This window comes from Terrapene carolina, unplaced genomic scaffold, assembly GCF_002925995.2.
Source record: "Terrapene carolina triunguis isolate 2854851 unplaced genomic scaffold, T_m_triunguis-2.0 Scaffold211, whole genome shotgun sequence".
Classification (NCBI taxonomy): domain Eukaryota; kingdom Metazoa; phylum Chordata; order Testudines; family Emydidae; genus Terrapene; species Terrapene triunguis.
The window spans coordinates 19,521,925-19,666,103 of NW_020664562.1; the positions used below are offsets into that span (position 1 = coordinate 19,521,925).

At 40.2% G+C, this 144,179-nt stretch overlaps 1 protein-coding gene across 1 annotated transcript; it reads right to left on the bottom strand.

The window, feature by feature from the left end:
* Positions 1-9,803: 9,803 nt before the first annotated feature.
* On the bottom strand, positions 9,804-67,197 carry LOC112116809 (sorting nexin-7-like). Its single transcript, XM_026655983.2, has 9 exons — positions 66,979-67,197; positions 50,163-50,345; positions 45,839-45,949; positions 45,273-45,437; positions 43,229-43,433; positions 40,266-40,465; positions 36,263-36,349; positions 17,567-17,719; positions 9,804-10,176 (listed from the first exon to the last, which is right to left on the bottom strand). Exons 1-9 carry the CDS (start codon positions 67,162-67,164, stop codon positions 10,096-10,098), a joined length of 1,371 nt encoding a protein of 456 aa, XP_026511768.1. The 5' UTR covers positions 67,165-67,197; the 3' UTR covers positions 9,804-10,095.
* Positions 67,198-144,179: the final 76,982 nt, after the last annotated feature.

Genomic DNA, 144,179 nt, shown 5'->3' on the forward strand with positions numbered 1-144,179 from the left:
CCCCAATCACATAAACCTGCCTTTGCCTGGTGACAGTGCGATCTACTAATCTATCCCCTGTAGTCGCAACTCCTGTCTGTTTCTATTTTCTCTTATAGTCCCCCCAGTGCCATCCTGTATCCTCCTGGGGCTCAGTATTGATGCTGTCTCCATCAACTCCTCCCCTCTCTCTATTGGACTAGCTGCTCTTCTCTTCTTCCTCTCCCTCCCACCATCAGTTACCACCTGCTGCCTCCCCTCCTCGTTATCCAAACACCCAAACCTGTTCCTGAGTTCTATTTCCCCCTCACTTTGGACTCTGTCATAGGTTTCACCCCCACTCTGGACTTTAGAGTACAGATGTGGGGACCTGCATGTGAACCCCTAAACTGAATTACCAGCTTAGATCTGGTCTGGCTGCCACCACCCAAATAGTTTGAGTCATTTGGGAAACTCTGTCTTCCCCCCAAAACCTTTCCCTCCCTGGGTAGTCTTGAGAGACTCCTCCACCAATTCCCTGGTGAACACCGATCCAAACCCCTTGGATCTTAAAACAAGGAAGAATTACTCATTCCCCCCCCCCTTCCTCCACCAATCCCTGGTGAGTCCAGATCCAATCCCCTTGGATCTAAAAACAAGGAAAAATCAATCAGGTTCTTAAAAAAAGGCTTTAATTAAAGAAAAGAAAGGTAAAAGAAAACCCTCTGGGAGATAGCATACAAGATGATCTCACAGACAACAGATTCAAAACACAGAGGATGTTCCCCTGGGCAAAAACTTAGTTACACAAAAAATACCCAATTTGATTATTCCCTAATGCCCAAGACAAGTTACAAAAAGAAAATAAACAAACCTATTTATTCCTTTTCTAATACTCACTACTCTGATAAGAGGCTGATTCCTTGATCTTTTCCACTCCAGCTGAAACTGACCCAGACAAAGGGAACTTCCCTCCTTCCTTTTGAAACATTTTGTCCCCCCATTGGTTTCTCTGGTCAGGTGTCAGCTAGGCTAGGTGAACTTCTTAACCCTTTACAGGTAAAAGAGGCATTAACCCTTAACTATCTGTTTATGACAGACTCTTTATAAGTTCTCATAAAGGCATCCCTGGAAAAAAGGGGATCACAACTGACAGCTATCTGACTGGTTATTGTGGGGCTGGGAAATCAGTATACCAGCCCACATGTCCATTACAGATTTTATCCTGTTCTCATTGAAGTCAATGGCAAAACACTCAGACTACAATGGTGCAGGAGCAAGTCTTTGGGAATAAAAACAAGAGCTTTCTTGGTGCCTAGAAAAATAGCAAATATACTAACAAATATTGTTGGAGGAGAAGAATAGGAAGAGAAAGTGAGACAAGGAGAAGAGAAAAAAGGTGAAATAGAAAGATGAAAGGAAGAGGAAAAAAGTAAAAATAACCTTTACAAGACAGATCTCACCAACACAAAATATGACTGCAGAAATGAGGCCTACGCATCTTCCTAACAGATAATGAGTCTGCCCCAGAATGCCTAGAGCAGTAGAAAAGATGTATAGGAATTTACATAAAAACCTTTGCAATATTGTACAATTTAACATTAGTGAGTCACACTGTAGTCTACTAAAAGGTACTGTATTATGATATTAAACATATCTATTTGCAACATATGGGTTTGAAAAAAGTCCCTGTGCACTGGAAGTAGTAAAGTGGTTGCCTAGTAAAATCCCGGACTGAGATGCCAGTTAAAGCCTTTTGATCCTCTATGACAATCATGAAGAACACATACCTACCAAGCAACGTAGAGGTCTCATTCTCCACAGAAACAGGGGACAAAGGTGGATACTGTGAATTTAAAACATCAGGAAAGGGTAGCAGACAACATCAGCAGCAAAGAAAACTCTACAATGAAATAGTAAAGAGAATAGGAACCAAAAAATACCTCAAGCTTCAATGTTAATCTAATAAACATGAGCCTTTCTGTATCTGTCCCATTATATTTCTTTTCTTTTTTTTTTAATTCTTCCACTCCATGAGATGGTAACAAAACATCTGCAGCTCAAGGCAATACACTAACATTCTGGGAGTCACGAATGCACATTGAAGAACTTACTTTAATAGGACAAGCTGCCACAATTAATTTGGCTTATAAAGTTGAGTTTTCTCCCAGTGAGCTGTCACTGAACCTAACCCATAGTCTGTTAAGAGCTATTCCCAATTAACTATTTCCTTTCAGCCCCAGTTTGCTATAACTTTACACGTTAAGCCCTTTTTAATCTTCCTTTCCCCTCAAAATAAAATAAAATAAAGGAAAAAAACAGATTTCCTTATGCTCTCAAATAGAATATCTATTTCAAATACACTGATGATGTTTTTCCTTTTATGCAAATGAGAATTCTATCAGCCATGCAAAAGGTTTGACATTCATCAGAGATTTTTAAGACCAGGTTAGACAAACACCTATCAGGAATGGTCTAGATAATACTTAGTCCTGCCATGAGTGCAGGAGACTGGACTAGATGACCTCTCGAGGTCCCTTCCAGGCCTATTATTCTATGACCAATGGACAAAACTCGGAGAGGGATAGGTGGCGAAACACAGCAAGTTTATATAAAACTTTTCATCTTCAAAGATTAACTAATTAGCCCTCAGCTCACCCCTGAGATTTGTATTGTTCCATTTTGCAACTAGAGAAACTGAACTGGAAGATGTAGGCCCAAATTAATCAAAAGTAGTTTCCAATTTTAGGTACCCAACTTTAGACACTTAGTAGGGGCCTGATTTTCAGAGGCAGAGCACCCTTCTAAACAAGCTGGTTCCAATTTACTTTTACTTTGCATTCCTATAATTGCCTGCCCTTGTCATTTTTATAGGGGCTGCCAGAGAAAGAGACCGTGATAAAGAGATATGGTCCTGGTTTACATCAGATAAAGCATTCAGTTATTTTTGATGTTGATTTAAGATTTGTTCTTTGTTTCTCTAACAGAATAATGTATATCAAGGCTGCTTTCAGAGATGCTGAGACCCAACCTACAGAGTTTGGGTGCATAATTTTTCTTACTAAGAAAGAAAGCACTACACAGAGTGGATTTTCTGTTTAGGTCCTGATTTATAAATTTCTTCCTTCACTTTTCTTATCACTTTGAAAAATAGACTTACTGAAGCTTGCAGACTTATAATTTCTACTGTAATGGCTCCTTTAGTTAATTGAGTTGGAAGAACAGCGTATTACTGGGGGGAAAAAATCAAGAAATAAAAGGAGCTGAAAAAAATTGTATCGGTGAATGTTAAGAGTGTAATTTGCTTTCAAAATGGAAAATCCTGGGAGTGTCTCTAACAAATGTCCCTTGTCCTTTTTAAGGGTCATATCCAAAGCTGTGCAGGGTGCATGCAACTTCTGTGGGCTTTTGTTCAAGATCAGATGCTCAGCACTTGTCAGGATATGGCTGGATTTCAACTTTCTGACCCAGCCTCCAAATAATGTTAAAAATTAATTGAATAAAAAATGTTCTGTGCAAGAGTCACATGCTCTGCGGTAGCTCTGTGCATATGGAGCTCCTGCTCAGGTATAGATGGTTATTCTCACTATTAAAAAATCTCAATTTACGATTTAAATAAACATGCTTCCAGAGACTGAAAAATAATTGAGAAGTAATCAACTCATTTCTTTATAATTACAAAAGTAATATGCACATTGCTTTACTGATATTAAAATTGACCTTAGGACTGAAACATACATTACACTGAAACATATTGAAACTGCCATGTTTTCTAACTTTTAATTCAACAAGCTTACTTATATTCCCTACAAAACAATTATATCTGCCTAAAAATGGTTTGCTGGTTGAACAGCGAATATTATATCATATTGCATAATCAGAATTACAAGACTGTTTTAGTTGAATGCAAACAATGGATTCAAGGTTCTGAGCCTGGAATTTGACACTTGGTAGTTTACTTGACACTCTTGGTTAAATATTAATGCAAACATAGTAAAGCTTAATTCCTAAACAATCTACTAGAAGTGATAGAATTATTAAAGAAAATGACTGCGGTCAAAGATTTAATACCTGAGTTTAACACACTGTGGACGAACTCAAAACTTTTAAAATAGAATCATATTTTTTGGCCTGCGCACAAAATATAAATATTTTTAACAGAAAAAAGGTTTTTGGAGAAAGTTATTTCCATTCGTTTTTAAATAAAGGTGGTTTTTCAATTGTGCATTTCCTTAGCTGTACATATTCTATCACCCTGCATTTGAAACAGAATACAGTTGCAGCTTTCCAGTCCTTTAAGATTTTGGTACTTCCTGACTAGTGAATTGAAGGAAAAATAAAATAAGAACAGCGATAATGGGACAGGTCCATCTAGCCCAGTATCCTGTCCTCTGACCAGATGCTTCAGAGAGAATAAATAGAACAGGACAATTTTGCATGATCCATCCTGTTGTCCAGTCTCAGCATCTGACAATTGGAGATTAGGGACACCTGAAGCATGGGGTTCCGTCCCTGACCATCTTGGCTAATAGCTATCGATGGAACTATCCTCCATGAACTTCTCTAATTCTTTTCTGAACCCAGGTATACATTTGGCCTTCACAACATCCCCTGGCAATGAGGTCCACAGGTTGACTGGGTGTTGTATGAAGAAATACTTCCCGAAATTGACTCACTGAAAGTTTGTGGCCATCTCTCTTTCAGGTTCAGGTGATGTGTGGTACATCTATAACTTCTGGTGATGTAAAAGCACTGCTGCCATACCTTTGTTCCCTCCAGCAGACAGCAAGGTTCAGCCAAGGGAGTGTGATGCTCTGTTTGGAAAAGCATTCTAGCAGGCTGCCCTAACCCTAACCCATTCTTAGGTTGTCTGGAAATGGCATTGCTGTGAGGAAAGCAACACCTGTGCTGAGAGGAGCCAATCCTAAAAATGTAGCTGGCACATTTTGGATGGATGACCTGGATTTTACATAGTATACTCTCTTTCATGTGCCAACATAGAGAAAAGAAAATCACAAAAGCCAAAATGATCCAGGCAAAAGTGAATAGGAACAATTAGTCTTGATCCATACCAAAACCATCAATTTAGGTAGATGACAGAAGACACTATGATGACAAATTATGAAACTGGAAGTTTTTAACATAGTTGTCAGAAATATCACTGGCACTATAGTCAGATGTCAGGGGAAGCTCAAGATTGTGGAAGTGAGGTAGGGGATAGCTGAGATTTGGTACCAGGAAGATTGTGCTACAAACACATTAGCTGGTTATTTATGTTAAAAATCAGCAATAAAATAGTTAATATTGATATAAAATTCTCATTTACGTTTCAGAGTTGAACTCTCAGAGATGAGAGCTTTATACCACTCAGAGCTATCATTTAAGGTCCTCCTCAGACTCAGTTATACAACATTGCATCTGTCTGTTCTCTGTTCATGCACTGTAGTTGTAGCTGTGTCGGTCTGAGGATATTAGAGAGACAAGGAAGGTGAGGTAATATCTTTTATTGGACCAACTTCTGTTGGTGAGAGACAGACAAAGACTTACCAACGGAAGTTGGTCCAATAAAGGCTATCACCTCACCCACCTTGTCTCTCTAGGATCTTGTCATGGGATAAGAGGGAAGATCCTTTCATGGATTGAGAACTGGTTAAGACAGGGAACAAAGGGTAGGAATAAATGGGAAATGTTCAGAATGGAGAGGGGTAACTAGTGGTGTTCCCCAAAGGTCAGTCCTAGGACCAATCATATTCAACTTATTCATAAATGATCTGGAGAAAGGGGTAAACAGTGAGGTGGCAAAGTTTGCAGATGATACTAAACTGCTCAAGATAGTTAAGACCAAATCAGACTGTGAAGAACTTCAAAAAGATCTCACAAAACCAAGTGATTGGGCAACAAAATGGCAAATGAAATTTACTGTGCATAAATGTAAAGTAATGCACATTGGGAAAAATAACCCCAACTATACATACAATATGATGGGGGCTAATTTAGCTTCAACTAATCAGGAAAAAGATCTTGGAGTCATGATGGATAGTTCTCTGAAGACATCCACGCAGTGTGCAGCGGCAGTCAAAAAAGCAAACAGGATGTTAGGAATCATTAAAAAAGGGATAGAGAATAAGACGGAGAATATATTATTGCCCTTATATAAATCCATGGTACGCCCACATCTTGAATACTGCGTACAGATGTGGTCTCCTCATCTCAAAAAAGATATACTGGCATTAGAAAAAGTTCAGAAAAGGGCAACTAAAGTGATTAGGGGTTTGGAATGGGTCCCATATGAGGAGAGATTAAAGAGGCTAGGACTTTTCAGCTTGGAAAAGAGGAGACTAAGGGGGGATATGATAGAGGTATATAAAATCATGAGTGATGTGGAGAAAGTGAATAAGGAAAAGTTATTTACTTGTTCCCATAATATAAGAACTAGGGGCCACCAAATGAAATTAATGGGCAGCAGGTTTAAAACAAATAAAAGGAAGTTCACACAGTGCACAGTCAGCTTGTGGAACTCCTTGCCTGAGGAGGTTGTGAAGGCTAGGACTATAAGAGGGCTTAAAAGAGAACTGGATAAATTCATGGAGGTTAAGTCCATTAATGGCTATTAGCCAGGATGGGTAAGGAATGGTGTCCCTAGCCTCTGTTTGTCAGAGGGTGGTTATGGATGGCAGGAGATCACTTGATCATTGCCTGTTAGGTTCACTCCCTCTGGGGCACCTGGCATTGGTTACTGTCGGCAGACAGGATACTGGGCTGGATGGACCTTTGGTCTGACCCAGTACAGCCATTCTTATGTTCTTATGACTGTTCAGATTTTCAGGGTTATTTTCATTACCATAAGGCTATAAACAAAATTTTTTTTAAAGTGACTACTTAGATTCTGCAGTACAATTCTGTGGCAAGGCGTGCAGAATCCCCCAAAATAGAGGGTGCAGGCTATAAGCATCTAAAAGTTTGGGGGTTTGCTCAAGCACACCCTGTGTACCTTAGAAAGATGACCCCACGCTAAATTGTTGGACTCTGTGCAAAACCAGCAGACAGCAAGGAAAATCTGAAAATGTAAGAGAATAAGCCAGGGTGTTAATAGAGTAGTTGAAACATATTGTAAGTTATAGACTAAGGAAAACAAAGACAACACAAAAGAAAGCTAAGTGTCTAGAAATAGGGCCAAACACCCAATAAGTTGTCTAAAAATCACTTGAGAAGAATTTCAAATTGTATTCAAAATAGTGTTACATCCTACAAAAATTGTAATGATATTTTAATAATGAATAGATCTTGTCTCTACTTTACAATAATGCTATTAACAAATCATAAAAACCAAATCTGCTATAAATTATTCAACTGTTAAAAACACCCCATAGAATAAGCAATATATTGGTATGAAAGAGCACCATGTAACTGATGACTTTCCCATCACAATTCACAGCTTTGTTAAATATCAATAATAAAGTGAAAAGTAAATTATGAAAATATACCAAAGCCAAAATTTGTTAACATACTAAGTGTCTCTGATGTCTTTCTTGATGTACAGCTGTCAATGTCCTCTCTGTATTATGGAGGTCAGAGACAATAATAGCCACAGATCTTCAAGTTTCCGATGTAGTGGAGGAAGGGATAGCTCAGTGGTTTGAGCATTGGCCTGCTAAACCCAGGGTTGTGAGTTCAATCCTTCAGGGGGCCAGTTAGGGATCTAGGACAAAAATCTGTCTGGGGATTGGCCCTGCTTGGAGCAGGGGGTTGGACTAGGTGACCTCCTGAGGTCCCTTCCAACCCTGAAATTTTATGATTCATCTAGGTTTGTGGCTGTGTGATGCCCAATAAAGAAACGTCCTGAATGTTATTCTAACAGAACTTGCAGAATTAATTGCTGAAAACACATAAAAGGTTCTGTGCCTTCATCCATTTCTGTTAATCAGAGATCACACATCTTACCTCTCTTTTGAGCTTAAATTACTGACATTCTATTTAATTTTTTGCTTTGAATCTTTCATCAGTGTTATACACAGCCAAACTGTGTTAAAGATCTCTTTCATGAGCTGTGCTCTGACTGGCATATTGAGCACTGATGCAGTTTAGCTTTCAGGAATCCCACTATTGTGTGTGTCTGAGGTCAGACAAAGCTCATGCCTTTCCCAAAAGATGCCTAAAAATGACACCATTGTTGGTCTTCATAATATTTTATAAAGCACTTCAATCAACAGCTTAAGCTTTTGACTAGCAATAATTAATCTAATGTGTGCTGCTCCACGAGGCATACCTTGAGCCAACCCAGAAACTGAAGCTGATGCAGAATGCAGCTGACCTTTTAGTAGTGCTTCATATGGACAGCACATAATACTAGTGCTCCTTAGATTTCTGGAAACTCACTGCTTGTCTGCAAGTTTTCAGCTGAACTCAAAGGACTTAAGAACAGGCATCCTGACAGTGGTAATCAGAGAGGTTTTTGCCCTAGAAATCCCTTAGTTTGGGGCTGGGAAGAGGAGTGGAGGGAGGAAAGAGGAAAGGAAGACAGTCTGCTGGCAGCTTATTCTCCATTAAGACCCCTCATTTATACTACTCACTGTCTACCTCTTGATCACCAGAGCCTGGCATTTGTTAATCTTCCATAAAGCTAATGTTTCTCCTCAGGTATTCTTGGAGGGAGTGGGTTAAGAACTACAGGATGGGCAAATATGAGATTATAAATATACATCATGATGGGCCCTGATTTTGCAAACCCATGTGTGAGAAGTCTCACCAAGTTCATTGTGTCTGCAGGATTTGGTAACAAGGTGAGCAAGTGCTATACTATTGTATGGCTAGTTCATTACATATACAGTGAGTTTTTCATTTTGTATTATATTTTTTAATATTGTAAAAGCACCTAGGGCCACAGAGAAGTGCTTAATAGACACGTAAATACTGAGAATGACAGATACATAGTAAGTAAAGTTGTTATGCAGGTTTATAAACTCATCAAGTTCACTACTTGGTAAGTTTCAAATGGATCTGAATTCTTTAAATGTTGTATTAATTTAATAGAGCATCTGTTTAACTTTTCACATTCCATGTTGATGTGAATTGCTCCTCTGTCCCACATAAAGCATTGTGGAATGCAATTGCGTTGTGTCAAGTACTATTTCATTGCCCTAAGATCTTATTTTTGGTGGACATCAGACAATATGTCTCAAATTAATTTGGAGTGTCAAATATCTTTTGACAAGCCATTCACACCTCTCTAGTTACTGCAAGGTCTACACAGATTTTAGTGTCAAGACAGCTCCGAAATACACTTGAAGTTCACATCTAGCTGGTATGGATTAAATTCTATATACACCAAAATCCCCAACATATGCCTAAACCGCTCTTAATAACTAAATTCACTACTTTCACCTCTAGAAAGTCAGTCACCACTTTTCTGAGGCTACCAGAAATCACGCCCTCCCCATCTATTTATCTATCTATATATAATATATAAAAATAAAAGTATTTCTAAATCAAGTAGTTTTTGATGTACTGTCAACTTGGCTCAAAACTTCCATAAAAATTCTACATAAGATCATAATGGAAAATTTCAGGGAGACTGATCTACATTCGTAGAGAATCAGGGATGGTCAAAACCAGACTTGTGATAAAAGTTAGCTACCACTTCACCATGGACTGACACCAGCATAATCAGTTAAAAAAAAAAAATGATCAACTACCTGAAAATTGTTATGTAGTTTTACGAAATGTGGGAAATTTATCTTACAAATAAAATTCAACAAAGCAAGCTAAAATGGAAAATTTAATTCTTAATGACTAGGAAAGAGGATTAAAACCAATTTTGTATTAAACTTTTTATTAAAATTGAGCTTTTTTTACATATTTAAAATATTTTTATCCAAATTACACAATATTTAAGAAAACAATTATAAGCAAGCACTTGCATAAAATGTGTAAAATCATTACTGAGCAATATATAGCAATATATACCATGATCCAAAAATGTAGGTCAGGACACTAGAATACCTGAGTTTTCAATAGGCTAGTTTTCCAGATGTCACTGATTCTTACAGTTTTATTTCATAATGTATCTGATCTCATATAAAGAGCACTTCTTTGGTTGGCAGAAACTGCACTGAAGAGGAAGATCAATTGGAAATATGTTCAAGGCTTATCTTCAGAATCTTCTCCCAAGTGAAGATCCACTGTTTGAGATGTCAGGAAGGACTCCCAGGTAGCAAGGCACTTAAAGAAAACAGATACTTATGAATAAGGAATATGGATTTTTGGTAAAACTGGTAGCTAAGGAGAAAACAGGAAAAGACCTATATCTATCTACATCTATATCTACCACAAACTGCTTCTGTGAGGAGTTACAGTGAGTAATAAATATGGTTTCCTAGACAGATCAATGATATACTGTTAGCCAACATGCTGAGCTACAAATAAATATCACTCTTGGATAATGACAAGCGCACACTGCAAGCATCACAAGTGTACATATTAGCATAAGGGATGACACGGTAAGAAGTCTTCCATTAATTATGCTCTTCTTTAATCTCTCCCTTCACATACAGGCAAAGATATCTTCCAAATAGACTGCATCAAATTAAAAGGACTGCAACATCAACTGTCGGTTATAGTTCCTTAGCAATCTCTAAGGATTCATACTTGGAGATCTAATATCCTTTCTCAGTTAAATTAAATCAAATCCATTTGTTTCTAAACACTCAAAGTCACAGATTTTTCTGTGTACTAAGGAATAGAATCAAAGGGAGGAGGGAAAAAATGTAGCTTTTCTAGGACAAACATATACCTCTCCTGATGGCAAAACATATTTTTAATTTTGCGAACAGTTTTTCATTTTAGGAACCAATATTATATATATTAGCATCAAACTACTTTGATAAATCCTTTTTGGCTCAAGTTGATTTGTATGAATGTTTGTAGCTCAGAACACAAAGTTGCTTGGCAAACCATTTTAAATTACAGGTGAATGTTAAGATGTCAGTTCACAGAGAAAACCTATGATTAATGATTGTTGTGTGCACCGTCAGTCACCACCCAAAGCTTTCAAACTTTCCAAGTTTCTGTCACCTAGAGTGAGCCATTACAAAGGTGAAAACATTCAGTGCTGCCACTATGTTGTGGTAGCTTTATCACTTTTGATGCTACAGGAAAACATGAAATTGTGCATGATTTCATGAAATTTAGTTTTCTTACCCAAATATCTGTTAATACAGAAGAGTAACACACCTTAATTACTACTTCCTGTACACAATCTTTTCAAGAAGAATCTGCAAAACTGATATTAAATAAGTCTTCTGAACATCTATAGGGAAAAGCATTTATCATATTAAATACCGAACAGCATGCTCCATCTATTCAAGCTTAATATTAATTCCAATTGCTCTGAAAATGGCATTGTTCCTTGTGTGAAAAACTAAGCTATTTAAGCTACAGTAGTTTACTATACCTGAATAAAATAAAATACACAGCATTCATCATTGCTTAGCAGAAGTGAAAAGGTCGATAGGTGAAGTTACAGCTTTTGTCTTATCTGACATATTTATAGGAAAAACCTTCAAAATTTAGCCAAGAAATCTCTATTTATTAATAGTGATAGATGTGTCATTGTCACAAAAGCCCTGGATTCCATGATTTTCAGGGTTGTTTTTTTTCTTCTAAAGTGACCAAGTCTTGGTATTCCTGGATACCTGCAAGCAAGTAGGTGGGATGGTGAAAAGGTCACAAGGAATCTCGACAGAAAATCCCAAAGGCCGGGACACAGGGAAGCACAGGAGGACAAAGCAGGGGGATGGATGAATGACAACACAAAGGACCAGGATCATGGATTCATGAAAAATGAAGGAAACCTGGTCCCAAAAGAATGACATTGTAAGATATAAAGGGTTAGTATCGAAATGCCCAAGAGAGCAACAAAAGAAAATATTTAGAAGCCTTATTCTGTATGGATCCTTGGTTACTACAGAACATGTCAGTGACTCTATGGTTTGTATTTATTCACAAGGTGGCTTAGATCATCCCTTGTGCTAGAGACCCCCTGTGTACAGAGTCCCTCTGACCCTTTTTTGATCATTCCCTGCTGACAAAGTCCCTTACTGATTCCCACTTTCTCTGCGGCAAGCAGTAACCCTGTATTTCCATTCTGGAGATAGGCACCTCAATTTCAAAGGAGGGAGGGGAATGAAACCGTTAGATAGGATTCATGTGAAGAGCTGCATTTCTGTGTTGAATGACTAGATTGGGGAAAGGTTACTTTGAGATGGCGAAAGAGTGCTGAATACGAGGAGAGAAGCAGCAGAAACAGTGCTAAAGGGGAGCAGTTGGTGCCAGTTGATTTATGAGTGGAAATTAAGTTTGGTTTTGACATTCTGTGTAAAGTCCCTAATAAATGGAGTTGTTATAGATTCTCTCTCTCTCTCATGTACAATATCACAGCAGCTGAGAATATCTGAGATACTTGAGTTGGAGGCTTCCTGTTGGTGTAAAATGACCAGGGGGTGGCTACTTGCCAGGTGCTTTCCAATGATGATCCTAGATTCTGGGATTTGTTTCCCCACCGTGGTTCACCAGTGCCAAGACTGGCTTATCTTCATGGAATGTTGCAAGGCACATCTATTTTCATGGAATGTTGCAAGGCACATCTATTTTCCTAAACTTTTTCTGGGGATTGAGAGGGGTGCTCAGTCAGGATGTGTGCTGAATGCTATTTACTGAAGTCTTTTTTGATACTAGATCACTGCTTTTTGAATTGTTTTAGATTTTGTCCATGTGACTAAAGACTTCACAGTACATACATTTGAGTAACTTCAATAAAAAATAGCAGCGTTGGTTGGAAGATAAAAGTGACATCATATTACCACTGCAAACTGAGACAAAACAGATTTTTAAACTAATTCACACTACATTTGCTCATTTTTTTACAGAACCAGTCCACTGAAGTCTTTTCAAGCAAAAATGTAAAGATCTTTTAGTTATGTATGTTGTTCAATTTTTAATTTATTCTCATTTATGTAACAAAAATTCATTTACCAAAATATAGGAATTACTGTGGCTCATTTTGTTGTCAGACATCACTGTGGTGCTACAGTTGACAAGATTTATAATTAACCAACACAAAACTAGGTCTCTATGCCGTAGGCTCATGCTTTTTATACTGTGAAACATGAACTACATAAAATCACATTACTTTAAAAATATGTACTTTAACCATTCTTCTAGATTTATTTTATTTAGTTCTTCTGGTAGAGAGAAAAAGGAGATTCTAAATAAAGGATCATCAACAGGTTTCAACCAGGAAGACAGAAAAAAAATGTTAATAGGAAATTTAATTTGTACTTATAAGGCTTGTCATTTCGAATGCAATTAGTCATAAAACTACTGTAGATCACAGCAAAAAGCTAAATATGCAAAAATGAAGCAACAAGATCCTAAGTAACGCTACTTTATTTAAAGCTAAAATTAATGTGTATTTCATTAGAGCACTGCTGAGTTATATATTTATATTGAATTATTTTTAGCAACAACACTGAAAAGGTCTCCATACTGCACAGTTGCATGTCTAATTCACAATAAAATATAAAAATAGAATGCACAATAAAATAATGGCAGGAGCAGCATGAAGTATTTAAAGATACATAATTGTTTTCATTCCCATTCCCCCTATTTTCAGTGGCTAATGACATTCTTAAAAAAATCATTTTTGGGGGGTGATGTTTTCTAGGCTGAGTTTCTATTTCTTTTTATAGAGGATTGAGCATGTACAGTTCAGCGTTTCCTGAGCACAAAAAAGAGTGAGGGAGACAGAGGGGTAGGAAAAAGCCATTTCCTATTATAAACAAAAGAGCTTTGCTTTTAATTCCTACAGCTGAAATGACTGGAGATTGGATGGTGAAATCTGGCATCCAAATTGCCCTCTTACAGGAGAGTATCCTGTCTTCTGGAGGAAAACAGATTTTGATTTAACTAAGTTTGGAAAGTAAAAAAAAAAAAATCACACACAAAGCATTTGTTAAGCTTATAAAGTGGAGCGCCTAAGGTAGGAGGTGAAGCATGTGCATGTGCAGCTAACATAGCTATGCAAGGATATGACCAGCCAAATGTGTCAATATGAAGACATTCAGGGTGCACTACAAATCATTTTGCAAAGGTTTTTCCTAGGAAGAGAAGGTTGAATAAAGTTTTGGAGTTGGAGAGAAGTTACTTTGTTAGGTATGTGACTTTTTTGGCCCATTTTTGTATGTGTTTGACTGTACAGCACATTGGGTTGTGGATAGAAACTTTTTTATAAATTTGAATCAATAAATAAGAGATTAGCACTGAAAATTACTTAAATTCTCCAAGAACAGCAAGCAGTGTTAGTACTGGTAAGGATCTCACTATCCTATCAAAGATAAACTAGCTCTGCTTCTGACTAATCTGCAAAGCCTGAACAGGATTACAGTAGTTTGACACATGAAAAAAGTAAAATTAGAAGCTCTCTTTTAAAAGAAAGGCTCATTCGTTCAGAAGGAAAAATATTTCTCTCAGTGCCAAAATTAATTAAATATCACTTGTCATTGTACATTATGAAAAGAATTCTACCTCCACTCAATTGAGTGTCCAACACACACTGGAAAACACAAGCTCTGGGACGTACAGTCATTTGGTTCCACAAAGCCTAAATTTTTCTGGCCTTCAGATTTTGTTGCAAAGCCAGCCATTTTACTCAGGCTTTTCCAGAAGAAATGAGTTACCAAGGCTCTTTTTCTTTTGATGGCAGAAGAGAGTGGCAGTTTTGTTAATGTGTTTTTAATTTTGTTGGTACTAGAAGAGATTGTGAGAAAAAGCATGTGAGGAAAACAAATAGGAGTAATCGCAGTAGTTCTTTGAAGCCAGAATTCAGTACTTCCAGTTATCTGCTTTGCTTTCACTAAATTGTATCATGTGATCTTTGAATTTTAGATGTATTAATAACATAACATAAAATGTTGTGTAGTGACTTTTTTTGTATCTTGTTTTATTTTACTAAATATATTTTTTTCCAGTATGGCTGTGAAGAACTTTTGTACAGAATGAGAAAATATTTAACTGACTCTTCAATCAGCCATAATCAGTTCTAAGCTATAGGTGACTTGCCCAGCTGTAAACTCCACCTTTTGGACACAAAAACAACTTTATGTTTCCAATATTTTGCAACTGGTCTGCAATCTAATACATGATACCTAGTTGGCTCCTGTGCTCAAGTCAATGGAGATACATATGGGTGCGAGAAATCTGCCTGCATCACTCCAAATGCAGGATCAGGGCTCTGTCCACTGATCCCACCTATATAATTCCTTAAAAGAAAAACAGTGATTTGTTACAATTCAGGAATAAAACTACTGTAATAAAAGATTTTTTAAATATCTGTTATAGTTTCAATATCTCCATCAAATGGAGAAAAATCTCTCTACATTAGACCAGCCATTTTAGTGATGAAAATTTTTAAGTAGTTTACATTTTGTAATTACATATAATGATCTGAGTATTTCATTGCACCACACTTTTTCTTTAGCCAGGACAAACCAACACTCCACAACTAGTAACATCAAAAAAGTGCCAAATGTCAAAAGATTAAGCTCAGGCACTTCTGCTTTGCAACTATCAACATGCTTAAAGATTAAAAGAAAAGCAAGTTTTGCACTCTTCACTTCAATCATATACTAGACGCCTGTAAGGGTAATTTTATTGTTAAGTTCTTTGTCGGTTTCTGGCATTAGAAATACCCGGTTCTGACTTTCCTGTTTTTGATGAAAGAACTAGGTTCAATGTTTTGAGGACCTGGATGCTGATTGGATTTGGACTTGCTATAAATGTTGTATATAATCCCCACCCGCACCCCCATCCGTCTCTCTAAATAAATTCTTTCAGGCATTATAATGAGGCAGAAAAGGGTACACAAACCATTTCAAAAAAAAATTTGCAGGTCACCAACAGTGGTGCATTCCTAGGACATCTTCACAGGAGAGGAAAAGTGGCTTACAGATTCCTGTATGCCCAAGATATCCACATGCTCCTCATTGCACCCAAACTTCTCAAACAAATCAAAAAATTTCTGTATAAAAAAAGCGTTGTAAGAAATTACCTAAAAACGCCCTAATTGTTCAGCTGTATCAGTTTGATAGTACTTGATACAGACAGTTTTGTAAAGGCCTCTGATATTTAAATATTTAAATTAAAGTCCTAACTAAACTAAGACCATTTCTTTTCATGAAAGAGAATCCAGGAACTGTATCTGTGTCTCAATTTATCTATAAGTTAACAACATATTCCTTCATGGTTAACATTTGTACATATTCTTGATGTAGTCAGAAGTCACTAGGTGACTGAAAAAGAAGAGGATACCAAAAAACTTTAATGTCTGATTTCAGCAAATACTTTGATCTTAATATATAACAGCAGATCGTCAATGTCCATGCCTCCCACGGACAATATTTTAATTACGTGGACCTGATTATCATGAGTTCTGTCTTTTCAATTACATTCCATTGCAATGATTTGTAAAATCAGGACAGAGTCATCCATTCAGAGTAAGCCACAAAAAGCTCAGAAAAAGGAGATTGCAAAGTATCAAAATTGTATTAATAAAGGAAACAAATTCTTTCTTTCCCAATTAACAAATAGTTTATTGGGCTGCAGTACATTTTTCAAAGTAAAGAGAAGCTTTTAAACAAAAAACAAACCAAAAAAAGATGAAAAAAGCACACTTAAATATCTAGCCTACCAGGATTCTTACAAAATGTGCACTGAGAACAATACCATTTTTGATCATGAAGAAGCTTCACAAAACACTCCGCAAACCTTGTCAAATGTTTTCTAGTTCTCCTTATAAATAATTATATACACTCTCTTTAATCAGAAAGTGTATATACTTGTCAAAGGGGGTCATAACAAAGACGATTAGAAACCATATTTGCTGATAAAAGTCTTGGGATGACACTGTTTGCTTTCTTTCTAGATTAAGGGAGACTTCAGTTATGTAAAGTACCAATGTAGTACACCATTATATAAAGGACACAGCTTTAGTAGACTTAATTTTTTTTTAAAGTATATAATGTATTCTCCCAGTAATTTCCCCAAAATTTTATCATCGCTATTTTGTGTTGATTTTGTTGCTTGTTTGCAATTTGAAGGATATAAGAGATCTTTCCTAGTTCATAAAGTACTGGGAATACAGTTAATTTGTAAATATGAAAGAAAAAAAATTAGTTTTCTTTTATACAAAATCATTTACATGAGTGAGAGTTTTCAGGGAAGCATCCTCATGCAGCCCCAGTAAAAGGTTTTCCCAACTGAAACACTATAGCTCACACTGAACAGAAAAAAAAATATATGTTCAAATTTTTGTCCTTAGTAAAACAAGACTGCCCTCTGTTGATGATGAACTTAGGATCAGCATGCTTGGGCTCAAGTAAAATACATACCGTGTATACTGGCCAATTAAACACCAATTTGACAAAAATATTGAATTTGAACTTAACATGTTCAAATGAGGATACAGACAACTATTTTTAAAAACACTGCACTGACTTCCAAGAGGAATTGAAATAAATAAAAAGTTATAAAAATAAAACAAAAATGTGTGTTTTACCTGTTCATAATAGTGGATATTATTTTCGGCCACATTAAGAAATGCTGTTTTCATATCATGTTGCATGTTTTGTTTCCATCTATCCCAGTCAGCTTTCAGAGCATTATTGGCACATTCCACTTTATCTTCAAGATTTCCAATCTCTTCTGTAAGCTAAATAAAAATATTAAATAGTTAAAGTTATTTAGAGACAGTCATTATTTAAAATGTGCTTGAAACCTGGTGGTCATAGTATAGTAAGCTGAACAGAATACAAGACCATAGCATAATATTAAACTCAGGGTGAAGAAAGTCGTGTGCTTCGTTGTTAATCTTGGATTTTATACAAACCAAGTACCTCAATACAATTTCTAAACTACTACTATGACACAAAAATCAAGACAAGAATTAAACTGTTACCAAAAATAATCTTGTCAATTGCAAAGTTAGTCTTTGGTACCACATTATTTGCACTTAACAGAAATGGATTTCCTCCCTGCCAAAAAATACAAAACCACACCCACCACTACACCTCTGCGGGGTGCAGAATGCAATTATCCAAACTGGAATTTGGCGAGGCCATCTGAGAAAATTGTGCTGGGGTCTTTAATGTTATCGCACAGCTGTGATCTCTATTTTCTCTGGAAGGCAATTCAGAGGGAAGGCAATGTAACTTTTATGCAGGAACTTTCCACTTTCATGTATTGCACCTTACAATCTGACTGAGGAACTAATAAGTGCGGGAGAAAAAAAAATTAAAACAAAGGTCTTTGCTGCAGGCTAACTTTTCATTTCTGCAGAAGCCTTCTCAGGGAGCCTGGATCTGCAGCCTTCAGGCTGGTGAGCAGATCATTTCTTCTAATTACTATAGATGCCAAAACTGAGTGTTGAGCCTGGTGAAATATGAGACATTTAATGGGATAAGGTCCTCTACCTAATGAGCCATCTAGCCCTTCCAATAACTGCTCTTACCTTTGTACCTATTGCAATTTCTGAATCAAGCATGATGAATCTGGCTGGCAGCAAATATGGTAACAGATAAATCTTCTACAGTCATGGAGCAAATTACTATTCTGGGATTGCACAATGACCATTGGTAATATACACTCTTTTCTGAAGTAAGGATTTTTTGTTGGTGGTGGTTTGTTTTGTTTAAGAGATTAGGTGCAAGTTCTTATCTTGATAGAATTTTTTTCTGCTGATTCTTCAATGAGTGAAGTGCCAAGAATGAGAAAACTGAACACAGTAACAGGAACTTACTGAAGAAAAACAAATATACAAGTTATCCCAGTAGACCCCAATGAGCCAATGTTCTATATTTAGCAGGAGCACAGATGAAGATCAGCTCTATAGTGGCTTAGCTGCAATTCTGCAAGATTGAAACTCAGCTGTGCTCTAAGGACCTGGGAAAGTCAGGCAGAAATATTGCCAATAATGCAGCTGGTAGTTTCAGCCAGTACTGGGGGAAACTCCACCTCCTTCTGTTCCCTTCATGAGGCAGACCCCATTTATCAGACATCCTGTGTCTCAAACATTCTGCCCTGTTCTCAGGTCAAGAGCTCCATTAGTGTAAAATTGAATAATTCCCCTGAAGCTAAGAAGCTCAAAGGGCAAAAGCTCTTGTTAATCTGAACCTCCAAAAGTTTGCAATAACCATTGAGGCCTTTAGATAATTAGGGTTCAACTGTAATTTAACATGCACAGCATGTGTATGAATCAAAATTCAGACCACACCACAGAGTATGGAGAGCTTGAGGTGTGCACCCACTACTCTAAACAAGCCATGAAGGACACTGTTCTGATATAAGTGGTGCCTGCGGCACAGCATACTTCTTTAGAACCTCAGTAAGTGACCCTGTTTGAAACCCTCACAGACCAAGAGACTGCATCTGCCATTCTAAGACTCTGTGCTATGTCTGTGGGTGCAAGTAGCACATGAAAATCCCTTGCTGTAAGAAAAATACTGCCTCTGTAACCAAGCGGAGACAACCTGAATTAGTCAAGCAGCCCACTACCTGGAACATTTCCATTATACAAGACTATGTGGAAATTTCTCTTTGCTTCCCATATATTTTCAGCATGCACTTCATCAGTTCTTTATGATACAAATGGTTGGGCACATTATGAGGCTGCTACCATCAATGCTCTTATGATTTCGCCTCTTGCTTCAACCATCTCAAATAATCAGTAAAAACAAGATGATCTGTGAGGCAATGCCATAAAGAGGACATCTAGAGCTATTGTATCAATAGTCATGGACATGATTCTACAGACCAATCAATCCATCATTTTGCTGGGAATACAGCACACTCCCTATCATCATCTGGAATCTATCAAGTTCTGTCTCGGAGACCAGACCATCAAAACAGGTCCTTCTTCCTGATGGATAGGAGCCCCCCAGGGCCAAACTGTAGAACATAAAGGTTGGTATGTGTATACAAGTATAATCCTCACCTTTCTGACCTCCAATCTCAACTCAAAAGTAGATCCACAGTGGGGCAAGCTATAGGAGTAGAACCATATCGCCACTCATAGCAGCCATAAACTCCTGGAAGGAACATCTTCTGAAAGGATATTGACATCACTAAGCCTTACCAGCCATTTCCCCTTCCACAGCACCTTTAATCACTTCCTTTCCCCATTCCAATATTTATACTTGAGATAAATGTACTTAATTAGATCCAGTCTCCTATGCTGGAGATTGGATCCTCCTCCCCAGGCTCCTCTTGGTTCATGACTCACTAAATACCCAGCCAACACCAATACATAAATAATAGTTCTAAAGGACTGAACATCCACCCTGTTCAAATAATGAACAGCAGTAATTCTATACACCATCAGCAGCATGACATAAAACACAAGACCACAGTCAGTTAATAGCCTTGCTTCCAAAACTTCAATATGTGGTGAAGCTCAAGGAACCAAAATTACTCTCTTGGCCACACCCTGTATGATCTAATTGTGTTTTTCAAAAACACTAAAGCAGACTTCCTTAGAAATTAAAATGTAGGTAGAATGCCAAACCCCCTACACCCCCTTTTTTTTTCCTCTTCAAAATACCACATATTTTTAATTGGTGGTTGCATTACGGGAAGACAGTTGAATGAACTGGGCACCATACATGAAAAATGAATTTTCTATCTCATAAATAGGCTGGGCAGAACTCAGTTAATTTTTTATTTGTTTGTTTGTAATTTCAAGAGAATATCTATTTTTATTTTTAAGCATTTTTTATTTGTATCTATTTTAATTTTCTCAGTTATATGAAATTATGGGTTTTAAGCTTTTTTTTTATTTTTATCAGTCTGAATTTTCACAGTTGAAAGAGATGTCAGATAGTAACTGTTCAATGACAGCAGAAGCTGTATGTAGTGATCTTAAAACGTAAAGCCACAAAGCAGGGAATGTAGAGCTGCGGCTTCATCTCCAGTTCTAGGCATCACAGAACAGACTGGTCCAAAGCTGGAGTTTTATTGGTGGAAGATAGAGGCTGTTTATCACACATTGTTCTGAGACATCCTGGTTTCACTGAGGCTGCACCGGGATTGGTGGCACAAATCAGCAAATCTTTAGTCTTTACAATCAGGATTGGTAATAGGAGTGTGCTGGGGGATGTTACTGTAGGGTACAAAATAGGGTGCTGAGAGGCCACCCCACTACTGAGTGGCTCTGGCCCAGGGATGGCAGATGGCCCCCTGCACTCCCAAGCCAGTGAATGAGTGTGGCTGCGACTGCAGGGCAGCATGAGGATCCTTGTGTGGCCAAGGGGCCTGAGGTACCACATCCCTGTGGGAGGCTGCAGTAGTCCTGGCTGGGCAGAGCAGAGACCCCCAGCCACAGGGAGGCCAATCCACTGCTGAATGGTTCCAGCCCAGGGATGGTGGATGGCCCCTGCAACTCCCAGCTGGTGAGTGAGTGAATGGGGCCGTGACAGTAGCGTTGCAAGGGGCTTCCTGCCCAGCCGAGGCCCCAGGATACCACATCCCTGCAGGCACTAGGTGTGTGCGTGGGGGGGGAACTGCACTCGCCAACTCTATTAATGAGCATTTTTTTCCATCAATTTGTGTGTGTCAGTTGAAAACATAGTTTACTGACAACTAACAATTTAAATAAAATCCTTCCAAAACTACTAGTTTTAGGTGCAGCAGCTTAGGCTGTCCTGGCTATCTGTGGCTGATGACATACCTTTACTTGTGTGGCACTTTCTAGGAATGCATGTTGAATATTCTTGCAGTAATGCATATGCAGTCTTCACTTCAAATAAAAGGCGTGTTCTTAAATCAAGTTTGCTAACTTGCATTAACTTCACAGCAGTGAAGACACAGAAATTCAACTTTTAACTCAGGTTAGTAGCTCAAGTTCAACCCCAGGCCACTACTAGGCTTTAACTTGAGCTGCTAACCCAAGTTAAAAGCAAAGTTGCCATATCTTCACTGGTATTTTAACCCGAGCCAGCTAAACACTGGCTAAGAACACATTCTTTTTTTGCAGTGAGGACCTACCCTTAGGGCTATATTCTGCCTCCAGATATGCAGCATACACATCTTCCAGTGAAGTCCATGGGAGAGTCGGAGCTGCAAGTGTGTCAAGGCCAGAATTTAGACCTTAAGGCAGTATGTTCCATTTGATCATTTTGACTACGAAGCTTAGAATCTATTTGAAACATACCAGAAAATAAACCAAGAACCACCACTCACTTTAGCAGACAAATTCTGAAGCCAAACAAGCCAGCCATGACAGTAGAAACCAGGGAATAAAGGCCTGGTCTCTAAACAGTAACATGCACATAGTATGGTACCGATCTACAAGATACTTTCTTCCTGTTATAATTTATCCTCACAATAAAACTTGGCTATGCACATATTTTGTTTTGCCAGCCTTACTGAAGCAAGTAGTTTGATAGCTTAAGTCTCTCACAGAGTGATCCCAGCAGAAAACCATAGAGTTAAACAGACATTGCATTATTCACCAAGAACTCATATTCCAGACTATGGCCAGGGGAGAAAGTTAGTTCACTGTACAAAGCAATGGTTACTCCCAACAACAAAGCCTTTATTTGAACTACAAGTTTCCACAGCAAAACCACTCAACACACTGAAGAATACATAATACACACTCAGCTAACCCAATTATAAACACACAATATAGCTTTCTTCTGACCCAGCATTTCTCAAAAAAAAAATCATTTATTTCATTCAAGAGTTGCATGAATTTCTATTTAGCTTTAAGGGTAGCATGTGAATTAGAGAAAATGGTTTATGTTGCATACTAATATTAAACCCTTCCAGCCTAGTATTAAAGTAAAATATACAGCCCAAATACAATAAAGGGAATGTCAGGGAGTTATAAAGCCTGTGGTACTAGTTCAAATCCAGACCTGAACAGTAGAAACACAAAGCTATCATTTAATGGTTATCTGATGGTCTAGGCTAAGTAAATTTCTGGTGTCAGTTCAGGCCAAACTAACACCTCACCAAGTAACAAGGTATACTAATTAGCACATTTGTTAGCAATTCCAGGAAAGAGGCCAGGAATTACATCGGTACGAAGACTGAGGTCATCTCTCCAGAACAAGGCTGTGTTACATTAGAGGGCATGATAGGGACAACTGCCAACATCTGTAAATTCTACAAATAAAACTAGGATTCTGGAGGACACCAAGTTCCCAACCGACAGCGGGGTTACATGCTCTCTCTTGTGAATTAGAGGTTTTTTAAAATAATGCAAGTCTTAAGATTTTAGGCCCTGGAAGCTAAACATATTTTTCAGACTGTTCCTAAAGCTCTGTTCTCCTACCAGAACAGAACACCCACTGAATCCTGTATTTTGTTGCAATGCAATGTTGCATCAATGTGTTTTTTCATCATGCAATGAAAAAATTCAAAACACCAGCATAGGTACATGTAGTGCAACTGAGCACAGGATGGGACACAGCCATATTATGCTATTCCTGTAGGGTTCCTCGTTCCCTCTGCTCAATCTTGTCCCAACAGGTTTAACATTTTTCTATCCCTACTTCCTCATCCGGTCAAGCGTGGTGGCACGCGCCTGTAATCCAAGCTATTGGGGAGGCTCAGGCTGGTGGATCACTTAGGGGTTCTGAGCTGCAGTACCCTATGCTGATCGGGTGTCCGGTGCCACTGACATTCTGGCCAGCGGATGGCTGAAGGACTGGCTAGAACAACACAAATGATGTGTTGTGATCGGCGCTCTCTCTGTGAGGGCTGATGGACCAGGTGATCAAGGTGACTTCCTCATCTAATGCCTAAATTCCACCTCTTACTGAAAGATGGAACTAAAACTGTTGTGGCTGGTAACTGCCTATTTGCCAGTGGAACACAGAAGCCAACTACATAACTAAATGAAATACTTCAGAACAAATCAGAGTTTTACCAGAAAGCCATACATTAAGGAATGAAAGATTAAAATGGTTAGAGTTCAGTTTGAATTAGTCAAGCCCTTTAAATTACACGAAAGCATTTGTATAGCTGAATCAAATACACAGTAATAAACTGAAGCAAATACAGACATTATACAACAAAGTAAAAAACTGAAGTGAGAGAATGATGGAACACTTAAAACAATTCACTTACCACAATTAAATTTAATTATAAAAAAGACTAATGTACTTCCTAAAAATGATTTTCTGCAAAGTTGAATTAAAAATGTAAAAATTACTGGTATATCTATAAAAAAATGAAAAGAGAAGAACAGGCATTTCAAGAGTTCTCTAAACATACATATAAGACCCCAAGCCTACCAATATTTATGCACTGAAGTAGTAAACCTAACAGGGGTACTCATGTACTCAAGGACCTGATCCTGAAAACACTTACACACATGCTTAACTTTACTCACAGGAGCGATCAATGAGACTCAGAATGAGATTGCTTAAACACATCCATAAAAATCAGGACTTTAAATAACAGACATAATGTATAGCTATGACACTCACTTTTTCCCCTCAGTGACTACTGCAAGAGATTTCTGGGGGAGAGGTGGAGGGTGAGAGGAGAGTATTATTTGTCATATTGCAAGATTAGAAAGAGGTGTGAGAGTATAAGATGAAATTCATAATTTATCAAATTAAAAACAAAATCTAATGCAAATACAAAGACAGCACAATAGATTTACAAAAACTAAACAAACCCAAATTATCAGTGCTAAAACTAGCATTCCTACAGCAAGGTTCACAGGCACACTACACATATGAAACAATTTTCTCCCCCTTTTCGTATGCACATGATTTATTATATTATTGTTTGTATATTTAACTATATGGCCACAAAATAAGACAGACATATCGTGCATTTTAGGGAACACTGTATGAACCTTAGCTTTCACATGTCATGGGTGAAATCCTGGACCCATGACTTAATTTGAACTGTACGTCCTTAAATGTTGCATTCATAGTTTTGCTGTCAATTTCCTTATTTTTTTTTTAAAAAAAAGGAAACCTCCCACAATATTGCCTGTGGCTAACATTAGCATTTAAATTGTCCCAATTAATTACCTCAGTGGAGCTGAATAGGGTAGAGGTATGTTCATGCCTTTGCCACTGCTATTTGGCTGAAGACAATATTTTGTAAAGCTATGTTTGGAAAACAGCAGCATAGGATCACGTTGTGATACCTGAATCTCTGTAGCAGAATGGCAGAAAATTAATACTTTTAAAATGAAAGCTTAGAATCTGCAAAATATTGTAAAATACAGCAAAAGTTAGAAGAGGCCCAATACTGAAGGAGCTCTGATTTCCCCCTTATTTCCCACCTCAAAACCAAGCATGCAGAGTTAACTACTAAATAACTTAAACTTGGGATAGGTGATGAATTGCTATGTTCTCTACAACCTACAAATCATTAATCACGAACTGACATATAAGGAAGTATACCAGAGCAATACCTTTTTTCTACCTTATGAAACTGATTTCAACATATTGTACCATGTTTGGCAATGTGTGGCACTAAAATCTAGTTTGTGAAGGAGGAATAATCCACTTGACAAAAGCATTGCAAGAGATGGGACTATCCCTCAAAAATAAATAAATAATACAATGTTTCTGGTTTAAAAGATATTTTGAAGATCCTGAAGCAGTTGCTAAAGCAAAAGGGATGAGGACAAGATGAAGCTGGTCTAAACCAGTTACTGACTATCATGAAGATACCACAGAACCAATCAACCAATAAACAAATAAAAGGAGGGAGCTGGAGTGCAAACATCTGAATCTCACACATTACAGAGGAAAAGAAATTGGCAACAAAATCCAAATGGCTACTGTTGAAAGATATAAAAAGTTGAGCCTAGAAATCCTGTAGGGCCCAGCTACCTTTAGTATATTACCGTAAATGGGAAACAAAACATTCTATGGTAACTCTGAATTCTAAGTTAAGGAACACAGAAAGTGAACAGAAGTAGCCGCCAGAATATTTCTGCTTTAAAAGCATTGTCTTTTAAATGAGTTACCTTAAGGATTACATGCATTCTTAGCTTTAAAATGTATTCATTTATGGAAGTTTAATATGTTTAGCAACAGATAAAGAGATCTTTATTCTGTGTATTGAACAAAATATAGATGCTTGAAAATTAGGCCTTAGGAATCTAGAACATTTACTGGCTAATTAAAAAAATGCAATAAATACAATACTTTACCTGTAGTACTTTTAATAAACATATTTACATAACACACTAAAATCAGATAGTATAAGACTCCATAACATAAGTGATAAAATTAAGAAGTTATGATTATTTCAGTGGAACTGGTCAAAAACATCTGATGCACTTCCTCAGCTGGCTTCGCAACATCACTGAGAGGTCTGTCATTGACTTGATGCTTTCTAGCCTCTTTAGATTTCAGGCCATGTCTTTTTGGCATCAGCCCATCAGTGGGATATAAACCACAGAATACTGGCAGCAAGAGCTAATTCATTTGTTCCAACAAGATTTATAACTGCAATTTCAGCATTTTAGATTTGTTTTCCAGATTTTTTTAAACAGTTATCTCACAATAAACCTTGTGTTAAATCCCACACTTAAGCTGAATTCAGTTCTCTCTTGTATGAAAACACAGCCAGGGCAGCAATATTCTACACTATTGGCTTTCTTCAGCTATATGTCGAATCACATATTGTTATGCAGAGAGACAGGGTAAATACAATGACCTTGTGTTCTTGATTTACTCAAACAGAAAACCTTAATGTCATGAAGTTCACTTTGTGACTCAAACCTATTTGAATGAAATCAGAAAGCCTCAGCAGTAACAGCTGTATTGACCTCAAAATATTTTGTACCCTTTATAATCTCCCATTTCTTAAACCATTCAGTGACAAAGAACAATTTAACAACTCATCTAAAGATTTTGCACCAGCCTTTTATCAGCACTAATGGCAGTTTGTGATTCGACATCTATGGCAGAAATGCTTTTCAAATTGGATTAGAGTTCATGCCACTCATTGTCAGCAGAATTTTTGACCACTAGATTGCACTGACAAGTTCAATCTGACATCTGAGTGGAGATCATCAAAAGCTATACAAGATCTGCTTAAAAATAAATTTTAAAAACCATACAAAATAGAGCCAAGCTCAGTGGTGGATATTAATTATAATGAAAGCACCAGAGTAAGTTGCCTTCTCAATCATAAGCTTCTGCTTTCAGGCACTTCTTTTAAAAAAAAAAAAAAAAAAAAAATCCTTTTATGCTGAAGTCACTGTTGTTAAAAGCTTCAGCATATTTTTAAACATAGTAAAAGTCTTAACCATTTAAAATTTATCTGAATATGAAAAATGTTTCATAGATATTACAAAAAGAAAACCGTTCAAAAAAGTGCTATGTTTCAAGTATGCTAAATCAGTTTAATTTTAAAACTTCAAACTTGTCATTGACTTAGTTTTCATTGAGAACACACTTCCTAAGACAGGCTGAATGGTTTGTTTTGTTTATAAGTAAGGCTGCCCCACTCCCTGAGAGTGTGGACTGCAGCAGGCCAGTGCGCCTGCACAGACGGGCAGCCAATCAGAGAAGGGCTTAGTGGGAGCCAATCGGGGCCCAGATTGGAGACAGCCAATCAGGGCCCAGCTCAGCCCTATAAAAAGGCTGCTCAGGAAGGGCGCAGTCAGTCTGTCCCAGGCCTTTGACAGGGGAAGGTCTGACTCCAGAGCAGGGAGACACTCACCGTGGACAGCGCAGTGCTGGCCAGGCTCGGGGAGCAGAAAGGAGCTCTAGCCTGAGGCCTGCCAGGCTGCAGGCCCTGAAGGGAAGGGCCTAGTGGGTGCAAGGGGCCGTAGGGGGAAGCGGCCCAGGAAAGCAGACAGATGAAGGGAGAGAAGGAGGACAGCGAGGCTGCCGCCAGAGGGTCTCTTGGCCGGGACCCAGAGTAGAGGGCGGGCCTGGGTCCCCCCCCTTGCAGTACACCCAGCCATCGGCCATAGGGAGCGGCCATCATAGACTACGCCAGATCCCTGACAAGAGGGATTAGACTTTGGGGTGCGTGGTTGGACATGGTGGCTGGGGTGTAGAGAGACTGTTGATCAACCTTTCCCCCCCCCCCCCCCGGAAGGGGGTGAGGATGGACTAAGGGCACTGCCGGAGGGCAGTGGCTCGAAGAAGATGCCGCAAGTTGGGAGCAACGTGGGCTCAGATGCCAACCAAGGGCGAGACAACGGGCAGGACGCCACCGAGAGAGGGCGCTCCACTGGACTGAGCTAATTCCCGTAAGTCACCAGCAGGAGGCGCCAGGTGGGGAGTCCCAACCCCGTTACAGGCTAAGATTTAGTCATGGGTATCTTTAGTAAAAGTCATGGACAGGTCACGGGCAATAAACAAAAATTCACAGCCCGTGACCTGTCCATGACTTTTACTATATAAATACGCCTAACTAAAACTTAGCAGCTCCTAGGGCCTGGGGTGCTGTTGCTCTGGGGGGCCCTAGGACACCACTGCGGGGGGCTGACTGCCTCCAGCCACCCCTGCTCCGAGGCCCTGGGGACCGCTGCTCAGGTGCTTCTCCCATGCCAGCCGCCTGAGCAGCGGCTGGTGCGGCTGCTCCTGGGTCCGCTGCTCGGGTACTCCCTGGGGCTGCCCCTGGGCCCGTTGCTCAGGCCCTCCCTGGGACCAGCTGCCCGAGCAGCGGTCAGGGTGGCTGTTGTGGGGCGCCCGAACAGCTGGCCCCGGGATCAGCTGCACCGGCCCTTGCAGCTGTGAAAGTCATGGAGGCCACGGAAAATCACGGAATCCGTGACTTCCACGACCTCTGTGACAGAATCGCAGTTTTATTTATAAGGGTCCAGCCCAAACCCAAATACCTACACCACAATTTTACAGCTCAAGCCCTGTGAGCCCGAGTCAGCTGAAACAGGCCAGAGTGGGTGTTTTATTGCAATGTAGACATACCCATACTGTACCATTGTAGTCAGTGGGAATATTACTGTTGACTTTACTGAGAACAAAATCAAGCCCTGTGTGTGTAATTTTTCTGTGAAAGGAAATTCAGTGGAAAAAAATTTATATAAATCTTGAAATGTGGTAAGTGCTCAACAGATAAATAATATTGGATCCCTGTCCCAAGAAGATTCACTTTAAATAGAAAAAGGATGGGAGAAAAGCGATGCTACTAAAAGCAAAACTGGCTGAGTAGTGAAGGTTAGGGTGTGTGATCTTGTTCATTTTACTACTATGCTTATTTATTACAGAATGGTTGGGCACAAAACATATATACACCTTATCAGGAAGTACAAAGTTTTGGTTCTCAAAGTACTCATTACTTGGTGAAGTTGCATGTATATTACAGTAGAACCTCGGAGTTACGAATGGCTCAGGAATGGTGGTTGTTTGTAACTCTGAACAAAACTTTATGGTTGCTGTTTCAAAAGTTTACAGCTGAACATTGACTTAATACAGCTTTGAAACTTTACTATGCAGAAAAAAAATGCAGCTTTCTTTAGTAGTTTACATTTAACACAGAACTGTACTTGCGGGTTTTTTGTTTGTTTTTTTTTGTCTCTGCTGCTGCCTGATTGTCTACTTCCGGTTCCAAATGAGGTGTGTGGTTGACTGGTCAGTTCATAACTCTGAGGGTTCTACTGTATATGTCCTAAATTAAATAGCATATGCCATAATGTAAGTTATTCCACATGATCTTAGCTAAGGAAAAGGACCTAGTTATGATTGTTTCAAGAATCAGAATATTGAATATTTTTATTTGTACACAAATTCAACAATGTTCTATTAATACCTCTGCTAATGGCATGTTACTGCTATTATTTTAGTTTGACTGTAGGGTCAACAAAACAGTGCACCAATTTTTGTAGCCAAGACTACCTTGACAACAAGAAAAAGGCGTTTAAGCTCTAATTAAGGAAATTTCTTGAAAACACAATTGCCACTCAATTAGATAACATGGAATTTCAAGATCAGATTAGATCTGACAAACATCTGTGCTAAAGCTATAATAAAACTGCAAAGCAGAAATAAGATCTCAGCAACATGATCTTCTGAAATGTGTGAGAAATAAGAAAATTCAAAGAAAGAATCAGAGGCCTGAATGTTGATTAATCACACTGCTCTTGAGGTATTTATCTGAATTAAAATTAGGAAACAAATAGAGGAAAAGAACAGGCTGTACACAGGATTATCTTGAAAGATTTATTTTAAACAGAATAGAAATGATCACCACTATGATGCAACATATTAACTACAAAAAATTACCCCAGTATAATCAATATTGTGACAAGGAAAATCTTTCCTTTTTATTTATAAATAGCTCTAATGCTCACAAATTCAACAAAATTGAGTTTCTTGGGCTACAAGTACCATTTTAGTATGTTAGAACACTGCATCAGGCTTTAAGAAAAATACAATCTTGAAAGAAAACATTGCATGTGTGGTTAGCCAAAGCAGCATGAATTTATGTATGGATATACCGGGAGTTGTTCTTAAACACAGGAAAATACAACAAGCATTTGAGCATAACGCTGAGTAGTATGACATTTGTGAAACTAAGTGAGAAACCAGTTTCTAACCAGCTTTAATTACTCATTACTGTAAAAGTGGCATTTAAACATTATTTACATTTTAAATATTCTATTTTAGGATTTTACACAGCTGTCCATCAAATTTTAAATATCAGCTGTTTCTCCTGACTGCTAGAGCAAGTTAGTGATTGGCTTGTGATCCTTTGAATGGGCATACACATTGCCAACATTACAAATGGCATCCATTTGGCTGAAAATTGGGCATTTGTTCAGAAATACAATTTTAATTAAACTTTTTTTAAAAATTACATCTGGGAATTTATTTGCATGACAGCTAATTATATAAGCTCCTACAACAGGGTTGGGGGGGAAGGTGCAGTTTTACTTTTTTTTTCAACTTTTGAATATGGTTCTTTGCTCACTCTTCCCTTTTGCATACTGTTTTTCCTCTGTACTTCCTACTGGCAGTTCCACTATAGCACAGAGCAATTTAGTAAGGAATTGAAATTTCATACAGCTTATAAAGAGGCAGACAATATTTCTGTGCAAGAAGGATATAAGTATTTAGGCCCCAATTCAGGACTTTGACTGTCTCACTGATTTCAAGATGTGTATTGACTTCAAAGGCACAATTCATATATATGAATAGCTTTAAATACATAAGTACCAGAACTGGTTGGAAACAGCCAAAGATTTAATTGACAATGCATCAAAATCTAAACATTTTGCAGTGTTAGTTCAATTTTGACTAAGATCCAACGTATCTCAAGCAGGTTTCTGTTAGATCACCTGCCCAGCTCCTCAGCAGCCTGGGCTTTCAGGCTCCCACCACCTCAGACTAATAGGTAACCAAGAACCTGGAAGCCCTGGCTCCCAAGTTCCCATTTCCTCGGCAGCCCAGGCTCACAGGGCTTCCAAGATCCATAGCTCTGAAGCCACCTGTTAGGTGGACTGGTTAGTCTGGGCACCCAGGGCTTCCCACCATTCACTTTCACAAAGAATTTCTAAAGGGGGGAGGGGGGGAAGCTGCAAATCAGAATGAAACCAAATTTCAAAAATAGTGAAGTCTTCCACAAAATGAACTTAGCTTTTGCCATACAGCTCTAATAAACACCTTCCTAAACTTAGGCCTGAAGACCTGATCCAAAGTTCACTAAACCAGCAAGTCTTTCCATTTACTTTAATGATCTTGGACCAGGCTCTTAATCAGCAGCGCCTCTAGTTTCAACGTAGTTTTCATCCAGGTTTGTTCATTCAAATATAGTAAAGCTCATGTAACAGTCTAGCAATTGTAGACTTTGCTGTGTCCAAGTAATTGCAGTAAGCTGAAGATGATGCAACTACTCCAGTCACTGAGCATGCTAGGACCTTTTTGGTTTACATTCCTCTATAATTAGTTTATATGCCATTTAAAAATATAGAGGAATGTAAACCAAAAAGGTCCTAGCATGCTCAGTGACTGGAGTAGTTGCATCATCTTCAGCTTACTGCAATTACTTGGACACAGCAAAGTAAACTAAGGAGAGAAGACAAGAGAAAGGAAGTACAGAGCGGATCAAAGACAGATGAATAGACACAGTGGCAGCAAAATGAGGACAGTAAAAGATACAAGTAAAATAAATTCGTACTTCTTGAAAACCCAATGTATGTGTTGTCTCAAAAGCCTCTAAAGAGACTAGAGTTCAGTTACAAACTACATAATAAAACACACATGTACATCATTCCAGAATATGATCCTGTAGGTATCAAATGACACCAGATAGTAATATTTCAATATGTTTAGTTCACTGTCAAGAAATCAAATGGGGAATAAAAAAATACACATTACAAATGTCAGAATAGTTTGAACATGAGACTTCTCCCAGCTCGTCTTTACATTAAACAGATTATGAGACTTCTAACAGAAACCATTTGTGTCAAATCTTTGCTGTGTAGACACAAATGTTGTAGCTTAAGTATTTTTATATACTGTTTATACTGTATGGTATTTCATGCAAAGAAACTACATGAAAACATTATTTAGATTGCAAACTCAAGCACTCAAAGGTTAGGAAATGCCAGAATTATAGTTTCCACCGCAACCTTAATTTTGCCCCCTTGCATGTCCATCCTGTGCACTGATTGAGGCATGGGTCCTGTCAGAAAAATCATGTAAGCCAACACTATCATAATGCATCCATACATTGGGGCAGAATTAAAGTTGCACTGGCAACTATAAATCTGGCATCTCCTAACTTTCAAGTGCTTTCACATGTCCCCAGGGGCCCATGTCCCCTCTGGGGGCACCACAAGGGGTAGGGGCTGGCCCCCCAACAAAGCTTCTGGATCCAGAAGCCCAACTCCCCTGCATTGTATCACATGGGGCTGCAGATCCTCCAGCTCTCACATAAGGGGTGGGTGAGAGAGACAGTACCGGGACTAGGCTCTTTTTCTTTTCCAGCAACCATCCCCACATCCAACACCCAGTCCCCCAATTTGGAATAACAGCCTTGTCCTGCTGCCAGCTACTGCACTTAGCCATGTAGCTCAACTAGTAGCAGTCTGATATGGGTCCTAGGTAAGGAACCTAGTTCAGCTCTCTTCCTCCACCCGCTTCAGGTGCTCTGACAGCTCCCAAGTCAAGTCTTCCTAGTGCCATGTCTGCTGATGCTCCACTTAGGTGCACTTGCAGAACAAGCTCCCCTTGGAGAAGGGGAGCTTAAAAAGATGGAGGGAGAAGTTTGCCCAGGAGCAGGAGAGGCTGCTAGGGACTGCTAATGCAATCCAGTAGCAAGGGGAGCCCTGCCTGGGATTGTGGCTAGTTTCCCCTTTTCCTTCTGACATGTTTGGGGGGCAAATAGACATTGGAAGCCTCATATAGGCAAGAGGCCACCTGTGGCAGGACCTGGGGAGCACCACCAGGGACTACACTAGGGGGAATTGACCTCAAAAGCGACCCAGTGAGTTAGCTGAACAGCTGGGAACAGTGAGATTGCTCAGGAGTGGGGGGCTCCTGTTGGGGACCCAGGCAGGGATGGCTAGCAGGGTAATTGCCCAGGCCCCACACCACAGGAGGCCCTTTGAAGCTATGTTGCTTGAGCTTTGGCTTCAGCCTTGGGCAGCGGGGCTCAGGCTTCAGCTTCAGTCCCGGGCTCCAGCGAGTCACAGTCTCACTGTGCCTTAGTTCCCCATATGTCAAACTGGAAAGGGCACCATATAAGTACTTCAGACAGGCTTCTGTTTATCATCATTCTTCCTTTTAGTAAGACATAATAAGCTCCAGTATGTCCCCCTTCTGTACTAACTTGTTCTTGCTAGTCACCCTTCATTGCAAAGAACAAACTATGCTACCCTTTTATTACATTCCTTCAGCCTTTTCTACCTACTATTTGCTCATATAAATTAGTAATACTCATATCCTTTACACAATAGTAATTTCTATCAGGATCACTGATTGATCATTTGGACATTAAAAATAGTTTGGCTTGCCTGCTAATTTCCTGGCAATTCTAAAATCCTGGATTATGTAGAGGAAGGCGGAGCAGAACCAGGGCCGGCTCCAGGCACCAGGCACCCAAGCTGGTGCTTGGGGCGGCACCTGGAGGGGGGCGGCGCGGCGCTCCGGCCGCCGGGGAGAGCGGGGCCACAGCCGGGCTTGCCGCACTCCCCCCGATGCTCTGGCCGCCCCTCCTCCCCGCCCTCGCCCCGGCCGGGGCTCGCCGCCCTGCCCCCGGCGCTCTGGCCGCCGGGGAGGGGGGAGAGCCGAGCCCAGCCCAGCCCCCGCCGGGGCTCGCGGCCCTGCCCCCAGCGCTCTGGCCGCCGGGGTCGGGGGGAGAGCCGAGCCCCCGCCGGGGCTCGCCGCCCTCCCCTCCGGCCGCCCTCCCCCCGGCGGGAGAGCGGAGCCCCCGCCAGGGCTCCGGCTGCCCCCCTCCCCCCCGGCTCCGGCCTAGGGCGGCAAAAAAGCCAGAGCCGGCCCTGAGCAGAACCGTCAGTCAATAAGCAATTTAACACTTACTCCCCCATCTTCTTGACTGCACGTAGCTTAAGGAAGGTTTCCATAGCTGCAAAGAGTCTACTAGAAAAGCAACTACCAAAATAAACAGAGCCATCTAGAAAACCCATGGAGACAGATTGCTAGACATGTCCTCAGTGAAGAAATAAGCTAAATTTGGGTCAGCCATCTTGTCTGCCCTGCAGCGCAGCTGCTCACATATTCTGAGGCAGTGCATTAAAAGGAGCATGATCTCAAAGTACGCCAGAAATTAAATCAAAAATATAAAACCTGAGGTTCATTGCTGGAACTAAAATTAAGTTATTGATATTAAAGAACAAGCCTGAGATGTGGCAAACAGTAGCAGGAGCTTGGACACTTTGTTCTTCCCCTTGTTTGACAGCTCTCTACTACCCATTGTCACTACCCGGCAGGAGGAGCAACCCAATCATTCAGTCTTGATATTCAGAGAAGAAATGCCTGCTTTGCTCATGTCATCTGACTGACTGTTCTGAAACCAAGTATTAGGATTTTATGCTTTTTTATGTAGAATACGAGAGTGGCTTGAAAATAAGATTTCTGCACTAACTTTTCCTTTTTGCTCTACAATTAAATAGCTATCTGGGTTGGCAAATGATTCTTGAATTGAAAGTAATTAAGTTTTCAATCACAATCCTCTCTCAAAGCATAAAACTAGGTCAGTTGATTTTTACATAACAGCATTGTTCTTGTTTGCAATATGCGAAATGGCACTGCATCTGTTTAGTATATGACAACAGCCTGACCTTAAACAGGCCTCTGGTTTGCACCTACAATTTTGCACAAGCTGTTATTTACACGTATTTGACTGTGTCTCCAAATCAGGTACTTAAGATTTCCAAGTAACATCAATTGCACCCTCAAATTTATTACCAACTGCAAACATAAGAGAGCTGATCAAGCTTTCAAAATCGTATCCAGTGTCAAAAGAGGAGATATTACAGTCATTTTGTCAAACTATTTAAGACATTTTCCCATTAAAGCCATGGGCTTTTCAAAAGCACTTGTTATTAACCTAACTGCTCCCATTGAAATAATTTGGTAAGAGTCCTGTTGACTTCAGTGGGAGCAGAGTTAGGCCAGTACTGAGTGCTTTTGAAATGCCCACAAATATGGTCTAAAACAAAATGAAAACCTATCAAGGAAATAAGACCAAAAGTGATAAACACGAACTATTGCAACACTGATGCTACTGCAGACAAAGGTAGCTAAAAGTTGCTGGGTGACACTTGGCCAGGCTCATAAGGTAAACAGATGGACACTAAAATGTGGAAGTCTAAAGGAATAAATGGCAGTCTTACAATGATAAAGTAGTTAACTTACAGCTTTATTGCCAAAATGTCAAATTCTGGCTCCCTGTTAGGGAGAAGCAACAAGCATGGAGATGCCTCACCAGTTCTGGTGACAAGAACTCAATTAGCTCTACCAGAAGGGCAGAATCCCTCCAAAACAAAAACAAACAATGCACATTTTTGTTAAGAAAAAAAAAGCATAAACAAGGAACAGGTTTGACCATCCTATCTACCTCTTCTAGGGCATTTCAGCAGCTATTAATACACCACTGTATCAATTCTTATTTCCTGTGCAGTGCATGAACAAACTTTTTTAGAATAGGTCAGGAAGTGTGCAGCCCCAAAACATGGCTTTTCAGGGCTTATTTTTGTCAGGAGAACTCTTAATTTTTAGTCAGAATAGGGTCCTTAGTCATACAACTTAACATTCAGAAAGATGTACAAACTTACCAGATCCTTTTCTGCCTTTTTATTGGATAAAGCATCAACTTTGGAATCAAGCTCTGCCTGAATTTGGTCTCTTCTTTTCAGAACACCCTTTAAAACATTATTACAATTAAATACAATCTATTTCATCTTAATCTGTTTACAAAGACATCTTGCAATCAAGAGTACTTACCACTTTAGAGAATTTATAGATTATCCCTTCAATAGAATTCTCAGATTTAAAGATTTTACTTAGATAACTTCAAAGCATCTATTGTAGATTTGTTATTACCTCCATTTTTTTTAACTGAAAAATTGTTAGGAATCCTACCAAACCCAACGCTACGAGAATCTATGTAGCTACAAATTATAAAGAATTATGTAGTGAGTCAGTCTATGAAATAGTCATTATTTTAATCCTTTACAAGAAACATGATTTAGAGAAGTCCCAATACTGGAAGTATTTTATTTGAATAAAAGCAATAGCACAAGAGATAGGACTCAACTAAAATGATATACCAGATACTATAGGAAATATCAATGTAAGTCCGCTATGTTATGTATGTATGTACCACAGTTTGGTGGCAAAGGAAGAAGAAAATTATCAAAATTCTTTATCTGAAAATAATCAACTAAATCTATCAATGTTAGCAAGCCCACTTTTATTTAAAGTTAAGGCTAATTCAATAGATTTGATTCTTAGTGGAATGGCAAAAACTAATATAAAAAGGGAGGGAATGTTGTCAGACTACAGGACCAGTAATTATGACAGGTTACATTCCAAACTGCTCTGGATTTGCAGTGTGACATCAAAGAAGTCAGTGAAAAGGTCTGTGCCTCAGTTTCCCCATCTGTAAAACTGAAATTAAACTTCCCTCACAGTACTATTATGAAGCTTATGTCTTTTTAAGAGGACTCAGAAGAAAGATAGTATGTATGTATAAATTCAAAAACACTCTGATAATCCTGTATGTTATCTTGTCCCAACAATTTCTACTCTTTAATTTAGATATGCTTAGAGATTTACTGTGTTCATATGTAGTACAGTATATGTTAAACAGTGTAGGGCATAACCAGTCCTAGTTAGAAGTTTATTTCACATTATGCTAGTTGCCAAAACGTTAACGTTAAAGAGGAAATACACTGCCACCCTGACTAGTACACATTAATAAATCATCTTCAATAAGATACCTTTTTAAAGACTATCTTTTCAAATAGACATTACCCAGAATCTTTAGTAAGTTTTTGGTCAATTATAAGTAATACAACTATAGTTCATACTTATAACAAAACTTACCATTCAATACCTTAAAGTATCTCCTGTCCGATTACAAACGTAAAATATATGGTTATAAGAGTAAAATCGAAACAAGTAGAAATGGGTTAATATTCTTTTGTGTATTTTTTTTCCTTTTACTTCCTCTTTTACCCTATATAAAACTACAGAAGAAACTATTAGAATTTCTCTGTTTGTCAGCCATTATAACAAATATCTATTCTAATTCCAAGGTAAAACTAATAATTTCAGTACTAATATGTTCCAGCTATTGGTAAATGCTTTTTTTTGTAAATGAGGAACCCAGGGAATGTTCATTAGTTCTCTAATTATTTTCACATTTTTATTAATTTAGTAAGTTAAACAAATAAATATATTATGCTTCCACAGTTCCTCTCCTGCTCTAATCAGTAGCACATTCACAAATCCTCCAAACAACAGTACTCTGACCTAAAACAAATGTCTTGCCTGTTACCTGTTTTCTGAGGCATAGTGGTAGTATAGGCCTACTTTCCCCAGGTTTGTCCTGTCTCCCCATCAGTCAAGTAGGAGGGATCCAATCCAGATGCAAAGATTTTTGGCTCTGGAACCTCCTCCTTAGGATCCAAATGCATCCGCTTTCTCATTCAGCACTTCCAAAGCCAAAAAATATGAGGATTATCCTGCCTTAGTGACAAAACCTTTGCTTAGGCATACACTCTTATGGGGACAATTTGGGAGGTGCTAGCACTGCCATACCTCAGAAAACAGGTTTTTCCAAAGTGTGGCTACGATCAGGGCATTCTTAGTCTGCCTAGGAGTACCCTAACCAGGGTGCAGGGCAGAAGTGAGCATTAGAACAAAATATCCAGGGTGAAAGAAAGGAGAGACTGGCATGGAATAGAGGAGGAAGGAGCCAATGGATGAACTGCTCAAGCCTGCCTAATGTTGCATTGTAAGGGTTGCACCAAGAACTCAGTATCCCAAAAGATATGAGAGCTAATGTAGACACACCCAAGCAACATTCATTTCAGAGATGCAAATGAAAGGCCACATAGTCACTCTGCAGTTTGTCCATAGAATCTCTCTTGTCAGCACACACACAGCAACTGTTCTGATGAGATGGGCAGAGAAAACTGGCAAAGGGACAGGCCAAACTGCAAAGAAGAAGTAACAAATATCAGGACTGAGGAGAAAGTCTGGGGCAGGTATGGGGAACTGTCTTTTCATACTGAAAAATAAGACTAAGGAATCGGGGGTGTTACCTGCTATGGCTGCAATCTTTCCAACCTTCAGGCAGAGTAAGAGCTGCCTCCCAGGACAAGCAAAGGATGGAAATGAAATCTAAAGGCTTGAAGGAGCACAGGATAGTAGCACTGTCCCAAGTTGAAGGTTACAATTCATTATGATGTGGATACCCAGTGCAGAGGCTGCCACACTGACGTAATTAACTTCAGCAGGCCATAGTCTCTCTCTGCCGTCTTCAATGCTATCAGGAAAGAGGTGGGCAATGCAAAGAAATCAGCCCTGGCCAAGATGACTGTGTACTCTCCCTAATATTAAGGCTTTGGGATCTCTATACAGGCTGTAATGCTTGTCTTAGCTGGTGGTTTGCAATGGATGTAGAGTGAGAGATTGTTGGTCCAACTGTCCAATTAACCATCTTCTGGAACACCCCATTGTGGATTGGTCATTCTCCTGGGATGATCTGCTTACAGATATGTGCACTCTGGGATGTAAAACACTCTCAGGAGAGGATTCTCCCATAAGGGAGCTGCATTTACAGCACCCTGGCTATTCTCAAATGCTGCTATCACAATGTTGTTTATTCCAATGAGGACAAAAATGTCTAGTCAGGACTTCTGCGGGGACAGTACTGCCAGGCAGACAGACCTTAATACTAGGATGTAGATGTAAAGGCTCTGATCTTTGCTCAACCAATGTCCCTTAATTGACCCACACTGTATTGTGTTCTTATTCACTAAGACAAAGTAAAGATTTTCCTAGTTGTCTCCCACCAATGGGAGACTCTGTCAGAGAAACTGTTAGAAGGGCCTTGAATGGAACAGAATGCACGGTACCAGGCCCTGGCATGACATCTGCATGTCCATATGGCAGATGCGTATCTATTAAAGAAGTTCATTGCCCTTTTCCAGAATAGCAGTCAGGATTTTAAGGTTTAGAAACATCTCCAAGGAGGGAAAAACCTTGCCTTACTTTGTGTATCAGTCTCCATTCCTAGATGAGTCAATATTTTGACAGAGAGAAGATAGTTCTTCTGTATTCATCATGAGTTGTAGTTCTTTGAACCCTTCTACGTAAGGACAACTATTCTCTCCACTAGCATGTAAGCCTTTCCTAAGGTGCAACAATTTCCAGGGAAAGGACACACAACCCCTCAACCCTTAATGTTGCTGTTATGGGGAGCTAGCTGTAGGAGGAAACTGGAGAGGACTCCCCCACAGTGAAAGAAATCTTCTCTTCGAGTCTGGACGCATCTTGTCTGATTAATAGGGGAGCAGGGAAGAAGAAGAAGAAAAAGATTCTGTGCAAGAGGGCAGCCATCCTACAGAAAATTATTCTTGCTTTTATTTTTTTTAAATAAGCTTTTTTCACTCTAACTCATTTGTTATGTTCTCAATTAGCAGCAGAAAGACAAATTGTAGCCCTCAAAGAGTTAATGCAGTGACTGCAAAATCAATTACATACAAAGCAGATTCTCTCTTCAAAGGTCACTCAATACACTGGTATAAGCAACCCTTATGGTCTTACCGTTAATATTTCACTGTAGAGAACATATTCATGTAGAACAGGCAGCAAATTTTCTGATAGTCCTGCCATTCGATTCTCAGTAGCTTTGCAGCACTTGTCAATGCAGCTGGCAACACCTTTCAGCGAATCTACTAGATCTTCTTCTGATGCACACCAAAGAGTATGGATTGGACCATATTCCTTCATTTCACAATAGTACCCTTAATAAGAAGATTACTCCATATTAGTACTCAAGTCAATGATAGATGCAAAGCACAGAAACTGAGGCTAGTTTCAAAATCTGGCCAAATGATCCTCAAAAAGAAGGAGATATTACAACAACAAAGCTTTCTTCTTCTTTTGTTGTTATTTTTGGTCAACAGAAACATCTCATACTTTTACTCATTAAGCTATTGCCAACATATTGCTAAAAAAATCAATCAGTGAAAAATTACCTTTTTGAAAGAGCTGTACATGCACAATAGATTCAGTGGGTGCGCTTAAGTTCATTCCAGTTCTGGAGTACCGCTTTATTACTACCACTCTAGAAGTATTTCTCTTTTTAAGTATAAGAAATATCTTCAGAAAACAATCATTAGCTCTATAGCGCAATAAAACTTTGTAAGTGTGGCCACAGTATTCGCTCAGAAAAAGTAGGGCCAGATACTGCCACTTTTATAGAACTTTACTCTGGAGTAGTCTCATTCATTTCAATACACTACTAAAGATGAGCAAAGCAGAACATGGCCCTATACTGTGTGTTCACATTACCAATGTTCATGTGTTATGGGCCAAGGTAAATTGAAGTGGCTATGACTTTGGATCAAGTCCACACTGCTCTAATGTCACTTTCTAATTTGATTCTGACTGCTGAGGTTTTCACAGTCCCTCCACTTTTTTTGCCCTCTACAACTTGGTCACAGCTGACTTTATACCAAAGAAACATCCAACAAAGAGACACGTGAAGCAGTGTGTGTAGAGAGGGATGCTTGTTTTGAGTTTAGTTGGTCAAAAAAGCCCTGGAAACTTAATGGAAAATCCCAGATTGGGCTACAACTAGTAGGAAGCATCACTCACTGCTTGCCAAATGGTTCACTGCTGAGACAAAATCAGCTTTGCACATGACACGTGTTCTGCAGATTACTGTTGGGAAAGGCTAGACGTAAGCAATATCTGGGAGCACTTGAGAGTGAATAAAACTCCATGAGGCTTTATCACCAGTATTTTGGTGCTGGTGCTTTAAATGTATACCCACGAACTTCTCCTCACTATATGTCAACTACACCTAGTGGAATGAACTGCTAAGACAAAACAAAAAATCCCTTTGATCAATATGTATTTCCTTTGTGCAAGGAACACGCAATCTAGTCAGGACATGCAGAGATCTGAAATGACAGAATAAGCTAAAGGAAACAAAGCCTTAGTTATTATGGAACACAGTGAAGCATTTCAAAGTATTTTTACATGCAAGAGAAAACCCTAAAGTATTGACCAGTGGGATTTTTAAAACATAATTCAGCGTGAGATCAGATTCAAGCTCAGAAAGTATATAATTTAAAGATTCAAGTAAGCATGCAAGCTGCTGTTCCATTCAGAACAAACTTTTTTTCTTGAAAATCAAGGAAAATTTTAACAAGAGCATGAAGTTCAAACAAACCCATCTGACAGATGTTATGACCAACAAGAAAGGTAATATTTTATAAAATTCTCTTTCATGTGACACCAAATAAAGATGCAGAATCAACCAAAAGAATGGATGTGACAGTGTTACATGTTCAGATTTAACAAGGCTTAGGCCAAATACAATTCCGTGGGGGGGGGGGGGGGGGGGAAGGAAAAGTAAGTTTCCCACATCATATTCCACTGTGTTCAGTTTTTGATATTTTTATTTGCCTAATTACTTATGGAATTTTTTATGATATGTCAGGTTACATGACTGATAAGGTAAAGAAATTTCTAACCCAATCATATTACTAACAACATCTGTGGCAACAAGCAATTCCTAATGAGTTACAAATATCTTTCAATGGATCATTATTTCATAAATCACAAAAATCTGCAGTAACAAATATTCCTTATCAATCACAGAACATATTTAGATTGTAAGCACCCTTCATCAATTACACCATATTGTTATTATAACACATATCTATAGTAACAGACATCCTTTGATAGTAATCAGGGATCCCTTCCTGAACATCTCAACATTTCTTAATTGATTCTATACACTCCAGTATTCGGATATACACACAGACTAAGGTTCAAAATAAGTACAAAGAACTTCTCAGTTTGACAGGTACAGAACACTATATTTGTAGAAACAAAAAACTTCATATACGAAAGGGATTCTGGTTAACATATAAGAATTTGTAGGGGTTTGAATATCTACAAACAACTGGGATTCAGAATGTGATTGTCATTATGCCAGTAGGAAATAAGTGTTTATATTTCACTTTAAGAAGTAGTCATCTGTACACAACAAAAAGCGTTCATACGGTTCTTCCAATTAGTATGGTAAAAAGCCAGCCAAACTTCTAGGTTTTCTTAGTTTTCAGTTTCTTGTCAGCATAGTTAAACTACCCTCCCTATTAATACATTATTTATGCTGATTCTGTCCAAGGAAGTTCCAGGTGTGACTCAGTAACAAGCAAGAGAAAGGTGAGGTTATCGACAAGTTATTTTCCTTCTCCTCTCTTGAGAGATGAGCATGCTACCTCTGCAGGCATCCTAACAACTTCAAACCAATGAGGAAGGCTGCCAGATGTGGATCCCCACACAGTTGCACACTGATCTGCCAATAGGCCGAGGATTAGCCATTGAATGAAAAAAGTAAAACAGTTTCTTGTTCTCCATTTCTCTTCCTAGAAAGCAGCATTTTGTGTGGAACAGTGAAAGCGAACTAACTTTTCACAGTAATTCACTTGTTCAATATATTACTTTCTGAAGTCAATAAAAACAAGCGTGTGTTCATTATTTCTACTTACCCCTTTCTTCCTTGTAAATTCTTTGGGATATTTTGTCTAGCAAGTTTATTTTCTGATTAAATGTTTCCATATAGTCATTTATATCTGTAAACATATCAGGACGATTTTTAACTCCTCCTCCTCTTACTGAGGATGCTACAGCTCTTACAGTTTGTCCCATCCTGCTAAACAAGCCAGGACCTTGCTTCTTGTGAGTTGAAAGTTCCTACAAGAAGAACATACCCTTGTGAATATTTTAATGTTGTCTACCCATGGTTTACAATTAAAGCGAAACAAATTAAAACAATAAAACTACACAGGAACGTATAAAACAAACCAGGGCCGCCCGGGGGGGGGGAGGGGGAAGTAGGGCAATTCGCCCCAGGCCCCGGGCCTGCAGGAGCCCCCACGAGAATATAGTATTCTATAGTATTGCAACTTTTTTTTATGGAAGGGGCCCCCGAAATTGCTTTGCCCCAGGCCCCCTGAATCCTCTGGGCGGCCCTGAAACAAACTACTTTAGGTTTTCATTTGATGTCTAGATCTTATTGTAAAGTTATTAAATATGTAGCAATTAGACTTTCTTCCCCCCCCACCCCTTTACTAATTTCCCTTTTTATATTGTGATTGAAGGCTGTATGGTCAAGGATAACCATTCTGTGTCAAAGGTTAGCCATGCTCTACTGAAGCAGGGAGCATGCAGGGGGATTAGGAAGGGAAGGATTAAGACAATACAAACCTCTTCCCCTTTCAGACTTAAAGCAGAGTCAGCCAGTATGCAGACTTTTGGGCAAGTCAACAGAGGGAAGAATGTGCAGAGAAAAGTCATCTATTGGGGAAAATTATGTTCTTACAGTGGAAAGCAGCCCCTCTTTCTTTCCTTTTTACTTTCCCTCCACTTCTATAAACTGCTAATGGAACATTTGGTTAAGTTCAGAGCTATGCTCTTTGGAGGACAAAATTCTTGCTTTCTTTTCCAGTGGATACATTCTGCACAGCTTACAGTGGGAAATTAAATGGTGGTCTATTGGCTGCATTGTCAATGAACAGATTATTACTACTGTTTTTAAAGAATATGGGTGTAGCAGGGTGGTAACCCCGCTCCGGTCCAGAGGGGGCTGTAGCTGGAGAAAGCAGCTTTTAGGCTGAGCTGATTGGGGGAAGTGGCTGCAGCTGGGGCCACGCCCCAAACAGACTCAGCTGGCCCTATAAAGGCCACAGCGGCCAGAAGCTCAGCAGTCTCTCTCTGAGTGCAGAGGGAGAAGGGCCTGGCTGCAGGGGCTAGAGACAGCATACCTGAGTGGAGCAGGGCTAGGGAAGCTCCAGCCTGGATAGCCCCAGGCTGCAGCCTAGCGGAAGGCCAAGGGGTACTGGGGTTGCAGAGGGCAGCCCAGGGCTAGGCTAAGGCAGCAGGTCCAAACCCTCCTTGCCAGTGATGAGTGGCCTATACTGCAGTCTGCCCCAGGGAGCGGGGGCTAGTTGGTGACTGGCAGTGGCCTAGTGCTGAGGCAAGGTGGGGATAGTGGGTGGGGGTTCCCCTGGGAGGGGAGACCTAGCGTGCAGGTACTGCCAGGGGGCAGCACCCAGAGCAAGGGGCACCGGGGTCCTGGGAGGGACACGGAAGCCGAGAAGGAGAGGACAGGTGGATCACCGGCCTGCAGAGGGCGCTCCACAGGCTGGAGAGCTAATTCCCTGGACAACCAGCAGGAGGCGCCGCAGGGGTGAGTCCAACCTTCTTACAATGGGCAAAAAGGGAGAGAAATATCAAAACAAAAAATAGTTTAAAATCACATGCATTAGAATTAGAAGAATGAGAATAAGAGTTTTGGAAGGGAGACCAACCTTCATGCTTCAGAGCATAAGACAAACTCTGATGGGTATCAGAATTTTTTCTTATTGCCAAGTTAATCAATAGCTGCCTACTGGATTCTTGCAGGATTCCTTGCACCTTCCTATGACACTTCTATCACTAGCCATGGTTGGTAAGAAGATATTGAACTATGCAGGCCCCTAGTAAGGCAGTTTATAATTTCTTATAACTATAAATCAGACTTTTTTTTTTTACCCAGGTTTGTGCTGTAAGAAATATTTTGAAGTCTTCATTAAAAGTCAAAGTTGGATGCTCAGCAATTCGGTTCAAAAATTTATGCAACGCTTTCCTTCGAGTCTCAATGAATTCATCACTGAATCGTTCCACCATTCCTTTCATTATAAATTTTTCAGGCAATGGCTGAGGGGAAAATAAATAAATAAAACATTGTATAACTTTGCATATTACATATATTACAATAGTTCTACTACCCATGAGACGGTAGACATTCTTGTACAATTCACTACACACACAAAAACAAACTAAAATTAACACAGTAAACACTGTTTCAATCCTAGCAATAGATAATGCATCAGAATAGATATAAAATCAAGAGAAAGGAAAGGGAGAGTAGGTTAAGGAAAAGAGAAATGCCCTTATTTTTCTCTGAATTTTGCACATACACATAAAAGATTAATCAAACTACATTAGCTTCTTAATGGTTGTTAGACCCCAGAATCGTGAAAGAGATTTCTCCAAAGCTCATTACAGATAAATTTAAAACAAAAGAACAAATCTAACACAAAATCTAGCGAACCTACAGGAATAATCAGTGTTGGATGTGCTTCTTCAAGTCTGCTCTTCAACCAAAGGAAATCTTGATATCGTCTTCGAACTTCATATTCACTGGAGTCAAACTCACCACGAGATGTCTGAAAGTCATAACCACAAAATTAAGATGGAAAATCTAAAAGTATGTCTGCACTGCAGCTGGGAGATGTGATTCCCAGCTCGGGTAGACAGATATACAGTAGCTCTGCTTGAGCTAGCAAACCAAAAACAGCGACGTAGCTGGGATAGCACAGGAGCTGGGGCTAGCTTGAGTACCAACCCACCCAGGCTCCCTGGATACATACTTTGGGAGCTAGCCTGAGCCACCGCTTGTGCTACCCTAGCTACCTAGCTATTTTTAGCACATTTGCTCGAGCAGCACTAGCGCATGACTGGCTACCTGAGCTGGGAATCACACCTCCCAGCTGGAGTGTAGACATATACCCTAAGAGGAGTACACCTCTACCCCGATATAACGTGACCCGGTAAAGCAGCGCTCCGGCGGATCAGCACGTCAGCTCCCAGCTGCGGCGCTCCGCTTCCCGCCGCCGGTGAATGCAGGGAGGTTGGGGAAAGGACGCCCCCCGTACTCACTGGCGGCGGGAAGCAGAGCGCTGCGGCTGGGAGCTGGCGGAGTGGAGCGGGCTCGGGCTGGGCTGCTCCGCTTCTGCCGGGGAGTGCGGGACCTTTCCCCAACCCCTCCCCCAACGACACGGCTGGGGCCGGGGCAAGGAAAGCGGAGTGGGCTGCGGCCGTGGCGCTCCGCTTCCCGCCGCAGGTAAGTACGGGGGTCACCCTTTCCCCAACCTCCCTGTACTCACCGGCAGCGGCGGAAGCGGAGCAGCTCAGCCCCAGCCCGCTCCACTCTGCCAGCTCCCAGCCACGGCACTCCACTTCCCGCCACAGGTAAGTACGGCGGCGTCCTTTCCCCAACCTCCCCGCACTCACCGGCGGCGGGAAGCAGAGCGCCACAGCTGGGAGCTGGCAGAGTGGAGCGGGGTGGGGCTGGGCTGCTCCGCTTCCCACCGCTGCCAGTAAGTGCCTGTCAGGGGGTGGGGGGTGTGTGGATAGGGGTCGGAGCAGTCAGGGGACAGAGAGCAGAGGGGTTGGGTACGGGGTGGGGTCCTGGGGGTGATTAGGGACGGGGGTCTCTGGAGTGGGCGGTCAGGGGACAAGGAGCAGGGGGGCCAAAGCAAGTTCGATATAAAGAGGTCTCACCTATAGCGCGGTAAGATTTTTTTGGTTCCAGAGGACCGCGTTATATTGGGGTAGAGGTGTACTAAAAATATTTAATAGTGTAGATTGACCATTTTGGAATAAAAATGAGATCCCTGAGGGAAAAAAGTTAATGTCATTCAGCACTTACCAATTACAATTTTTTTTAGTAAAGTAATCTAACCTAGTAAGAGATGAAACAATGTGAACTTTTACTGTGAGAAAAAAGCAAGTGTCAAACTGTGCATAAGAAGTGTCTTATAAGAATCGACCTAGTACAATTTTTTCCAAGGGTTCTAATCATTATTTTGATGTGAGATTTTCCTTCCAGTTAAGATGGATGTGTTCTGAATTTGGGTTGGTCTCTTTAAAGTGATGACAAATCCGAGTTTAAGGAACGCCCATGTTGTAGCACTTGAATAAACTGAAAATAACTGAAACATGTCCCGGATATCGGCTGCTATCAGCCACCTAGCCACATGTTTCAGCCATAAAAACCCTACCATTTCATATAGACTACAGCCCACAGTCCGTACACAGCCCACCAGAGCATTTCATAAGGCCCATAGCCTGCTTCACCACAATATACTAGCGGCCGATTCATTAGTGTTTTAGCATCATGTTTACACCATTTTAGTTTACACAGGTGTGTAAATAGACAATACTGTACATAGAAACAACCTATCTGAATACATACAAAACAAGCTGAACTTAAAATATAAATCAATACAGGTGACTTTAAATCTTATTAAAATATGTAGAATCTGTTTGGTCCACACAAGGTTGTTCTTAGATTTATGTGTCTCTCCTGTGTAATAAGTTTGGGCACCACTGAAACTACAGATACATCAGGATTTAATGGTTTGCACTACCAGTCACCAACTTTAGTTTTGTACCCACCAGTAGAACCTTAAACTTTAGCAAAACTGCATGCCTATTACAGTGCTGCCAACTCTAATGATTTTATCAAGTCTCGTGATATTGCTGTGGTTTTTGTTTGCTTGGGTTTTTAATGGGAGGAGACTAAAACAAGCCCCAGCTCCTGGAGCCAAGTAATTACAAGCGTATATCAGTTTTCATTTAAAAAAAAAGTTCCTAGCCATTGTGGTTGAAAAGAAAAGCTTTAGAACATGCTTCAAGTGAATTTTAAAGGCTCAGAAACTAGAATGCAAATAAAAAGAACCTCCCCACCCAATTTTATTTAATCTTGTAATTTTTGAGCAAACCTCTGATTAACTGAGACCTGACTCATGATTTTGGAATGCTTAGGGTTGACAAGAGAGCTGTTATATCATCATGAATTTATTCTTCAAATTAATCATGGATAGAAGAGAAGGCAGAAAATGTCCCTCCCCACCATTCTTCCCTCTTCCTACAAAAACCCTATCCCTCCTGCATAAACAAAGGGAACATTCTTCATTTGAAAATTTGTTGTAAGAGAACCTTCAGCAAAAAAGAAGTCAGAGTAAAATAAATGAATATAGTAGGTCTCAAAATGTAGGCTGTGAAGTTAGGGTTGCCAGGAACGCCCGGTCGGAAAGGGATCTCGGCAGCTCCAGTCAGCACCACTGACCGGGCTGTTTGAAGTCCGATCGGCGGCGCAGCACGACTTAGACAGGCTCCCTGCCTGCCCTGGCTCTGTGCAACTCCCGGAAGTGGCCAGCATTTCCCTCCAGCTCCCAGGCAGAGGTGTGGCCACAGGGGCTCTGCACTCTGCCCACACCCCGACTGCCGGCTCTGCAGCTTCCACTGGCCAGGAACTGCGGCCAGTGGGTGCTGGGAGTGGTGCCTGCAGACAGGGGAAGCACGCAGAGCCGCCTCGCCGCACCTCTGCCTAGGAGTCAAAGAGAAATTATGGCCGCTTTCGGGAGCCACCTGAGGTAAGTGCCGCCCGGAGTCCGCACCCTGAACCCTCTCCCACACCCCAACCTCCCGCCCCAGCCCTGAGCCCCCTCCTGCATCCAAACTCCCTCCCAGAGCCCACACCCCTCCTGCAATCCAAACCCTTCATCCCCAGCTGGAGCCCTCACCCCACCGCACCCCAACCCCGTGCCCCAGCCCAGAGGCCCCCCTGCACCCTGAACTCTCATTTCTGGCCCCATGCCAGAGCCCACACCTCCCACCCAGAGCCAGTACCCCCTCCCCTAGCCCAGAGCCCCATCCAACACTCCGAAACCCTCATTACTGGTCCCACCCCAGAGCCTGTACCCCCAGCCAGAGCCCTCCTGCACCCCAACCCTCTGCGCAGCCTGGTGAAAATGAACGAGGGTGGGGAACAGCGAGTGACGGAGGGAGAGGGGATTGAGTGAGCATGGAAAGGGCCTCTGAGAAGGGGCGGGGCCTCTGAGAAGGGGCGGGGCAATGGCGTTCGGCTTTCTGCAAATCAGAAAGTCGGCAACCCTATGTGCAGTACTTGCTGATAATCCCCAGAGAACTGGCTGGTCTCATAATACTGGCTTTCCTCCTCTCCAGCTGAGAAACTGAATTCAAAGACAGCTGAAAACACATTAAATACTTTCCTAATATTACATTTTCATTTAAAAAATTGCTGTAGTTGTAACCAAAATGTTATTAAATGTGAATCGGAGGAAAACTTTTCTTTGTGCTAGCAAACAATCCAATTATAGGAAAGCAGAATTGAAAGGGGGTGTGGTGAGCAAGTTATCACATATTAACAGCCAAGCATAACGACCACTTCTCTATGGCCTACCCATGCTCCACAAATACTTATGCCAATATAGTACTTTCCAACTGCATCAGCCTTCCTCTTGTTTCATGTTCTTGTCAAGGGACACAATAGCAAATGCCAATTTCACACAAAAGGCTGCTTTTGCAATCATTAAAATAACTTCAGCTAGTCCTTTAATGATCTCTACAGCACTCAGTCATGCAAATATTCACATGAGTAACCTTACTCACCTTAAAAGTGTTTTTTAGAATCTAGCTACTAGTTGGAAATAATTTGACTAAACTGTTAACTCACTGCAAAATCAGAATATAATTTTGAAATGTTAGAAAGATTATTTGAAATCCTTTAAAACACTAACACCTGTAAAGTTTTACTTTACACTTAAACTATCATGGCTATTAAACACTTACCTTTGTAACAACTCTATAGGTAATGAAAGTCTCAATGGCAGTAATGTGACTTTCAGGATCATCAACAGTAATGAAGAGATCCCTTAATTCTGGCTCATCTTCAAACTTGTACTGGTTTATCATAGAAGAGGGGGATGTTGGTATCAAAGGACTGAATGAATTTGCCTCAGTCAGTGATGTATCCTATAGATAAATAAGACATTTGAAAAAATTCTTATTAACATATAAGGGTGGAGAATTCAGACATCAAAACAATTCAGACATCTGAAGCAGTGGTGGGCAACTGGCAGCCCGCACAAGGCCTGTCAGGGTAATCCGCTGGCGGGCCGCGAGACAGTTTGTTTACATTGCCCGTTCGCAGAAACCGCCACTCGCAGCTCCCAGTGGCCGTGGTTCGCCATTCCCGGCCAATGTGGTTGCCCACCACTGCTCTGAAGTGAACGGTTAAGATGGTAAAAGAGATAGCAGATAAAACTGCGAAAATATACCACAAACAGCCTTGTCATCCTCTTATCCTTTTCAGTGCTCAATTCAATAACTGGTTAAAAAAACGAAGAACAAAACTGATGAGAGAAAAGCAGAACACTACATTTGATGACAACATTATGGATAGCTGAAAACAGAAGTCACCTACAAATGCCCAAACTAATTAAACCAAGCACCCACTGTACTGTACAACAGTGGTTCTCAAAGTTGGGCCGCCGCTTGTTCGGGGAAAGCCCCTGGCGGGCCGGGCCGGTTTGTTTACCTGCTGCGTCCGCAGGTTCGGCCGATTGCGGCTCCCACTGGCCGCAGTTCCCCGCTCCAGGCCAATAGGGGCTGTGGGAAGCGGCACGGGCCAAGGGACGTACTGGCTGCTGCTTCCCGCAGCCCCCATTGGCCTGGAGCGGGGAACCACGGCCAGGGGGAGCCGCGATCGGCCGAACCTGCGGACGCAGCAGGTAAACAAACCGGCCCGGCCCGCCAGGGGCTTTCCCTGAACAAGCGGCTTACCAGCTTTGAGAACTACTGCTGTACAGGACACTTACCAACCTTATTAAAGTTGCTAGAGGCCAGTTACCCAGGACTTGAAATCTAAATTCTCTCTTGCAACCTTACCAAGATAGCTACCCTGTTTTCCTTTCAGATGTTTTATGAAATGATTATATCCCCTTGTAATTTATTTAAAGATGTTTATTATTAAAGACCTTCAGTACAGTTTTTAACTGAAGAATCCTTGACGATGAAGGATCAGCAGTATAAAAACTAAGTGTGTTTTTGTTTTTTTTTAAATCCAGTAGTACTAAGATTTATGAATTACAATTATATATACCACCGGGACAGAAAAACAGATCTCTCTGGTATGACGATAGTAGCTATTAAAAACAAGCATGTAGCTATGCTATGGTATATAACAGTTTAGGACAAAGATGGAAGGACACTATGCCCTAAAAAAATTTCTCTCCAACTTTAGTTAGAAAGTTTTATTATTCAGAAAGATTTAAGGCAGAAAGTCAGGACCTCTTTTTCTTACCCTTGCCAAAGGGAAAAAAAAAGTGCCATGGGTGTTTACGAGGTCACAGGCTGTCAGCTAGGACCTTAGTTTTAAGCCTCATCTGAAAGACAGCACCTCCAGTCACAAAATGACCTCCAATACAATACTGGGGCATCAGTTTAATAACGATTCAGAGAAAGGAGCACACCTACTAAATATCCCTTCCATCGAAGTACGAGCCACACATGAGACCACGCTTATGTTAAGAGATCAGACAAAACTGATACAACAAACCTCACCCTCATTCAATGCTCAAGCAAACCATTAAGGTTTATGAGGCTCTTATAGCAAAAGGAAAGCATCTAGTCCATATTTTTGAAGTTAGATGTACACTGAGCAGCTTTCTTCAGTAAGTGAGAAGGGTATAAAAATCACAGTTACCACTTCCATTGTCTGGCTATGCTGGAAGACGAACAGGAGACAATTAGGCCACAACTTTATTCTTAAATGTCAGGAAATAACCAGCAGATAGCAGCATACAGTGCAGGTAATTCTAGAACAGTGGTTCCCAAACTGGGGTTCGTGAACCCCTGGGGGTTTGTGAAATGTTACAGGGGGTTCTTGGGGAAAAATTCCCTAATGGCAGACAGAGCTGTCCCTAGGAACCCCAGTCACCATGGGGCCAGCAGCCCGGAGCCCCTGGACTTCCAAGAGCTAAGCAGATCAAAGCAAGTGTATCTATCACACTGAGATTTAAACTTCAAGACTCCTTATAAGAAATGGAAAGGGAGGTGGATATTTTTTGCTGTTTTTAAAATTAAATAGGCAGCTAGTATTGTTTTTAAAATTATGAAGAACAAGTTTAAGCTTTGCTGTAACGTGCGTTGTTTGCCTGGATTGCTCAAGACCTAAATGCTTGTGTAGGAGGAACACTTTAAGTTGGCTTCTTAAATACCTTCATGCTTGTTTCACATCTGATACTCCTTGATGAAACATAGGAGCCTTGTCTTATAACAGGCTTATTCAAAGTGATACAAGCTACGAAAGTGAGATCTTGGAAGAGTGTTCCCGTTTTCATAATGTAATAAAAATACTGTAATGATAAATAATAATTAATAATAAACAGTGTGTAATAAGCATGTCATAAAAACAAATTTTATATTTCCAAGATCACTGATTTTAAAATTTATACTCAGGTAAAGGAGAAAATCCCTGGAAATATTTTTAGGAGGGGGTTCGCGAGACTTGACATTTTAGTGAAAGGGGTTCACAGGTTGTTAAAGTTTGGGAACCACTGTTCTAGAATCATTTATATATACTAGGGGAGGAGGCGGGGGTGGTGCCAGGCCTCCTCCTTTATTCATCCTAGTCCCCAGCCTACCCGCTTACTGGGACCTCGCCACTCCCACCCCTCAAATGACAGTTAAGGGGGGCTAAAAAGAGGGGGATTAGTTCCCCGCTGTACCATAGGAGCCCTGAAAACCCCCACCCCCCATTTCCATTCCTTTAAAGAATACGTCCCTTAAATTCTTTCCCAGTTCATTCTATCTGATCACTTTATCCCTTCCCTATGGAAAACCTGCACTGGACATCCACCACAAGGAAGCGCCAGCAATTAGCTTGGCAGCCTCCCCCCATGTATCAATAATACCCTCTTTGATATCAGCCCAAAATGCATCAGCTCCCAAGTCTGACAGGTGGACCCCATCCTCTTGCTGCAGCAAGTCATTCTGGCCATCCAGACCTTAAAGGGGCCACACACCTTTTCCTAAAAGCCAGACAACGGCCCCCACCACTTAATGTGCAGTGAAGTCATTTGTTCCATCACCATCAGGGGGAAGAACAAATTTCACACAATGGCTAAGTCACAGTTGATAGATTTAACAAGCTGCAGCATTTTAAAGTTGCCAGGCTTTGATTTTACAGGCATAATATCACAACCAGATAAATAAAAATCAAATAAGTTGGCCAATCACAGTCCTACAAGGGTCTCACTACAAAGCTAGATTCTTCCTCCCCCAGCTTTAGGCAGCTGGCAGCTTTATTCACATTCTCTTGGGACAATCCAGCACAAATCATAAACTTGTTCTTGATAGATATCAGCTCAATCCAACTCAGCGGATCAGTATTTTCCCCTTCTTAGGAACCTCTCATTCTTCAGGACAGAAACCATATTTGATGGATTGGTATCAAACTGGGACTTTCAAATTCTCATTTTGAGTATATAACCGTAGCTGCCTAGAGCCATCAAGGACAGACCAATGGCAGCTTATTGTAACACTGGACACCTCCCTGAAAAGCTAACAGAAGAGTCATCAACTGTGATAGTCTTCCAAGTAAAGGGTCCAGCCCCACAACGGTTCTGCTATAGAGACGAGCCAGGTTTTCCCAGTTTGAACTCCAGAGTGGCTGGAACTTACTAACCACCCAATGAGAGTTCTGCTGTTGATCAGTTCATCACCTGACAGAGAGGGCAGAAACCTTCTTTAAGATCAGGATCTGCTCTCAGCTCCCTCTCTCCTCAAGCCAACCATCCCCAGGCAGCAAAAGGCCTGCAGAAGGCAGAGATACCTACCTCATGACACAATGAGTGGCCTAGGCCTCACCAGAAGGGGTGAACACAGAGGTGGGGGAAGATAACATATACATTTTTGTTTTTTCCTAAAAATCTGTAACTCTTGTATGCTTTAGGAGTAAATGTTACTGTGGTTAAGAAACTCCTGTTGCAAAGCCCATGTTTCTTGCTTTAACTGCCACATGGTTCCTGAAGGGTTAAACTGTAAGCCAGAGCACCCACAGCTAGGTGCGCATGCATAAGTGACTGGGCAGGGATGGGAAGTCCCGGCACTGGATTCGGGGCCCAGGGCAGTTGGACTATGGAGTCCCACATCCCAAGGAAAGATGACAGACAGTGACAGTACAACCAGCCTTAGAAACAGTGCCTGGAGTCTGCCCAGACCCAGCTGGCTTGGAAGCACATGGGATCCAAAGGTTGGGTCCAATTACAACAGACTGGTGATAGTCCACTAGAGGGACTCAGCCAAGTCTGCAACACTCTCTATTAGCAAAACAGGGCTCTAAACCTGATTGTTAGAGCCCCGCAAATCTGTGGATATCCGCTTTATATCCACAGATATCCACATCCACGGATGCGGATATCGCAGACCATGTTTGCGAATTGGATGCAGATACAAATTTTGTATCCGCACAGAGCTCTACTGATTGGGCCATCCGACATCACCACAACATAAATAAATAACATGTCCCTTTACTTATAATTAGATGTTTAAAATGACAGAAAAAGCAAACTACTGCTCAAGAGTGCACAACCACTTCTTTACATAGTAAATGTTTTACAGCCTTTTTCCTGTAGGCATGACCAATTCCAAAACAGTACACCTCTACCCCATTATAACGCCACCCGACAGAACACTAATTCGGATACAATGCGGTAAAGCAGCGCTCCAGGGGGCGGATCAAATCAAGTTCGATATAACACGGTTTCACCTATAACGCGGTAAGATTTTTTGGCTCCCGAGGACAGCGTTATATCGAGGTAGAGGTGTATATGAAATCCCAGTTGTTTGTTCAGCCAACAGTGCTATAGAATGACCAGCCCCATAGTGACTATTCCCTTTCAAACATGCTGCTTAACTATAGCAAGTCAGGAGAACAGCCTTCCTCAGAGTCCATCAATTAAAAAAAAAAAGGGGGGGGGGGGTTGTTGAGAAGAAATTGCTGAAGTAGCAAGCATAAAAATATTGTTGGCCAGCCACTATACTAGCATCCCCTGTATTATTCCAAGAATTACTCACTTCTATAGCTAATGTGCCAAGATTCCTCCCTCCTTTTAGAAGCAGTTTTTTTAATAAGTAAATAATAGTGAGACGGAAGATTACAGAAGAATAAAGTTACCTTAAGACCTTCAGTAGCTATTAATTACTGAGTATGAGTTTAAGTGTGTGTCCAGTAGAGTGATTTTACTGACTTCACCTAGTCTCTCTCCAGACATTTCTACTCCATTGAAGAGCATACTGCCTTCAAAAGCATTCATTTACTCTGGCACCTAATCAGCATTGGTTGGAAGTGTGGGGGAAGAAGAAAGAGTTGTGCTTTTATAGTTGCATAACTCCATTTGGCTAAGTATGGTAACTTACATGCAGAATGAAAGCCATTTCAAAATATGCTAGATCAGGACACTAACACAAAACGGCCTCTACCCAGATATAATGCGACCCAATATAACACGAATTCGGATATAACGCGGTAAAGCAGTGCTTCGGGGGAGCGGGGCTGCGCACTCCAGTGGATCAAAGCAAGTTCGATATAACGCGGTTTCACCTATAATGCGTTAAGATTTTTTGGCTCCCGAGGACAGCGTTATATCAAGGTAGAGGTGTACAAGCCTTCTGGGGAGGGGAGAAGAGCACATCACCACAGAAAGGATTTGAGCAACCATGTAGTTGAGAGGGATGTTCAGTTTGTGGTCCTAAAATTAGACCAGCCAGCTGTGTTTTGGTTGGCAAGTTACATTGTCATCACTCAGCCTACTTATAAAAGAACACAGGCAGACTACTCAAGCATGCAACAATTCTGCTGTAGGAATCTAGAAGGAATATTACACATGTGAAAACTCTGACTCACAGGAAAATAAGAAGGGTGAAGGGAAGACAAAGTTATCCACGAATATGAAACAAACAGTATCTTAGATTTATTATTGTAGGGTAGTTTTAATGTTAAAGGCATTGTCAATTTTGGTAGGCAAACATATCCTCCTTCAAAATTTGTAGTTTTCTTATTTCGTCCTCCTAATGGTTTTTGTTTCAGTTGACTCTCTAAAGTCTCTTTAAAGTCACGTTCTGCCATCACCCAAATATTACAACATGTCGGACACACAGCAGATGTGCTTCCAACAGGAGCTGCAATCAGAGCCAAGCATCCTGAGCTTGCAGTCTGCCTCATGCTACATGCTTGCAGATGTGGAGGAAAAAGAAGCTGCTATTAGAGGCCTCTGCAGATTAAGTGCTTGGGACTAGAGCAGCAAGAAAGAAACCATTGTCAGTGGCCTGGCCAACTGTTATACTAAAAGGGAGTGCTAGTGACGGGCTACTCAAATACCTGGCTTTGTCCATAGCAGATGTTTTGGAGATTTGGAAGTTTTCAGTAGCCAGGTATAGGATTTATATAGAGCATATGGGAAACAAGTTCAGGAAGATATTGTCAATAAGGAGAAAAATGTAGGTAAAGTAGTACTAGGGAGGTTGGGGGCAGGATTCACAAGGAAAAGTAAACATTGGCCTGGGCCTTTATGGTTTTAAGGGTGTGACGTTATCTGATTAAAATAGGACCATATAGATCATTATTGCAACCACTGTTCGATATTTGCAACAAATCTTGTACAAAATGTGGCATGTAAGATATTTGTGGAAAGGTTATGATTTGCTGAATATAATTATCTTATTTGCATACATGTATCATTTTTGTATTTGAAGTTATGAGAATTGGCTATATACCTGTATTTCAAATGTTTGCTCCTGGGGTAACGCCCACAAGGCAGTTAGCCAGCACATTTTGGAGGGACTATTCAAATTGAGTAACCCATCAAAAGGACACGTAACTCACAATGGACCATGGGAGACGCCCATCTACACTGAGTGGACGTTGCATCTGAAATATAGGTAATGGCTTCCTGCAATGATTAAGCGAAATCAGGCATGCACAGGTGACTTGCCCATGTGACTCCAAACTCCATCTTGTCATCTGTAATTTTCCACTAGTTGTGCTGAGGGCTTTATTTGAAACAATGGGTTTCGTTCCACATGACAGAAGATATAAAAAGCCCTGGAAACCCCTCCATTTTGCCTCTTTTCTGCTCCAACCTCTGGACTATGAACTTATACTAATGGGAGCATTCTAACCAAGGAATTGAGGCCCTTCCAATGATTTGGAAGCAGCCATAGACTTGACTTAAGCCAACAGTTTATTCCATCATTGCTACAAGCCTGAACCAAGAACTGCAATTATTGTATGTATTTGATTCCTTTAAACAATTTTAACTCTCACCTTTCTTTCTTTTTATAAATAAACCTTTAGATTTTAGGATTGGCATCAGCATGATTTTGGGGTAAGATCTAAGTTATATATTGATCCGGATGTATGCCTGGTCATTTGGGATCAGAAGAAACTTTTATTTGAAGAGATTGGTTTTAAAGAACCACTCATCTCTAAGTCTAGTGTTTTTGGTGGTAATACACGGACTGGAATGAAAGGAAACTGCCTTTATGACTTCTTGTTAGCCAGTGTGGTGAAACAGAAGTTTACTTTTGTTGATGATTTGGTATATCCTATGGGGGATTAGCCACCAGTCTTGGGGTGTATCTGCCCTACTTCTCAGCAGTTTGTCCTGAATTTGGCATCCTCAGTTGTGACCCACTGAGGCATGGTTACAATGGGCAATTACTGAAGCCATAATTTTTGGTAAGAAGCAACGAACACTAGTTTTGTTCACGACGTATGGGTAAGGGGCTGGTGCTTCTGGCCTTTAGGGGTGAAGAAAGAAGCAGTTGCTGAGCCTGAAATGGAGGGGAAAATCAGTTCCTGTGCACTAAGTATATAAAAATAGAACGTGAGAGAAAAGAGCATTTTAATACCCACATCGATGAAGATATAGCTACAAATGAAATACTGTTCTTTGTAGAGGAGTAAGTGAGTGCATACAGGTTTTTCAAGCTGCATGTGAATTAGTGATCATATCACATTTTGCATTTGATCCACCCCAAGTAATCAAAGACAAACTGGAGAAGCAACTTGCATAAACAGAAAATGAATTTACTTTGTATGTCAGTTTGAAGCTTAGTCAACTTCAGAAACTGAGCTGAATGTTACCAATTTGTGACTTTGCAATACTTTCTCTTTTTAATGTTTTCTTCTTTGTTGCTGTACAAACAGAAGAATACTGATTAAAAGGCCCAGATCTGACAAATATATGTACCAGTGAAGACCCATATGTCCGAATAAATAGGGTTTGCACCAGTGGATCCATTTGTACAAGTGGGGCCTAAATGGCATAAATGCTATGTAAAATACTGGTCACATCATGACTTGTTAGTTTCACTGATTATTCAGGTTAACTGATGATGTGAGGCGTGATATTCTTCTTATTTGTAAAGTTAACCTATATCTAACTTAAAGATGCATTTTCTCTCCAAAAGCCCTGTCATTTCTTTGCCACTTTTTCTCAAGGCTTATCTCACTATTTAGATTGTTAAAGTAGCACAATTGGTATTTTTTCAAGAATATAAATGTTTGTAGGTTATAGACATGGTGGTTTCTATGTGGCATTCCATCAAGATTTTATTTGTTCACAGCTTCCTGCAGGAGGGGACACTTAGAAGAATACTGTTTCAAGTCGATCCCTTTAAAAAGCCACCAAATTAACAAGCAATTTATGTTAAAAAAGAATTGAATGTCAGTAAGGAGAAGTTTTATGCATTCATAAAACTGATTAACATCACAGCCAAATATATGCCTATTGACAAATTCAATGTCTATGCGAGTTAACTGCTCAGAGATGTCTTGCTTTATTATTTCCTTAGATTACAGACTGAGTGTGTAACATTTGAAAAACTATATTTTTTGTAAATAATATTTTACCAGGACATCCAATTCTAAAAACTCATTGATGCTTCTTATTACAGCCAATTTAACTTGATAGTTGTCACAGATAAAAGTTTTGCGAAAATTTTCAGAGGTAGATGTTTTTTTGAATTCCAAGTAAGAATCCTTAATTTCTTTGCATTTCCAACATATACCTTTCACAAAATCACCTCAAATAGACAAGGTTACTCAGTTCCACATTGTGTATTTACATGAAGAGTATCAAACTCCTACAGAAAAATCTTGAACATATACGTAGGGGTAGACCTTCAACAGGTTTAAATTGTCACGAAAGCTCGATTGACTTCAGCAGATTTCTGGCAGCTTACGCCAGTTGAGGATCTGCCAAGAACTCAGGTGGAAAATTAACCTGTTGGGTTCAGTTTACAGATGACTGTTCCAACAACTGGTGAGGTGTAGTGCAAGTTTCAATACATAACAGTATTCCTGTCTTAATGTAAATTTCAGACTATTTGATAAAATAGATCACTCCCCAGAACAGACAGTCAGACCGAATAGATTTTCCAAGCTCTCACAGATACTGTGGCTGACTGAGAGAGGATTTCTCCAAAGGGGTAGACCCGGCTAGGCATAGTGAAGTTTTGAGAGGAGAACATGGTCAAGAATTTGAGTTGGTCAATAACCAAAGTCCTGGCAGCTCTGGTCAAAACTATGTCATCCCATTATAACATGGGACACAACTGATAGTATGGGGTATCATGTGTATCACGAAATTCAAGAAAGCAGAGGATGAAGGGAAACTGAAGACAACACTTTGATTTGACTTTACCTTACAAGATGGAACAAGGTTCAGCATTCTTTTAACCATTGTAACAGAGGTTAACATAAAAAGGAACAGGTCCTGCACCTTGAATATTACACAATGCCCAATCAGGCTGACAACACTGGGTGCTGGCCTTTGATATTTTCCCTCCAGATATTGGTCAAGGTTTCTATATTAAAGGGACTGATGCTCTCCAGCATGAAGAAGGCCACAGGCTCAGCTATGAGCAATTAAATACTTTCTGTTGGGAATTATGAGCACCTGGGTGGTAGTTACTGGGCTAATGATGTAATTGAAAGGATGTAAGTGGAAGCAAGGGGAAGCTCAGAAGGAAAGCTCAGAGGGTGAGCCCGGGCTGAGGAGTGAGGACTGTGGGGAAGCCCCATCTTGCTCTAAGCCTGCATTATACTGTGATATTTTGCAAGGAAAGAATAAATACACAAGTGGTGAAAAGGTAACAACCTGGTGGGTGTGAGACCACATGAACTGGTCAAGCAGTCAAACACTGGGTAGTGACAGAGACTCCCTGTGACATGGACAGTGTCAGGCTAAACATCCATGTGGTTTTTTACAAAATAAATGCTGTGTGTTTATATTCTGAGTAATACCTTTAGATTAAAGTTGACAATTAAGAATCTTATTTTTCACCATTTAGCTATTTGGCCTATTTTCATTGCCTAAACTGAATTAAATGAAAAATGAAGTCAATTTCACTTTTAGATACTCATGTACAACATGGTTTAAGCTACAAATTCCACAGAAGACTATATGTAAAGCAAAAAAATCACAGCTACTTTGCATCTAGTTATTTTTATTGGGAACATTTTATAGATTTTGGAACAGTAAGTTTTCCATAAGTTAAATCTGAAACCAAAATTTGCCTCATACCTACCCCTTTAACAGTAGGTATATAACAACTACAAGGGACCAGCCAGTTAACAACGTAGGTAGTCAGAGACTGGAAACAAGAAAGCAAGTTGATTTGGGAATCAAGTAAAAGGGCCTGATCCTGCAAAGAACTGTGTGTGCACAACACCCACTGGCTACAGAAGAAGTTGAGAGTATTAAAAACCTTGCAGGAGACTTTCACTACCATAGAAAATCGGATCCCAAATCTGCATCTTAAGTAAACTGTCTTCCTCGCCTATAAACAAAAGCAGTAAGTGCAAATGTTCAAGACAGAAAAGGGATGCTATGCGTCCAAACACAGTGTGAAATGTTTGTTTTGTTTATAGAAATAATTTACCACTTTGCATACCTTTTAACACCTGTTACATTTTTTCTTTGATATAATTAGGGAATACATTTCTGCCACTTGGATTCTTAATAATTATAAAGTTTTTATAGCTATCCTTAAATATTGATTGCAATCCATGTTTTATAACAAGTTTTTGATATAAGGTACCTTATCCCTTTGATAAGCAAGCAGCAGCATAACTGAGCTAATTACAATGGACCAGCAGGTATAGGGTATATCTACCCAGGGATAAAAGCCCTATGGCATGGCTGTGGCTGGACAGGGCCAGCTGACTTGGGCTCGCAGGGCTCAGGCTGCAGAGCTAAAAATTGCAACATTCGGGATTGGGCTGGAGCCCGAGCTCTGGGACTCCTCACCCTCACAGGGTCTTAGAACTCGGACATCTACACAGCAATTTTTCAGCTCCAGAGCCCAAACGCCACCAGCCTGAGTCAGCTGACCTGGGCCAGCCATGGGTTTTTTTATCCCTGGGTAGACATACTCAGAGGCAAATGAGTATTACTTCCTGAATAAATTTCCTAGCTTAGACCAGTAAAGCCAAAAGCCAAGATCACACAAATAAAAGTCAAATAACTCTTTAAGGCCTGGTCTACACTAACACCCCAATTCGATCTAAGGTACGCAACTTCAGCTACGTGAATAACGTAGCTGAAGTCCACATACCTTAGTTCGAATTTACCGCGGTTCAGACGCGGTCCACACGCGGCAGGCAGGCTCCCCCGTCGACTCCGCGGTACTCCTCTCGCTGAGGTGGAGTACCGCAGTCGACGGCGAGCACTTCCTGGTTCGAATTATCCCGTCCAGACCAGACGCGATAAATCGAACCCGGAAGTTCGATTGCCAGCCGTCGAACTACCGCGGTAGTGTAGACATACCCTTAGTCATGTTTTGACACTCTTTTCACTAAATTGTTCAAATGGATTCTCCATGTCTTGATGTCCTCAAATCAGGATTGGACATCTTTCTAGAAGATATGCTGTAGTATAACAACTGTTGGGCTCACTACAGAGGTACACAGTATTGTGTGGCATACAGGAGATGAGACTAGATGATTTAATGGTCCCTTCTGGCCTTACTTTATTAATATCAAGATTTTTCCTTCAGTACTATCAAACACAACTGTTTCATAGTAAATGTGAAGTCTCTACAGTTACCCTTCTAATATATCAATTTCTTCCCAGTCCTCTGTGCCCAGTGCCTAACTGTGTTTACAGAAACACTGGAAATGTGTGCTCAAGAAAATAAACGTTGAATTACAGTCCAAGTGCTATAGAAGTACATGCGACATCAATGCCAAATGAGTTTGCACTTAAATTAGAGGGACAAGGTGGGTTAGGTAATCTCTTTTATTGGACCAACTTCTGAAAGAGACAAGCTTTCGAGCCACACCGAGCTCTTCTTCAGGATGAAATATTTGCTGCTCCTACCACTGTACTATTAGATATTCTATTGTTTCATTTCAGAGAGTTAGCAATCTATTGGGTTTACTTAAGAAGCCTCAAAGGGTAGGTGGTTATCACCCCATATGCTATTTTTGGAGCCTGTTTGCCTTATCAAGACTGGCTCAGTGCATGCTCTATTCTTTACCAAGTTTGAGGGTTTGCTTGAAAAGAGAAGGTAATAATGACAGATCTTGCTTTTATCAAATCAGACATAAAACAAATTATTACCATAACTGAGTCATATTTAATGCACCAACTTACAGATCTTCATATAGCAGTTGCAATCTTGGAAGAATTAAAGAATACCAGGTTAAAGAAAAATCACTTAATGAGATGGAGGGGTAGCCTATTTGTACTTCCCAACACGTGTCTGCGCACACACTGATTATTTCCTCTAGATTTATGTATTATTCTACACTTTAGAACAAGCACGGGATAGCTTTGAAAAACTACAATAAAATTTATCAGTCAAGGCAAAAATGAATTAATCCATTCTTTATCGTGATATTCAGAATGGATTGAGGTGATTTAAATCACCAAGTGGAAAGCTTTTCCTTTTGTATTTCAGTTATTTTCTAAAGAAAGGTGCATTCTCATTGATTGATATAACCATTCTAATATGTTGATTTACAACAAGAGAGAGAGCCTTTAAACTAGATTTGGTAAATCTTTTTGCTACCTAGGAGGGTACACTATAATTGTATACATTTATTTAAGGAATTATATGGCCTAATATCTTCAGATTCTTATTAATTGTACATTTTAGTATGTTAGGAAACAGTGAATGATATATTGCTTATTTACTAGATAATTTACTTTTTGCTCATATTTGGATCAAACTGCATAAAGATGGTAACTGGAATTTAAGGAAACACACAAAACAGCATATAAAATTTATTTGTATTAAACAAAACAACCTTACACATTTTATTAAAAGAAGTTTATGTATCAAAACATGTTTCACTTACAATTAAATGATTTATTAAACAGAGGGATTAACTGTAGTCAGTGAAGTACACTGATTATTTCAGGTCAGTCTGGGAAAGTTTTCAAAAATGTCTAAGTAAAAGTGACAAGAGCTTAAGTTCCTGGTCTTGCCTAAATCTTGAAAATGACACAACCTCCTAAATTACTCAGACTGACTTATTGTGCCATATTTATAAAGCTTGACCTCAAAAGTTAGAATCAGGGGTAAACATCTAAGTTTTTGACAGAGGCTCATGGATTCAGCATATATAGTTTTTATGTAGGCCTTAATATATTTTGTATTAAATTCAGATTTTATTTTAAACAGGTTTATTTTAAAAAAAGAAAATTGTAATTTAATCCAAAAAGTCTAATTTAATTTAAAAAAAAGAATCATCGCTTCTTATTTTAGTCATCTGTTTTAAAAAGAAAAAAAGTTATGTACCCAATGTAAGGCATCAAAGAATTTTGCAAGGCCCTACCTAGTCTTACAACTGGCGCCATGTGAGTGAGCACCAAGCAGATACAAAGGTCAACTAACTGATCGCCATATTTGGCGTCAGGAAGGAATTTCCCCTCAGATATTAGCAGAGACGGGGGGGAGAGGGTGGCACTTGCCTTCCTCTTCAGCATGGGGCATGGGTCACTTGCAAGTTTAAACTACTGTAAATGGTGGATTCTCTGTAACTTGAAGTTTTTAAATTATGATTTGAGGACTTCAATAACTTACCCAGAGGCTATGGGTCTATTATAGGAGTGGGTGAGACTAGATGATCATGAAAGTCCCCTCTGGTCTTAGTCTATGAGTGTAACTCATAGGAATCCAAATTCAAAATCAGGGCCCAAAAGCCAAGGAATTAGGCCCTGAGTCTACAAACACTTAAATGTGCACTTGCCAACATCAAGAGTTCAAATATTATGAGTCAGACCTCAAAAAATTAACAGAATGGGTTAAAAGTTTTTGTTTGTTTTTAACTGAGTTCATTTTATTTTCTGGCTTCTAAGCTTCCACCACAGAATCATAGAAGATTAGGGTTGGAAGAGACTTCAAGAGGTCATCTATCCACATCAATCCAGTGGTTTTCAAACTTTTTTTCTGGCAACCCAGTTGAAGAAAATTGTTGATGCCCATGATCCAACAGAGCTGGGGACGAGGGGTTTAGGGTGAGGGAGGGGGCTCTGGACTGGGACAAGGGGTTTGGGTGCAGGGTTGGGGCACGGGCTTACCTTGGGCGGCTCCCGGTCAGTGGCACAGCGGGGGTGCTAAGGCAGGCTTCATGCCTGTCCTGGCACCACGGACCATGCTGCGCCCCAAAAGTGGCCAGCAGCAGGTTCAGCTCCGAGGCTTCTGGGGTGCAACAGTCAGCAGCAGGTCTGGTTTCTGGCCACTTCCGGGGCATAGCGCGGTGTCAGAACAGCTAGCACCGTCGATGGGACTTTTAACGGTCCAGTCGGCAGCGCTGACCAAAGCCGCCGCGACCCAGTACTGTTGTTTGAAAAACCTGCTGTTTGAAAACCACTGATCTAGTCCAACCCCCTGCTCAAAGCAGGGCCAATCCCAATTAAATCATCCCAGCCAGGACTTTGTCAAGTCATGTTTCCACATTTTTTTCCTGCAACCATGAGGGCTAGAAACTTGTTTTAAATAAACAGTGAGATTCTGGACTTCAGGAGCTGTGGTGTTAAGAAAACAAACAAACAATCACAAGATTCATGATAGTTCAGAGACTACTTCCATGAATGTAGTTAATCATATGTGTGAATGTTTGCACAATCTGGGTCTATACCAAGTTTCAGACACTAATCATTTTGTCTCCTCCTCTATCAAAGTACACGTAAATTTAAATGATACCTATTCTCAATTTGATTTACATACACAACAATGGTACACACACAAACTGTTTTGAATAAACTCAAGTTTGAAACTTGTGTACTGGTGAGTATATTTCAATATACACTGTATATAAACCATGCCTGTAGATTAAATATTTAGATATTATATTTGTTATGTATTTTATTGGTACACATGACTGTAAATTTCAAGGGCTGCACTTAATTAAAGATAATGACTAGGGCTTTGATAATGCAATAAGAGCTATACAGACAGGCCTCTGCCCCCACTTTAGGACTGTGTAGGGAAACTCGCACTGACTCGTGCACATCACACTGCAAGATTGGGGTTCTAGGTCAGTTGCCTGTACAATAATAGAATTGTGCTTGCACCCACAAATTTACCAAACAATTTTACCTAGGTGCTTAATAAGGACAAATGCCAATAATTGTTTACTGAGGAAAAACTGCTGAGAGAGTCAGAACCCACATGTCCAATATCCAAAATTACCATAATAGTTCCCCTATTACAAAAATTGTAACAGCTGGGGATACTTTGATCCTAAAGCTGTCCAACCTCTATTACTGGCACAAACTGAATAGAAACTTAAAAGTTAGCAACTTTTCTTTAAAAACGCATCCTAAAACTATTACAGTACTTAATGGATTGTGAATCCCCACTGGGAAAAAACCAAACACCTCTATGCATGCCAGAGAACCATTAAATGCAAATTCCTGGGGAGGGGGCACCTAACTCCTTGTTTTTAAATGGTTGTTTGAAACATGAGTGGAAAACAACAGCTGCCTACAAGAATTAGAACACTACGTGCACTTCAACTGCTTGTCTTTCCTTTTTCTACTCAGTTACAATCCCTATTTTCTGCTCTTTAAAACAAAGCAGATGGTGACGTCTCAGGCTAATGTGTGTGCAACGCTTTGAAGAGGAAGAGTGCTATTTCTCTGCCAAGCTTCATTGCCATTGCCTAGAGCAACGAACAACCTGCAGGACCGTGCCCAGGTAGCAGAGGTCACTGTACCTGGATTGTTGCTCCGACTGCACGTCCACAGGAACCTGCAGACAAGTGCAAGATTGGGGTTCCCGGGCCACTGACTCCCCGCCCCGCACCAGGGTGATGGGGGGGTCACGGGAGGGGAGGGGAGGGCCGACCCCGCTGCGGGGTGTCTGCACTGGGCAGGCTGCCCCATCCCGAAGTGCAGGGGGCGATGAGACCAGCCGGGGGCAGCTCCCGGCCAGCGGCAGCTCCAGGGCACCGGGCGGGGGAGCCCCGCTTGCCCGTCACATCGCCGCCGCTCTGGAGACAAGCCCTGGCGGCACCCCAGACGGGGCAGCGCCCGGGGCAAAGTGCAGCGGGGCTGCCCGGCGGGGAGAGGGGCCCCGGCCGTACCTTGCTGAACACCTCCAGGTCTTCCTCGTCGTCGTCAAAGGCCAGCTCCTCCGGGGAGGCGGGGGGCGGCGGGGCCCGCGCTGCGCCGGGGGGGCCCGGCCGGGGCTCAGCAGCAGCGGCTCCTCCCCCGCCGCCAGGCGGGGAGCCGGAGAGCGGCGGCCCCGGTACCCTGCTCTCAGCCTCCATCCCTCTGTGGCAGCCCGGCCGGCGGCCCCTGCGATTGGCTGCCGGAGCCTGCCCGCCCCGCCCCGCCCCGCCCCGCCAGCCGCACGCCCAGTGCGCAGGACCGGAAGCGGCTGGAGGCCGGGAGCGGAGCCGGGGACGGGAGGAAGAGACGTTCCACCGGCGGGGGGGAGAAGACCCGCCCCAGGGACTGGCGAACCTGCCGCGTGCGCGCTTTGCGCTCTGGCGGCTCCCCACGCTGCAGCTGCCTGTGGGAGGCGGAGCGAAGTAGCTTCCCCGCCCGGGCTGGGCTGCAATCCGGGAGCCCGCAGGCGGCAGGGCTCCCCGAGGGGTGGGTGAGGAGCAGACCGCCGCCCTAGCAGCGGGCTAGGCCGCTCCCAGCCTCTGGCGTCTGGGCACACCAGGAGTCATGAGCCTGAAGCATCTCTGCAAGCGCTGGCACCAAGCCAACCGGAGGGCAGGGGAAAAGTGTAGCCCAAAAGCTGCTATAAAGCGTCACTGAAGAAGAGCGCAGTGTAAACTTGAAAGCTCGTCTCACCGTCAGAAGTTGGTCCAATGAATAAAAGATGTTACCTTCCCCCACCTTGTTTCGCTAGTAAAGCCTTGCAGACAAGCATGTAGAACTGCCTCCCCTTCACTAGCGCCACCCATTTCTCACGTGCTTTTATGTGCAAACAGGCTGACAACACCACGTTCGTTCTGTAGTTTATTGATAAATAGAGCTAATGTTGCATGTTTGGTCCAAGCAGTTAGCTAATATTTGGGGTCTTGTTAGGGCTGTTTCCATTAGGAGGAAAAATTGATGCTGCAAGTCGGGGGAACGGGGGAGGTTGGTTTGATTTTGTTTATTTACAAAAAATGTGAACACACGTTTCCCAAATCACCAGTAGAAACAAACAAAAGCAGGCAACTTCTTTGCTCAGCAAACCCCAAGTGTGCTTCTCAGGGAGCTCTGTGTCTAGGAAGCCCTAGTTCTTTTTCATCTCAGCATCACACTCGCATCTGCTTCTCTGGCTTTCTGCCACTACTAACTCAAACAGGTTGGAAAACCATTGCCAATATTCTTGTCCCTGTGTTTGCCATTTTAAAAAATACCCATATCCCACATGGTTTAGCTATAACCTGCCATGTGCCTTGGGCAATCCCTCTGTTGTTTGAAGCTGTATGTGAAGGGACTTAATTGCTCTTCCCAATGAGCCTGAAAGAGAGTACTTGGCACAATCACTGACTTTAGGTCAGGAGTTCTTTGGATGAAAGAGTCACTTGATAGCAGCCAGCCATCACCACCTTTCAACATAACAATGTATTACATTATTATATACATGTATTATATTATTATGTATGGTGGGGTGAGGGATAGCTCAGTGGTTTGAGCACTGGCCTGCTAAACTTACAGTTGTGAGTTTAATCCTTGAGGGGGCCATTTAGAGATCAAGGCAAAAACCTGTCAGGGACAGTACTTAGTCCTGCTGTAAAGGAAGGGGACTGGACTCAATGATGACCTTTCAAGGTCCCTTCTAGTTCTATGAGATAGATATAACTCCATATTTACACCCAAAGAAGGATTTTAACAGGAAGGTTACAAAGTCCAGCCCTCAAAAATTAGAAAATGCCAGTATTAAGGTTACTTATGCAACTTTAATTCAGGGACCTTTTGTGCATGCATTATGATATAGTCTTTAATTACATACAGCTTTTCCACAGGTCCCTTGTGTCTTTCAATGCACAGGTTGGCTGGTGCTTTGGGAATGAATCAGGGTTGTACTGAGAAGGAGACCGTTGCCTATAGAACCCCTGCCTCGTGTTGCACTTGTTAGAAGGTCTGAAATAAATAAGACAGAGGACCACAGGAAAAGAAAGGATGGTCTCAAAGTTAAGGAAGTTGAATGCTGCACTGTAGAATTGGATTATCTCTCTCTTTGCCACAGGGTTCCTATATGATGCTATAAGGAAAGGCACTTAAACCAAATTTCACTGCTGGCCACAAGCCACTAATTGCATGTGACTCATTTTCTGGATGCCCAGACACTTGGGCCAGGTTTGAGACACTTGGGCCAGATTTGTAGAAGTCCTGAGCACTAACAACTGCAACTGAAAAGTGGAATGGATTGGAGCTGTGTTTTGAACACATGAAGTGCTATAAAAAGGTGAAGTACTCTAAAAAATTAGGCCCTAGATATCTCAAGTTGTGCACCCCAAATTAGTAGACAATTTTAACCGTTTTTGCCTTAACACTCTTGTGCCTCAGCTATAAAATGGGAATAATAATACCACCTGATCTGATGGGTGTTGTGAAGATAATTTATTCATATATGATGCACTCAGATATTATGGGGAGAGTACCATAGGAAAGACCATGAGGAAATTAATAATTCCATATTCAGTACTGTGTATTAAATATTATCTTGATCCACACAGTGAATGAAAAGAATAAAAATAAACATTGAATAATACTCATTCACTCAGTGAGGTAGGGGTCTGTGGAAAAATAGTATGACATCATGTAATTGGAGACTATCATAATGCAGACTCACCCTTAATTCTGGCATTTCCTGATTTTTGATTGCTTGACATTGCAGTCTTAACCATGTTGTTTTAATGTAGTTTTTAATGTAATTTCCTATTTAAAATAAATGAATGGACAAAAAACCCACATAAATTCTACCACGTGGAAACATATTGACCCTCAACTTGGGTCATGAACAAAATTCAAACTTTTATACCCACAGCATAGACCCCTTGAGCTAGACAGAGAAAGAACTGGTAGTAGTAGTAGGTGGTTGTCCTCTGTGGAACAACCACTAGAAGGGGATGAGACACATTTTTTTCAGGGGGTTTCACAACTGTTTGCTGACAGCAGAGAAATGTAGAGTGTCAGGACTTGTGGGTTCATTTCCAGGTTCTGAAGGGGAGTATAGTTGCCCCAGGTCTGCTCCCCTTCCAGTCTGCTCCCCATCTTGTGGCTTTTGCCCCTCTGCTCCTACCCAGACCCCAAGAGCTCCTTCCCTTATATTATTATCCAACATCCCCCAACCCAGCTACTGATTAAAGCTAGCTAATGTGAGCAAGATGTTGGAACATTCCATCTTATTCTTCTCAACCTTATTCTTCCTGCATCAGTGATAAGACAAGTTATAGCTAGTCTATCATCTGTTCATTTCTCTTTAATATGAGTGGTAGGTGAGTTTTCTTTCTTCTTCAGTTTTCTTTTCATTGGTGTAGAATACATTATACTGTGCCACATCCTGTATGTCTTCTGTACAGAGAAAGTACCTACATGCAGTGTAGTGCTATAATTTCTAATTTGTTTATATTCAGAGATTATGCTGTAAAACAATATCAAAAAAACAATAAAAATAAAGAATTCCAGGCACAACACATCAGCAGTTGAGAAGCCTAATAAACTAGGGGACAGTCAATCAGTGAGAGTATAAAACTGATATAAAGTAGTCTCAAATACTAAAGCTATCATGTGTATCATTCCAATTTTTCAAAGTTTTACCGGTCTCCTTGGTTCTTTATTTCTGTTTGACAGAAATTTCACAAGATATTTTAATTGGATTTTTTTGTATTATAGCTTTTTTATTATCTCATTAATCAAGTTTAGCAAGACATTATATTTTAAAATTCCTGACTGGTAGTGTTTATCTTTCTAGATTTTATCTATATTTGAAGTACATTCTGTGAGGAAAAGGTATTCATTTTACTTCACTTGAGGAAATTGCACTCTCCCTGTACTTAAAACAGTTGTTTGAATTTTAATCATCATTTTAATCACTGATAAAAATCCAGAAGCCATGCTACCATTGCTGGCTCCAGGCCTGCTGTGATTCCTCAAAAAGGGGGTCACAGAATAAGGAGTAAAAGTGAATTTAGAGCAGTATCAACTTCACAGATCTTGCTGATGTTACCACTGGCATTTCCTCTGGATTCAGATGGGAGCCGGTTACATAGAGCAGCAGTTCCCTGGTTCTGTCACAACCCATGCAGGCCCAGCCAGGGTTTGTGGGAAGAGCTTCTACAGACTCCAGAGGAGGGAGGAGTATGCTGCAAGTTTGCTATCCTTCTAACTTCGTAGGCTGACTGATTGTGTTATTCAGATATACTGTAGATAGCATAAACAGAGAACTGCATTCAGCAGAAAGGATTTATGAGTTTAAAACACATAGCTGTGGATCTTTACTCTTCATCAGTCCAAACTATTCAGTGCATTTGCAAAGACTCATTTTCAATAGGCTCCTTGTGTTCCTCAAGTACCTGGGACCTTCATGTTTAATTTAAGACCACAAATTCCCGCTGTGAACATCGTGGAATCAGCTTTTGGAAACATTTTCAGCAAGATGGTATCATAGCTGCCAGGAAGAATTCAGAATGCCAGAATTACTTCTTGTGACCCTACGCCCCATATTCTTCATAGAGATATGCTTATGATATGAATATGGCATAACTAAGATATGTTTTATGCAAGATGGGTCATGTGAGGTATCATTGGAAAGATTATGATTTACTGAATGTGATTACCCAATTTGTATGCATGTATCATTTCTGTATCTGAAGTCAGAAATATTGACTATGTAACAATTACAACTGTGTTTTCACCTGGGGAATGCCCACCAGACAGTATGCAAACAGCCTGGATGGGCCATTAGGAAGGACAATAGGACTTTGATGATACTAATCTCCCTCCTTCCTGAGACGTTTCCTGGGCTGCTGCTTTGACACTGCAAGATCATGTTATCACATCAAATGGTACTGGATACCATCTTGAAATGCTGGTATTTTTCCATTGGAAGAGGGTGGGGGTCAAACTAGGAAACAAAGGATTCCCGCCATATGTAAATCCTGTATAAGGCTGGGGAATGAGTTAATCTTGGTTCTTCTCCACGGCCTCCCCTCCCAAGAAGGAAGCCTGCTGAAAACACCTGAAGAAACAAAGGAACTAAGCTGGGGTGGGGCAGGGCTGAGCCCAGGCTGGGAATGATTTCTGGCCCGCGAAGAATGTACCTGGAGTTTTAAGGTGCAAGCAAGAACTATCTGTCCACAAAGAAATTCTGCAACCTGCTTAAAACAACATTTAGGGTGACATTATTATTTGTAGCCAGTTTTCTGTCGTTTATTAAGCTTAGTTTGCATGTTTTGTTTTATTTGCTCAGTGATCTGCTTTGCTCTGTTTGCTATCCCTTATAATTACTTAAAATTTACCTTTTGTAGTTAATAAACTTTCTTTTGTTTATTCTAAAACCGAGTTTGTGGAAATCTTAACTGGGAGTGGGGAAGCTGTTCATATTCACATTGAGGAAGGGAGCAAATTTCATGAGCTTACGCTATGTAGATCTTTATATAGTGCAAGACAATATAATTTTGGGTTTACACTCCAGACAGTGTGTGCACCAGAGTGCTGGGCAATTCCCCAAGCCGAGTCTTCACACACTGAGCTGATTGCAGACTGTGTGTGATTCTACAGCTGGGTGTGTCCCTACCTGTGTGTGTGTGTGTGCACAGCAGGACAGGGTCAGGGAGCCCAGGCTAGTGGAACAGGCAGGCTCAGGGGGACCCCAATACATTAGGTGGCACCCCAGAACGAGGGTCCAACCCATCACACTTGTATTTTAAATTAAAGTTCTGAATAATTTGTGTTAAATATGTACTTTGTTCAATGCAAATTTTGTATCCAGCATTTTGCAAGTTAAATGTGTTTTCCCTTATATCACCAAAGTGGTTTTAGATGTGCTGCTGAAAGGGCCAACCTTATATAAATAGTAAACCATAAATAATAACATCATTGATTCTATATTCAATTGTCTAAATCTATATCTGTATAGTTTCTGTATAGTTTTTCTTTGTCAACCTGGAGTCTTGTTTTTCTCCTATTAAGTATGCATCCTACCTTAGGTGATTAATAAATGCCTCAGACATTCCCCCTCAATTGCTTGAAAATTAAAAAATGTTCTCCCTTTGTGGGGGGAGGGAATCACAGCCCCCTTCCTAGGCCTAGAGATAGTAAAAAAGAGATAGAGTCTTAGGAAGCAATAAGAGGTGGCTATGTAGAGGGGAATCGCCAAAGAATATTAATAGAAGACCTAAAAGATGTTCATCCAACAAAAGGACAATAAATCAGACTTATTTTCCTGTCATGAATAGTATTATTTCTGTGTATTTAGAAATATATATTTATGCTTTGAGAAAAGATACTCGACACTATTTTTAAAATCAATGTTAATATTTTGTAATATATATAGGTTTCTTAATTGCTGTAATGGCACTGTGAAATGTCCAATATCTTCAGGTCCTCCTATCCCTGAACACAGTAGAATGCATATGTGATTACTGAACCAGCAGTGCCTACCCCTTTTATTTGTTCACCAGCAAAACTATTTTGTATAGCAATATTGTCAATATCACTCCTACTTGCATTTTTCCTCCCAGCTGAAATGGAGTTCATGCCAGCTAGTAATCCCTTCCAGAGTTTTTGAACAAATTAAATTTACAAACATCCAAGCAGAACCAAACTATTCCTTCTTTCTCATGTGCAGGCTGCATGTGATCCCTTTAGGCCACAATACCACTTTGAATACTTAATGTTGACTTGTCAGGTTTCACTGACTGTTCAGGTATACGGGCAGGGTTAAATCTTGTTTTATTTTATCTGCTTTCTAACCAGGAATAGGGGGCTATAGAGGGATCAAATTGTTTCACTCTCTTCCACTGCTGAAGTGCAAATAATAAGCATATTAGTAAATCTGTTGACATTCAGCACCTTTCAGATGAGAAAATGTCCCTAGATTTGAAATACATTCAGAAGTGGAATTCTTGTCAGGGATCTATATAGTTCAAACAGAAGTCATTATGTTTTCACCAACAGCTATTGCAGGGGATTAAGACCTGACCTTTATATCGTGACATTTATTATGGCCAATTCCATCTGAGGTTTCAAAACAAAGTTATTTGGGCTCAGTCCTCAAACTAAAACTGGAATGGGATAGTTGAAGCTCTCTAGCAAGTTGTCAGTATGCTCAGATTTTGAACTACCAATTATGTTTGAGTAGAAGGATAACCATTCAACTCTTTATTATTATTAAAATTGGTTTAAGGTCGGAAGGTTCTTTAACTGGGTCACTATAAAACAGCTAACCTGTCAGGCAATGGGTAACTTCAAGGTTTGTTTGTTTTTCATATTATTTTTCATTTTTCAATTTATACAAGAAAAAACATTAACAGACAGACTGCATTTTTCTTACTGCCTGAGGGAAATTATAATGCATTGTAGCATAATCATGTTATCTGTTTTATAGCTGCAGATCATTTTTATGACATTGTAGATGTTTAAAGCCTTTGTTGAATCAATATCTTGAAGCTTGCCATCCTTTTAAGTTATGTGACGCTGCCAAATTTTAGACATGAAAGTATTCCAGGTAAAACGTTATTGGGTTCTATAATTTTAACAAGATCTAAAAACAGTTTCCAAGCTCACTGGAACTGAAAACATTGATTTTTGTAATGGTTTACACTTTTGTCAAATGGAGTTCATCCATTTAAATCCAACATCTGCTCTGCTGCTGAAGGAACAGTTTCTTGTTTCCACATAATTGCAATTCTCCTCATTTTTTGATGAATACTATGTTTCGTAATCTATACATTTAATCATGAAATATAATGTTGTCCTCCAGTCCAGAAGGTACAAAGATATCAGATAACAATATTAATTCTTATATGGTTTTTACAATTTTCTTGATTCAGATTACAATATATATACAGACACACATGAAAGAGTTCCTTCTTGCTTTTTTACATGCTAGAGACATCACTGTTTATGTTATAAACTGTTGTAGTGGGATGTAGATATGTCCCATGATAGCATCCTACAATCTAATATTTGAGTAATTTCAAACACCTGATTCATGAGCTTAAGCATTATGTTCTTACAGTACAACTGTAGTAGGTGTCAGGGCATTTTTAGTCTGCACACAATGTAGCTCACCCATTTAAGTAAAATAAAAGAGCTTTGAATACTGTAGCTCAATTTAACACATCTAACTAGGCTCTAGTTAGTCCAGTTTGCTACAGCATGAAAAAGAAGACCCAAAAAGATATTATTATTATTTATTTAGACCTGTTTATTGGTATTAATCCCCAAGCAGGTGAGTGTATTGCATCCGTAATGAAAGTATGAAACAACAAAATACAAGACTTTGTACCTCAGTTCCAGTAAAGCACCCCACTCCTTGCAGCCACATTCATTCCATAACAAAATCCTCCAGCCAAACTAAAAATTGTGAACAGATTACAAATTGTCTTATACTGGGCCCTTAGTTCTAGGGAAACACTGGAGAAAACGGGTTCTGGAGGTGTAGGCCCTCCACGAAGAATGCTCTGCCATCAGCTAAGGGGAGTTTGACAAGAGATACTGACAGTGAGAGCAACCTGCTGTTCCTACAATAAGAAAATAGGCAGTTTCTGAGATAACCGGTTTCCAGGCCATTTAGTGCTTTTCAGAGCGTAACCACCACCTTGAATTGCACTCTGAAATGAAAATGTAGGCAGAGTATGAGAGTGGAGAACAGGTGTTATGTGCTTACAGTGTCTCACCCCTCACTCAAAAGTGAGGCTGCTGTATTCTACTAGCTGAAGCCTTCAGGAATTTTTAGACATGCATTGCAGATACAGTTGGTTTGGAACACTAGAGAGAAAGGATGGCCTGTGGGTAAGGCCTTGGAGTGGGGCTGCATTCAGTTCCTATCTCAGCTACAGACTCCCTGTATGACCTTGCACAAATCACTTAGGGCTTGGCTACACAAGAAAGTTTTACCAGTTTAAATGGTGTAATTATACCAGTATAACTCCTTTGTGGACATTCTTATTCCAGTATGAGTGGCTTTTTTTCAATTTAGTTTAAACCCCTTTCCCAATCAATATAAGCTGAGCCAAAAAAAACCCAACACCCTCTTTTATACTAGAATTTAGTTCTTCTTCTGTTTGTAAGGTTTTTGTAATCTTATGGTTTATGCAAATTTGTTTATTTGAAGTTGGTCAACATACAGTTTTAATTAATATATTTCAGCTACTTATTAGGCCTGTATGACAGTTGCTTATTCAGTGCTCAAAAATCCTTAATCAAACTCTTTGACTGGCCAATTTGTATTGTTTCTGTTCCATGACTGGATGACCTAACCTACTTTTACCCATAAACGGAATTTCATTTACTCAGAACAAATTTCTCTTGGTTAAAATAAATTGCCTACTGACTAGAAATATGCTGTAGGAATATTTGTACAAATAAAATGTTAGTCATACAAGACCACTCACAAACAGCAAATAAAGAAGAAAGAATAGGCTCAATTGAAATCTAGTTTCTCTCATGAACAATTGACAGACATGATTTTACATTATTCATCCAGCTCTGATTGCAGTATTGCAGTAAAGTAGCTTTGAAGTTACAAAGGTCTGGATCACTATAGTAAGGTCTGTAGTACATGGAAATGGACACAGCTTCTGCCAGAAATACATAAAAAGGGCATTATGTGCTACAGCTGCAACCTGATAATCCAGAAATGGGTCCAATATGATCCTGAGAATAAAGATTGAAATGGCAAATGTTGTACATACATCCCCACTCCCATAAGAGGCAAACTCAGAACCCTGGCTTACTTATCTAGACACACACCCCTACTTGGCTGTACAACTTTTCTCTTATCTTGGCCACATTATTCCACTCAGTACAATTGTCATCCACTGAAAAAGCACAGCAAGTGTAGTATGCAGGTTCAACAAAAAGGAGATATAAATCTGAGCATCATTTGTGTATTTGGACATTGCAACCTATATATACATAGAGAAAAAATGGTGGATAAAATGGAACTTGGAGAAACCCTACAAGGAGTTACTTACCCATTACCATCTTTGGGTACATCTCAGTCAGGAAGTAACAAACCTACTTACAGGTGCCTCCATCCAGGACTCTGCTCATACATCTTACATAATTATTACTGCAAAGAGACTATTTCCTGCAAAGCAACTTGCAGCCACATATTACATCATCTACATGCTAAATTTATGGCTGAAAACAGAGTGGTGGGATTCAAGGACACCCATGGGATCAAGATGTAACCAGCTATTCCAACAGTACCTTATTATGGTAGGTTAGGGACAGAGTGATAATTTGCACGGAGTGATCATTAGAACAGAGGGTTACCACTGGTTGTTTAAGGGTCACTGACAAGCTGCCTTTACAAAATTCTCTTACAAAGATTTAACAGTTTGCCATATTACTGTCCACACCCATATTCAATGGTCCAAACCGATTTTACCAAAGAGGTGTAGGTGTTGGTCGATAAGCTTTGCAAATCAATCTGAGAGCCACAATAATGGTCCAATTAAAACTCCAGAAGTTATGATATTTTAAAAAACAGTTTTTCAGATAGAATCACCATATGACCCTCTCTAGGCTCTTGATTCCTGGAGATTAGCTCTTTAGAAACCATGAAATAACTTTTTTGCACTCAAATTCCAACTTTCTACCTTAACAGTCAACATAAAATTGGGGTACTACGAGTGACCTAATTAATGCTTTAAGCATCACTTATAATAGTGGAAAATATGAGTGGAGATATTGGTATCAAATAATAGATGCTTTATCGCCTATAAAATGTGTAAAGAACATATCTCACAAGACCACACTGCCCTGAAATCTCTCATTTTTAGCCCCAGCCTCAGTAAAATTTCCTCTTCCCACCCAAATATAAACAGTATTAATTGTAAATGAAAGTAGTTAGAGGTCACACTTGCTAAAAATGTAACCTTTTGTTCTATAAGACCAGATTTTTTTAAAGTCAGTTTTAGATAATATGTTGTGAACTAGAGACTAGAATGTGAACTCTTCAACTGATGAATGGAATTTCAATGTAGTATAAATGAAACTGACAAAATGAAAATTGCAGTTGAAGGAAGTGAGCCAGCAGTTGAGCTATAATCAATACCCAGTTTAAGTAAACAATTGCAGTCTCCCACAGTTAGAACAAGATCCACATAGTCTGACAGAAGTAAAATTTCTTGAGATATAAATTCTGAATATACCTTATGGACTCCTCTGAGGCCATTTGCAACAAATAACTCTCATTTTCACATCTTCCAGGCAATGGCTCATGTAAGTTTATGCTGAGACAATATCCAGTCCTTCCAAATAAGTTGTGCATCTTGGAAACACTGGAAGCTATGGAACAATGTTCACATGAAGGGAAAAGTCCTAAGGTTCAGAAGTGATCTAAAGGAGCTACTTATAAATATTACAAAATACACAACATACCACAGGTAACCCAAGCTGTAAAGGCAAATCAGTGGTGTTTGCAATGTTTCAGTATGTAGTACCTTAATTAATATATAAAGCATTAAAAATGTTTCTCATGTAATGTATTACATGAGAAAATTACAAACTCCTACACTTTAAAAATACCACTTCAGCAAAACAGAATGTTATATGATCTAAACTAAACTAAAACATTTAAGGTATTTTTGAAATTATAGTTTTGTCTAAAAATATTTCTGGATTTCATATGGTCCACATTTTGCAGAAAGGCATTTTTTTTTAGTAAATTAACTGTATTTAAATCAAATTTCTAAAATGTGATTGAATTCTGCTGTTTTATTATGAGATTTGCTAAAATTGTACAAAATAATACCAATACAATTTAAAGAAATGCTGCCATGTTGACATGTTAATGGGAAGCTTTTTAGCTTTAGGCCTGATCTTACATTCCTTACTTGGGCAAAAGTATCATGAAGTTTCCAACTGCTTCTAGTTCTCCTCTCTGTGGATCAATATATGTGTAAAACAGAAAGTGTTTGTGGGCAGCTAGTTTTCCAACTCTTTTCCTGTTCTAACCCAGCAAAACAGCTTCAGACTATAAAAATGGCAGTTGCTCCTGACTGCATTTTTCTCCTCTCCGCTGGCAATGGAGTGCATTCCAGCCAATAATGCTTTCCAGATTATTTGAACAAATGAAATGTATTTGTATCTAATGCAGAACCAAACTGTTCCCTGTTTCTTGTGGGTCATGCTGAATGCAATTTCTTTGGACCACAGTTCTACTCTGACTATTAATATTGACTCATCAGATTTCAGTGACCATAGTAATATGGATTATGTGGACACAAATAATTCTTATTTGATTCTATTTGCTATGTAGCCATGTAATAACAAGATACAGTGTGGTCTTATGGCATTGCTCTCTATTTCATTTCTGAAATGCAAGAGATCAGTACCTTAGTAAACCAGCTGACATTTTGGTAAGAACTCTCCTGAGATCGTCTAAACAGACACAAGTCATCAGGTGCAGGTATTTTTAAATACAAAATATTTTATCTGAGTAGATTAAAAACGGAACATTTGTTGTTCCACTTACTAAAGTTAAGTGAGTTTGGTGATTTTAAGTCCATTCTCAAAACCTGCACTAAGAAACAGTGTAGCATATACAAGATTCAAACTGCATAGTAAGTACAGTGAGTAATCAATATGTTGAGAAATTAACAACATTGTATCTCTAAGGGTCTGATCCTGCAATCTGTAGGCAAAATTCCCACTAAAAGTCTCGTATTAACAAATGTTTACTCTTAATATTACACTTCAATACATCAGGTTTTAAAAATTTGGGATGTTTTCAGTCTAGCGTCAGGAACAAGTATTACCAAATCCCAGGAAAGAAAAGTTGCCAAAACTTATTATATTTAAGGGCTTTATGCTAAGACAGAACCCAGGCCACAGTGCAGGTTTTGACAGGCCTATGAGTCTCCAGTTGCAAGAGCTCTAGGTCAGATTGGAAAGGGTGTGTTCCAAGAGGTGGGTCTAATTTATTTTAAAGGTGAAATCACTCGAACCCAACCCCAGAACAAGTACCAGCAATTCTGCTACCAGGGATAAGTGGAAACTGGAAAGACCACAGAGATCCAGCTGACTGGGAGCCCATGTAGCTAGGCCCAGTTTTTTTCTTTAATCCCCACCCTATGAGATTTTTTTAGGCTCTACCCCTGTGAGGATGCCATGCATGTCTCTGAGGGATGATGTAGTAGAGAAGCACCTATGAGGCCTTTCACACAATGTAGTTGCTGGAGAATTGACTCCTAATGAGAAGTCCATAGACCAATCTGGTCTATGAAGCACTTTCTTGTGGTGGACAGTCCCATAGTACTGTCTCTCCTTGTTTTCAGCTGGGAGGGGAATGAAATGAAAAGCAAAGGTGGGTAATGTAAAAAGTATTTTTCCCAAAAGTACAAAACACTTACTGTATTACAGACAGATAAAAATACATAAATACTTTCTTTCCCTTTATTACTTTTTCTAGTAAGCAATTGCTGTGGTGGCCACAGGGATGTTACACCATTGTGAATGTGGAAGGGGATCCAAGGGAACCTGAATGGTCCAGAAAAGCAGAACCTATACTACAGTGTATAGTGTTCCACACTGTGAAATGATTGGGAAGCAGACAGGTCAGTTCCTTCCATTTTTAACTTATAATTCTGCCTTCCTTATCTGTAAAGAAGAGCCACACACTTTTCTGCTTTACTGATCTCCTGAAACCTAGCAGTACATTTCTTCCATGTCATATCACTTCAGACAGCAAATGACTATCTACCATGTTGCATTTTCTTCAGCCTGTGGTCATCTTTGCTACAGTAGTTGATTTTAAGTTGGGCAGGAATCCTCTTTAAGTGGATTCAACAATCTATATTGGAGAATTATTCACTTTTTAAAAAGTTTTATATGAAACTGGAGAAATAGTTTAGAATGTTAGCTCAATGTTCTGTATACAATATCTGAGGAAAACAGCCATTTATTAAACACAACAATGAACAGAGAGCAGCTGGTGTAAAGTGTTCATTTTCAAATGCAACATCTTTGAGAACAACTTCTGGTTTGCCTAACAAGACAGTCTAATTTATATTTCCTAAAGTTTCTTAGGTTTAGGGGGCCTGATTTTTGGTGGCAGGCCAACTCTGCTGGATGCAGGGCCCAAGGAGATGGGGCAAAGATAGCTTTAATACCACCTTTGTACCCTCCCCTATCTTGCAGTCAGCTGGGAGTCACTTCAGCCTGTGGTATGTTTTAGAACACTGCCTTAATTTGAGCCCAGTTGTCTGTGCCCCAAGGAGCCTGTCTAGCAACCAGCAAGGATTGTCCAGTGGTTAGAATGCTAGTTTGCGCTCTGGGAGACCCAAATTCAACTCCCACTTAGCATGAACATCTGGTATAATTGTGGGCAAATCACCCTGCCTCAGTTTCGCATCTGTAAACTGTACCCTACTTCACAGGGACCATGTGAGGATAAATACATTACAAATTGTGAGGTGGTCAGATACTTTGGAGAATGGGTCAGCAACGAACTGGGCTTATGGTTTTCACAGGAGTGTACCACTGCAATGGCTGTCCCTTAAACCCTCAAGTCTGATAATATCAAACATTGTTCTACTTACTTGGGTTGAATGCAAAACAACAGACAAGGAAAGCAAACATGTCAGCCATGAACCAAAATGCTTTGGGAGAAAAATGACTATTATTTGGCACACTGAAAAAGATACAGACTTTGTAGCTAATAGAAAATATTTTCTCTTTATTAATTTTATAGTACAAAAAGCAGATAATATATTTGTGACTTCAAAGAAGATGCTGAAGGAATAGGTCTGAAATATAGGTAGGGCCTGCACTCTTAAAACCCACTATGTCAGCTTACAATCAATCTGTCACTTTATAGGCAACCAATGTAAAGGATGGAATGTGGGCACTTTATACTCACAGTTGATCAAATCAGTGAGTAAGAAAATGTGTGGTTGCATCCTGAACAAGCTGAAAATGAGGAACTGAGAGCTCTGTGAAGACAGAATTATAATAACCAAGCTTTGTGGTCATAAAGTGACTTTCTGACGTTGTCAGACGATAAGAGCAAATTGTACAACTGGAAAAGAGACTTTCATACCATATTCAGCATGTGGGAGCTTGTCTTGAAAAGGCTTTAATGTGACAGTGAGATTCTTAATCTGATCCACTACCTCCAAGTAAACTAACAAAGAGGGATACTGGACTAGACAGACCTCTGGGCTGCCCCAGTATGGCAGTTCTTATATTCCTGATGTAAGCCCCAGAGCTAGGAAAGTTAAAGATCTCTGCTCCCTCTATACTGTTGAAACAGTGCTCATAAATGGACTCTAGAATAATCTCCTAATCTTTGCAATTGGTGACAAGTTTATATAATATATAACATAATTTTAATAAATTAAAAATAAAAAAACGATTTAGAATTTGTTCATAAAAGCTGGTTTAATTTTTCAGTTTTCCTGAAATTAAACATGCAGTTTTTATGGCAGTCTGTAAATAAATGTAGTAAGAGTTTCAAATGTACTCCTCAAAGGAGTGGTTTCATCAGCGTTATCAACTGAGGGGGTGAGTGTATCATCTCCAGAAGAATTATTCCACATCATTGGCGTCTCTTGGCAGGCTGACATGTTTTCACTTGACATTGCTATAACCCCTGGGAAAGTAAACAAGACCTGCCTTGGCATGAATAATTAATCACTGGGACTTCACATTGACTAAGAGTGTTTCCCTTTTTGGGGGGAGGGGAGAAATCAAATCCCTGCAGTCAATTCTACTATTGTCTTGTCTATCACTTTTATCATTCTTCCATTTAGGGAATGCACAGGGAGGGACTTTCAGCAAAGAGTTAACTCCTGCATGGCTAGTCTATAAATTAATCCTCATTATTTTTCACTGGGTTCTGGGACAGCCCAGTGGAAAGATGCTGACTCATTGAGGCCCTTCTGAGAATACTGGACTGTCTGGAGTTGGAGCAGTCTGGTAAATGGACTCCTTCTCAGAAACCCAGCTATGATGCAGAATTTTTCTGATTTGTAAAATGTGCAAAAATATCTGTTAATGACAGGGTAGACCCATTGTTTTATTGCCAGTGACCAAAGGGACTGCATGATAAACAGCTGGCAGATGTAGATAAAACACTGTTAGGACTACAGCTGGGGTGGCCAAACTTACTGACCCTTCCAGCCGCATACAACAATCTTCAGAAGCTCAAGAGCTGGGGCACACCTGCTGGAGCTCGGGGCTTCAGCCCCATGGGAGGTGCCTGCTAAGGCTTGGGGCTTCAGCCCTGCTCCTGCTGAAACCCCAAGCCCCCACAGGGGTGCCCTGTGGGGCTGAAGCCTCCAAGACCCCCCTCCCCACTGGGAAGAAGCTCCTACTCCACCATCCCACTGCAAGGCAGAGGTTCTGAGCTCTTCCCTCCTCCCCCAAGTCTGGTAGGTGAAGAATGGGTGAGGGGTGTAGGAGTCTCTGCAAGCTGCACTTTAACTGTAAAAGAGCCTCGTGTGGCTCACGAGCCATGGTTTGGCCACCCCTGATCTATGGACTTCCTTATTCTGGAGACCTTGGATCTCCTTATTCAGTCATACATTAAAGAGGGGACATTTAAATCGACGACCAACATGGTGACACCCAATCAGTCTGGCTGATTTCAAGTATTCCCTACCTGTCTAACTTCTGCAGGTCTTCCAGTGTGAAAAATCTGTATTTTCCATGTAGCTGGCTAACATCCCTGTAAACTCTAATGAGTTTATGAATTCTAAATTTCAGCATTAGACCAACTTGTATTTTTCTTATTTTAGCTCATTCTTTTTTAATTTGGCCATTTTGAAAGTATCGCATATTTTCTACCGCTGGCAGATTTTCTAATGCTTTTTGTTTTGTGTCAACAGGAGATATTTGACACTTTACTGTTTCTTCTAATACTTACTTTGTCTTGTCTGCTAAAAAAGTCAAGCTATCTTTTTAAAGAATTTACTCGATAACAGGCAGCTCTGAGCTTTTCCTTTATTCTTATGTATAGCATCGCGTATTCTAAGGGTTCTTTAGTGACCTCTTCCTCTAAGAAGCTCAAAGAATTTCTGGTATTTTATTAATCTGTCAGAGCAGAGGTTGCTTCTGAATTTATCTTAGTATTTCTGCCTGAAACAGCTGTGCAGTCTATGTTTCAAATTGCCAGCATTAAATCAACATTGTTTTCCTAGTCACTCTTCATCAATTTGTCATATAGATAAGCCCACTACCTGCACTAGCCATCTTCCATTATCCACAGTTCTTGCTGTTTTTCCACATTCTTTCATCAATACCCACAGAGGTTCTTTACCCCCAGATATGTTCTGTCTCTTTTCTTGTCGCTTTTTCACTCAGCTACCTAGGGAGACATCATCAAATAGCTAATAATTCTAAAAATGGAGCCTGTCACATGACTTATTTTGCTTGTGAAACAAGTACTTGGAGCATAAATAAATAAAAAAATATAACACAGAATAGGAAAAAACCCTAGACAATTTAAAAATAAAACAAGAGGGACACAGACCCAGTTTTAACTGTGGCTGTAGCTGTGTGAGCTACACACTTTAAAAGAATGATTTTTTTCCTTCTTCAAATAGACAGGAGATGCTGGTTCCCTATGGCTGTTGCTGCCCCAGGCATTTTGCTCTGTTGCAGCTGTGCTCCCCTGAAGTAAATGGCGCTTCCTGGAGACCACATCTTTAGTTACTGGTACAAGAATCATTGTAATGTGCAAGGAAATATTTTAAGAATAATTTCAAATGACTATTAAAACACAACAACTGCATAATAAAATCACAACTGCACCATGCAGAAATAGCTCCTGAAGACACAGGATCCTAAATTGCTATTCCCTTCAAGGGGATGCTGCTACAACACAGAAAAAATCCCAGTGCAGCAAAGAAAAGGGGCAAAAAAGATACACAGTGGTATGGCCTATCCCTTGTCTCTCCCCTGCCCACCACTATTCCCATTTATCTATTTTGGGCCACTATCTCTCAGCATTAAGCTTCCACAATTCAACACAATATGTTGTCTCATATCACATAGGATGGTAATTCCTGGCAGAGGCAACATGTGTTATCATGAAATCTGCTGTCTGGACAGCAGGGAAAGTACATTCCAAAACCAATCTGGGTCTTCAAGGACACCTTTTTTTCTTGATAAAATATAGCAGGGGGTGGAGAGGGGCAAGATACCATGCTCTAAGACTCCATTAATCTTTTTTTGAAAAATGTATCCATTAAACAGTAATTAAATAAGAAAAGAAAGGTCTTTCACAAAAATTGACTATTTTTATAATAAAGCCAAAGGAATTTCATTATATAATTAAAATCAATATGATAAAGGACACAGCTAAAGTAATTGCAATAAAGAACTCTGGGCAGGAATTCCCCATCTCTATTCCAGTCTGTACCACTGCATTAACACTGACAGAATTAACCAAATGTAGGTAGCATATCCTAATCAAACATATATCTTGGCTACTCAGGGCCCGATCTGTAACATGCTAAACAGCTTCTGCTAAGTGCTCAGAGCCCTCAATCAAATTAACTTCAACAGGGGTTGAGGACACATAATTAGCAGAATCTGATTTTTTTTATGGGCTGGGGATTGCAGGGATACTTTTTTTGGGTGTAGATTGTCAGATACCTTTAAACACAGGAAGCATTTGATGTCAAATTTGCATTTCAGTTTTTATTTTAGAAACAGGTTGAAATCCTGGCCCCATTGAAGTCAATGGGAGTTTTGCCCCTAATGTCAACAAAAAGGCGTAGCTATTTTAAACACCGGGATCCTGGGGAAATCTTTCAAGCAGATTCTATGCCCTCAAAAAGGTGGGAATTCAGGCTCTTCCCAATAAGCGCCTTTCTTTAACACTGCCCCATCAACAGTGAAACTCCCTAATGTACAATAGACTTTCTACGGGAATTCTTCTCCCCATGTTTTTGTGATAGCGGGCCCTTTACATTCTGGCAGACAAACATATTTGCAGCTTTAAAATGGACCTTTGGCAGCTGGCTGATGCTTGATGCATCTCACTCCATCTGCCAAGTATTCCCATTATGTTTCTCCTTTTTCTTGAAAATGCGATACATCCGCATGCAGATCAAGTACCTGCCTTCAAATTTGTCTTGTTGCTAGATTTCATTGCAATGTTCAAATACTCAAAAATCAAGACATACCCAGTTTATGGTTTTTCCTAGAACAATAATTCAGCCGCGTCTATACTACTTACAGAACTGAACAAATAATTCATAATGAATAATTTTACACTCATTTATTTGTTGTTGAGTTGATTCAGAAATAATCATGATTATATCAAAGTTATTTGCTGACTTTTTTTGTAACTAGGTCTTGGTCTGTAGCTAGTTTGAGAGCAGTTCACCGGAGTATTTGAATTTTGAAATGTATACTGCTTTGCTTAAACACACATCATATGCCATGTTTTCGTTCCCTGACTAGATGAGAGTCAGGTATCAAGTAGGAATAATCACATATTCAGAAAGGGCACATAACTTGCATTTTGTTTCTGCTAAGTCATTTCACCAGTTTACAGGGAGTTTTGCCTGAGTAAGAACTACAATATCAGGCTCTAAATACTCTTGCAGTCTAATAGTTCTAATACACATATGTAGAACATTCATACTTCAAAAGAACCTAATTAGTTTTCCTAAAACTTGGCTGGATTAATAATTCTCAGTGAAATTCATGAAATGGGCAAGGTTTGAATCTACTCACTTCAACCATTCTTTTGAGTTATTTGAAAGAAAAAATCCTGACCAGAACACATAGGAAAAGTATATTGTTTTCACTCTCCAGTAACTCAAATGTATCAATTAATTCCATTCTAACTTCCCCAAAAATAAAACCTTTTGTACTTGAAACAAAGTATGGACAACTCAGTCTGAAGGAATTTGCTTGAGAAATGTCTGAGCAACTGAGAAAGGAATTATAGAATGTTATTCACTTTGTCCATACTAGTGACATGAACAACTGCATTAATATTGATACCTATACCTCGCTCCTCCTGATGATTCATGGCTGTCTGGAAAATACCATGGTTTTAAAGGTTAAATCCTTTTGTGGAGATGTTGAAATTCTAGATGTTTGTGAAATAATCTGAATTATGCCTTCTATATTTAACTGGATAGACTGAAGTGCTTTTCACATGCAGTACTGCACCCAGCTGAAAAACAAGTGCTAATGTGACTATCTATACAGGACCAAATTTTATCTGGGTGTTACCATGGCAATTCCAATTGTTGGAAAAATTTCCCTTTTGTGTTTCATTCTGATATTACATTGTGAAGTGATGGTTATGAAGAAATACACAATCCAAAAGAGGAAGAAGCAAGTCACACTTTACACTAAATCTGATTTTTATGAAATGCTGCATGTGCAAACAGGTTCTTGTGTGCTCCTGTTCTTTGTTACCTTCGTGCACATTTTTATTTTTCAGCTTGTTGTCATATTCTGGAGTGTTTCTCCCATTTTTTAAAAATACAGCTATAGTCCAAATAATAAACAGCTCAGATGATAAAACCCATTTCCTATTAAAGGGATTCATTTCCAATATACTATACTATAATGCTAACACAGACATCTATATTACTTACTTCAATAAAACTACATATGTGAGGGGCAATATATTGTAGTTAAAGTACAAATTTGCAGCATTATATTTATTTACATATCCACCATACAGTCAACATATTTCATCACACTAAGTCGAACAATCATTCCATTTCTAGTTATAGTTATCTTTCTATTCTACCAACACATCACACTATCAGAAAATTCAAAGAGAGCTGAGATATTCCTTGCTAAATATTTAATACACAATATAAAATGTGGACTTTATATGTCCAACAGAGAAAAATGGAAAGGGTAGAGCTAAGGTTTGTGTAGTACTGTGAATTAGATGGGGTGAATGATGAAGAATTTTAGTGTTTAGGGCTTAAGGACAGGCACATTGGTCATCTGCTGAAAAAGCACACACATGCATCGTGGGGAAGAGAAATCACAATCTTCTTCAAAATTATTAACAACAACAACAACCACAATCATGCACTTGCAGAGCACTTTTCATCCAAGGACCTCTAGATGCTTGACACTGGTAGGGAAACATTATTATTCACATTTTAAAGATGGGGAAACCGAGGCACAGATAAGTTATGTGACTTGCCCAAAGTCAAAGAGCAGTACAGTGGAAGAATCTGGAATGGAAACCAGGTTCTCTTACTTCCAGTCTGGTGCCCTATCCAGTAAAATGTTGCCTCCTATGTTCAGAAAACTATAGACCTATCAAATTTGATCTAAAAGAAAATCTTCATTAGCCAGGCCAGTTATTAAAAGATAAGATCATTACAAGCTGATAAACATCTGAATACATCTGACATGCAGTACTGGGTGGTAGTGCACATAAAAAGCTGTGTGAAATATTCACAGCAAACCTTGAATCCACTGAATTTGAGCTGTAGACTTTGTGGAAGGACATTTGCATAGTGTAGATATTCATTAAAGCCATCATTTTACATTATGAGGCTCCATCCCTAGGACAGTTAACAAAGACACCAGAAGACTGCCACTAGGTTCAGGCATTATTAGCAAGGGGAAAGGCCTGTTATACTCCCTTAAAGAGAACAGTGGGGGCTCTGTAGTTTACTGGTGAGTGGTCATGAAGTGTAGGTAGATGTTCCTGCTGGGGGAGAGGTGGGAGTGAGATGTGTTGCTGGAGGTTTAAGACTGCAGGGGACAGTTCACTGCCATCCCCTCACAAATGGAACTGGGGGATTCAGTTTGCCAACAACATGATTAGAGCCAAGTAAATGATTAATACTGAAAAAATGTTCTTCAGGACTTCACTTTTTTCTGTTCACAAACTGTCCAGGAACAGCCTACAATTTCTACGGATTTATTCATTATTTGAAATTATTCAAAAGTTAATTCTTTATTTAAGCAACAGAAAGACCTGTGGCACTTTTAAGACTAACAGATGTATTGGAGCATAAGCTTTCGTGGGTGAATGCCCACTTCGTCGGATGCAAGTGGGCATTCACCCATGAAAGCTTATGCTCCAATACATCTGTTAGTCTTAAAGGTGCCACAGGACTCTCTATTGCTTTTTACAGATCCAGACTAACACGGCTACCCCTCTGATTCTTTATTTAGGTACTCAGATTAATATACAGCATACACGACACCAGGGATCTAGGTCTAGGAAATCTACAGCCAAACTAATAGAAACAAAAAAAAGAGGAATGCTGTACATGTAGCAGCCTCCATAAAACCAGGAGAGGGGAAATAGCATCAATCCAGCCCAAAGTCACAGAGCAACACAGTGGAAGAATCTGGTATGGAAGATGGGTTGGCAACCTGATAAACACTTGGGGAAGTAAGCAAGGTCCTGGTTTCACATGAGCAATTAATCACTGAGCGTTCACACTGAGCACAAGTACTTTCCCTTTTTGGGAAGACCAAAGCCAGATAGTTAGTGTAAGGCTATTTTGCCCACTAGATTGTTCATGTACATTCTTTCACATAGGGATTGTGGATCATTTCCAGCATAGGACTAACTCTTGCAGTGCTACATTGCTGCTCTATAAATAAATCCACATTGTTTCTTTACTGGCCACTACAGAAAGTTGCTGACTCAGTGAGGCCCTTCCTGGAAATGCTGGATTCTCCAAAGTCTGGTAAAATACAGCAGCCTTCACAAATTCAAGAAAGGGAGGAAAAAAGCCTCTCTCTAATCAGAGATCAGTCCTTGATGCATAAATCTCAGCCCTCAATTTATGCTTTTCCTTCTCAATAGCTTGGGAGATAAGCTTTGCAATGTGCTCTGAAGGTCAATGAATATGGGCCATATACAACGAAGGGAGACAGGCTTCAATTTGCTGGCATAATTCACTATAATTTCCTAGTGAACTACCTGCTGTGGCTAATGCTTAGAATATTTGTTATTCATAATCCTTTTTATGCTGTTCAACTGGTCTCTTCAGTGCTGTTTCTGCTTCCTGATTGGATGAGGGATCTGATGATTTCCATGTGACCAACAAGATTTAGTGTATAACATTAAAAAAGCAAATCTCATCAAGATGTGCACATCCCAAAATAGAGTGACCATATAATCTTATAATAATTGTAACCTTTATTTTTCTTTAACACAAACTCCTGCTATTGCTTGTTACTCTCACATGTTACATCACACCCAAAATTAGATTACAAACTCTTCTGGGCAGAGACCTTGTATCTTTGCTCTGTAAAGTGCATAGCAAATTATTGGGTACTAGATAAACCATAATAACTGAGGGCCTGCATTTCAGGACTCAATAACTGGCCTATTGGTTTCCTGAGGCTACTGTTCCTCCAGCAGAAAATGATAAGAGACCAATAGAAACCAATGGGGTCTGATTAAATATTTCTAATGGTGTCTACAAGAATTTTCACTTTCTCTTGAAATATCTTAGACTAAGGGTCATACTAGATAGTGCTTTTAATAAGAAAACATTAGGTATAGCTACACTGGATGCTGAAAAGGCATGTGATTGTGTTTTGTGAAGTTCCTGTGGAAGGTATTTGAAAAGATCTATCAAATTTAAGTCTTTCTAAGGCACTGATCATCATGATACCCAGGTATCAAGAAGATGATGAGGGCTAAGGGTTAACAAAAGGTTGTTTAGGGCTAGGAATAGGTGATAAGTTTGGCAAAAGGTTTTACAAACCTACTGATTTCACAGGAATTGAACATCTGAACTGAATTTGAATCTCATGGGTTCAAATCTTGCCAGTCTTGTGATTGACCAAGTCTTGGGATCAACATCTCAAGGCTGTTCACTGTTGGCTGCTTTCATAGATATTTGACCCTTTCCTTTTGTTATTACTTTGTCCCTGGGTCACGTCCATCGTTGGACAGGCATCACAATATGATGATGTTTACCAAATGTTGTGGCTAAGTCCTGATCTCAAATCTATTCAGTCCATGTACCACTAATGTCACCAGCCAGATGTTTCAGTTGGTGATAGAAAACAAAGTTCTTATATTTTAAATAAATATCTATATATCTTGACCAGTAGATATACATACCTGCAGCCCTAGAATCTAAACTGAAACCATATTGGTCATTTAGGGAAAAAATCAGCAAGGAGCTCAATGTTTTTCTAAAGTAGAGAAACTGACTGCTTCAGAATCACTTTGAAAAGAAATGCTCACTGACAATGTATTTTCATTTGTTCTGTAGAGCACCTCAAACACTTTCAGGCACTATAAAGTAATAAGAAGAAAATACTTACCAGCTGCAGTCATCTAAGGGTTGAGAAATGTAAGCAAAGGTTGAGATATATTTTATATTGGCCTGTGATGAAGTTTCTCACACTGGAGGTGGCTACAGCTCTTTGGAATACATGTGAATGTAGACCAGTGGTTCCCAAACTGGGGTTCGTGAACCCCTGGGGTTTCACGAAATGTTACAGGGGGGTTCTCAGGGAAAAATTCCCTAATGGCGGACAGAGTTGTCCCTAGGGACCCCAGGCAGCATGGGGTCAGCAGCCCGGAGCCCCTAGACTTCCAAGAGCTAAGCAGATCAAAGCAAGCATATCTATCACACTGAGGAGACTTCACCTCCCTTTCCATTTCTTATAAGGAGTCTTGAAGGTTGATATTTTTTGCTGTTTTTAAAATTAAATAGGCAGCTAGTATTGTTTTTAAAATTATTATGAAGAACTCCAAAGGCAATAACAAAATGTTTTTTAAGTATATCAGAAGCAGGAAGCCTGCTAAACAACCAGTGGGGCCCCTTGATGATCGAGATACAAAAGGAGCGCTTAAAGACGATAAAGTCATTGTGGAGAAACTAAATGGATTCTTTGCTTCAGTCTTCACGGCTGAGGATGTTAGGGAGATTCCCAAACCTGAGCCGGCTTTTGTAGGTGACAAATCTGAGGAACTGTCACAGATTGAAGTGTCACTAGAGGAGGTTTTGGAATTAATTGATAAACTTAACATTAACAAGTCACCGGGACCAGATGGCATTCACCCAAGAGTTCTGAAAGAACTCAAATGTGAAGTTGCGGAACTATTAACTAAGGTTTGTAACCTGTCCTTTAAATTGGCTTCTGTACCCAGTGACTGGAAGTTAGCTAATGTAACACCAATATTTAAAAAGGGCTCTAGAGGTGATCCCAGCAATTACAGACCGGTAAGTCTAACATCGGTGCCGGGCAAATTAGTTGAAACAATAGTTAAGAATAAAATTGTCAGACACATAGAAAAACAAACTGTTGAGCAATAGTCAACATGGTTTCTGTAAAGGGAAATCGTGTCTTACTAATCTATTAGAGTTCTTTGAAGGGGTCAACAAACATGTGGACAAGGGGGATCCAGTGGACATAGTGTACTTAGATTTCCAAAAAGCCTTTGACAAGGTCCCTCACCAAAGACTCTTAAGTAAAGTAAGTTGTCATGGGATAAAAGGGAAGGTCCTTTCATGGATTGAGAACTGGTTAAAAGACCGGGAACAAAGGGTAGGAATTAATGGTAAATTCTCAGAATGGAGAGGGGTAACTAGTGGTGTTCCCCAAGGGTCAGTCCTAGGACCAATCATATTCAACTTATTCATAAATGATCTGGAGAAAGGGGTAAACAGTGAGGTGGCAAAGTTTGCAGATGATACTAAACTGCTAAAGATAGTTAAGACCAAAGCAGACTGTGATGAACTTCAAAAAGATCTCACAAAACTAAGTGATTGGGCAACAAAATGGCAAATGAAATTTAATATGGATAAATGTAAAGTAATGCACATTGGAAAAAATAACCCCAACTATACATACAATATAATAGGGGCTAATTTAGCTACAACAAGTCAGGAAAAAGATCTTGGAGTCATCGTGGATAGTTCTCTGAAGATGTCCGCGCAGTGCGCAGAGGCGGTCAAAAAAGCAAACAGGATATTAGGGATCATTAAAAAGGGGATAGAGAATAAGACTGAGAATATATTATTGCCCTTATATAAATCGATGGTACGCCCACATCTCGAATACTGCGTACAGATGTGGTCTCCTCATGTCAAAAAAGATATACTGGCACTAGAAAAGGTTCAGAAAAGGGCAACTAAAATGATTAGGGGTTTGGAACAGGTCCCATATGAGGAGAGATTAAAGAGGCTAGGACTCTTCAGCTTGGAAAAGAGGAGACTAAGGGGGGATATGATAGACATATACAAAATCATGAGTGATGTGGAGAAAGTGGATAAGGAAAAGTTATTTACTTATTCCCATAATACAAGAACTAGGGGTCACCAAATGAAATTAATAGGCAGCAGGTTTAAAACAAATACAAGGAAGTTCTTCTTCATGCAGCACACAGTCAACTTGTGGAACTCCTTACCTGAGGAGGTTGTGAAGGCTAGGACTATAACAGCGTTTAAAAGAGAACTGGATAAATTCATGGTGGTTAAGTCCATTAATAGCTATTAGCCAGGATGGATAAGGAATGGTGTCCCTAGCCTCTGTTTGTCAGAGGATGGAGATGGATGGCAGGAGAGAGATCACTTGATCATTGCCTGTTGGTCCACTCCCTCTGGGCACCTGGCATTGGCCACTGTCGGTAGACAGGATACTGGGCTAGATGGACCTTTGGTCTGACCCGGTATGGCCGTTCTTATGTTCTTAACAAGTTTAAGCTTTGTTGTAACATGCGTTGTTTGCCTGGACTGCTCAAGACCTGAATGCTTGTGTAGGAGGAACTCTTTGAGTTGGATTCTTAAATACCTTCCTGCTGTTTCACATCTGACACTCCTTGATGAAACATAGGAGCCTTGTCTTATAACAAGCTTATTCAAAGTGACACAAGCTACGAAAGTGAAATCTTGGAAGAGTGTTTTCATAATGCAATAAAAATACTGTAATGATAAATAATAATTAATAATACATAGTGTGTAATAAGCATGTCACAAAAACAAATTTTATATTTCCAAGATCACTGCTTTTATAATTTATACTCAGGTAAAGGAGAAAATCCCTGGAAATATTATTTTTAAGAGGGGGTTCACAAGACTTGACATTTTAGTGAAAGGGGTTCACAGGTTGTTAAAGTTTGGGAACCACTGATGTAGACTAATGAAATCCCTGAGATACCATAGCAAAGACCAGGACTTTATATGACTATGATAAGGAAACCTACTAACTATTAATTGATTGCCTCTTTACATTCCTAGAGACTTCAAAACTAACATACACATGTCCAGATTCTAGCCAGTTCCTCGTGCATACATATGGGAGGAGAAGGGTTCAAGGATTGAGCGCTTAATAACTGTTATACATGACTTCAGCTTTACTTTATTTCTCCCAAAGTCCACAGTTCGTTAAGTGTCATTTTGGTGTCACTATTAACTATTTTACTTTTTCGGCTACTATGACAAGAGATCTGATGTTACAATGATGTATAACATTAGAAGTTATTACTTTAAATTGTTTGTTTATGAAATTCAATAAAGCATATTTCTTTTTTTTATTGTAAAAGGGCATTTTCCCCAGCCTCCATCTTCCTGTTAAGCAACCAGTTTGAGCAGTGTCCACTAGATGACACTGTTGTATAAGGGCATGTTCAGGATAATGGCTTGAACAATTTACCTTGGGAACATGTATGTATATAATTAGATATTGGCAATATCTTTTCTTTTAAAATAAAGTAAGTTTAACATATCCAACTGGTTACATATGATAAGCTGGGCTTAATTGGGTAGAGTGATGCTACCAGTTTAAAATATGGCAAAAGTTATATTTATGTCTGCTCTCATAGTTTTCATTTTTTAGTTCTTACAATGAATTGATATGATTACAAATTTTAAATTGATGTTCTTTCAAATTGGAAGCACATAAACGATTGTGTTGTCACTGTGGTTTTACGGCCATTGTTTGTACTGTGCTAGCTTTGGCAGTAATATCTCTTGCTTAATCTCTCCCTGTCTCTCCCTTATCCGAGTGATTCTGATCTTAGATCTACACATTCTTAGCATCAAAACCTGAAGTAATCTATTTAAAGGGCCAGCAACAGCCTCTGCACAGGACTATAGCTCTGTGATGACACTGCAGTCTTTCCAATAGTCAGTGATCCCTGATTAATGCACCAGTGCTGAAAGCCACAACTGAGAAACAATTGATTTATGTTATTTTTTTACACATATTTCCCCTAACTCAGATTCTAATGGAAAAGCCAAAATGTACAGATATCAGATTAAATTCAGCACTGGCCTAAATGGGCACAACTCACATTGCCTTCCACAGGCATTTAATTCATGCCTGAATTCAGTTCATCATAGGAATTCGTGACAGAGCATAGAGAATTTTGTCTCCATAAACCAATTAAAGGATTATAGTTACCCCTTTGCATTGTTTTTACATTTGTGACAGATTAATATGGAAGATAGTCCTCATTTAAGCCTTGATTCTGCAAACTTCCAATTTTACTTTTGTGAGTATTTCCATTGGTCCATTGCTGCAGATATCTTAAACTTGAACCATTCATAATTAAACTTCCCAGATATGATTTTCCCACCTCAGAATTGGCCCTGAGTACTAAATCTTGCCATGATCGTTCAAATACAGATTTAAGTTCCTAGAACAAGACATTTTTGCAAAAGTACATGGCAAAACAGTGTCAGGAGAATTTTCAAAACATGATTTACAGCTACCCAATATCTCAAATGCGGCTTGTCTAAATTATTTCACATTTGTGCAACATTTTCTGTGCTGTTCACATACAAAATATGATGTGGAAATTACCCTTCTTGAGGATATAGTAGGATAAAATCACAATCTTAATTATGGAGAGTAGGCATATTCTGCAAAACATAGCTCATCATTGAGCAAAGTTGGTTGAAATTGTTTTGAGAATTCAAAATTTTGGCAAAAAATTCAAAAAGATCTACTATTGAGTGTTAATGCCTTGATATAAGAAATTCCCTATCACCTAAATCATTAAAATACAAATTAACCTATAGAGACAGATGATTTACATGGAATATTTGTGTGAATGTAATAGCTTCTTCATGTATGCTATCACCTGATGGAACTTTCAGAACACTATGTTTGAGAGAGCAGATATGGATAGAATGAAGAAGTAGAGATAATCACAATGGAAATAACTCATACAGAATGTCAGAGAATGTTGCAGAATTTTGCTGCATGGATTGAAAGATGTGTCACACTGTTTTCTTTAGCTGAGACATGCTTTAGCTAATCAGCTAGTTGAGAGGTGTGCTTTATGTCAGAAAATGCTCCAACCCTAAATGGAAATTTTCTGAATACATATGTCAGGTTACAATAGTATTTTCTGAGTTTTATGTCATTAGAGATTATTGCAACAATGGTGAATATGATATGAGAAATAGTGACAAATGGGACATACATGACAGTCAGGCCAGATGGGATCAGATTCTCTGATCTGAAAAGGGATTGGTGTTCAACCTCTGATTAAGACTTCTGCATCCACAAAAGACAAGAGCAGAGATTTCTTGTAGAGTTTGACCTGCTGTTCTGTAAGTGATAACGGAGAGTCCAGTACAGAGTGTCTTGGCAATTCCTTTTAATAAATGAAGCTGAATTGATACAGCGGCTTGTGTAGTTTCCTCTGATCTGTACCAATTCTCTGTTGTGTTCATTCATGTGTACTTCTGTGAATTGCTGATGCACCTGGACAATGAGTTTTCTGGAACTTCAAAGCCAAACCTTCATTTTGCCCTGTATATATCATAAACAGAAGCTGGGTGCTGAAGAAAACAAGCTGGAAAAGATTACTTACTTTAGATGTAAGGATAACCTGAGAAAATGCTTTCCTAAAAAACATTCCAAAGCTTTTCTTTTCTTCATATGTTTTACATAGCTTTTTGGCTCTGTCACCCATATCAATCAAAACAGGACACTTATGTGGTAAAATGATTGGCGCTATATAAATAAGTAGGGTAGCCAAGATTAAATCCATCTATAACTGTTGAACTTCATTGATGTATAGCTAAGGGACAAGAAAGAGATAACCTTAAGAGTGAATACTACCTGCTACTCCATGGATTAGCTAGGAAGGTAGATTAAAAACAGTTTGGGTCAGTCTTCAAAAAACGATAAGCAGCCAGGTTGGCAACCATTGGCTTTTCCTAAAACTGTCAACTAGCCGTCAATGACTTTAACATAAGCAAGTTTGTTGGCTCTGATGAGGTAACTCACAGTATGACTTTGTACATTGCTCTGGCAAACTAGTAAACTGGTACCTAGGGTAAAACATTCAAGAGATTTAGGTATCTATGGACTGGCCTGCACTACAAAGTTAGGGTAACCTAGTTATGAAAAATTCACTCCCCTGAGAGACATCGGTAGGTCAACTTAAGCCCCCATATAGGCACTGCAATATCAACAGAATAACTCTTCCATTGATTAACTACCTCCTGAATTTACTACAGCAATGGAAGGGATTTTTCCAGAGGTGAAAGTAAATTAATGGACTTGCCGGTACTCCGGAGTCCTGAGGAGGGGTGTGGCCTCCACCAGAAGAGGCGGGGCCTTTAAATCCCCAGGCCCTTTAAATCAGGATTTAAAGGGCCCGGGGCTAGGGCTGTGGCAGCAGCAGCTGGGAGCCTCAATCCCTTTAAATCACCCCCTGAGCTCCCAGCTGCAGAGGTGTCTGGGAGCCCTGGGATTCGGGGGCAATTTAAAGGGGGCGATTTAAAGGGCCCGAGGCTCTAGCTGCTGCTACCGCAGCAGAGCCCCGGGCCCTTTAAATTGCTGACGGAGCCCCGGGGCTCCAGCAGCAGGGCCCGGGGCTCCGGCTGCTGCTACCCTCCAGAGCCCTTTAAATCGTCTCCGGAGCCCTGCTGCTGGAGCCTTGGGGTAGCGGCGGGAGGTCTCCGGTTGCTATTTAAAGGGCCCAGGGTGGTAGAGGCAGTGGGAGCCCTGAACCCTTTCAATAGGCACCAGAGCCCTGCCGCCGCTACCCCAGGGCTCTGGCAGGCTCCGGGGGCTATTTAAATTGTCCCCGGAGCCCTGCGGTAGCGGCAGTGGGGCTCCAGCGGTGATTTAAAGGGCCCGGGGCGGTAGTGGCGGCAGGAGCCCTGGGCCCTTTAAATCACCACCCAAGCCCCGCCGCCGCTACCCCAGGGCTCTGGCAGCGAGGCTCTGGCGGCAATTTAAAGGGCCCTGGGCTCCAGCCCTTTAAATTGCTGCCTCAGGAAGCCGATCCACCCCAGTATGGCGCACCAGCTCTTGCCGGCAGGGGTGGCAGGTTTGTAGAAATTTTGGTGGTGCCCAGAACCTGCCCCTGACCAAACTCTGCCCCCCCAACTCCACCCCCGACCTGCCCAAGGCTCTGGGAGGCAGTTTGGGTTGGGGAGGAGATCTGGGGTGAAGGCCCTGGGCTGGGGCAGGGAACTGGGGTGCAGGAGGGGTGCAGGGTGCAGGCTCTGGGAGGGAGTTTAGGGATGGGAGGGAGTGCGGAGGGAGGGGGTTCAGGTTCTGGGAGGGAGTTTGGGGATAAGATGGAGTGCGGAGGGAGGGGGTGCAGGGGTGAGGGCTGTGGGGTGAAGCTGGGGGTGGATTTGGGGTGTGGCTGGGGATGAGGGGTTTGGGGTGTGGGAGGGAACTCAGGGCTGAGGCAGAGGGTTAGGGTGCATGGGGATGAGGGTTCTGACTGGGGCTGGAGATGAGGGGTTTGGGGTGTTGGAGAGGCTCAGGGCTAGGACGGAGGGTTGGGGTGCGGGGAGATGAGGGCTCTGGCTGGGGGTGTGGGCTCTGGGGTGGGGCAGGGCTGGGGATGAGTTTGGGGTGCAGGCAGGCTGCCCTGGGACTGGAGCCAGAGAGGAGGACTCCCCCCAGCCCTCTCTCTGCCGGCAGCAGCGAGCTCTGGCATAGGGACCACCTCCTCCCCCCCGGCAGCACACTCACCCCCCCACTGTCACTGCACATGCTCCTAGGGCCCCTCTCAGGTCCAGGAATCCCCCTTGCCTCCCCTGTGGTGGGTGCCATGCCAGAGGGGCTGCCATCACATGTGCGCCTCCTCCCCTGCTGCTGCCCGTCACTGTAGCCTCACTGGGGGTGAGGGATGGGGCTGTCCCTTGCCCAGCGTGGGGCAAGAGCGGTGACTGCGGGCAGGGGGGGCGGCTGTACTGGTGGAGGGTCCCACTGGAAAATGAAAGGGTCTGAGGGGGAAGGGCAGCCTGCCCTGGCAGTAGTGGAGGGGGCACTAGGCCCCTGCGGCAGCAGTTAATGCAGGCAGGCAGCATGGAGCTTCAGGGGAGAGACACGGAAGGGAGGTGCACGGGGGCAGCAAAGTGGGGCCAGCCCACACTCAGGGGAGGCGCGGGGGGGCAGCAGGTGGGGCTAGGGGGGAGACCCGGCCCCGAACATTCATGGAGCCGGGCCCCCGGACCCTCAATATTGCTGGAGCCAGGAGGAGGAGTCAGAGAGGGAGAGAATGCTCCATTTTCTTGCCGGTACGCTGCTGCACCTTTTCTTACCGGTCCTCCGTACCGGCCCGTACTGGCTTACTTTCACCTCTGGATTTTTCCATTGGTTAGTAAGCATTTACACTGTAGCGTTTCTAATGTAGACATACTCTTAGTTTTATTGACTTTCAATAACGTTTAGGCTCCTAAGTATCTAAGTCACTTTTGAAAGTGGGACTTGGGCTCCCACTCTCTTAGCTGATTTTTTTAAAATGACCCCTAGTAAATACAGTGCAACCACATTTATTCAAAATGATTCATGAATTATCCAAGAGCATTCCGATAAAATGGAAAATTATTGGGCAACTAATTCAAATTGGGAAAAGGGGACAATCTAGATTTGGATAAAAGGGATTTTCAGGTTAAAAATGGGTTTTACTGTGTTATGGCTGAAATCCAGCAAGGTATTTAAGATGGTGACTAACTTTAAGCATATGAGTAATCTCATTAAAGTCAACAGGACTACTTATGTGTTTAAAGTTGATACCACTTTGCTAAATCACAACCTTAGGAATCTGTGGTCTCCAAACTATGGCTTTGTCTACACTGGTAAGTGAAAGACAAAACTTTTGTCATTCAGAGGTGTTAAAAAAGCAACCCCCTGAAAAACAAAAGTTTTGCCGACGACAAGCATTGGTGCGAACAGCGCTTTGTCAGCAGTAGCGCTTTCCTGTCAACAAAGCTAATGCCACTTGTTGAGTGGAAGTTTTTTGTTGGCAGGAGACCTCTCTCCTGCTGACAAACAGCAGCTACACTGCACACCTTTTAGCGGCATAGCTGTAGCAGCACAGCCGTGTCGCTAAAAGCTGTATAGTGTAGACCAGTGGTTCCCAAACTTGTTCTGCCGCTTGTGCAGGGAAATCTCCTGGCGGGCCGGGCTGGTTTGTTTACCTGCCGCGTCTGCAGGTTCGGCCAATCACGGCTCCTAGTGGCCGCGATTCACTGCTCCAGGCCAATGGCACCACTGGAACAAGCGGCGGAACAAGTTTGGGAACCACTGGTGTAGACATAGCCTATCTGTACTTTTTCTCTTGTTAGCATCCATTTTTTGTCATGTGACTGACTTGCTAATGGTCAATTTCCTAACTGTTTGGAACCAGCTCCAGCTTCCCTCTGCAATGGACCTTTTTCACTAGTGGTTCATAAAGCTTTTTTTGCAATAAGTTCAAGAAACCTAAAAAAAACCCAATTTATTTTTAGCTAACAAATTATTCCGCAGTTTTAATAATAAACAGGAAATGTTAGAGTTATTCCATTTTGAAGATAAGAAATCATAGAATATCAGGATTGGAAGGGACCTCAGGAGGTCATCTAGTCCAACCCCCTGCTCAAAGCAGGACCAATCCCCAGACAGATTTTTACCCCAGTTCCCTAAATGGCCCCCTCAAGGATTGAACTCACAATCCTGGGTTTAGCAGGCCAATGCTCACACCACTGAGCTATCCCTCGCCCCCCTGGGTTGCCTCTCACTTACACAATTTTTAGACCAGTGTAACTATTGACCTCAGTAGATTTACTCCTCACTTACATTCTCCTCTGATTTACACTGGTGTATCTGTATCCGAGATGAAGAAATAGTGCAAAAAATGTGTCTATGAATATTCCTATTAATTCAGAAATGAATTCCAATTTGGTCATGTTTATAACCCTTTGTGTTCATTTTCTGTGAACATCCAAACACTGGAGAATTACTAGCATGAATATTTGTGAGAAGCAAATTTTAAGTTTGAGCATTGAGATATATGTTGCTAGTGAACTTCAAAGTCCTGATAGTGGAAGCTATTCCATATGGGCACATTGCTGCACCTGTGTGGAGCCCCACTGATTTCCATATGGGTCCATTAATGCTGAACAGTTGTCCTCCAATCTGAGAACAGAAACAATACCACAAGACTCCTGTAACTAAGCAACAGATTGTGAATTTCAACTTTCTACACCAGGGGTTTCCAAAGTCTTTTATACTGTGGAACACATCTTAACACAGAGTATGTCTCCTGGACCAACCTCCCCTCCCATTCATGGTCATGCAGTCACCTCTGGCAAGCACAACAATTGCTCATGCGGAAAATATTAGGGAAATATTTATGTTTTTAAACCATCTCAAAACACAAGGACAAAATATTCAAACTGAGTTTCCTTAAGTTAAGCAATTTTTAACATATAATTGAAGTAGTCCAGTTTTCAGAGGTGCTGAGCATTTTCAGCTCATAGTGATACGAGTGCAACTAACCAACAGAGCATGCACATGGTGAATATTCCCAACTGTTTTCAAACAATCTGCAAACCAAAAATTATTTCACTGAAGAAATTGGTGAATAATTAAAAATATCGAATAGATTTGAGAATTTCCCAATCTGTTTGTGGACAATTTACAATCAAGGAAAAACGGTGAAATGTATTAAATGCGTTATTTGTTACAAATTATTCACTCACCTCTAGTCTCTATACTATAGGAATAAAAAAAATGCCTTGAAGGCATATAATGCTAGGGCTCTGATCTATGTTAAAGCTAGACAATATGATAATGCAGTTGTACTGCATATTCAGTTTTGATATGTAACCTTTGAAATAAATTGGAATATTCTTTTCTCCTATTCTGGCACACACTGAAAGATCATAAACAATAATCTTGTAAAGGTCACTTGTTCAGTAAACACAACTCATGGCAAGAACTGTATAGGGCTATTAAAGGACTCTTTTTCTGTGAGTCTTAATTTTTTTTAATTGCTTCAAGCTCCATCAGACACACAAGCTCTGTCTCCTTACATACTGTGGACCCAACTGTGCAAACTTTATTCACTTAGGGCCCTGTTCTGTCACTCTTATGCTCAACATGTATTACTTTGTTCCACAAAAAGAACAGGAGTACTTGTGGCACCTTAGAGACTAACAAATGTATTTGAGCATAAGCTTTCGTGGGCTACAAGTTCCACAAGTAGCTCTATTCATTTCAATGGGACTACTTGCAGAGTAAGGTACTACTCTACATGAATTTGAGTGGCAGAACTGATCCCCAAGTGAGTAAGGATTGCACAATTAGACTGATAGCATGGAAGGCTATAGAGTTGGTATCACTAGAGATTCAAAGCAATAAGGCTCAAAGGTGCCGGAACTAGGGCTGCCGCACTCCCTGGCTTGAAGTGGTTTCCATTCCATACAGCGTTTACAGTTTGGTGTAATGGCTTTCAGCAGCACCCCCACTATACAAATTGTTCCAGCACCTCTGATAAGGTCTTCTCTTTTCATTGTCTTCAATAGGCTGTGGATCAGGCCCTAAGTGCTTACCAACATGTAAGTGCTCACCAACATAAATAAGGATTGCTCAGCCAGGCCTAATTAAACCTGCAAAAGGTCCCAGATGGGGCCTCTGCACTCAGTAAAACTCCTTAGCTAAACAGCTCAGTATTTGTCTAGTGCCAGTTACTCTTGTTTTCATAGTAGATGCTAAGTTTGGCTGTGGAACCAATTTTATGGATGCCTCCCGCAAAATGCATATGGGGATGGAAAACTCCAGTGAAAATCTGCTCTTACTGTCATTGTGTCAAGGCCAGGTTGTAGGGAGCCATCAGAACCAGAGTCCACAGTCAGGAATCAAGAGTCAGGCAGGGTCAGGATACCAGGGATTCAGAGGTCAGGAGTCAAGCCAGATCGAGATGCTGGGCAGTCAAACTGTAGGCGTCGAAGGCAAAAGGTACCCCATCCAGAGCAAGGGGGATCCCAGTTGTTCAGAAAGCTTCCTGTTCCTCTTGGCTTAAGTAGGGCTAGCAGGCCAATGGGCTGCTCAGGGATTCTGTCAGTAGGACATCAGGGGTGGAGCCTCAACTTGGGCTGGGCTTCATAGGTCCTAGGTCAGCAATTGTCAGCAGGCTGCCAAGTGGAGGGTTGAAGCATGGCTGCTCCTATGGACCTGGGTTCAAGGCCTATGGGTCATGACAGTTTGTATCTTGCAAAACTTTTATCCCCATACATTAGTCTCAGATGAAAGTCAAGAATGCCTCCACCCTCTGACACCCAGAAACAAAGACATGTTTTGCTACAAACGAACCTTGTACAGTACCTGCTGGGTCATTTTGTTTTCTGTCATAGGGAAGATAGTCTCAATCAATACTCTTCTATTTTCAGACATCTATTACTTTAAGGAAATCTGCAGCTGTCTTGCTGAGAGACATCACTGGGAAAAATCATTCCCCCTTGTAATGACATCAGAGGACTCCCTAAGTAGGCTAACTGGAGTCTATCTACTGCCATTAACCTGGACATATGTATATGGCATTCAAACAGTTCTGTATGAGGGGAAAGCCAAGCAGAAGGCTTGGGTTGGCATGTTTTAACTGAATGAGGAGATAAAAATGTGTCCTCCTTGCCATTTCAATCTACTGCTGTAAAGCCATCAAAGTTCAACAAGCTTTAAAAAGGGACTGCACATTTATATGGATTTCAAGAATATCCCAAGTTGCAATAATTAATGGCAGCAAAGATTTTAGAACAGATATTAAACCTCATGCTTTATGGTTTAAGCTAATCTCTAGAGATCAGGATAAGACTCCTGTGGGAGACAGATTATCCCACATCTGCCTGCTTTGAGGTTCATCCATCTTCCTCTGAAGTATCTGGGAGAAAGGATACTGGACTACATGGGCCTTGGGTCTGATCCAATATGGCAGTCCCTGTGTCCTAAAATCCTGAATCATCTCAATGAAGCCCACAAAATAATTGATATACAATGATTTCTTTTCTCTTTCTGTGAGAAATCCCTTGCTGTATGATTCAAAGCCCTGGTTTTCTTTTCAGGTTAGGGTCACAATCCTGCATCAGTCTGTACACAAAATTCCCATTGACTTCAGTGAGAGTTGTATGCACCAAACAAGGGGGAATGTCCACCTGAGCATTTAAATCAACCAGATGATTCTTACTGCCCTAGCAAATCTCTTTGGTATCTGTGTGGGGCAAGCTGATAAAGAATCAACATTTCCCATTTGTAAAACACAAATAAGAGTTTGCTGCTAGCACTTACTGTATGAGCAGAGAAAATCCTCTTAACAGATTATCCATTTTATGAGCATTTTTATATCTCTTGTAAATGTTACCATAGTCACATGTCAGAGTTTTAAGCACAGAAAGACATAATTTAAATGGCATAATAAAAATTGGTATCTTTATGTTTGATTTCTCTTTAAGATAATAAAAATAAAATAATCTAAGGTTATGTTTGTCCCAACTCAGTCCCCAAACTGTAGCAAATTGATTTCTTCTGAAAGTAAATGCAGCATATTTGGTCACAGTTTTGGCACCTTAAGAGTACCTGATGTTCCTTTATTGGGGCTGACCTTACAGCTTTTACACAGGCTATACTCCCCTGACTCAGAGGGAGTTTTGCTTAAGTATGAAACTACGTCATCTATACCACAAAGGCTAGGACTTGATCTCAGACAAAGGAAAAAAGTATGACAAGATACAGCTCCCATATGATTGGGAAAAAAACACAACATACAGTACATTTACATGGATTATTCAGTGAACATTAGGACCCGTGGCTGGAAACTGTCAAAGGTGGCAGTTAAAGTAATTCAAAAAGGGGTCAGAAAATGAAAAGAATATCAAGTGCAGCCTACCGCAAGAAGAAAGTGTGCAAATTCATGAATGAAGAATGCAAAAAGATTTTTTAAAAGTCAAGTTAGCAAATTAATCTGACTGAAGTTGCCTTTAGTTTTGCACAGAAGTTTTCTCTGCAAAAGATTATCAAACATTAACATTTTCTGCAACAGGCACTAACTATGCTATCAATATAAAGGTTAATTTTTACGGTTAAGGATGATCTCTTCATGAGCATGATCTCAGGTGTATTAGGCACAAATATCATGCAAACATGTTTTCTTGTTCCATCTACTTTTTAAATTATAAAAACATTGGTTTTGGGGCCAATATAGAAAAAATGAAATTTCTGTAAAGGCTACTATATGTCTGAGTGTGTAACTAGTATACTAGAGTATACTAGTTCTTTAAGGCAGAGCAGAAAGTCTCAGGGACCAATGTAACCCATTCCAGGAGTTCAACTTCAGACAGAGACATAGGGAATGACAAAGGCAGATATTGGAAGTGATCCCAGGGTACCAATCGGTGTCTGAATTAAAACAAACAAAAACAGGTCACTTTTCTATTTGGGGCCTGGGACCAGGACCTGGTAGTGTAGAGAGATGGGCTTCTCTCTCGCCGAGCCAACCAGACCAGGCTTTAGGAAGGAGGGCAGTATATGATCTGCTTCTTCCTTTAATGCAAGGGAGATGCTGGTAGGAAGATGACGGGCTACTAGCTCTCCCGTGGCCAGGGGGAATGAGAAGGAGAGCAGACAGTATGGACACTGTTTTCCAAATCTCCTCTGCAGTTTGGAGGTAAACCCCTCCCCCAGCAGGACAGATTGGAAAGGATCCCATCAAGGGACCCTTTTGAGGTGTGTAGTTTTCTTTCAGTTGTCTGTGCCTGTTAGATTTTGTTGCTATCCGGGGGAGGATCATGGTGGTAGAGGTTATTTAAAGTGCCCACTCTGTGAGGCCAGCTGTGGGCTGGAGCTGGCTAGAGTTCCTCTGTCTCTTTTATTCTATCAGCAGACACTGATGCACTGCAGTACCTTTTAAGTGTCTGTTTCTCTGATAGATAGGAGGCAGACAGGATATTCTGAGCTATCAGTTACATGAGTAGGTTACTGTATTCTTCCATCGCATGTTAATGAGACCTACCATGTACATTCTACATGTTACACTGTGCCTTAAAGCAAAGAGTGGTGTGTGAACTGCTCTACCCCAAGAGTGGCCCTGTGGGTTATTGTACTCCAATAACATCACTCTGAGCACAGTTCCCTCCCTGCTTCTAGGGGTTAGTAATATGTTGCTGGCCTATACCAGCAGCAAATAGGACACCCACACCCACACTGGATCAGCATGTTTTGGGGTGGAGAAGTGCCAGCACTATGCCCATTCTCCACTCCCCTGCTCTGAGGAGGAGTAAGCAGCACCCACTTACTCTTGCTTGCCTGGAACAAGATCTAGGTAGCCCATGCAGGGGTGGAATAGTATTCTCACTCACCTGCTCTGGCAGTAGTTTAAGTTAACCATCTAGCTCTACATTAGCTCTTGTGCAGTGACCTTATATAGCTAAAGGAAGTAGAGCCAACTTTTTCAAACTTAGGCACAAATCTATATTTAGGCACCTAACTCATTATCACACAGTTATTTAGCATGATATCTGAATGCAAAATCCATGCATCTAAAAAATATTGCATATCTTGTAATCTTAAAATGCCTTGTAAGTATTTCAAATTAGTCTCACAGGCTAAATTCTCCAGACTATTCTCTCTATATCTTTTATATGGACCCATCTGTGAGGGTGTACCTCAGCAGTTAAACAGCATGCCATACATATCTTCAGTGATCATCTTCAGTAACTAGCCCTGTAACTAGAGGAAGAGCAGGACTTTAAATGAATAAGAAATACAGAAGATAGAAGCACAAGAGAATGGGTTACATATTCTCCCTTTCCCTACCTCATGCAAAATTTGGCAGGGAGTTTGGTAAGGAGCTTGTTGGCTTTTACCTGAGAGACATAAACTTGAACCACATAGTCTCAGATTCAGCCAGCTTGTCATTCAGCTCATGCATTCAAGATGCTGTGCATGATAGCAATCCCGGATGGGTAGGGGATATGGGTCTTTCCACCTATGCAAAATAAGCCTCTTGGCACTAAGAAGTGCAAAAGAGGCCCACACAGGAAGAAAATGCACTCAAGAATTGGTCTGGACAGTCTCTGCACAGATGCTGCTGTGCAGATGCATATTTCATATGTTCCTTTTACTGATTAGCATGCAGCAAACACACCTGGTTTCCTGCCTAGAGGAATCACATTAGAAATGAAGAAACACCTGCATGAGCCAATTTTTTCTCTTTATGATACCAAGCCTATACAAATATCCACTGATATCTTTTCAGCCCTATTTCGCTGACTTGCATGGCCTTATAAACACACATCTATATTTTTAGTATACTTCATACATGCTAAGGGTGAAATCTTACCAGAAGTGTGCAAAGTAGGGAAGAGTGGGGAGGGAATATGGAGTGGTCTTATGGTAAAAGTGCTTTTGTGTTGGGGGGTAGGAGGATGCACTGCCAGGACCAGTGTGAAAAGTGTGCACTCTGACTTGCTGCAGTGTACATGCTGGACAGCTTGGAGCTTAGCTATGAACACCACGTCAGGGGACCATCTCCCCTTGAGGCTGCAGTGAGTTGGCTACCAGCGATGTCTGGATCCTCATCTTTGTGCTCCCTTGCATGCTACAGAGAGATCCTTCATGGACAGGGGAAGAGCCTTCCTTTGCTCTTTCCCTCTCTACCCCACCCCAGCAGACCCCCATTGCATAGAGTAAGGTTTGGTTTCAATCATATGTTTTATAACATGTGATTCAGGTCGATTACCTACATATGTGTGGGTGCCTGATGTAATTCACAGTGTGAGCCATGGTTTTCTAGATGCTTTGCTGTTCTGCACAGGGCACATGCATAGTCTGAGTTTTCAATTTTCAAAATTGAGAGGTTTTTTTTCCGCTCAAGCTATGGCTTCTTCAATATGTTGCATGTCTGGAGTTTGCAAAGTGCTCCACTGAATTCTAATTATGAGTAGGAGAAATGGTACAACTAAAATAAGTGAAACCCCTGAATCTATGGCCAATACTAGCACCCAGCTGAACTCAAACGTAAACATGTTTGGAAGTTCAGTTAACCTAAAAAAAATTGCACACCTCTGCATTACTTGATTTCTGGCAAGGCTGATGGCATGAGTCCTGAAATACTACAACAAAAAGACTGTTTCTACGATATTCCTGGCCCAGCAAATACCCAGCATAAACCTGATCTTGTGAGACATAGAGACTAAAAGAGTCTGGATATATTTTGATATGCACCTGGATTTTTGAATGCTCCTCTGAAATAAAACCTCCTAAATATTTGAGCTTTGCCCATTGGTACTTTTCAAAAAAACTCAAATATTTTCTAGAGGAAAAAAAGCTTCATATCTTCATAATTTATGAAAACTGAGAACAGTTTACAATAAACATCTCCAGTTTACTCCGAGATCTAAGATGGATCACACTGCAGTAAATAGAGCCTGCTGTTTGATTGAAAACTGCTGTACGAGACATTTCTGACTCTAACACCAAGAACAGAAATGCACTGCAGATAGGCCCTCTATTTTTTCTTAATCTATCTAAATCAATTAGGCATTTGAGTTGTGGTAGTGTATTTCCAGGAAGCTTCATTGCTTTCTATTACCCACATGACAAAAATAACCATACCCTTTTGAAATTGTAAAGGAAAATGCAACCCACTGAGCTGATGCTGTGTGTGTTATATGCAGAAACATATGAGTAATGAAAGATGAGAAATTATGGATCAAATAATGATGTTGAAGCCACTTTCATAAACAATGAAGAATGTTTTGGATGAACTCCAAATATCATTACTATGGTTTAATTTCAACTCCAGTCCTGCATCTGCCTAGGCTAGTGTCAAAGATAATAATTTCACCAGACAGATACAAAATACACAACTAAAATTACACAGCTCAATTATTCTGTTTACTAGTGGAGTTAAACCACTGTTTTCTATCTGAATGATTCAAGAGAGCTATGGTTTTTACCCTTTAAATTCCTCTGAAATGCAGTAGTTTAGTATCAATACCTATTTCTTTCCAAATTATGTTGTACCAGTGAGTTTGATAGAAATCACCATGGTGAGGAAAGAATAATGGAATTTCAGGTAAGAGTTCTTCATAATGAATTCATTTCTTACATCTTGTTGACACCCACACACGGAATTATGGACCTTTGAAACACAATGCAGCAATTTACAAGAAATCACAAAACACCAATTATAGAATTGGACTGAAATTGGCTGCCAAATCATCTATCCCCAGTAAAAGAGAGAGAGACAAAAGCATGCCTGTACATTTTAGCTCCTTCACTAAAACTTCATTTCTGCATGTTGTGTACTTTCCTGGTGGTGTGTAGGCAGAATGCAAAGCCATGTGTATGACATGAAGGGCAAAAAAATACTCTAATATTTTATTAAGAATATGGAATATGAATTTAAATCAGATATTACTTATTACACTTTAATGTGAGTTCATTGACTTTAATGGCATTTCTCCTGATTTACATCAGTGAAAGAGAGAGGAGAAGAAGTATCTACCTGTTTATATTTGGATTTGGTAAAGGAAGGAAAACCTTTAAAGACTCAAGTGAAAGAAACATGCACTAGAGGTTATTCAACTGAAAATGTTTTAAAAACATTCTATGAGGAACTCCAGAATTCTAAGGATGAGATTTGTCTATTTTTACTGGTAACAGAGCACCAAATTCTAAGCAGAACTGAGCGGGATCTGCCTTTCCATCACTGACAGTTAATAATTAAATCAAACATTATATTCAACAATAGAACATATGCATCAGCTTCTTTCAAATTGCATTTCCTTCCTGTTAGGTCCATTAGTGTAAACCAGACTGCCGTTAGAATACCCCTTATTGCTGCTGTCTTTCAGCGCAGTTCCTGAAATGGATAATGTGGTGCATATTATGGGCAATTACACAGAACTCCCTAGTGATAGGGTTTTAGAGTTTCAGAATAAAACAGCTGGAACCACAAGGCTGTAAACTAATCTGAAAAAGAGACAATAGTGAGACATTCAATGCACATTGTTAGAACATGGACAAAGACTAGACATGAAATACTGCATGGCCTTTAAAGATATCATACTTACCATATCATAGAAACAGCACAGACACTAACAAGTCTCATTTTTATGCTTGAAAGTGATGATAGTCCAAAGCTAGGGATTTGACTAAGATTGAAATAAATATACACATGCTCTATACAACTCAAGTAAATGGTGAGCATAAAGGAAACGAGCTCAGTCTTTCAATTGTTCTTAATGGACTTTGAATCAGACCTACACAGAACATTTCCCCATAAACGTCTCCTAAAAGGGAGAACCTACTAATTAGTGGCAATATTCCTAAATATTCCTAGGAGCTATTTCTCCAGTCCATTTTCATAAGGTTTCACAAAATGCTTGAAATCTAGGATCCTTGCCACACATTTGTGTCTGGATATTTGAAGAATGGCCCTGAAGATTTAGGGGGGTTGATCCTGCATCTGTTGAAGTCCATGGCAAACCTCTCATTGATTTCAATAATACAGGGCCAGAATTTTAGAATTGTACATGCATAATTTGCAAGCACAATTACCATTATTAAATGTGTGATCATGGTAATTGTGCAAAGTGTGACTGGTTGGGTATCTGACTGCCATTCAAAAATCAGTTACTTTGACTGGTGGTGCAAATTCTGAGAATGGAGTATTAAAAATCTGTGTCATTGTGTTTGCCATCAAGATAAAATAGAAATAAAATCAGTCTATACCAATATTTGCATGGGATTGGACATATATATTTTTGTTATTGTTGGAGCATGAAAAACCAATAAGGAAATAAGGAACTAAACTAGCTGAAGTATTTCATGTGGAAAGTGAAAATGGCAAATTCTGACTTTTAATATTTGAAAAACACAATTATTTTGATTGGTGCCCCTTTTTTTGGTGTGTTTTCTTATTAGTGAAGTCCAGTGGCTGTTGGCAAAAAGTGAATCTTTTGCAACATTATGGCAACATGACTGAACAAATGGAAAGTGATGGCTTGGCAATAAAAGGAAACAAAACCAAGTCAAACTAACACTATAAAAACATTCAGAAACCACTTTTTCCATTTTTCAAACTAGTCTAAAATTTTTCCTTTTTTTACTGGAAATATTGCACAACCAGGAAACCAGATGTTTTGACTAGTGCTAGTTAAAATGCTGCCCTTATATCTCAAAAGATTGATTTTTATAGTCATAACAGTACATATAAATACATTTTTATACATAGTGATAAGGTTTCAAGAGCTAACCTTTTGTTCAGCAAAATGGCAGCAGGAGAAAATTTGACATAAAATACTTTATCCAGCTGTCCCTTACAGTCATTGCTTCCTTCTGACCTTGAAAGCAATTATTCTGTTTTCCTTTTCCAATTAAAGCTTTATTACTGTGTGTCAAATTGAAACAAGGAGATATACAAATTGGACCCGATTGTGTAACATTTCCTCTCTGGAGTAGTTTCACTGAAATCAGTGGGGTTCTTCATGTGAGTATGTATTGCAGGATCAAGCCCAAAGCTAGTATATGGAAAGAAAAAAAGATGAAAATTAACAGTGAGAACATATCCTTTCACTGTAAGTCAATAATAATAATCACTGAAATACAATAAAAATGCATTTGTTTACATTATTGAAAATAGCATGATGCATATTCTTTTGAGGCAAAGGGGGCAGATTCTAGTCCTTTTGCCACTTGTTTGTGTCACACTGGCAATGCAAAGAGACTATATTGGCATAGGGGAATTCCTACATCATACAGAGCCAGCCTGGGCTGGTTTGTCCTGGAGAGTGCCATTTGAGCTCTCACCTTGCCGTGCAGGGTCCTCTCTTCTCTGTCCGTTTCATTCAGAACTGCCATTTTGGTCTTCTGTGTCTCTCCACAGTGTATACGTACCACCGCTACCCTACCTTATGGCATCTGAATTGACAGCTCAGAGGACTGACGCACTTCTCAAAAAATGTAATGCTGCTCTCAGGTAACTGCTAGGGAGTGTTCATTAGCAGTGAAGCACATACGCCTACCCAAAGATGAGAACATGAGTATTGCAAGCTTCTAGCCGCTGTCTGCCAATTTGTGAGAGTCCCAAATTTAGCATGAAATGAAACTGGCTCTTCCACATGGCAGAGTGATACATGGTCTACTGAACTTTTAGCTGGTACTACATTGCACAGTGCTAAAATAGTAATCTAGAGTTTTTTACTGAGTAACATACATTGTATTTTCCAGAGGGGAAAAAAGTGCAATTTGCTTGGATGGTTGTAATAATAGAAATATGTACAAGCTGCCAAGTTCAGACTGAGATGCTGACCATCCCAAATTTGGTGGGCTGGTGGTGTTTGGGTGTAAGGTCCATTGCAGAGATTGGGACAAGTAGTTAATTCAGATACAGATCTGGGTTTAGACTCTAACTAATCTTCATCTCAGAGTTTAGAGTGTTTGGTTCTGGGTTTTAATTTAGGCCATTTCTTGTAGACACACAACGTTGCTAGGCAAAACACACTCAGCTTTTAAAGTGAAAACTATATGTAACAATTTTGACTTCATTACTGAATACATGGCTGGATGAGCATTATGAAATGTGTACGTTGCTGTGTGAGTTCTCTATTAGAAGCACCAGCCAGTCATTCAGGTTGAACATTCTCAGTACTACTTTTGTGAAAAGAGACGTAACCTTCTGTAATGGCATAGGAATGGAATGTATCATTGTCACTGTTGGGAGAATTCCTGAATAGTTTTTTAAAACTTGCTAAAGTATTTGAATTACTTCTAAAAGTAATGTGTATATGTATGTATGTATATGCTGATAATTGCAACAAATTTTGCTCTCAGTTACATTAGGGTAGATGTTGAATAACTTCATTTACACCGGTCAGAGGATATTTCAGGTAGGGACATTCAGCTAGGCTACCTTCAGTCAACAGTATTGTTAATACAAGTTGCATCATGTGTGGACTGAGTTACATATCCCTTTATTCCTTTATTAATAGTAAAGGTCTGTCTACAGTCTTGGAGCCTTAAAATCACACCTGTTCTATAGGGAAGGAGTGTCATGGATACAAGATTTCAGCAGTATTCAATGACATTCACCCTATAGGGCAGAAAATCCCCTGAGGGCAGGAGAAATTTAAAGCTGCAGGAGTGCAAGTAAGTTGCAAAGTTTTCTAAGAACAGTGCGTACAGACACTTCAGCATATTTGTCTATTATTGCTATATAATATACCATCTCTAGAAATGTGGTGGCACCTTAGCGGTTAATTCGAACATGAATGAAATGAAGCTAAAACAGAATTTTCAAACAGTATTTAATTTAAATATTGTACTAAATGCTAACTAGCTCACTAATTGAATTAATGCAGATCTCCAACTTGTTTTTTACTATAAAAAACTGTTTGGAAAATGTTAATACCCACAGATTGCTTTTGATACTGAGCCATCCCACTCAATGTAAAATTATGTGATAAAAGTTCTTGGAAGACCATTTTATATTAGCATTATTGAACTTCATATAGAACCATGAGAACTTTAGCTGCCAGGGACATTACTATCATGGAAGATATGCTAGCAGACAAGGGATGTGGTGTGCTGTAAATCAAATAAATGTTCATTCTCCAAAATGTGTGGGTGTAAGTTTCCATCTACTTATGTTCAAGTTTGATTTCCACAACAGTATGGGTTGAAGAACCACAGTCCTTCCCACTTCCTTAGTTGTGGTACTGAGAGGTGACTAGTTCTTATCCGTGTGACACTTGATTACTTTAGTTATGCTGCAAAAACAGGGGCAGATCTTCAGGCCCTCCTCTTATCTAATGCATATTGTACAATCAAAATAAGATAAAGTGAGCTACGTTTCCATGTTTAGACTAGGCTCCAATTATAATACTGCACGAAGTGGCTCTAATGATCCCTGAAAGAAGGCTTTTGAACTGGAGAGTATTTGTTGAGAAAGATCAAAGCTCAGTGTTCCCATCCTGGACCTGAACTAGTCAAGTCCTGAGCACCTCCTGCAACATGCTGAGCACCTTCAGTTGCTAGTGCAGTTTTATATAAACACACACAGAGCCAAATTATGTCTGGGTCTGTGCAGGTGCATTATGAGGGGGAGAAAGTGAAAGGAGCTTTCCATTTGGAAAATGCATGCACAGGGTAGCCATTATTTGGCTGCAGGTGCTGGGGAGCACAATAAGGTATATGACAGCTAGTACTCACGGCCCCAGAGGAAGCAGAGAAGGTCATGGCTCACCAACTTTGTACACCAGTGTGCTGGCAGAATACTTGAGGGAGAAGAGAAAGCTGCACCTCTTTAAAGGTGCAGCAGATCTCGTAGTTCACTGTGCTCCCCTGCATCCATTAGACCAGTGGCTCTCAACCAGGGGTCCAGGGCCACCTGGGGGGCTGCGAGCAGGTTTCAGGGGGTCCGCCAAGCAGGGCCAGTGTTAGACTCGCTAGAGTCCAGGGCAGAAAGGTGAAGACCCACTGCATGGGGCTGAAGCCTGGGACCCTGAGCAATGTAGCTTCACGGGGCCCCCTGTGGCCTGGGGTCCCAGGCAATTGCCCTGCTTGCTACCCCCTAATGCCAGCCCCAGTTTTTATATGCAGAAAACCAGGTATTGTGGCACAAGTGGGCTATGGAGTTTTATGGAGTTGGGGGGGCCTCAGAAAGAAAAGGCTTGAGAACCCCTGCATTAGACAATAGAAACAAATAATACATTCTTACACGGCAACTCTCCTCTCTCCTCACGGCACCTCTGCCTCAGAAGGAATGTAAATCAGTCCATTTCAGGTTCTATCGACACTGTAGTACTTTTTCCATAGTCTTTTCTTTGTTTTTATAATATATTACTCTTTAATTGAGAAAGGAGGTGAAAGATTAGGTTTGACATTGTGCTTCTGCACTATAATTTTTACTATTATAGGAATGTGGCAAAGGTATAATAAATCCAGGTAATAATAATTCATATAGCACCACTAGCAATAGTATTTGATGAGGTAGGTATCCTTATGAATACTTGTTTGTGACCATGTGATCATGCCTCATATTTTATCGTATATTATTTGTAACTTTGTCGTTACTGCCTAAATTTATACATTAAGTACACTGCTATAATTCATTTTGTTAAGATTATCTCATGCAACATTAAACAAAGTTGTGTAAATTTAGCTAAATAAGGCTATGTTTGCTCTTGTTAGTCACCAAAAGTCTGGTTATTTCAGTGAATTATCTGAATTTCTGGGCACTTTTTCCCTTCATTTACTGCAAAAAAGTGAAATGCTGAAATAAATGCTGAAAGCCAGTCAAGACACAATGAACTTTCAGACAATTTATGCAAACATGGCAGATAATAGATTTAGTCAGTGGTGTAGCAGTAAAAAAAAGAAGTGGGTAAATTAAACTCCATATTCTCCAAATGAAAAATGGTAAACTATGTTTACCCATGTCTGCCCTTGATTACACTACCGGATTTACTGGAAACATGTCAGGCACAAAAGACCTGACTGCTTTTTAAACATAACTATTTTGGAAGCGATTTATGGACATTTTCAACTGTGTTCATTAAAGGGGAAAATATTTTGAAACTATAGGCTCTATCCTTTTATCCTTTTTTGCCTTACAGCCTGAGTTGCAACCCTTTGATGTCTTTTTCACCAAAAAATAAAAGTAGTTATGAATTTATTTCTCTAAAGCACTTTTATTTTTGTATCAATTTGCCATTTTCATTTCCTTTCTGGCAGCCCAAATTATTGTATTTTTGAGAACAACTAGAGTCCACGGTTCTGGGTTTTCAGACCATGACGATGGTTTTCTGGCTGCTGAGATTCTGCTGCCACTGCTTTTTTTTTTCTTTCTTTTGTTAATAAAAGCTTAATAAAATGTATTAATACTTTGTTTAACTGCTTTCTAGAGCAACCAACCCCATTAAAGGTTATCCAATCTAAATTGTTGGAAGCCACTCAAATTGAGAAAGTTGACATACATATTATTAATCTGCCCCAACAGACATTAGTTATTGTAAGGCCTCAGACATGAAAATCATTTAGGAAGCCAGATTCTACTATAGATTTAGGCATCAGCCCTGCAAATATTGATGCACCTGGTTGACTTTGCACACTGGAAATCTGCTCCTGTGGATGCCAATGGTAAAGCAGGTCCTGGGTGCCACCTTCAACACAAGTGAGGTCAATGGGAGTCTTTCCAGTGACTTCAGTGGGCATTGGATTAGGCTGATGGAGTAGTCCCAAATGATTGCAGGATTATTTAATTTATACTAGAAAGTGTATAAGCCATAAGGAAAATTCCAAGAGTTGCGCATTTTTATCACTTCTGAAAAATATGAATCCAACACAATCGGAAAACCAGCAGTCGTTGCTCAGCCAAAGCTCCCATGAAGTCTAGACATTAAAGTCAATGGAAGTTTTGCCTGAATAACGACTATGGAACTAACTCTTCCTTTCCAAATAATAGCAAGAGATAGAGAGGGAGAGATGAAGAAGGAGGAGAATCAGACAAAAAGGAATGCAAGGTTTTTCAGTCCCATCCTTACAAGGATGCATTTAATTTTAGATCAAAATTACTTAATTATTTTGTGACCGGTTCAGCAGAGGAAAGACAGCTGCAAGTAACATTTTAAAGATTTTTATTGAGCTCACATTTCAAATGTTATATAATAAATTAAAAAAGATAAGTCAAAACTAACACAAGCCAAGATATCTTTATAAATAATACAATACAATACAGTTGGAATTAATGTAGATATCTTTATAAAGAACACAGTGTAGCTTATATCATTAATTATTTTATGTCTCTATTTTTGTTCATATATGAACAGGTTTGCACTAGTTTGTATTAATTAAATTTAAGTAGGATTTCTGAGACCAGATCACCATTAATTCTGTAGCCCTGATTTAAATCTGCAGTAAAACATTTCTCCATTTAGTCTGGTGCTTTTTGTGTCATATTTCATATACTAGTTGTCTCTTAATTAAATCCATGATGTCCCACCAACACAGACTATTAAAATAACTGTACTTTGCACTTGACATATTTATGAGACAGATTCATAAGAGTATAGACTGATACTTGAACTACTCACTGAGAAATGCTAATAAGATTATGATGAAGGTAAGATTAGAACATTCGTCTCTTTTCTCTTCTCTTTTTAGAGATTTATTTTTATAATTGCAATTCACTTTTTCTATTTCAAGAACACTGATGTTGTTGTACACACCAAGAGCTCTTTGAGTGTGGAATTGCTGTGGAAGTGAAAACTAGCTAACTTAATTTATAGCAGATCAGGAAAATACCTAAGTATAAATATATTCTCTTCTCATCATGTTCCCGGAAATACAAATGTTTACAGATCTTGGTAAAATCTTCTTATGTTTTGACATTTTCAAGATATTGTATATTAACAAATTAGATTACCTAAGGGGTTGGGCTGGGATAAAACATTTATTATTACCGAGTGCCAAATTGCTTCTTGAGTAGTCCTGTTGAGTTAAGGCTCATTCTAGCCCTGAGTGAGGAAGAACCTAACGGTTATAATGAACTAAATCTTTTGCTAGATATCTAAAACCTGTACAGCGCACCTCTTTTGTTTTCAAAACACAACACAGTATATTTGTACATATTGGGATTTACAGTCTATTATATGGATTTTGAATATTGTTTTAATGTTTTAAATTTTAAAACTGCATAAATGCATGGATTGGTGATTACAAAAATTAATGAGACAAATCAATAAAGTTGTATGACTTTAAGGGTGGCTTGACATATTTATTACGATTTGACTTGTGTACATGGACATCTCCAAATACCCTTCTTTGTTAGGGGCATTCAGTGATATTTCTGTTGCTGTTTGTTTTATAACTGCCAGAATACTAAGGATTTTGAGAGGGCTGAGTTCCAGACTTTGGCATTTCTGATTGGTTATTATAATTCAACTGGGAGCAAAATAGAAATAGAGATGTGGTTTAATTAAGTGATCTAAAAACAGCATGGCTATATCATCTAGTAGAACTAAGACATTCACCGCAATTGTGTGCATCTCTCTCTCTCATACAGGGCCGGCTCCAGGCACCAACATTCCAAGCAGGTGCTTGGGGCAGCAATCTGCAAGGGGCGACAGTCCGTGTGTTTTTGCCGCCCCAAGCAGCGCGCGGAATTGCTGCTGCAGACGGCGGGGGCAGTCCGTGTGCCATTAGGGCAGCACGCGCGTTTCTGCGGCGGCGGCAATTCGGCGGCAACTTCTATGTTCAGCTGCCCGCGGCGGCAATTCAGCGGCTTCTGTCTTCCGGCTCAGGACAGAAGCTGCCGCCGAATTGCCGCCGTCGCGGAAATGTGCATGCCGCCCTAACAGCACACGGACTGCCCCCGCCGTCTGCGGCAGCAATTCGGTGCGCTGCTTGGGGCAGCAAAAGCAGTAGAGCCGGCCCTGCTCTCATATATATATATGTACTCACTTTAAGATACCTTTACTCTCTATATATAGGCTTCGTTCACCTTTACATTAAGGGCCCTTCACACCACACTGGCAGAGTAAAGGGATCTTAAAGTGAGTATAAATCTAATTACAGCCCTTTACATTGTGTCCACATTAAGACCCCTTTGCAATGTCAGAGTGTTATAATGGGGCTGTAATATAAATAAGAAACAGGTCCATGTGTCTTTAAATCATAATACACTATCACATCATTACTTCATACCAATCTCCACTAATAAAAAAAAGTATTGAAAGTTGGACTTTCACTTAAAAATAAAAATACTTACTAAATACTTCATTAGCTACAGTTCAGGGAGCTTCACTAAACACATTCAATCTAATAAAATCAGCCACACTTACTCCTGATACTAGTAGTAATTAAAATAACTTGTTTCAGAAAATTGGTCCTATACAATTGGCAATTATTTTTACATTCTTCAAACCAAAGCTAACGTAATTTGATTCACATGCAATGTTCTCATAAATGTGGTTCACATTGGGTTTTATATGCAGCTTAATACTGTTAGTTGCCATTTTGAGCCTCACAGTAAAATAGAATTCAATATGTTGCTTTTTCTCAAGCATTGAGAAATGTTTGAGAAACGCTTGTCTTGGTCTAATCAACTGTGAATAATTTACATTCTGAGTCCAACTTTTCAGTGTAAGTGGATCAGACTTTTCTCAAAGCTTATAAAGTCTAATCAACTTGTTACATTCATCTAATTAAAGAAATCTGTTGCAAACTCTCAGGCATGATTTCATACCAAAAAGCTTTTTGTTGTGAAAAAGTCACACTTTCATCATGGTTTTGTTTTGTTTATTTATGTCAGGCCACCTCTTCCAAAAAAATTAATATATGATCTTATAATTTTATGAGTCAATGTGTCTAACTTAAAATTATTTTTGGATTCTCCTATCTCCTGATGGACACACTGTATAGCTCTCTAAATTTATACAGATGCAGCTTTCCTGGAGGTTTTTTTTAGGCTCAGAACAGCTCTCACTTCTGAAACAGATTACAAATAAGTGAAGACAAATGTTCCCCTCCATTTTGAAGAGTGAAAGGATGTAATAAAGGAGTGACATACAAGAGTGTGGATAAAAGTATTACCTTATTTTCTGGCCCCAGTTCCCTGAAATAGGCCTGGGTAACAAAATGTTAATATTGCTGTCACATGACACAGGTCAGTATCCACTGATTCCAATATTATAGAGAGGAGCACAAAGGTGCAAATTAAAGGGGTGGAAGGGAACTCCAGAACATGTTTGCCTATCCCCCAATCCCAACGAAGCCCTTCTGGGGACAGCAGGTTCTGCAGATGAGGAGGAACAACTGATCTCTGTGGCACTGAATGGGCAACATGGTATAATTTAGCACAGGGTCTTATGTATGGGAAAAGAGGGACATAGACTAGGTAACCTTGAATCAAATCATTTGCCTATTAAGCATCCTTTTATATGAGAAACATTTTAGATCCATGCATTGTTGTCATATGCCAATATACTGTTTTTAACTCTAATTGATGAGAGGATATTTTCATGTACACATTGGACCCACACTAGCATCATAGGCCTGATAGAATAGAACCAATAGAAAAATTCTGTTTATATATTTCTTTTTCCCCTTCCTTTTTTGATGATGGCAGCACTCTAAGTTGAAGCAATAACTACATAGAGGCATAAGTACCATCAAATGCTATACTAACAGTAATTGATGGGATTTACCACAGACACCTGGAAAACATCTGGAAGAAGCAGAGCAAGTGGCTTTAGCAGTATCAATAACTAGGGACTAATTAGCATTTGGAGATGACCAAGAGTATATAGAAAGACCCTCGGAAGGAGATTTTAGAGTTGAGTGAAAGTTGCCAAAATTATATATGTATATTTTACAATAAAAACCATGAATTCATTTCATTAGTATCTGTGATTTCTTTTGTTTACTTGCTGCAAACATTTATAGAACCAAATATTTTTCTGAAAAGATTTTCATGAAGAGAAAAAGTGTTGAAATTACAAATGCTTATGTGTTCGTCTCAGAATTTTTAGCAGCCATCTTGAAAGCAGGGAGCATAAACAACACCATGTGACTTAGGTGGCCAATCAAACAGCAGAGGTAGCAAATAATCAAACCTGTAACCATGGTAAATCAAGCAGAGATTGCATCATGTTAACATAAACTATTCATTGACTAATTCTAAATAATAAAATCAAAGTTTCAGACAGGAAGGGGGCTAAACTAGTCTAAAATATTTGCTGTAAATAATGTGTGCAGCACTAAATGAGGATAATACCCTCAAGAACCGGGGCAAAGAGAAATCTAAAAGATAGGGAGAAGAGATCATAGAGCAAAAAGGCAACAAGGCTGAGAGAAGGCAATACAAGACATGTAATTTTGTATGAAATAGAGCGTTATTCTCTGTTTGTACAGCACCTTGCACAACAAGGACCTGGTCCATGACTGGGGCTCCTAAGTCTATCACAACACAAATAATTAATAATAATAATTAATAATTAATACATGTCAGCCTGCAGTAACTAGAAGGGATAAAGTGTGGGGACATGAAGGAATATGCTCACTATGAAACAATGTTTTAAGGTTGTCTCATTCCTTAATAATCAAAATTTCAGTAAAGATTCTATATGTAAAATCTTTTCCTGAATTCACGAACATCCACATTATCATTCACTTCAAGCACAGACTTTACATTTCTGCTTATTCCTGTATTATCACAAGCACTTTTTCATTTTTCTTTGTTATTAAGGAAAATTATCTGCCTCCACGAGAAACACAACATGTCTAGCAGAGCTCTTGGGCTGAATGGACCATCTCCTTATATAGCACCTGATGGTTTTGACCTACATACTTGTACCTATTTTCTGAATTCATGCAAATATTCCTTCTACATTAAAATGAAAACTTTTACCAGAATGAAATTTAAAAATGTAGAATTTAAGAGTAACTTGGCCTATTCTAGTCTAGTCTATATAGCTTATTCCACCCTCATCACTGTAGTATCTGAAAGTCTTCCAGTAGTACATAGTGCAACTTGGCTCATGTTCATAAAGTCACACACAGAAGCATGGGGACAATCAGAATTTGTTTGTCAGTGGTTTAACGTGGCTACTGAAATTGCTAAATGTTTTATTTTTGTATCTATAATCAGCTCTTTATGCGGACACAACCTTTTCTTTGTTCTTTCTTTAACTATCAGCCTTCCTGACTTGGGAGAATACATTTAAGAAGATCATCACTTGAATTTATTGCAGGGGGATCTCATGCACAGGGTGACTCCATCTCTTCAAAATTCTCTTCAAAGAGTCAGGTTCAGATCTGAGATTCATGGCACACATCATTATGTAGCTATGTTAGGATAACTACTTCATGTCCATTTCTGCTCCAGTCATAGGCTCAGTCTTCACATTCTTTATGAGTGAGGTTGGTGAAAGAATGGAAGCTACTTCTCTGAAGCACTGGCTAGAAGAGCCTTGTCTCTGTTCTTCAGTAGTGTCCATGGATTATTGGGTGATATCAAAATCACAAAAGCTGTCATTTGCAGGAGATTCCTTCCACTAGTTGATTATAATGATTTATTAGTCACATAACACCGTTGTTTTCCCAAAGAGCAGCTTATGCCCATTGTTTGTTTCTATTTGCATGCTTGTTGATAAATATAAAATGTAAATAATTGGTGGATCATCTTGGAAAAGTTTCAGAGAAGAAGTGAGATTGAAGCAGGGGAAGGGTGAGCGACTGGCACACAGGAATGGGAAGATAGTTCCAGGCATAGGGAGCCACACAGAAAAAGGCACAAAGATGAGAATGGGAGAAGAATACAAACAGAATGGGTAAGCAAGGAGGCTTGTGCAAAGAGAAGATAGTAAAGGGGAGAATAAGAGAAAATGTAAGTAAGTAAACATATGAGCAGTTAATACTTTTAATATAAAACCACAAAACCCACCGCTATCTGACTGTCAATGTTGTTATAAAAGTTACTCTAACAATAGATTGAAATATCAGGTTTTGATTTTTCTAAACTGTCCATTGTAAGCCTTCAGCTAAAATAATGTAAGTGTACCATATCTGATCCTAAAATGCCAGACAATATTGGGTTAGAAATAAAATGTTACATCACCCTCTAGTCATATACAGAAAACTGAAGAAGTCTGAGTACTCTAAATTAATCTATTGCATCTGATAATTGCATAGGTAAATTAGGCATGCCTGAATGTATGTGCATACTTGCATATGATTTAAATTCAGAAATTTGGGATTCAGCCTGAGATAAAGAGCCTTACACCACTAGACCACTGGAGTAGAGGGGGTTTCTAGGCCACTATTTGACCAGCCTTTGTAGGTAGGTTCCATCATCAATAATGATGTGCTGAGCAAGAACAAAATTAGCAGCATCAGCAAAGAACATTAATCTCTAATCTCAGATTGTGCCACCCTTACTCAGGCTAGTCATGTGTAAATCACTTTGGGCTAAATTTCAAAAGGTATGTAAGTGTCTAAAAAAGATGGACACCTACTGGGATTTTAAAAGTGCCTATGCACCTAACTCACTTTGAAATTCTGTATTAAGGAGCACAAAGCAAACTTAATTCAACTCCTTGTCATATCCATGAAATTCAGAGATGGGTCTAATCAGCAAAGTTCATATTGAAATCTTATTTTTTTAAAAGTTCCGTTGGGATTTGAATCAGGAGTTTGGTTCATTCTATTAAAATAAAGCTTAGAAGCTATCCACAGAGTTTAAATCTGGACCCAAACATTTCCAAAGCTGGAAGCTGTTCAGTGATATCTAATTATAATAGGGCCTTTCATTACAGAATCACAAAGTATTGAGCAATGAGACCTAGTATTCAGCAAATATTTATTTTGTAAACATAGGTTACTCAATAGTTTCAGTACAGTTTCTTAGTTCTATGTACACATACAGTATGCAGTCAGAGAAAACATGGCAAAATCTGTGTAAATGTTACACAGACAAAATAGTTATTATTCTTTACTTTAAAAAATAATAGATTATTAGTAGATTCAAGCCTAGAAGACAGTGGCTCACATTTCCATGTTAATGAAAAGCAATTAATTGCACATTATTTGCTATGCAGAGCAGTAGAAATATATATATTTTTAGTGGCCATAAAAGCTGTCTCTTTCCTGAGACACACATGAAATCACCCTCTGCAGTCCCGCCAGATAGAGGAGGGGAAAAATCCAACTCTTTAAAACAGCCTCAAAGCAAATGAGAGAGATTTGTCTGTGCTGCTTTGCAACATGCAAGTGTGGCAGCTCATTTTAAATAAAATAGTTTTCATAATGTCATTACTAATGTCTATTTGGTCATTTCTCTGAAAAACTGAATTTTAATATGAATGTTTCATTTTAATAAATGACAGAAGAAGCAGGTTGCCCTGAGTCAGCAGGAAGTGGCTATACACCAGAGAACAGACTGATTGTGTTAGATTCATCCAGAACATTGAACAGCACACAGACAGTCCAAGAAAAAAACAACTGGCTTTATTCGAATGATTAGTCTTACTGCTGCTGTGTAGTGCAGATTCACACATTCTTCTATCATTCCTTGACCTTGGGCCAAAAACTCCCACTTGAAGCAATAATTAGAATTAGTGTTTCCAGTGCATGCCTCCATCTACCAAACAAACAGTAATGAAATGTGGCTTTTATAAAATATGCAATTAATTAAACTTTTTTTATTTTGTTTGATTAATACAGTTCAACTGTACTAGCCCCCTATTATGCTTGTCTATGTCTGCCATATGTTGTTAAATCACAACAAATGCACTATTAATAATACTAGTGAGGTCTCAGAAACTTACCCTTTAAGACTACTTATGATATTTTTTCTGTTTGTCTCTTTTTTATTAATATTGGAATAAACTGGAGAGGCAGCATGATTTTAATAGTTTATTTCATATTTAAAAGACTAGTGTAGTACCTGTATTATATATCTATTGTGCAAATACTCTTCATATGAAGATCAAGCACATACATACTAAACGCTTTAAGACAAGTGGATTTCTGAGTGTGCAGTTTAGAAATGGTAGTATAGTTTATATGTGGTTCAATACTGCATTATGACACTGTGCAAATAGCAATTCTGCCTCCATTGTTAATTATATTATTTCATGCTTCTTTTAGTGACCACTTAAATCATCCCAATGCTGAAAAAATCTAATCTCTGATTGATGAGAATGCCACACCCCCATACACCCCAGCAGATACGAGGCTTCAAACTGTTAGTAACATAAATCACTACCATTTTATAACTTAACTACTGTATGATCAGAGATCACTTACATTGTTAGCTTGAATATGCATTGATCCTTAGTTATGAACATGTTAGGTCTAAATTCATTCGCTCTGTTTGGAGAAATATAACCCCCTTCACATTAAGAAACTAATGCATTTTAAATAAGCAATTCTTTAAAACAACTGGAAATAATCATAAAAGTCTTCTGTTTGCAATCTGCATTTGTGTGAGTTATTTCATCACTTAAGAGAAATCCTTTTAGAGAAAAACAATAAAAAAAAGCCTCTGACAGCTAAGAAACTATGGATCAGCCATTTTAGTAATGAACCACAGTTCGTCCGATTTGTGAATTTCCAGATGATACGACAGGAAGCAAGTTACATCTTGGAGAAATTGCCCTCAGGAGAGAGGAAAAACTATTGCGAGGTTGACAGCACAGCCTTGTACCAGCACCGTTTTCTTTCCCTAGTGGCTCAAGGAGTTCCAAGCACCCTTCTGTAAATCATCATCTCCGATCTATTTATTATCTTCCAGCCCAGTGCACAACACTATCTGTTACACACGGATACCAGCAATATTACAAGGTGGGCTCCAGGGATAAGAGACAGCAAGCACTGTACACCTCTTATTTCTGAGTCACACCCAGTATACAGATAGGTTCTGTTCATTAAGTGCTTACTATTGTCAGCAATTAGATACTACGAAATATTATGTTTCAGAGGCGTTTTCTTTAGTGATTTCCAGAACTGCTTGATCCCAACTGCTGATGCCTTTGTATTCAAATACAGAGCCAAAATTTATCAGCATAGCACTAGATACCAGGGTTATGAAAGTATTGTTGTTCATTCAGTGACTTTTTGGTGTCTTTGAAGGAGGCAATGGTTACACTCTACCACTTGCTCTGGAATATAAATAAATACATAATAAATAAGCTTACGTTCTAAACGTTGGAAATTATTTCTTCAGTGGATGGCTCAAAATCACAGCAAACTTTTTTTTTTTAATATCAATGCCCCAGATTATCCCTTCTGTTTATTTTGAGCAGAGGAAATTCATATTAGGCCTGGACATTAAGAATGGGAGAGTGCCACATTGGGTCCCTCATCCCTATCTCTGGGATCCCAAAGCAATCCCACCACAAGGACTGGGCACCGCCTTTTGGGAACTGGTGTGGCCTCAAGCAACATTAACTCCTGTGGAATTCCACCTAGAGCTACTGCAGTGCAGCTGCAGAGGACTCAGCCAATGGTAACATGGTTCCTGTGACAATACTAATGCTCCCAGGGTGTAAGTGAAAGAGCAGTGCAAAGAGGAAGCTCCTCCATTTGACTGTTATCAAATGAGGTTCCTCTCCCATAGATTTCTAGGATTCCTGAGATCTGGATTTCATGTCTCCTCCCTGTTCTGTGTCCACGCCCCGAACTCCACCCTCCTAGTAGGATGATTTTATGGAAACTTCACAAGGGCAAACTTATGGAATTTCCCATCTCTGTCTCTCCCTTCAGTAGGTTCCCCCATAGTAAATGACTTAGCTCATTAGCCTTAGTAGCATGCAGGGCCGCCCGGGGGGGGGGGGGCAAGTGGGGCAATTTGCCCCAGACCCCAGGCCCCGCAGGCGCCCCCACGAGAATATAGTATTCTATAGTATTGCAACTTTTTTTTATGGAAGGGGCCCCCAAAATTGCTTTGCCCCAGGCCCCCTGAATCCTCTGGGTGGCCCTGGTAGCATGACACATTATATGCTGCAAACATGAAGCCTACAAAGAAAATTGATTAAAATTAGATGCCTTTCTCAAAGATATGCTCTAGTTCAACCACAAGTTGTTGGGCTCCATACAGGAATCACTGAGTGTTATGTTAACCTGCATTTTGCAGGAGGTCAGACTAGATGATTCTAATCCTCCTGGCCTGAAAATCTATGAAATTAGCCAAAAGGTAAAATGCAGTACAATCCTTTGTATTCTAATAGTACAATTGTGTTACAAGAGCTAAAATGGTAACATCATAAGTCACTCAGGTACACCTAGTCAGAAGGCCAGAAGAACAAGCACTGCAGGTATGCAGTGCTTTGTCTGATTAGAAAACAGCATGGCACAGATGTGATTTCTGCTCCATATATCAAGTTATGGCAGGCTTTTGCTGTTTCATCATGAAAGCATCTGAAGTAAAATAGGTTTTGGAACATAAAGAATGACAAATTTGGAAACAATATCTATATGCCAGATGGGAGTAGGAAGAATCCTTGTGGCAAATGTATTATGAAGGGAATATGCATGAGGAAAGAATCTGTGCCCAGCTTCTCAGAGGCTGGACAGACAAGAATGTAACATCTCTCTTGCTCTCGCTCTGTCTAATGCATTCTCATCTAATTTCATTTGTTTAATTACATTGCATCAAAACACAGATTATCTAGTACCCATATACAAGAATTTTAAGATTCACCAGGGTTTTGGAAAGATCAGATGATTTGCTCCATTGTTGGCGGTTTTGTTTGCTTCTGGGGCTTGCAGGTCAGAGTGACATCTCCACTGAAGAACGACTGGTATAAGCAGATGAGGCTTGTGCTGTGCTATGCAGGAGGCAAACATGACATCTTCCTGTTCTCTTGTGTCACAAATCTCCATAAGTGGGGACTCCAAGAATGCCTTATTTGCAGGTTTCATCCTAGAGCTGCATTATACCTGTTGATTGCAGTATGCTACTCATTGCACAGAAGAATACTTTTAAATAGTATTTATTTACCCCATTAGGGGCTTTGGAATTCAGCACCAGGACCTTGAAAGACATCCTATAATGAATGGAGTACCACTTTAGAGAATGAAGCATTGCGGTAATCCAGGCTCAGAATAACATGTGCTTAAAAATGAAGGCAACACACTGTTGGACTAACCCAAATTATCCAGAGATAAGCCTGTAGAAATTGGGCATTTTAAGATTTAGGAAGATAGAATGCAAAAGACCTTGGAGCAACATGTGTTTACAATAGCCAGGCAAACTACAGTCAAGCTTCTCAGAGTTCTAAAGAGGAATGGACATTCCAGAAGAGGCTATAGAAAATAGTTCTCCAGAGGCAAAGAGACTTTGCACTGCATTAGGTGACCTGATGGGATGATTTGTGTTTTGAGCCAGTTGTAAAACTACTGAAACCTTGTTATCACAGGTACAAACAGAAACACTCAAGAGCAAAGAAAATTCTGATAAATCTGCAAAATGCTATAATTTTTTTGCAGATTTGAAGGCACAGAGCAACATTACACAGTGTTTTTGAGGACTAACAGCACACTGGATAGCCAAGGATTTCATAGGAAGAGCAATTGACCAGCAATTAGATTTTTGACAGCAAACACACAGGGCGATCCGTCTTTTATACACTGTTTTTTAAATATTCTAATCTCCTTGAGGGAAACGATCAGGGCCGGCTCCAGGCACCAGCTGAGCAAGCTGGTGCTTGGGGCGGCAGATTGTTCGAGGCGGCATTCTGCCCAATCCGAGGGTGGCACGGCCACTTTTTTTGTTTTGTTTTGTTTTGTTTTTTGTTCTTGTTCCGCTCCAGCCGCCCTGTAGGGGGCGGCGGCGCGGAGAACCAGAGCGCCCTGCAGGGCAGTCCACTTCCTTCCCTCCCCGTCGACCGGAGCGGAGCCCTCGCGGCAGGCGGCAGGAGGCGGCGCAGCAGGAGGGGCCGCGTGGCAGCGCCCCTGCTGTAGCCCTGGCCGCCCCCTTCTCTCTCTCTCCCGCCTGCTCCCTCCCCCTCCCCCCCGAGCCGGTCCCCCTGCACCTGCGCTCCGGCTGCGCCGCAGGTTTGTTTTTTTTTGTTGCTTTCCCGTTCTGGCCGCCCCTTTTTTTTTTTGTGCTTGGGGCGGCCAAAAAGCCAGAGCCGGCCCTGGAAACGATTATCTTTAATTCTGTTAACAGTAGCAATGAGCACACTGTCAGTGCTAAACAGATTTCATTAATATGAATAACAACAACAATAATAATGTGATAACAAAGGAACTGTAAGTTTGGAGGCATTTCTAAGCATACTTAAAAATGGCAGATTGCCAGAGAACCCATCCATAAGATGGCCCAAGACAACAGAACTGATATAATGAAAGGTTGCAATGACTATAATACTTAAAAGTTTGCTGATCCTGGGGTGGATACCAGCAAGGTCAATTCCTAGGGTTTAGTTAGAGCATTGTGGAGTGGTGATCCCTCCTGTAACTGTAAAAGTTTGGGGTATTTTGTATACCCCTTGTATCTCTGTAGCAAGGGCGCATTATTACATCAATAATCAATGGGGAATTTGATTGCAATGTGCCAAAAGTTAGAGGAAAGCATTTCAAGATCTCCTCTGCAACTGTCTTCAAGTTACAAAGTATACAAAGGGAATTAGACTTCTCGGTTACTCAGCTACTACAAGATATCATGCTCTCACTAACTAGGTGAGTCCATCCCAGTGGAGTCTTAGAATGTAATTCTAGTTCTCAAGCTATTTGAGGAGCTAACCCACAAGATACCCTCTGACCAAGTCAGCATATTTGTGTTGATCAGACAGTTCAAGCAATGAGAGCTGACCTAAACAGTCAAGCCCCAGCTTCTCCAAAGCTGTCACACTGAAACTGGCTAAGGAAAACATGTACTGTACTGAGACTCCTGAATTGGAGATCCCTCCAAAACAAACCATGAAGAACTATCCAGCAACCTAGAAAGGAAAGCAGAGAGGATACTACAAGTACATGACCTCCTTTCCACCAGTTTTAGAGGCTATAACTCCATTAACTTCAGTGGAATTATTCCAGATTAACACCAGTGTGAGAGGACAGCCAAGAGCTCAGTGTCCAGTGTATGAAAATGCTATAAGCAAATGGCTTTATCCATAGCTGACAGATGACTGTAATATGTGGATCATAGAGAGTTGGAAACAAAACACAATCAGACTTCCAAATGTTTCTTATATCAAGGTGTTTTTTAGATAGCTCTGAAAACAACATACCCTTAAACTGTGCCAAGAAAATCTATTATGCTCACAGAAGCATATATCTCCTATTCACTCCAGAAAGGTTAGTGTTAACATGTAATTTGCCAGTACATACATTCCAATATTAAATTCTATTATGCCTTTCACCTTCATAATTACTTATAGCATAATCATTTGTGTTGAAATCCTGGCACCACTGAAGTCAAAGACAAACCCCCCATTGATTTCAATGGGGTAAGGATTTCACCCTTGGTATGTAGTGTAGCTTGACTGAATTTGCTCTTAGTGCACTTCTAATATGTCACTCCTTTTCAGTGCAAGTCAAGGATGTGTGTGCATGCTTGCAAAGGTGGCTTAAAGTTCACCTTTACACTTTGCTGATCCTGGGGTGGACATCAGCAAGGCCAATTCCTAGGGTTTAGTTAGAGCATTGCAGAGTGGTGATCCCCCCGTAACTGATTTTCTGTTCCTGGTTTGAGGGAAACATTCACCAAAAGTGCATGCCAAAGCAACCACAGCCCACCTGAGGCTCTGGCCCACTGTACTTACAAATTAAATGACTTCTCTGGTGTTTTATTCCTTTTTCTTCAGTGCTGATGACCTGTGAATTCATCATTTTTGCCCTGGTAAGCTTTAAAATGTGTTAATTTCCTCAATGATTGACATTGTTTTTTTTTCTTTTCCATGGCTATTGAGTTGTCTATAAAGCAGAAATGCTCCACAGACCTTCAATTGGTCATTTAAGCAGCACAATAGATTTTTTTCTCAGATTCTGAAGAAAACACAATAAGAAACATTTGGATTACCAGTTCTCTGAACTTTTATGGAAGCAAAATTTTTAAAGATATTCCATTCAAACACAAGAATTATCAACAAATTCAGTGGCTTCTAAAACCACTACATTTTTGATTGACTGTTTGTTTTACATGCAGTCTTGGCATGCTTTCTAATTTTATACAGTGGCCAATTTATTCCACCTACAACACATGTTTCTAACACAGGGTTTTCTCAAAACTAAAGATAAAGTACATTATTCATCTTCCTGATGTACTAGGTTACCATCAATCTGGTTCTATTTTCTGGCAATGGAAAAAAACATCCCTTTTGCAGCCTTATTCTGCTCACTTTGAAGTAAATGGGAAAATTCACTTTGATTCAATGGGATCATGGTCTGGCTTTTTATGGATAATTCTACATGGTAGCTATCCAGCTTGGAACAATATACCTAACAATGTGATAAAAACTAGGCAAAGCAAATTGAAATGCAATGCTTTGAACAATTTTAATGCAATTATTATCAGCTACAAGAAAGATATTGAATGTTTCAAATGGAAATGCAGGAAAATATTATTATGCTGTAGTGGGTTTATGATAATGTAATGTTTGTAAATTCCTACAACAAAATTCTGAATTGTGCCAGCAAATGCTGAATAAGTCCTCAGGTTCCATATTATAACTTTGATTTTTTTTTTAAAAAAAGGGCTCCTCTAGTGATTTTATTGGGAATTTCAGCTTAGAAATCAATGCATGATATACCTCTAAACTCTTGTTTTGCCAAAATGATACAAGAAGGGCCATTATTTTATCGTGTCATTCTTTTACAAATAGACATAGGTTGCTCAAGGTGAAAGGGGGCAACAATCATGCCATTATAGGAAAAATATTAATAGTAATGGGTTTTGGTTTTTTACCCTAGATAACCTTTCCTGGCCTCTCCCTCCTTCCCCACCTCTCACTCCCTATATTAGCTCAAACAATTAGAACTCTGTTTGTGTGATGATAACAGCAGACAGATTTGAATATACTAGAGTAATGGCTAGACCAGAGTCAGCCTTTGTAAACCTAGCCTAATTCTCTACATTTAGTTTTGAAGTCTTTGAGGTTGGAATAGTAATTTTCACAGAGAAGTCACCAGTCTGATCCTATGTCATTGCAGTGCTGCTACTGAATTCCTGCTCTCCTGTGCAGCCCAGGATGTTATGTGGCAATTCTCAGTATATTCGTTTAAATTGGTTCAAGTGTTTACTCTCATATCCACCTACCCCTGTGCACAGACCCCAAAGCAATAAGGGTCAGGGATTTTAAAAAACAAGCCATGAAGCTCATGAACTCCGTGGCTCCTTTGAGAGTCATAAATAAAAGGCAGCCATAGAAACAGTGACATTTAGGGTGACATAAAGGGTGGTTCAGAGCTCCACCACTTCCGGGAGCACTCCTAAGCAGTTGAATGCCCAGCAAGCACTGCTCCAACTGTGCTCTGAGCCTGGTCTGGGGGTTGATAGAGTAGGGAGACAGAACAGTGCACCCTTCTCCTCCATGACTCTCCCTGTCCTCTATGGGGCATATGGAGGGAGTAATATTTGCAGTCTTCAAAGTGCAGGAACTTGACTTGTGACTGGTTTTTCTGCAATCTATGCAAGAAGGGGGGAAGGCTCCTCATACTCTCTCTGCTCCCTCTCCCCCATGCATCCACATAAGGGTTAGTTACAATTTGGCCCTAACTTGACACTATGGAGCACAGCAATTACAAGTTTAATAATGTTATTCGGAATTTATAGGTACTGATCAGATTCCTATTACTAGAGGTTGGTGGTAGAACATTGGGTTTCCATGAGGGTCCCTGAGCACTGCAACAGGCTACCACTCCTGAAAATAGCCATGGAGTAAATGGGACTTGGGTTCCTATGTCAGTTAGGCACTTTTGAAAACTTTCCCCTTGTTCTGTTGTCCTTCAGAGCATCCTACAAGGTGCATCTGTTTGCATGGGCTGCTGCAGAGGGTGAGGGTTAGAAGAGAGTTTTAAGTTCTTTAGACTGTTGGGGAGTGAATAGCTGTTCTATTTCATTTCTGTTATCGTAACTTGTGTCAGAGTTGGCATGAATCTGGGATATGCCCGCCCCCTCTTTATTACTGTATAACTCTAAAGAAATTAAATAAATAACACCACAAGAAACTTGCAGATTGTATCCATGGGGATGATGAATAACAGCACAATGATCTACAACTTCATCCAAATCCCACTGAATTTGATGCGGAATCATCTATTGAATTCAAAGGAGTTGGGTCAGGCCAAAATTGTTACAAATGCAGCACCCCTCTTTCCTAAAGTGCTACTTTGAAGAAATGTTGTCACTTGATGTGGCTAATTGGAATTTCTCATGTCTGAAATGAACATTTTAAAAAATACCAGTACTCTCAGTAACAGCAGTAAACATGTCAGTATTCACCACCACTTGGAAGAGACATGGGCAACAAAACATAACCTATCATCTCTCAGGCATTCAAAGGCATCTCCTTTCTCCATACTAAGTGCCTACATCCCTTTTGTAAATTATATTTAGGCTCCTAAATCAGTTAGACATTGTGATGCTGAGCACAGCAACTCCTATGTGCCTTTGAAAATCTGGCTTTACACCACAGCCCTAGCAGGTTTTTCAAAACATGATTTTTCCAAGAAGTCCTGATTTATTAAAATTGGTCTTGAAACTGAAGAATGTTTATCTGTCTACCTACCTGTCTTTCTATGGAATTTATAATGTGCCCATCTCCAGGGTAACTAAGTGTGAAACAGGGTGCGATCTGCCTGAATGTAGCATTGAAAGGAAATTGAAAAAAAATGGGCCTCGTTCCATAAAGTTCTTGCCTGAAGCAGCTGCCGAATCTAGCCTTTACTGATAGGGTTATTTGGCATCGTCTGTAAATTATTTTTCACTCTTGCTTTATGTAGATTATCCAAACAGATTCAGAAAATTATGGGTCCCTCCCAGCATTTGGGGTGCCTAGATTCCCATTAAAATAGCACTGCAAATTTTTCTGCCCTATATATTTTGGGTGAGGGAATAGAAGGCAGGAAAACAAGGCTTTGGTAGCAAGGCAAAAGTCACAACATTCATTTCATGATACATCTGGGATCTCACCACCTGGGTAGGCTTGAGAGACAGCCCTGCAAAATAGAAATAGAAGGATATTAAACAATAACAGCAAAAGCACTAGCAAGATATTTCAAAATGTACAGCTTAGAGAAGTAAAATCATGATTTCACAATATAAAACTCTGTGATTGGTGGAGAGGGGGGAGTGTGTATGTGTGGGGGAGATGACTCAAAAAGAAATCAACTCCAGAGAGAAAATGCAAAAACTGTAGCTATAGAAGCTAAGCCTGCTAGAAGACAGGCCAAATTTATGCATTTGTTCTGTATCCAGGGTTCACCTCCATGCTATTCAGGAGTCATTGATTAACTGACATTAGTTTGAAATGGGGCAATTAGACAGCACAAAATGTCTACAGCATAAATTATACAAGGAAAAAGTGCTTAAAGAGAGCATCCTCTTTTGTCTCTAAGTCTTGCCAGCTGTTTCTTTTCCTCCCCCATGAGTGTTTCTTACCTTTTTAGATGTGCATATTCCTCTTTTCCCTAAATTACTCTTACGGAACTGTATTGACTATATGTCAAACAAAATACAGCTATAAGACCATATACATTTTGAAAGTCTCAGCCAAGCCAGTGTCACAACAGCAGTGAATTGTCTGACCATAAGATAAATTTGCTCAGAAGCTGATAACACTGTGCAGGTACCTGCTACAGATGTAGCTCCTGACATTTCTGGGACTTACACCTGTGCTTAAGTCCCACTGGAACTTCAGCATGTGCTTCAAGTTAAACGTGCTTAACTGCCTGGTTGAATCAGGGCTTGGCCTTATATTTAACCATGAAAATTACAGGTCATTTGAAACTCTCTTATATTTATTTACAGGGAGAAAGGCAAATCAAATAAAGTTGCTAATCTGCCCTTCTGGAAAAAAGAGAGCCTTGTATATTGATGCTTGGTTGCTGTGTTGATTAACTGCTATTCTCTTACTACAAAGCAAGGATTCTCAGCTGTTAATACAGCATGCCTGTCTGCAATGGAAACAAGAAAATTCTTTCTGTAAAACAAACATTTTAAAAGGAGACTGGCGGGAAGCTCTTCTCTTGTGTGTTGTGCAGTGCTGCACGTTGTTGGCACTCAACAAGTAATAACCTCTGCCCAGAGAAACACCTTAATACTCCTTTTGGGCTGTATATTTGAACAGACATCCTTTTATTCTATTTTCTTTGGTGCAATGGGTCCTTTCCATCCTGAAAGGCTTCCTTTCTAAGAGCATTACTATTGCCAATGCTCCCCATCATTCAGTCTTATCATCCATGTGGTGTTTATGGCACCACTTCTCAGTCTCTTGATAACTGCTGTTGTTTCACAGTGTTTTAGTTATAGGTTCTCACCCACTTAAATATCTTCCAAAAACTCTCTAACAAATGGTGGCAAAAGCCTGAACTGATCTTTTGCACAAAACTGAACGCAGTCATTATTAGAGATGGGCACAAGCTGCCATTTTCTGATGTAGATTTCATAACACTTACCCTTTTCCAGATCCAGAGGTGCTCAGATCGGGGGTTTTGATTACATCCATTTTACTACTGCCTCCAAGGGATCAGCTGCAAAATCCTGTCTGGTGTTTGCATTTTACTATCTCACACCATTCAGGGGGATTTAGATCCAGAGTTTTGGTTCAAAGCTAGTTCTAGGGATGTTTAAGTTATACTCTGTGGGCCAGATCCTGGTCTCCGTTAAGCTAACCCAGCTATATGGGAATCTCTAGGCATAGGGGAATCCCTGAGTAGTGCAAGCTGACAAACGGAAGCTTACTATCCATACCAGTTTCCCCCTGGGAGAGGAAGGCAGGATTTTAGCCTTTATCTGTCTCAGTAGCAGTAGGAAAGAAGGGAGATCAGAAGCCTGCACTATGCAATTATAGGTTGTGGACTGGCATTTTTTAAGTGAAACATGTCTTACATGCTAGTTTTTCAATTCCCCTTAATCACAACAGCAGACTTACATAGACCCTCCTCTGTGCTGTGGTGTCAACCAACTTCCTGATGGTTGCTACTTGAAGTGGCTTCTTCCCTCTTCTAGCATGGGATGGGTCCTGGCTTTTTTTTTTGTGATGCTGGGTGCCTCCACCCAAAGTGATGCCTCCCTGTGCTTGGGACATAAGGGGTGCTATTCCTTGGGGAAATGAATAATGCTACTACTGCTGGCAAGGAGTGTAAAATCCAGGACACACAAAACAATAAATTATATCAACATTAACCCCATCAAAGACACAATGCACCCCAAAATAACAGTATAATTCAATGTTCCCCTGAGTGAATGGCTTATCAGGCTGGTGCAGTTAAGTTTAACAGACAACAAGGGAGTGATATGTCCAGTATCACATCCAACCACCTTTGACTGCCCTAACCTGATGGATCAGGTACCTATTTTGCAAGCAGGGTAAACTAGAGGTAGCCTTAAATGTGTGAGATTGACCAAGACTCAAACCTATGATCTTCAGGATTGTAGTCGAGTTCCTTAACCCCTCAAACAGGCTCTGGGGTTAGGGTTAAATAATAAGTACTAAAATATCAACAAATTCCCCCCATCCCAACACTCCCCACTCTTCCCAACCCCCAACTTCTTCCCTGGCACCTTCCCTGGGATGGTACACTGAGGCTGAGGCTAGAGACACGTGCTGCAGTGCTGTGAATGTTAGCCGGCTTAAACTAAAAATAAAAATGGTCCTCTTACAATGTCTTCTCACCTTGATGGGGCAGGATCCTTTTCTGGCTCTCTGGTCTGGAATCCTGTGGAGGTCTTGGCTGGCACTATGTGCCCAGTGCTGGGTCAGATCTCTGTCATTCTGGACACTTATCTCCACAGGGCTGGAACTGCCTGATCTGTGCGACTTTGCCACAGCAGTTCAAAGACTCCCTTTGTGGAGAGTGGGAATTAATCAGAGACTTCCTGAGCTGTTCTGCTTCTCTCTCAGAAGATCTCTGTCAAGAGTTCCAAGCTCAAGCCTGAAACTAAAACTACTAATCTCTTTGTCTCTGACGGTACATCTACCACTTGCAGTGCCATGTAGAATACAGACAGTGCATGCGCAGCTCACATGGGTAGAAATAGCAGTGTTGATGGTGCGGCACGGTTTAGGTGAGTAGAGTAGACTGCCCTACATGCCTGAACACTAGGGTACATTTCTTACACATCTCTCTGCACGCCCAAGCCATGCCTCCCTCATCTACATTACTGTTTTTAGTAGTGTAGTGTCCTGCTGCCTCCCCGCTGCCAGAGCCTTTTTCCGCCACAGTGAAAGGCTCTGGCAGGGAGGAGGCAACAGAGAAAGGCACCAGCAACTCTCCCCCTGCCAGAGCTTTCACTGCAGTATGTAACACAGTGACAAGTGTGGATGCAGCCTGCTTTCACTGTGGTGTGTACCTACATATGTAGTACCTGTGCTCTACACACCACTACACACCCTATACGTGTAGACAAGGCATGAGTCAGGTTGTTCCCACCCAATGAGGGGCTGAGCAGCCCTGGCTCATCAGTGTCCTGCAAATGGCTTCACCATATCAGCCCATGGAGAAGCCTCCCTCCCCACCCCTCACTCCAAACATGCTGAGAAATAGTGTCCAAGGGTGGTGGTAGCCATTATTGTTGTAGTCCATACGATAGGAGCCCCTGGAGGCTCAATCCAGAGTGCCAGGAGCTGGCAAATTCCAAGTGGGGGTTACACTTGTGTTGTAAAATGTTCCATCTGCATTAAGATGTGCAGTCTAAAGAGCGGGCAAAGCCAGCAGAGAACTGATTTTTCACAAAGAACAAGCCCTGTGCTTCTGTTTACAAAGGGAAAATCAATAATATATTTTAACATTTATAAGTAGCTGTTTTTTTCTACAGAATATTTAAGCATGCATACAGTTATTCACTTATGCTGTATTTAGTATTCTAAAATGGCTGAGCTTGTATTGAGCCGTCTAGCTGCTGGATGCTCTGTCTTGCGTTAGCTTTGCTCTTCTAATATCCTGCAAATAGTCCTCATCTTCTGGGTGACATTTTTGTCCAGCCCCTTTTTGGAACTTCCTATAAAAGAGCATGTGTTACCTTGATTCCTACAGAGTTTAAATAAATCTGGACACTAGCATGAGGCTCATCCAAACCCTCTGACACATCACACATACAGCACATACATCACACATACATGCATTGCCCTTTCTAGAGGTTCAGGTGTCATTGGCTGCTGTGCTAATTGGAAACTGCACATAATTCACATTTTATTGACAGAGTCCTTTAAGAGTCTGGGTTTTATAAGGATCAGCATCTCATCACAGTTATCAGAGTTGCATGTTTAATACAGTTAGCCCAACACAGTTAAAGCTTGGGGAGGAAATGAAATGCACAGTTAGCCAAATACTATTTACATATATTTCAGTATCAAGTTTGAGACTACATGTTCATCAGACACCCAGTGTACATTTTACATCTGCATGTCAACAGCCTTCAAAATTACAAATTCATGACTGCATAACAATATTTTCTCTAAACTAATGGGCTTTTTAAATAAAATGTAATATCTCATAATTCCACTTATCTCTTCTAGGTCAGTCTGAAAGGAAAAAATGTAGTTTTCCTTCAAATAGTCTAATTAAACTAGGCCATGGAAAATATGTGAGTTGTCCCTATGAACAAAATATAAATCCCAAGAAGAATGTATAGTAATCTAGTCCATTGTGGCTATATATAATATCTGTGCTTGTGTTGTAATTCTTTGACTATATGAAGCATTTGTGCAGCCTTCAAAATATTTGAATATCACATGCAGAGCATGACAGTTTTGTACAGTGAACTCTCTCTTCCATGGCTCATTTGAAGTGAACCTGTCAGTCATCATTAATGGTCTGTGAAACCCTATCCCAAGCTTGTGCCTAGACTTTCCTGGATAATAGTTACATGGTGATAAGCTCAGCTGTGTTGCACTGTAAATCAGGGAGTTTCACAATGAAGTTACATGGTAAGCTGTGCTATATTAGACAGTAAATAATTGTGCTGAACAACAGTAACAAACTAAGCTCCTTTCGTTTCTCTCTTCCACCCACCCCCCTTCCCTCTCAGCCACCACCACCTTGCACACAACTTATGCTTCTGTATGTATGCTTCTCAGGCACTGGAGACAGGGCCTAGGCTATGTGCACCTGGGCACAAGATTTAATATTTGAGGCTGGAGGTAGCAGAACACGGGACAGGACTAAAGGGTCACATCCACATTTGGGAGATGTCACTGGGAATGAGTTAGATTAGAAAGTGGGGCAAGACTCCAGTGGAGCTACATTGATTTACACCAGCTGAGTATCTGGTTCATAACATGTAGTGAAACTGTACTTAGCCTCCAGTGATGTGCACAATAGATTCATTTAATATGGAAATATTAGTATTCACTTTGTACTTTCTTGGTTCTCCTCATTTCATTCTTTCTCTTATTCAGCTTCTCCCTGGAGAGCTCCTCCTCCCCTTTCACACTCTATGGTGTTGTCTCTTTACAGCCTGATTCTATCTACACGTTCCCCCTAAGTGACCAAACCTGCTGCCATGCCTTCCAGTACCATTGCTATATTGATGATTCCCAAGTCTACCTATTTACTCCGTACCTCAGTCCACTTCTCCAGTTTCACATCTTTGGCTGCCTCCCTAACATCTCCGCCTTGATGTCGCACCACTCTCAGCAGCTCTTCATGGTGAAAACTGAGCTTCCTGTCTTTCATCCTAAACTCTTGCCACTCCCTCCCTTCTCCATCACTGAGGATAACTCTACTCCTTTCCTTGTCACCCAAGCTCACAAACTTAGTGTTGTATTTGATTTCTTTCTTTCCTTTTCTCCATATCTTCTTTAATTTCTTCCTATTTCCTATTCCATTGTTTAATCGATTGCCAACTGCCCCGGACATCTAATTTGTATCCTCCTTCCTTCTACTTGGTATTATCTTCGATGCCACCCTTTATGTTTGAAACTCCCTCCCTGATCCCCTTGATAGCCCATCCTAAAACATACATCTTCTGCAAAGGCTTTCAGTGATAATCCACCCAAGATATTTTTTAAAAGCACCATTTCAGGAACGGACCTTCATACATATGACTAACAATGACACAGATTGCTGGGGCTGTATCCTCCTCGTAAAGCACAGAGGACCTTAAGTGCTCAGTGAATCCAATAATCCTGCCTATATGTACCATATGGTTAAAAGTAATACTGTGTATATCAAAACTGTAGGGGATCCTCAGGGTAAGTAAGACTTCAATAGAGCTGCCCCTAATTTATGTAGGCGATGGCCCTGGCCCTATATTTTTAATATATATGTACCCAGGGAAGAAGCTAATTAGCCCACTTCATCCCTGGTGTAACTCTATTGATGGTATAACTTCATTGAACTTGGCCTGAATTGTTCATGGAAGCATTAGAGAATGGAGTTTGAGGCCTCCAAAAAAAAAAAAAAAAAGGAAAAAAAGAAAATAAAAAATCTAGACACAATTCTTCTGCTTCATATTGTTTGTATTTCTGCTTCTTAATGTATTATTCATAAATAAATCTTCATGAAAAAAAACATTGCTTCCCATGGGCTTATGTGCTCCCGCTATTTACTGAACCCTCAGATAGGGAGAAACATGTTAGTACAAAGGATTGACTGGGCTGCTTGCATTCTGCAAAGTAAAAAAGCAGGGAACATGCTCAAGTTTCTGCCTTTAGGATTGTTACAGCTTCCGAGACAGACATCCCATGGAAGGAAAGTTTGCCATTCCTTTTTGCTGTGCATGACCACCACCTTTTCTATGTACCAACAGTATATTTATCCATGTTGCGAGGGCAGGAACAAGGGAGAAAAGGTCACAAATGTGAAATGTTTGCTGGTCCACACTCAAGCAGCTCTTTTGGTGGTATGTATCACTAGTTTAAAAGCCTTAGGAGGGTGCTCCAGGGCTCTAACGTGGGCTCTAGTAACATGTCCATGCTCCAGGGCTCTTGATGAACTCTTAATCAACCCTTGCTTCCCTTACTTTAATTGTTCTAAGCAACATTCCAATATTTGTTTACACTAATTTAATAATTCAAATTTGTATAAGTTATTAAGGTCCACATTTTCAAAAGACTCCCCCATAGCCTTTATCTCGACCAGGTGACTCATGTGAAAACTACAAGCTGCCTTGTCTTCACCAGGATCAGCTAACTCAAGGTAAGTACACACTTTTCGCCCCTACTGCAGCTGGATGTTGTCATATAACAGTCTTGTGATAGTGTTGGGATCAAGGTGTAAATTCATGAGTTACAAAAGTAGGACAGAGACTGCTTCACCAAAACAAGTAGCAGATAGACTAGTCATTCCTCTGATGGTACATTTTCTTAATAAGCTACTGGAAATATTATATAACCTGCTGATGTTTTCCCCCCACAAAAATGGGGGCCTAATTTTGTGTTTAAAATGGAATGTCGAAAAACTTGATTTTTGAATAGTTTTGCATTTCATTTGGAATACTTCATACACCTATAGTAATTATTGAATGCCAAACAATCCTGATTAATATTGGAAGAATAAAAGACTCTAAATGTTCATTTAAATGAATTTAGTAATTTCGTTTTGTATAGTTTTTCACAGTCCTAGTGTTCAATTTGACAGAGTACAAGTGTTCACTTATTAAGTAAGGTCATATATAGCAATATCCTCTACAAGACATTTCAACAAAGAAGTAGAAATATTTTCTTACCGAAATATATTAATGAATCCAGAGACACCAAATTTATGTATTCTTACAAGCATGGGTATAATCTGATGTTCCTACAATTTTGGAGAAAGGTGAGCTCTAACATACAGATTTCAAATGAGTCACATTAGAAAAGCTCATATTTAGAAGAGGAACTGAAGGGAACTCCAAGTCCAAAACTACACAAAAAGTGCAATATTTGAATTAACTGACTTCCTCAAAGCCACATTCTAACTTTCATGTTCTCTATGTGTACTTCTAGCAAAGGATTCCTGTGATACAGAATTACACAATTAAGTAAATGAGACAGTCAAACCAAGCCTATAAAGGTTCACCCCAGTAGGTTATTAAGTAAAATCATGTCATATTTTCCTGGGGCCCATCTTGTTGACCTCGGAGGCTGACCCCTGCCCAATTTATGACCTCAAAATTCTTCTCACTTGAGGGGTGATTTCCCAGCACTTTTGTTTCCCTCCCCCATTCCTGTGAATTTGGCTGTAGGAAAGGGATGATCTAGCTTCTAAGTGTCTCCATAATGAGCTTTGAGTTTGGAAATTTTACTCTTGCTGGGAGAACTGACATTCAGGTATTTGTTGTTTTACCTAGAACTGTAACTGTCTTGTCCCTGAAGAGCTGAACTATAGTTCATCTGGGGGTGGGGCTCTGGGGGGAAGCATGCATAGGTGACTGGGGAGATTTATGAGGTTCAGCACTGTCTCAGAGCCTACGGCATTTGGACTGTGGAGGCCCACACACTAAAGAAGGGGGGGACAGACAAGGATTCTGCACACAGGTGTGTGCCTTAGAGGCCTAAGACATGATTATATTTAAAAATCTTGCTGATGACACCTTATAGGTTCTTTTGACTCTGTCTGATTTATTTAATATTGTAGTGCAGTTACCCTATCATGATGACTTAGAATCAGATTCTGTACTGTATGGTCCTGGGGAAATTGTTCCAGTGAGTTCACAGATGTGTAAATTAAGTCCTCACTGATCAGAGAGTGGTGTGGGGAAGCTATATAGATAGTTTTCATCTGCCAACATGATTTTTTTTAAAAGATAATGTTGGGTCATTGTATAATCTGTCCTATCACTCAGACGGATGGCTGTTTTTTATAAGATTAAGACACACTTTCTCTCCCTCTACCCCAAGGTGCCCTTGAAACCTTTGCCCAAAACTCCAAGGAAACCTGTACTGAACATTTTTTGAGATTTGAAAATGTTCACTTAAATTGCCTCTCTCCTCTTTATATTAATATCTGCACATCTCCAGCTGACTCCAGACCCCAAAGTGTGGAAAAGCCATGAGAATGTCTCTTCTCCTGAGATTTTTAGCCCCACTCTGCAGAAGCTAAGAGATTTGAAAACTAAACACCCAAACTTCTGAATGTTTTTCCTCTAACAGACCACAATTTCCAATCCTTTCAGTTCACTCATCACTAATAACCAGAGAATTTCTATCTCCTTTTCACATCTGTCATCACTTAGTTATAGGGCCTGATTCTGTTCCCACATACTCCAGCATCAATCATGATGTAACCAGTGTAAGTGAAAGGAGAATCAGTCCCATCAAGTTTACGTTCTGTGTAAAATGCCTCTATCATTAGTTGTTATTGAATCATCTCCTCCATTGGGCACAGTATCCCAAGAGGCAATGGGACCAATCAATCAATAAGAAAAAGGTCTTGTGCTTTTAAATGTCCATTTTGTTTTTTATCATTGACTCTCTCATAAACATCTTCAAAAAAAGAGGTAATAGGGGAATGCTAATGGAAATATTTGTAATAAAACTATGGAATCTTTCTAAGGGCATCTGAAATCTGCTCAAACTTTTTGAGTTTCAAATGTCCAGACAGATGGAGGGTTGAGATCTATTTACAATGCTGTTCCTTTTAGATCCAGTAGGTGTGAGGGATCATAAGAGACAATTTACTTAGCCTCAGGTCATCCAAACAAATGCTAGCAGGTAGGTTAAGAAGTGATGTATGGGTGTGGAATACCTGGAGTGCAGGAGACAGAGAGAGAGAGACTGGGTGGGGCTGGGGTTGGGGAAAGTGAATAAGAGAAAGATGTACTGTCACGCAAGAGTAGAATTTCCAAACTCAAAGTTCACTACTGAGAAACGTTGAAGCTAGATCATCCCTTTCCTACGGAGAAAGTCACAGGAAGGGGGGAAGGGAACAAAGAAGCTGAGAAATGATCCCTCAAGTGAGATGGATTTTGAAGTTATAGATTGGGCAGGTGCTCAGGCTCCCAGACTCACAGGTCAACAGGATCTGGAGGAAAGGGAATCCGTGGATGCATGGAGACAGAGGGAGAGATGCACCTGTTCCATCCCCAATCCATCTGGCAAGAAGGCTCCAGCAGGAGCCATTCTGCCATTGGTAGAGTCTCTACACCTGCCCATTAGGTTCTCATCCAAAGTCCAACATAGTCAATAGAAACATTCCCCCTGACTTCAAGGGATTTGAGTCAGGCACTAGCAGCTGTAGAGACAGCTCCATAGGAATCCCTGCTGCTTCATGAACTCCCAATGAGATACTTGCTCAGATATCCACAGGGATTATTCTGCAGCAAACAGCTCACCCTCACATTCAG

Excerpts from the sequence above, each read along its gene's own strand:
- LOC112116809 (XM_026655983.2), bottom strand. The coding sequence starts at position 67,164 with ATGGAGGCTGAGAGCAGGGTACCGGGGCCGCCGCTCTCCGGCTCCCCG. Across the intron at positions 50,346-66,978 it reads ACCTGGAGGTGTTCAGCAAG|GATACATCACTGACTGAGGC; the intron begins GTACGGCCGGGG and ends ATTTATCTATAG. Across the intron at positions 43,434-45,272 it reads TTCTTACAGCACAAACCTGG|GAACTTTCAACTCACAAGAA; the intron begins GTAAAAAAAAAA and ends TTCTTCTTGTAG.